Below are 115,673 nucleotides of genomic sequence, written 5' to 3'. Positions count from 1 at the left end.
GGTCTCCCATGTGGGTGCAGGGTCCAAGCACTTGGGCCATCCTCCACTGCACTCCCGGGCCATAGCAGAGAGCTGGCCTGGAAGAGGGGCAACCGGGATAGAATCCGGCGCCCCAACCGGGACTAGAACCCGGTGTGCCGGCGCCGCAAGGCGGAGGATTAGCCTGTTAAGCCACTAAAGTAAATTAAATTTAATTCCTTCAAATTCTATACAGTGAATCAATCATGTGTCCTTGAGGGACAGATAAATCAATTCAAAGGGAAATAGAAACACTGTGAAATTAAGAAATATTTAAATTAGGAAATGTGGAAACTATGCGAAGAAACTGAACAAAACTCAGGACACGGTCTGGCTTGTTGTTGAGACTAGGGCAGTGCAGCAGCTGCTAAAAGGAAGGCAAGGGTTACAGTGGGCATCTACTTCGGCAGTTTCTCAAGGACTCATTCAGTATTTCTAATTCGAAGAACAGTGAGAATATTCTGTTTTCAGCTGGTGTGGGATCTGGAAGTTGCCTGGGGCTTCAGACACCAGTGTTGCAAGACACTCCCACCACCTCTGCTCCTTGGATGACAGTTTTAGATTCTCTTTGTAAATGCCAAACCCCAAAGTATATCATTTAATATAGGATAGGGGCTGACCTCACAGTTGCTGGACAAAAGCATTCTGAACGCACAGTGATCCTTCAGTGCCCAATGAAACACCTGCAGGATCCACTCTGATTGTACATCAACACAAGGGTCACATTTAATCCTAAAGTATCTTTATTTGTTCTATAATTTAATAGTATACCTATAAAATAATTACATTATAACTTTTCTTCATTTATAAACAAAACAGAAAAACAATTAAATACAATTTTAGCCATTATAAGGTAAACTTTATACATACAATAACCCCCAGAAGGAGCTTCACACTGCAGCATATCATATTGCCTTCATTGCTACACCCACACTTGGGTTCAAAGACAGTGTGCTTATGTGTGTGTTCTGTGAATTCTTAGCATAATCCTTCCACTATCTGTGTGGGTTCTGTGTCATTAAAATGATAGAGCTTGGCTTGGCAGTTGGGTCGGATACTCCTGTCCATTACCCTCCTACTCATTTCACCTCCATGTGATCACATGGATTTCCTTCCTTCCACTTCTTTTCTGCCACATGTCCTGCTACTAAATCCTTCTTGAGGTTTTCCACTAAAGGTGAAAATCAGCTACGACCTTGGACCTCCTCTCCATCCCTAGATTCTAACCCTCAAGGGTTTCGTTCTATTTCTACCTCCTGATACCAGGCTGCCTCTATCCATTGCTGAAGCCAGGGTCCCCTATACAATAGTACAGAATGAAAACTTGCAGTGCAGACACAGGAAACAGATTCACCAACATGCTGCACCCTGATCCTTGTTCTCCTGGTGAATGTGTCTAGATTGACTGTCACTGCCTGGTGTTAAGAAGCCTCAGCAACCAGAGCAGCCGGCACAGGGTCTCTCCCACACTAGAGAACCGATCCCTCAGCAGGAGTGCTTGCTTGGGAATAACCAGTGAAAGCTTTTAGAGGATACTGATCCCCACCAACGGCATCTCATTCACATTTGTCAGATTTCATAAACACCACTCACAGGGAAGCCTTCCTGGGGCAATTTAGCAAAGGGACCCAAAATTAGTATCATTTTGCAGGAAAATAAATTAGGCCAACTTCCTTATATCATGAAACCACAACATGAGAACTCTCACAGTTCATTATAAAAATGAAAGCTGACCTAATGTTTGCTTTTGAAAATCTTTTTTAAAAAAGGAAGCTAGCTGCTTTCAGTAGGACAGTTCAACTAGATTACTATTCTCTCTCTATTTTATCCTACGCCACAAAATGACACACTCCTTATATTTTTAAATATCTCTTATCACAAAAAAATTCTTTTTGCTTAGTGTCACGTTAGTGAAAATAATATATCTTCACCCCACAAGTGCATCCTAAACATTATCTGTACTTTTCAGTTTCAGGTTAACAGCTTCCCACTGAATTCCCCTCTACAGCCATGCATCTCAACAGTTTCTCCATTGTGCTGCAATGTTTTAGTACCTTAAGTGAAATAGTATTCAAACTAAAATCATGACTCTTCCCATTTCTCTGCCCAATCTACAACAGGTGCAGATACCAAATTGCTAACCAAGCATTATTTCTGAGTGAAAACACCTTTTGGGCAGATCATCATCTGCTCTCCTCCTCTCTCGGAATGGTGCTGCACAGCCAGCGTCAAAACATGTGAAATAATACATGGATAGGTCTATAATACTTTTTTTAACAGATCTTTACAATATAAGTCAATTATAAAACCAGCCTTAATATAGAAACATTGTGTGTGATAATATTCTAACTGCAGCAATAATAGCATGCACATCAGAGATCATCTTTAGTCCATAGATGGAGACTAGGGGGCTATGGAAGAAGGGGTGGTAGTGGGGGAAGAGGTGGCCTGCCGTGCACAAGGTTCCCAGGGAAGCCCACTTTGTGATCCAAGTGGCTCAAGCTCTCTTCTTGGCATCAGGTTTGTCAGGAGACCCCGCTGCCGGCACACATCTTTAGGGACGTCAACACCCAAATCACAGCAGTGGACAAGGGGAATCCTTGAACCACAAGAATTAAGGTGCCCCCACCGCCAGCCCGGCCCACCCGTCGGTTCCCCAGTGGTCCAGGGGCCAGCAGGAGATTTGGACGCGGAGTGAAACATCCTTTACTTAACCCCGGAAAGGGGTGAGCTGGAGTGTTGGGTGAGGCCAGAAAAGTTCTCCCTTTTCCACATGGTGGAAACATCAATGCCGGATTCACAGCACGTCACCCGCAAGGTCCTTCCTGACCACTAGACGGGTGGTCGCTTCCCAGCACCTTCCTTGGGGCTGGACCCACCACTTGGGTTTCAGAGGCACAGGTGGGGCCTGGGGTCGGTCAGAAACATAACAGCAAAGCTCCCCTTGCGGTCCACATTTGTGACAAGGACACCATCAGCATCCCCACCGGAGACGTGCTTGGGACACCAGACAGCGTGTGAGTGAGCTCGGAGGACAGAGACAGAGGAGGCGGCGGCGCGACCCGGCGGCCGGGGCGCGCGGTGCTGAGCTGCGTCCTGCCCGGGGCGCTCATTGCTTGTCCGAGTCGCTCAGATTCACGGACATGCAGCGGCACTGCTTCACCTTCTGGATTTTTTTGAGTCGGAAAGGTGGGTCCAGCCCGGGGCACTCGAGCTCCACGAGGACCGAGGTGACGCGCTGCGGCTTGCAGAAGGCGCACGACTGGAAGGACTCCTCCTCCTTCTTCACGTGGCGCGGGATGTAGAAGGAGTTGCACTGGCCGTAGCAGAAGCGGTTGAGGATGGTGCGGCTTCGGCAGCCCTCCTCGCTCACCGTCTGCCGCAGCGGCTGCGTCTTGCACCAGTCACTCTTGAGGTACTTGCGCTCGGTGACCACCAGGGCCTCCTGGCTGGAGGCCAGCACCTCCTTCATCTGGTGCTGCCATCTCTCCGAGTTATTGCTGCTGCCGTCCTTGTAGGGCGAGGGGATAGCGCCCGCCGGCCGGTTCTTGCGCGCTTCAGCCACCTTCACCAGCACGGCCACCAGGAACAAGGACAGGGAAAGCTTCCAGAACATCCTGCAACGAGAGAAGAGGGTTGGTTGGGAAGCGCGATCGACTGCGGGATCCATCGTTTCCCAGCGGCCGCCAGGTGGGGCTTGGCTGCCGGCTGGCTGGGATGCTCCGGAGCAGCTGGGGCTAAGTGATTAAACAGTACCCTTGGGGACAGTCTCTAAACAGTATCTCTATGGCTAGGAATTGGACAAAATGTAAGTACTTTATAATACAGTTAGAAAACACGCACACCTTGAGCAATTACAGTAGCAGTAATAATGTCCGATGTTTACTGTGTTTTCGAATGTCCCAAGTCCCGCCCTAAGTGTTTTATATGCTCACCCCGTTTAATCCTCAAATAGAGATGTTATCAACAGAAACCTGAAGCCCACAGAGTTTGCGTCTTTTGCGTAAGGTTGTGCAACCACTGAGCAGTACCCCAGAACCGGGAGTTGCCCCCCTACCTCAAAATACCCCTAGCCATCAAAATAACTTGCTTTATATAGATATTAGAAAAATTAATTACTAGAAAGTGAAGGAAAGGTGGGGCGTGGGTCAGAAATGTATTAAAAATCGGTACTAGGTAGAAGGTAGGCTAAAAAGCAATAGCTGCATCTAACAAAGAAATAATTTATCATTATGTATGAATGACAAATAGCACCAAGCATTTAACACTTGCACACATTCAGCTCATTCAAATGAGTCATAAATTATATTTTTATAGTGGAAACTAATCCCTCATTTTTAATCAAGACATTATAAGACTGCATTAAAACAGGTGACAACACAGAGGTTACCTACATGATGGATCATCTTTACAGTCTGTGTATTAAGAGTCTATGACAGAAGTCCCACAGGAATGGGTATCAGTGAGAAATTATTCTTACTCTGTCTGAAACATGTCTCATAGAAGTGAAACCAAAGACTCTAGAATGAATGATCACTTCAAAGTTTAATCCATATGTTTTCATTTTATATTTTCATGAATTGTCTCAGAAACACTAATACCCAGCAACAGAGATAACCCCTGCCTCACTTTTTAACTGTAACTCAACAGAGTCATTGTCATCAGTGCCATCATCTTCATGATTGCTCATTACTTGTATACACATTGAAAGGCATAAATTCCCATTCCTTTAACATGCGTACTCTAAAATGGATATGTAACAACCATGTCTATATCTATATAATTATGTAATTATATGATGTATATTAGTTAAATATTTGTCAGATATGAGCATACAGAAATGATGAAAAATTAACTTTAAATGTGTTAAATTCCTTATATTATTACAAATGTCCTAAATCTATCCATGTTACTGATAATAGCTATTGTTCCCAAAACACACAAGACATTCTAACAGTTTCCTTTCATGTTTAGAAGTGTTCAATAGATCAGAGTTCTGTGAAATAGATACTATTATTTTTCCCATTTTATAGGTAAGGAAACTAAGGGATAGAAAGGTTGCATAACTTGGCAAGATCATACAGCCAGAAAGTGAAATATTGGAGTTCAGGCAGCCAGGTTCCAGAAACTGGGATCTCAGTGAGTGCAGCTGCCTTTTTGATAAAAATATTTATGTTGCAATATCTATACTAACATTATTTCTCTGTGTCACTGCTGTTAATTTAGGTCTATGACAAAAGGAGACTTTGCACATCACCTCTAGGCTGATTTCTTCCTTCATCAAGTATGCATGGAAAACTTATACTGAAATACACACCGTGATGGGCATTGTGAATCCCAGTATCTCCTTCAGAGATGAAGGTAATGTTCTTACAGGGTCAGATGAGCTCTTACAAGATCTACGCCCCTGATTCTGTTCACCGGCCTCCCTACTGCTCTGCCCCCTTGCTCGCTCTATTCCAGCATGCTATCTTTGTTTCTAGAAGATGCTTGGCATTCTTCTGCTCTAGACCCTTACATCTGTCTTTCCCTCAAGTGTTCCCAGACCTTCTCCCTCAGTCTTCAAACTTTTGCTCAATCATCACCTCCTTAGTGAGATCTTGGTGTGTAACTTCTCCATACTCCTAGCGTTCACCATCTCCTTCTGCCTGGCTTGCTTTTCTCCATGGTACTGATCATCAAATAAAATTCTATTCAGTGATCTTATTGATTTTTTATTGTCTGACCTCCTTGGCATGAAAGTTTCATAACAGAAGGTCCTGTTTTGTTTATTGTTGTGTTGCCTACAATCAGAACAGTGCCTGGTAAATAGTAAGCACTCGTTAAATTTGCATTGAATGAGATGAGAATATCTTGTATCCCATTGCCTTCAACAAGCCTGTGATTGAGAAGCTACAGAAAGGCAAGCAAATGCCCGAGTATGACATCTATATAGAAACAACTGCCTATGTTCCCAGGGGAGTGATCCTAGCACCAGCAGCATCTGAATCACCTGGGCTTTAGAACACAGATTCCTGAGGTCCTCTCAGAAGCTAACTAATCGGTAGAGTTGCACTGGAGTTTAAGATCCTTATTTTTAAGAATTGCCTTGTGTAATTTCAATGATACCATTTGTCCTGGAGGATAGAAAGGGTAGAAGTAGAAAGTGCCTGTTCTGCCTGGAGAGGGAACAGGAGGTACCTACAATGTAACAACTAAGTAAGCTCTTTAAAATTCAAATAGGGGGGTTGGCGCTGTGGCCTGTCAGGTAAATCTGCCACCTGCGGTGCCCACATCCCATATGGACACCAGTTCGAGTCCTGACTGCTCCACTTCCAATCCAGCTTTCTGCTATGGCCTAGAAAAGCAGTTGAAGAGGCTCCAAGTGCTTGGGCCCCTGTACCCATATGGGAGACCCAGAAGAAACTCCTGGTTCCTGGCTTTGGATCAGCCCAGCTTTGGCCATTGTGGCCAATTGGGGAGTGAACCAGCAGATGGAAGACCCCCTCTCTTTCTCTCTGCCTCTCCTTCTCTCTGTGTAACTCTGACTTTCAAATAAATAAATAAATATTTTTAAAAAAATCAAATAGAGGGGCCGGTGCTGTGGCACAGCAGGTTAACGCTCTAGCCTGAAGCACCAGCATCCCGTATGGGCTCCGGTTCGAGTCCCAGCTGTTCCACTTACAATCCAGCTCTCTGCTGTGGCCTGGGAAAGCAGTAGAAGATGGCCCAAGTCCTTGGGCCTCTGCACCCGTGTGGGAGACCCAGAAGAAGCTCCTGTCTCCCATCTTCGGATTGGCATAGCTCCAGCTGTTGTGGCTAATTAGGGCGTGAACCATCGGATGGAAGACCTCTCTCTCTCTCTGCCTCTCCTCTCTCTGTGTAACTCTGACTTTTGAATAAATAAATAAATCTTTAAAAAAATTCAAATAGAATTCCTCAAGGTGACGATACTGTTAAAAGCAAAGAACTTAGATAATACTGATGACATTGAGTAAGGGGAGTAAAAAAATTGAGAGCAAGTGAAGTGTAAGGGAAGACTTTTCTTTAAATATAAAAACATTTTGTCCAAAATATTTATTGACATTTTATGGCCAAGGTTTTAAAGGGCTTTTCTCATGCTTCCCTAGTCCCACACATAAAGTGTCATATGAAAGTGGCCATGTTTCCACAGAGTCATGGCAAGCACTAAGTGTTGGACACGCTCAACTTACACAAGTTATTATATTTGCTGGATGATTTGTGATCTCAATAGCCTCTTAAAAAGAAATTATTTTTGTTCCATTTTAATAATTTCTGAAATTATTAATAGTCTGAGTAAACACAACCAAAAGTTTGCAAGTCCCAGCCAGGAAAGATTTACAGAATCAGCTTGCTTCCCAACCCCTCCTTTCAGTTAACAGCTCCACACACACTTGTGATAGGCTCAAAACTATGTGCTTTCATGCAACAGGCCATAGTCGGCTGTCGGGAGAACAGAACCAAGATGTGCAGATTGATGTAAGGCAAAAACCCTCTGTGTCAACAGTTATCACACATGGTGATGGGCAGCATGCATGCTTTGAAGGTTTTCAAAACATCTGGAAATCATCCTTAAAAGTTGTTTCTCACAAGAACCAAAGGAGAAAAGCAAACTACTGATGAACTCTAAGTGACTGGGGCCAAGTCAGGTTCTTCTCTCCTTTTCCCATCATCCCTTACACCTGACAACAGTAATACTGCCAAAGAGCTGGTGTCTCAGTGTTAGAACAGGTAGATAGGCAAGAAGGGACTGCTAGGCTATCTGCTCTTTAGAGACTCTACAGCAATGCAGCCAACTACTCTGCTGGCCCTTGGTTGTGGAGGGGGCATATGGGAAAGAATGTGCATGGCTCTGTCTGCGGTTCGCTAACCATCCTGTGCACACTTGTTAGCACTTTAGAGTCTTACTCTGTCCCAGACCATTTTGCCACTCAGAGAAATGGTTGGCATACAATTAATCTCTCAGGAATGCTGCCACAGCTGCCAATAATGACAGCACCAGGGTACTTGCATTTTACTCTCACATTTGTGTTTGGCTTGTTTCAGAAGAAACCATAAATAAATACTGCTGTTTTATTTTAAGCTATCCTTCTGGCCTACCAATACTGTCAATTTGCAAGGAGTGTCATGACAGTAAATGCTGATGACCTAAGCAGACTGGGTTAGCCAAAGCTGATTGTGCAAAGAGAGAGGTAGTAGAAGCACTTTCCTCATACATGAACACCCTCGGCCTGGCCTTTGTAAATACCAGAAGAAAGACTGCAAGGTCAAAGCAGTTTAGGATCTTGGAATTTAATAATTATAGGCCTCTTTCCCTTTATCAAAGTGTCAAGACCTGGAGAAGGGTTCTACATTAAGAGATTAAGCAACAAATGTTCCTGATTTCTAGCAGAAATGATACAGCAGAGCTAAATCATCCTTAATAGATGAATGCAAGTAACCAAAGGTCAAGGGTACAGCTAAGCTGATGAACTCAGTCTTGTAGTAACCTTGTTCAGTTTTGGAGTTCAGGTCAAGCCAGTACTATGCTATGCAGGAATGGTGAAGAGAAAGAGGCTGAAGCATTTTCTGCTACAGAAGAATTTTAGAACTTCCTTTGAAGGTTGAAGGGGAGTGCCCAGGCCTGAATATTGATAAACTTGCTTCCACCACCCAAAAGAAAACAGACTGAAAACCAAACAAAAAACTCAAAAGCAAAGTTCTCAGCATTGTTAAATGTCAGAGATTATTTTTATGAGTTCTGTATTGTCGCAGCCTCCACAACCAAAGGAACTTCATCCCTGACTTCGAGTCTTTGGTAGGGAAACTGTAGAGATGGGTGTGGATGTTCCCTGGCCCTGGAAAATCCTCACAGGCTAAGATTGCTTCTCGGTTGAAACCATGCACCTCACCTCCAGCAGCTCTAAACAGAGATAACTTACAGCCCACGTGCCAACCTCAACCCAAGGTTTCTAAACAAAGTTGTATTGGAACAGAGGCACATCCATTCATTTATGTTTTGTCTATGGCTGCTTTTGTGCTCCAAGTGCAAGTGGGTAGTGAAGATAGTGACCATAAAGTCTACAATATTTGCTATCTAGTTTTTGACAGAAAATATTTGCCAAGTCCTGCACCAGACTTTTTCTGCTCAATCCAGTCATTGCCTTTCTTTATGGTTGTGTTCTTTTGCCAGAAAAGTAGCTTTCAATTTAAAAATTTCTAACTATGAAACATCTCAAGATAGAAAACATGGCAAACCCTATATACACCACACTGAGCTGAAAACAATATTGTTGTTTCCCATGTTATTTTGCAGTCTCTCAATTGTGAAAATAATAAATATAGTTAAGGCATTGTCCCTCCCTCCATTCTCATACTTCCTTGAGATGCTCAGCATCCTGAAGTTGGCATCTGTCAATCCTGTTGATGCTTTTGTGTATGAGGGTATATTTTTGTGTATGCGTAATTAGTCTTTATATGTACACCTTTCATCCCCAAATACATGTTTGAGATTTGAAGCAGGGACTAGTTATAAAAGGAGCCTATTCATACCTACTGCTGAATATCAAAGCACAGTTAATCATTCATCCTGCTGAGGAACAGTTGGATTACATCTACTTTTCCACTATTGGCAATAGTGCTGCACTGAGCATTTTTGTATTTGTTTATTTATACTCATCTGTTAAGGGTATGCCTAAGAGAAACACAAAAAGGTCAAAATGCCAGGTCATAAGATGGTGAAGGTAAAGAGGCTGAAAAAGTTTGACAAAGTTTTCCTAAGTTACTTTCCAAGTACTTGCACAGTCCCCACCACTGAACATCCTTGCTAACACCTGGTATTACCTGATTCATTACTTTTTTGCTTACGTGAAAACTTTGAAATGATATGATTAATTTAATTTGCATCTCTCTGATTACAAGGAGATTGTACATCCAGCTCAAATGCAGTGGTCATATGACTGAAAAGGAATAATGGCAACTTATTTGAGGTGGGAACAATTATACTATTAGATAAGGAAAAACAAGACATTCTAACTATAGATCTTCTGAAGTATCATGAAAAGAATAGGAAGTGGCTTGAGTTTTCAAAAAAGAAAGGTTAGGGCATCCCACATGACTCATAAGTTTGAAATCCAAATGGACTCATTTACTTTTCCAAGTGGCATTGCCTGAGTGGAACACTGATGATCATTTTGTTCCAGGAAAATTTTAATTTCATGTGGAAAAATTATATTTTTTCAAAAAAGTTTTCAACCAAAGAAAAAAGAATACTATCATCACGTACTTTGCCTTCTGGGTACCACGTGTATCATTTGGAAATTTGTAATCAAAGTTCTGAATCTTTGGAGATCTCGTTGGGATAAGTTCAGGACAGGAAATGGAACACTGAGGCAAGTTGGCAGCAAAGCATTAAATTAAATAAGGACCTGGGGAATACTCTTTGAAAGTTGTAAGTTTGTCCACATGGGGTTACTGCTCTCTAAGTCATGTCCACTTGGGAAGGGGAGGGAGAAGGTGATTTCCGTGCCCTGAGTTGCTGGTGCATGACACTATGCAACTCACTCCCAGGCTTCTATGATTCCCCTCGATAAAATGGTGTTAATGGCACTTCCCAACCCCTATTACCATGCTGCCATTATGAGGAATTGTGGCACCAAAAGCGAGTCCTAATCTAAGAACTGTCTGAGAAATATTACCATGAGTGTTATCTGAAAGGAAGGAAGAAATTATGAGTGATCCATTCAGAGTTTTATAGCCAGTGACATTGTACTCCACAGCCATAGGCAGTCCTTAATTTTTTTTGAAATAGGAATTTTCAGGTTGTTGTCCAATACAGCTCAGACATTGCCCTCCAGTGGGTCTGCAATGATTCCACACTTCAAATCCCCTTTCTCCAATCATCCCAGGCAGAATCATGTGACAAGTGAGAGGTCACATAGCAGTCTTCTATTTCCCTGGGAGCAGAGTACAGATTTTCTGTCCATGTGTGTATAAAATTTAGAGTCTTGTCTAAAATTTTTAAGCAAAATCAAAAACACCCTGTGTATGGACTCCATCAACTTTTCCTGCTTATTCTTCCTTCAAGCCACTTCATTCTTCTTGTCTGATAGTTCATAGCAAACGTGAAAGAGTAGTTATTCAAGCCTTAAAAAAGTGTGTACCCCTTCTTCACTTCCTCTGGAATTCATGAGAAACTAAGTCTCCATTCGCTTTAGTCCATTGATCTTCCTAGATTTTTCTTTCTGTGCTCTCCTCTAAAAAGCTGGTGTTCTGAAGGATCTTTTCTATAACCTTGTCTTTTCATTCCTCACATTTCTACGACAAATTTTATTCATGCTGATGGCTTCAAACACCAACTCTTTACTCGCAGCTCCTAGACCCCATACCCAACTGTTTATCCTACCTTATTCAAGTGACCTATCAGTATACAAATTCTATTTGTTCTACATCTCATTATATTTTCCCATTCACCTGCTCCTCCTCCAACAGTACCTGTCTCAATGAACAGGACATTTCTCTTTAACCTAAGCCAGAAAGTTGAGAGTTAAGGCAGACACTGTTTAACGTACCACCTGAGAGCCAGTGTCTCCATTCTTTCTTAACATAACCACCATTCTGCTCAAGTATTGCATTCCAAATTCTTCACAAACCCTTCCACATTCCATGGAGGTGAAAGATTGCTGGCTCAAGCCAATAGGTCATCTCATTCTCCTTGCAGATGATTGATTTAGGCATAAGCAATGACATAACTGTGATGAATAAGATACAAGGTACAGGTTCGTGGGAAAGCATTTTATTCCCTGATTAAAAGAGACATGCCAGGAGAAAACACTAGTATAGGTTTTGGTTATGTTTATAAAGAAATGTAATGATTAAGGCTGTTACAGCCTCCACGGGATACAAGTGTGGCATAAAAATCAAATATCTGCAGTACAGAGTCCAAACTGGAAAGTAACTGGATTGTTGTTTATGTTGTTAAGTCACTGAACTAGTCAGCCCCCAAGCAACTTACCTATGGACTTTATGTTTGTTAAACTCTTTAAGAGGCAAAATACTTTTGCATAGTTACTGAAGAGTATCTGAGCTGAACCTCTCATGTATTAAATCCATTAACAAGATATCATTGTCTTTTGCACCCCACTTCTAAATCCTGCTGTCACTACTTTAGTTCAGGTCCCTGTCACCTGACCATTATGATCGTCTCTTTACTGACCACCCTGCCTCTACACTCTCAGATCTGTCTCAGACTCACACGCTGTCAGACCCATCATCTAGACTCCTGGCAGGGTGAACAGCCTAACAACCAACTCATTCCTTTAAATTAAACCCTTTAAAGAATTCCCATGAATTACAAGTTCAACACCTTTGGCTCATATATAAGTCTTATGTGGACTTTGTCTGCTCTTGGATTCCAGCATATAGTATCAGCACTTTACCTTCTACTTTATGCTTGAAACATATAAACCATGTGTTTTACCCTACTCCAGGCTACTTCTCTCATTCAAACATTAGCCCAATTATTTATTTTGGCTGAAAAATTGTTTCTCAGACCATTGTTAGTCATTTAGGTTTCATTCAAATGCTAATTCTTTTGTGAAATCATTATATTTTCTGTATTCTTCATTTTTGCTATTGTCATAACTGCTTTTCTATAGCCTATAGACATTGTATGGCCATTATCTGCACATTTTCTCTGAGTGTAAGTAAACAAGGGAATTTAATTTAATTGTATTTACATTGATTCATGGTAGATCTAAAAAAAAATAGTTCTGAATGTTTAGTATTAAAGAATGAATGAAACACTGGGTGATTGCAGATGTTATGGAATAGCAGATTAAGCCATCGCATTGATGCCACCAATATGGGCACTGGTCCATGTCCCAGCTGCTCTACTTCTGATCCAGCTCCCTGCTAATATACATAGGAAAGCAGCAGAAGATGGTCCAAGTCCTGCACAGGTGGGAGACCTGGAAAAAGCTCCTGGCTTCCACCTTCTTCCTGGTTCCAGTCCTGGCTGTTGCAGCCATTTGGCAAATGAGTGAGTGGATGGAAGACCTCTCTGTATCTCTCCCTCTGCACTGTAACTCTGCCTTTCAAATAAACAAATGAATCTTTATTTTTTAAATATTTATTTTAATTTATTTGAAAGAGTTATAAAGAGAGGTAGAGCAGAGAGAGAGGTCTTCCATTCTCTGGTTCACTCCCCAGATGGCCACAATGGAGAGAAGTCTGGGTGACTGAATAGATCTTATACTGGTATAGGTGTGATTAGAGGGGGAAAAAAATCCACAGGGCGATGCTGTGGTGTAGTAGGCTAAGCCTCTGCCTGTGGCGCCGGCATCCCATATGGGTGCACGTTTGTGCCGCAGCTGCTCCTCTTCAGAACCAGCTTTCTGCTATGGCCTGGGAAAGCAATAGAGGATGGCCCAAGTGCTTGGGCCCTTGCAAACGCATGGGAGACTCACAAGAAGCTTCTGGCTTCTGGCTTCGGATTGGCCCAGCTCCAGGCGCTACAGCCATTTGGGGAGTGAACCAGAGGATAGAAAACCTTTCTCTCTGTCTCTCCCTCTCTCTGTCTGTAACTCTACCTCTCAGATAAATAAAAAAAACCTACAAAACCATAATCAAGAGTTTGAAAGCTGTCTTAACTCTAGAAATAAGTAGTGTTCATTCACAACAACAAAAAGAACCCCCAATCATGGAGCATCGCCTTAAGAGAGGTAAGTAATTGATATTTATATTTATGTATTAAATAAGTATTTGCCAAAATTTGAAACAAATTTATATTATTATATCCAAATAGTTATTCACTTTAATGAGTAATCAATTCACAGGAAAGATGTAAACGGTTTGAACTTTATGGGCACAGAATTAAAATTTAAGTTTACATGCAAACTTTTTGTCACAGAAAAGAATGATAGGAGGAAAAGTAAAATATTCAAAAGTAAAATATTCAAATATTCAACCTATTAGGAAAAAGCCCTGTGGATGAAACAAGAGTGAAAAATGGATTCAAGGACAAAAAAAATGGTATAAAATTTCCTTTAAAGGAGTATTTTAACATGAATTTTTAAAAATCACATAATGCTAAGCATAAAATAGTTACAGTATTGAGATCCCTCTGAAGACAGTAAAAAGAGTGTTGTTGACCATTTTATTTTGAAACTTTCTGTTTGTAATATTTTTAAAATGATACCCACCTCAAATTATAACTCAGTTAAAAACATTTGTGATAGATAGTAAAGCTTGAGAACTTGAAATGTTTAGACAGCAGTTCCATGAAGCACAGGGAAGTACACTCTGTATTATATCATAATTACTTGTGAGCACAAGAATTGCACTAATGATGCTGGGTGAGAAGAATCATTGTCCTTGAACTCCTTGATACATAAAAATGTTAAGGCCACACGTAAATGTTGTGAAGAAAGACCTCAGGCTTCATTATACTCTGATTGACTCACTCATGTCTCTCAAATTCTGCAACCTCTCTTTCCTGACAGTTTTTCAAAATACTCTGTTGGCTAATAGGTCCAGTAAGGACTGGAAAATCCCATATTAAGTAATTTAATTGAAACAAGAAGTCTGGTTTGGTTGGTGTTAAGTCCTATGTAGTCAACCTTTTTCCAAGTTAGCTCCTATTGACAACGGATGCTGGATTCAGACACATTAGAGGGCAAATTCAAGGCTGTCAACCAAAGAAAACAAACATAATCAGGGACAACCAGGAGACTTAACACATGCCAGTGGAAATGGAACTGTGGAAAAAATGAAGAAAAAAAGTGTTGAAAACATTAAAAATGAATACCAATACCAAAAGGACTCTTCCTTTATGAATCCATAGTAAGCAGCACTTTTCTTAAAGCTGCACACATTGATTCATTCCTCCACTCTACATGCACCATGTACTTTCCTAGGGGTTGAGTTACAAAGAAAAATCAGACAATGATTTCAACCCAGGAATGAGACAAATACACAAAAAGTGATACTAAACCTGAAATAGCAGACTAGCTAATTGACTCTGAGTAATATGTGAAAGAAATGATGTGTGCTTGAACCAAGGAGTGTTGGGGGTGGAGAAGAAGGGAACATGTCAGATATTTGGACTTTAACTTGTTGGAGTGATTGATTGAATGGACCCAGAATGAGGAAAGAGGGGAAATCTAGTCATCTGCTTCGGGCAACTGGATGACAGATCTAGAGCTAGGGCTGCTATGCCCTGGGATGGAGAGGATCAGAAGAGCTGGCTGATGGGGTCAAGGGCTCTTTATGGTGCAAGGGGTAAAGAAGACAGCCCTCAAAATGCAGATCAGAAGTGCTGTCCAGTTCTATGGGGACATAAGATCACCCAAGGGGGAGGGTAAGAGCAGAAATGAGCTGCCACCGGGGCTCAGGAAGACCAGCTTTTCAAGGAAGGAGAAAAAGGAAACTGCAGAGGTAGCCAAGGGGAAAAACAAGAGCAGCAAAGGTGGAGAAAAGTCAGGCAAAGCAAAGGCAGAAAAGTCTTTCCTGGATGGGCAGAGGTGAGCGTGGCAAAGGAGTGCCAGGAAAGTCGGGAAGGTGAGGGTGGGGGGAGGCAGGATCACAGTGTGCAAGACCTGAACGCAAAGCCTGCTGCATTCTGTTTGTAGTTTTCGGAGATGGTTGATGAACCGTAATTCATCTAGCCTTCCAAATAAAAGATCCATGCTGAGTGAGGTAAACGGAGTAACTGGAAAGGATTCCAAGTGTTTTCTTTCTTCAAATCAAAGCAAAGCCAAACAACAGCTTTGTTGCGACGGAATTCAGGTATCTTATCTCAAGGTTTTCCTCACAGAGTTACGTGATCATCACTGTGATTCAGTTTAGAACGTTCTCATCATCCTAACAGGAAACTCCATGACCATTAGCAATTATTTCCCATTTCTCTCCCCCTCATCCACATCTCCCTAGCTCTGGCCTAAAGCAATGACTTATCTACTTTCTGTCTCTGTCTATTCTGGACATTAGAAGGAATTTTAGTATTCTCTGAACCACAGCATCAAGAACCCAAATTATTCCACCCCCCTAAGCTAAACAGAATAAGGCAAGTGCCATGCTGGTGCCCGTGCTTAAAGATCCCTGTAGTTTTTCTGAGATTCCCCTTGCTTCTCAAAAATTAATCTTTACCCCCAGTGCCTAACTCACTAGTTGTCTCCATTGGAAATTCTAGCACTGTACAAACCCAGTCTGTTTTGTTCACCACTGTATCTCTGGATTTTCAGCCCAGGTCCTGGTATCTACTAGATAGTAGATAACCAATAAATATTTATTGAATAAATGAAGAAATATCTATTGCAGAGAAATGACAGATATTGTGTTTGCTAGTACTCAAAAAGCCAGGATGTAGCTGATATTTGAGAAGGGGAAAGCCTGAGAGAGTGGGGGAGTCATCCTTTGCTTTTTATTTGGGAAATAAAGTAAATTTAAGTGTACCACTCATGCAGCAAATATTTACTGAATGCACATGTGCTTGTGATGTTTGGTGTCCAGTCCACTCTTTATAACGCTCTGTTTAGATCTTTCCTTGGATCAGCCTAATTATAAATAATGTGAACAAAAAGGACTCCTACTGAACTTCTGAAGTATTTGTGGAGAATGTTTCTTGTTAACATCAAAGAGACAGTTATACCTTAAGCCAAGCTTATCAAATATTTTGTAATATATTGTTTCCAAACACAAGTATTGGCATAGTTTTCCATAGAGCAAGTTCTATTAACTATATATTATTTGCATTCAATAAAAAATCAATAAAGGTCCCTTTTTTTCTTTTGTAAATGGTCCTCAAATTTTGTTATGAATTGGACACACCTGAGATAATGTGATAAATATATATTCCAGGCTTATCCTGTGTGAATACTCGAGATCTGAGCTGGAATATGAAAAATGGCATTTTTTTTTATTTTTAAAGATTTATTTGAGGAATGGCATTTTCAAACAGCACTCCATCTCCTGCATAGCAGTGAAATTTATTTGTCTAAAATGTAATGATCTGGGCTCTGTTCCATTGCTTTGGGCAAATTTCACTAATTATACCCTCATTAATAAGGACCAGAGACCAATGAACACAGTGATACACAGTAATCAGTGTTCAACTTAATTAAAATTGAGATCTAACGTCTCTTCATTCTTTGAGTAATTTCCCCATGTTTAGAGTAGAGGTCTTCTTTAATGATTTGTGACAGGAAGATGTGAGGGAGATGATTGGCAAGTAATTGTGATGTGTGTTTCCACTTAGGATCCTTTTCTTGTCATGCCTGTGTGCCAAAGCAGCTGCAGCTATGGAGGGCCGTGTCCAGAGAGGCCCCTGCATGGGGCCCGGGGAAGGAGTATGAACCAGAGCCTTGGCTCACTGCAATTCAGATGCAGTGAAGGTGGAGACTCACGGCCAAGCAGATGCCAGCCCGGATGCACCTTAGTCCATTCTCCTGACTTCCCTGTCCCTCTCCCATTTTACTTTTCCATGAAGTTCAGGTCTCTTTTAGAGGGAGGCTTATCCTGCTGCACTACCATGCCAGCCCGAAGACACCCACATGTATTTTGTGGTGGTAAAGGAGATGAAAGAATTCGTGGAGTATTGAGGGAGCAAGATCTCTGAGAGTCCCAGGCAGATATTTGAAGGGCTGCATTGTGGAAATTACAGTTAAGCACTTCTGGGCAAGTAAGCCATGGTGGAGTATTGGCACTCAATACATACATTTTAAAAATTGCAACTTTTTTTGTTTGTTTGTTTGTTTGTTTTGACAGGCAGAGTGGACAGTGAGAGAGAGAGACAGAGAGAAAGGTCTTCCTTTTTGCCATTGGTTCACCCTCCAATGGCCGCCGCGGCCGGCGCACCGTGCTGATCCGAAGGCAGGAGCCAAGTGCTTCTCCTGGTCTCCCATGGGGTGCAGGGCCCAAGGACTTGGGCCATCCTCCACTGCACTCCAAGGCCACAGCAGAGAGCTGGACTGGAAGAGGGGCAACCGGGTCAGAATCCGGCGCCTGGACCGGGACTACAACCCGGTGTGCCTGAATGATGTCCATAGTATGTAAATCCACAAAGAGAGCAGGATGGTGGTTTCCTGGGGTTAGGGGTAAAAGGAGGAAGGGAGAACAATGCTTTAATGGGTACAGGTTTTCCTTTGAAGCAATGACATCTACAGAACTGGTAGTTGCAAAACTTTGCTAATGTCCTAAATGCCACCGAATGGTACATTTAAACTGGTCAATTTTTATCTTATGTGAATTACACTTCAATTAAAATAAACTAATTAACTGAAGAATGTATTGCAATGGAGATTTAAAAATTTTCCACTTGTTTTAAGATTATTTGATGAGTAAAATTCAGTTTATGGTTAAAATGTCAGTCAATAAAAATCAGACATCAGGGGCTGGCAATGTGGTGCAGCTTGTTAAAGCTCTGGCCTGCAGTGCCAGCATCCCAAATAGGTGCTGGTTCGAGTCCTGGCTGCTCCATTTCCGATCCAGCTCCCTGCTAATGCACCTGGGAAAGCAGTGGAAGATAGCCCAAGTCCTTGGGCCCTGCACCCACGTGAGAGAACTGGAAGAAGCTCCTGGCTCCTGGCTTCGGATCGGCTCAGCTGTAGCTGTTGCAGCCATTTGGGTAGAGAACCAGCAGATGGAAGATCTCTCTCTTTCTCTCTCTCTCACTGTCTCTACCTCTCTCTGTCACTCTTTCAAATAAATGACATAAATATTTTAAAAAATCAGACATCAATCTCATGAACAAAAAAAACTACATGGATTGGGGGCTGGCATGATGGCATAATGGATTATGCCACAGCCTGTAGTGCCAGCATCCCCTATGGGCACTGGTTCAAGTCCTAGCTGCCCACTTCTGATCCAGTTCTTGGCTATTGCCTGGGAAAGCAGTAGTATGATGGCCCAAGTTCTTGGGCCCCTGCACTTGTGTGGGAGACCTGGAAGAAAATCCTGGCTCCTGACTTCGGATCTGCCTAGTTCCAGCCATTGAGGCCATCTGAGGAGTGGGACAGAGGATGGAAGATCGCTCTCTCTCTCTCTCTCTCTCTCTCTCTGTCTCTGCCTCCCTGTAACTCTACATTTCAAATAAATAAATAAATCTTTAAAACAAAAAAAAAACCTTTGTGGAAGAAAAATTGGCTGGTGAAGAATGAAGGATGGGCTGGTGCCATGGCTCACTTGGCTAATCCTCCACCTGCGGCATTGGCACCCCGGGTTCCAGTCCCAGTTGGGGCGCCGGATTCTGTCCCGCTTGCTCCTCTTCCAGTCCAGCTCTCTGCTGTGGCCCAGGAGTACAGTGGAGGATGGCCCAAGTGCTCGGGTCCTGCACCCGCTTGGGAGACCAGGAGGAAGCACCTGGCTCCTGGCTTTGGATCGGTGCAGTGCGCTGGCCGGAGCAGCCATTTGTGGGGTGAACCAACGGAAGAAAGACCTTTCTCTCTGTCGCTCTCTCTCACTGTCTAACTCTGCCTGTCAAAAAAAAAAAAGAATAAAGAATGTATGTGAGTAAAGCACCCTTACAAAAATCTCTATAAGTGTGTTCAATAAATACCTATTAATAGGGGGAAAGTTTTGATTATTGAATGTGAAAATATCTTGTATTAATACTACCTATGAAGTGCATGGAATAAGTTCTTTTTATATTAGTGTTCAAACAAAAAGTTTAACAAATAATCATATTTCAGGAAAGTAGGCATTATCCACTTCCAATATAAGATAAGTGGTTTTCAGAAAATTTTCTAGGGTTGGAAAGTTTCAAGGCACTTGATAAAATGGCAAAGTTTAAACAATTGTCAATTTACTTCTAAACTGAAGGATATTTTTCTGCTTTTTTTCCTAAATATAAAGCTAGTTTAGGCTCTTTATAATGGTTTTGAATTTAGAGCATTTATTAAAGGTAACATGCTGTAAAAAAAATAGAAAATGTGAAAAGGAAAAATTGATTTATCTGGATAACTTAGCAATAGTCTCCTAGAACAATTCTGGATGTCAGAACTAAATTTTCTCCCTAAAGTCTTATAATTAAGGCCTTTTCCTCTTACTGTGATTAATTACTTATCGATCTTAATCAGAGTTATTTAAAGTGTAGTTCCCAGATGAGTAGCACAGCACCACCTGGGAGCTTATTAGAAACACAGATTTTATCCGCTCACTCCAAGCCTTCTGAATCAGGAACTCTGCAGAGGAGGTGGGATGCTTTGGAATCTGGCATTCTGTATTTTAACAAACCTGTCATGCAATTTTGTAGCTTTCATTACATAACTTATAAACTTTTCATTACATCACTAATAGCTTTCATTACATAACTTATTTTAATGGTAATAAGTTTAACAATTGAATGAAATTCACTCTGCTCCTTTTTAATTGCAATGCATTCATATTAACCTGACACAATGATTGAAAATAATACTTACAAACTAATGAAAATTATAGTTCTATATAATTCCTATCAATTTTCTTGAAAAAGATTCTCAAAACAAAGTTTGACAAAACACTATTTGCAGCAAAACTGATACAGGTATTTCTCTTTTTTGTGGTTTTTTTGTTTTGTTTTTAATTTTAGCTCCCACATACAAGAGATAACAGGCAGCATTTCTCTTTTTGTGTCTGGCTTACTTCACTCAACATGATGTCCTCCAGTTTCAACCATTTACTGTAAATGATAGAATTTCATTCTTTTTTAATAGCTGAATAATAATTCCATTCTCTCTCTCTCTCTCTCCAAATACACACACCACATTTTCCTTGTATATTCATCTGATGATGGATGCCTTGGTTGATTTCATATTTTGACTATTGTGAACAGTTCTGCTGTAAACATGATATTTTTCCTTTTATTTATTGAACACTTCATTTAGTAGATCTATTAAGCTTTTGACTATAATACAAATTAAAAAGTTATCTCAAAATTAATAAAATATTAAGTTGAAAAGATAAAATATAAAAATGAAAGAAATAGCAACATCCAAAATCTTACTTTTTTTCAAAGCATTGTATAAAAGGAAATGCTTTGTATTATTCCATATAAAGTTTTCACATCAAATAAATTCATTGTTTAGTAGAATTTGTTATAAATTTCTCTTTTATTTTTTGAAAAGGCCATGATAAAATATGAGTAAAAATTTAATATGCTCTATAAGGCAGATTAATGTTCTGAATGCTCCATTAAAGTGTTCTACTTCAGCATATTTACCTGGACCTAAATTTATTCATTCTCAACAAATATTTATTATGACCCTACCAAGTACCATGTATTATATATACAAACATATGATCCCACTTTTCTTGGAAATTACATTCTACTGAATTTATACATAATATATAAGTAGATGATACAAAAGATATTTTCAGATGGCTGAAAGTTCTATGAAGAACACTAAACAAGATGAAGAAAGAAAAAATGATTTGGACGGAGACGTTATTAGACTGACAGGTTAGGAATGGCTCTCTAAGGAGAGGTCTATAAAATGAGACCTGAATAAAAAGAAGAGATGATATCTAGATTTATGGGATAAGGGAACAGCCAGCATGGGAATGCACTGGAGTGGAGACAATTAACCATGCTCTTAGAAAAAGGAATGCCCATGTGGCTAGAGCTTACTGGTCGAAGGGGGACAATATTGAGAAACAGGAATGAAGTAGCTGGGGACCAGAATCAAGTAAGGCCTTAAGAACTCTGATATATCTTTTGGACTTCATGATTTGTTTAGTGAGAGGCCAACATAGGGTAGATATGTGATATATCTATTTTTTTTGTATCAAAATTTAGAGCTACTGTTGTTCTGTAGAGAAAGGAAAGTATGGTGTGTTGATGAGAATGTAAGTGGAAAACCATTTAAGAGGCTACTGGGATAACCAAGATGAGAAATAATGATGGTTTGGGTTGGGCTAGAATAGTGGTGAAGATAAGTTAATGACATTATGACATGTTTTAGACATTAAGACAATGTGATGTGTATTCCATTAGATGTAAATGTGAGGAAAAGTTTTTGAAGGGACCAGCGCTGTGGCATAGTGGACTAAGCCTCCACCTGTGGTACCGGCATCCCATATTGGCGCTGGTTCAAGTCCTGGCTGCTCTTCTTCTGACCTAGCTCTCTGCCTGCCATGGCCTGGGAAAAGCAGTAGAATATGGCCCAAGTGCTTAGACCCCTGCAGTCATGTGAGAGACCTGGAAGAAGCTCCTGGCTCCTGGCTTTGGATCAGCTCAGTCCAGCCATTGCAGCCATTTGGGGAGTGAACGAGCAGATGGAATATTTTTCTCTCTGTCTCTCCCTCTGTCTGTAACTCTATTTCTAAAATAAAATAAATAAATAAATAAAATCTTTTTAAAAAAGTTTTTGAAATAAAGACTAGAGGGAGAGGAGAGAGCAAAAAAAAAAAAAAGAGAAAGAGGATCCAACAAAGAATGAGAAACATCTAGAGTTAGGAGACAAATCACGAGGGATCGATGCCTCATAAACCAAGAGAAGAAAGTGCTTCTATGAAGGAGTAGTCAACTCTGGAATGCTATCGAGGTCAAGCAGGATATTTGGCAATTTGGAGGTCATTGTTGTTGAGTTTAACAAGCCTACTTTCTGTGGAGATGTTTAGAAAAGAAGCTACATTCTATACGTATGAGTAAAGAAAGTATGAACAGCAAACACAAACAACACGCTTTGGAAATGTTGCTGTTCATGCACACCTAGGAACAGGACGGTAGCTGGAATGCAGAGGTGAGCAGATAGTGAGGATAAAGAAGAGTTCTGGATAATTTCAGTGCATTTGTGGTGCAGCTGTGTCCTTTTCCTGCAGGGAAACAACCAAAAATGGTTCCAGTGAATGCCATAAATCTTCAACACATATCATGTGCTTAAAAGTCTAAACAAGAGAACAACTTCCACCATTCCTGATTTAGATTTATTCAATGGATCTATTAGTACAATTATTTTTGCCTCATTTTATTTCTCCATAGTTTACAATATTGCTCTTCATTACTCCTCCCACCCCCTTTAATCAGTTCAATATACATTAGATTTAGATAATATCTTAGAAGTGCTTTAAGTCTCTTGGAGGTACTCTTTATCAGCAAGCCTTTTATTATTTTTCTTCGTTTACTCATTTCCTTTCTCTCTCTGGGAGGGCACTTTAGAGATTACATGAGGTTGGGATTTATGAGTTAAACAACACAAATTCTTAACACAACTACCAGCACTTAAAGAAAAAGGGATAGGGGTCATTGCTAAATATTGTAAATTTTGGGACTAACAGTTTGGTTTTGTGGGTTTTCTTCCTGAGGCTGTGTTCCAGAGAGGGCAATAAAGGGTAAAACTCATTAGTGCATCATTATCCTTTGTCTGAAGGAAACAATGTGTGGTTTCTAGGCAGCCCACTTGGTGTTTGCATTGGTCCTGGAAGTATTTCAAACCAACTATAGTGTTTGAACAATTCCCCGTCTTGTACATGAAAAGGACCACCACTAAACCACAGAGTTGATGCTAAATTACTAGGTGATGACTCTTCTGGCTCCTAAAGGTTTCTAGATCTCAGCCATTGAAATCATGGATCTTTCTTCTAATGAGAAAGATCTAAGCCCTTATGGTAGACCTCCCATGCAGTCCGCCCTCAACATGCCCCCTGCTCCACAGACTTCTGAGAAGTTTGGTTCAGAATCAAGGTCATTGAGTTCCCCCCAATGCTGATTCGTCTTAATAGCAATTCTTTAGAAACTATAAAATATTCCCAGTTCAAATCTACAAATTCACAATTATGAGAAACTATATAATCAATTCATCAATTTGATCATGGAAACCAAGTCTGTTTTTTCTTTATCAGAATGAAGCATTAAATGGATATTGGTGATTTGATTTGTATGTTCCTTAAGCTTACTTACCTTCCTGCTAGGTTTCATTAGACTCTTGTGGAGGAGTGATATCAGAGGAATTATGAGGAAATCTTAAAAACACACTTGGAGTCATCTGGGAAGGAAATTCCTTTCATAGGGACTTCCAGTCAGTATAACACCATATACTGTGTCCCACTTAAAGAGTTTATTTGATTTACCTCTTCTTGCACTGCAATCTCTTATCTAAATTTAAGCAACAATAAAAGCAATTACCTATCTCCTGATTTATATCAGTTCCCAACAGATGTGAAAGTTTTTAGAGTTTAATGTTGGAGACACAGAGGACTATAGGTATTAGAGGAGTCAGAATATAGTAACTGAACCTCAAATATGAACCTGTTATTACTAACATCAAATGCCTAAAGGATCCAGAAATGGAGTAGTATTAGAAGATGACAATCAAATGATGAAAGTTGAGGCTGGGCACTAGAGATTGACAGCCTGAATTTCAACTCTGGCTTCAACTTGCCACTAGTGAAAATTTTAGCAAGTTTCGAAAATTTCCTTGTGTCACAGTTTTCTCATCTATGAGAGGGAAAGAACTCCTACCTTGCTCATAGTGTTGTGATGGACAGCAAGTAACTCAATACATATTAAGCTTCTAGAATAAGTAGATTTCTCAATAAATATTGCTCCATGAAGTAAATTTCCATTTTCCAGACAGAAAAAAATGAACTTCTACCATTACTAAGAGCTATAATTCAGGGGCCAGCTGTGGCATAGAGGGTTAACACCCTGGCCTGAAGCACAAGCATCCCATATAGGCGCCGGTTCTAGTCCGGCTGTTCCACTTCCGATCCAGCTCTCTGCTATGGCCTGGGAAAGCAGTAGAAGATGGCCCAAGTCCTTGGGTCCCTGAAGCCACGTGAGAGACTCAGAAGAAGCTCCTCGCTTCGGATTGGCCCAGCTCTGGCCATTGCAGCGAACTAGGGAGTGAACCAGCAGATGCAGATGGAAGACCTCTCTCTCTCTCTGCCTCTCCTCTCTGTGTAACTCTGACTTTCAAATAAATAAATAAATACATCATTTAAAAAGAGAGCTATAATTCAATCTTACATCCTTCTCACAAAAAGTGTCATGCTATTCCCAAATATAATGCAATGATTTCCCTTTGTCTTTTTATATTTGACAATGTTCCTTTATAATCATATCACTTTATATATGTAAAAATTGTAAAGTAAATTTAAAAATCGAAACAATCTATTGTGTCATCTTGAGATTCTTGGAAAATTTGATACAGAAATTTTCAAATTTTTGTTTTTTACTGGGTCCTACAAGCTATGAAGGTGGTCTTACAATCAGTCTTATTTATTTTTAAACTTTATCTGACAAACACACAAAAAACCACACTTCCTTTCCTCTGGATAGAATTTTAGTAGTGATGCTGTGAGAAACCATAGCATGGTTTCATACTCCTTATTGGGCTTAAGATAATACATGGCATACTATTTTAGGAAAATGAGCAATAAAATTATCTTAAATATCTTACACATGCCAACTTAAGAGTTTACAATATGTTTAAAGCAGTGGTCTCCAAATTTTGTTCATTGTCCTGGCATGTGTGAGCATGAATACAGATAAAAAATAAACACAAATCTCTCATGGGGCTAAATGCTTGAGATTGTTCATACATGAAGGCAAAGAATTCAGGGGAAGGTGCCAGCGTTGTGGTGTAGTGGGTAGAGCTGTAGCCTGCAGTGCCAGCATCCCATAATGGGTGCCGATTCTAGTCCCAGCTGCTCCACTTCCAACCAGCTCTCTGCATTGCATGGGAAAGCAGTAGAAGATGGCCCAAGTCCTTAGGCACCTGCAACCACATGGGAGATCCGGGAGAAACTCCTGGCTCCTGTCTTCGGATTGGCCCAGCTTTGGCCATTGCGGCCAACTGGTGAGTGAACCAGCAGATGGAAGACCTCTCTCTCTCTCTCTGCCTCTTCTTCTCTCTCTGTGTAACTCTGACTTTCAAATTAAAAAAAAAATAAAGAATTCAGAGGCTTGTCTGTGTAACCCCATCTTGGCCAACTTGAATTTCGGAGAGGATTATATCAGCATGTATATAATCCACAGGTGCCCATTCAAGTGGCTGACACATTAGTTAACAAATTCTTCTTCAAAGAATTAAAGAGCGATTCCTCAACTTTTAAAAAAGAAAATTATGAATTTGTTGAAAATAATAAAACTTTCAGAACACATTACAGCTAGGAACATATATAAAGTAGAACCTACTATATAAACCCATGGCATAATTCCCCAGATTTCAAATCCCACATAGTATCAATTAAAGTTTCCAGGGATGTAGAGATAGTGAGAGCAGTACCATGGGGAATAGCAGGTTTTGTCATTGATGTGATTTCTATCCACATACATCCTGCAAATTACGCATGTTAAACTCTTTTCATGTAAACCAAAAAGCCAGTTTTCATACACATAAGGGTGTAAATTCCTCACAATTAATTTAGGTTGTCATTGATCTCTTGTGTCCTGTGATAGATTACATATATTCTTGGCAGCGCAAAGGAATGGAGAGATGCTGGGGTAGACTCAGAAAGTGCAGTTTTGAAATATTATCACCTATCAGATTCTATTACAGGTTGGAAAGACAGGGCCTTTTAAGTCATTTGTAAAAGTCTTTATCAATGACTTTGCTATCTACATGTACTTTCTTTTTCCTTGAAGGATGGCCAAAGATTTTTAAAGAAAAACAAATAACCTTGGCTGGCGCCGTGGCTTAACAGGCTAATCCTCCACCTTGTGGCGCCGGCACACCGGGTTCTAGTCCCGGCCGGGGCGCCGGATTCTATCCCGGTTGCCCCTCTTCCAGGCCAGCTCTCTGCTATGGCCCAGGAAGGCAGTGGAGGATGGCCCCCGAGTCCTTGGGCTCTGCACCCGCATGGGAGACCAGGAGAAGCACCTGGCTCCTGGCTTCGGATCAGCGCGATGCGCCGGCCGCAGCGGGCATTGGAGGGTGAATCAACGGCAAAAAGGAAGACCTTTCTCTCTGTCCCTCTCTCTCACTATTTACTCTGCCTGTCAAAAATAAATAAATAAATAAATAAAGATACATTAAAAAAAAGAAAAACAAATAACCTTGATTTATATTATGTGAAGAGAAATTTGATTTCTCCTTTGTTATTTGTTAACTAATAACTCTTCTCATGGCTAAAGATCAGAGTTGACAACTGAAGACTAAGAGTTTCTGCATTTGCTGTCTAGATGCATTCATAAAAAAGGTAAATATTTGAAAATCAGGTTGTGATAAAATAATTATATATCATTCAGGAGCTTTCATCTCACACTACGAATCACCCTTTTCCAGGCAATGCATCTGACTCTGTTCTTTTGCTCCAAAGAGATTTTGGATTAAACTACGTACATAATTTGGCACTACTAAACACCATTAACTGGAAAACAAAAACTCAAAATATATATTGTCTTTACAAATGACAACATGTTTTTATTTCTTGATTAATTTAATATTTAGCATAAGGTCACCTAATTCCAAAGACAGGTTTTTTTTTTTTTCTCAGTTTTTAGTATGCATTAAATTGTAATTGTTGATGGTGTACTCTTCAAAAAATATTCCTGAATTCTGTAGAGGAAGCAAGCTATCAGCCTCAACAGACAGGAGAGCTCAGAATGTATTCTTCTTGAAACATACTTTAGAATCACTCTTAGGTTTTCTAAATGTATGCTAAACACATGAGGGGGTCTTCAGAAAGTTTGTAGAAAATGCATATTTGAAAAATTATGTGCAAATTTTGAGCATTTTTTGCAATACAATGAACTTATCTTTTATTTTCCATGAACTTTTTCAAGTCCCCTCTAAAATAAAGGTCAGTGATGTGTATGGGTCCATTTGCTAACAAGCTGATTGCTTGTGATATAGTTTTTTGTCCCTGTCCATGACAATACTCCTTTCTGGTTCCACTGTTTGGATTAATTCTGCTACTACAACATTCCTCTCACTTCATTTTTTCCTTTTCCCATTCCTTTCTTCTCTTTCTTTGTTGCCTTCTTTTCCCCCCAAAGATTTATGTATTTATTTGAAAGGCAGAGTTACAGAGAGAGAGAGAGAGAGAGAGAGAGAGAATCTTCCATCTGCTGGAACACTCCCCAAATGGCCACAACAGCCAGAGATGGGACAAGCTGAAGCCAGGAGCCAGAAGTTTCTTCTGGGTCTCCCATGTGAGTACAGGGGCCCAAATGTTTGGGCCATCCTCTGCTGCTTTCCCAGAAACATTAGCAGGGATTGCCCATATAGGTTGCTGCCATGTGGCCCTCCATGGCACAGCACCGGCCCCTCTTTGTTGCCTTCTTTATTTTGTCATGCTTCTTATCTGTCCTGGTAACAAAACTTAGCTTTTATTACCACTATTTTCCAAAAATAAAAGTGTGTTACTCCCATTTATAGTTCTACCAGTAATACTGAGTTTCTATATTTATTATGGACTCTTAGTCAAATATATTTCAGTACATATGAGAGTCACTTAACACTTATTTTTTAAATATAGAACAATATTTTGATCAATAAAGATTAAATATTCTTTCCTCCTTCATCCTTTTACATCTCATAGTTTTTCATTATTGTTTATCTGGTATACAGGGAGTAGAAAATACAGTTTCTTGATAATAGAATAGACTTATTTCCATTTTTCAGAAAAGGAACTTAAGAAAAAAGAAAAAGGCTTAACAATGCTGTACAAAGAGGTCACTTACTGGAGCCAGCCTAATGGCCTAATGGGTTAAGCTGCCACTTGCAATGCCAGCATCCCTTATGAGCACTGTTTGTGTAGTGGATGCTCATCTTCTGATCTGGCTCTCTGCTAATGGCCTTGGAAGGCAGTGGAAGATGGCCCAAGTGCTTGGGCCCCTGTACACATGCGGGAGATCTGGAAGAAGCTCTTGGCTCCTGGCTCCTGGTTCCTGGCTCTTGGCTTTGGTTGGCCCAGCCCTGGTTATAGTGGCCATTTGGGGAGTGAACCAATGGATGGAAGACCTCTCTCTGTCTCTCTTTCTCTCTCTTTGTTTGTGTAACTCTGACTTTCAAATAAATAAAATCAGTAGATAGATGACATCTCTCTCTGTCTCTCACCATAACTCTCTTTCTCTGGTTCACTCTCCAAATGGCCACAACAGCTACGGTTGGTCCAGGCCAAAGCCAGGAGCCAGAACTTCACCCAGGTCTCCCACATGGGTGACAGGGCCCAAGCACTTGGGCCTCTTCCATTGATTTCCCAGGCACATTTGCAAGGAGCTGTAACATATGTGGAGCAACCAGAACTTGAAATGGCATGCATATAAGATGCTGGCATCCCAGGCAGTGGCATCCACTATGCAACAATGGTTGCCCCGATTTTTACGTAACTTCAAGATGAAACAGGGGCTGAAACTATGGCATGGTAGGCTAAGCCTCTACCTGTGGTGCCAGCATCCCTTATGGGCACCAGTTCATTTTCCAGCTGCTCCTCTTCTGATCCACCTCTCTGCTTATGGCCTGGGAGAACAGGAGAAGATGGCCCAAGTGCTTGGGCCCCTGTACCCACATAGGAGACCTGGAAGAAGATCCTGACTCCTGGCTTCAGATCAGTCCATCTCCAGCTGTTGGAGGCCATTTGAGGAGAGAACCAGTGGATGGAAGATCTTTCTATCTTTTCCCTCTCTGTGTCTTAAAAACAAACAAAAGGTGCAAATGAATCAGAAGAAGTACCCAAAGAAAGCACAAAGGTAAGTGTTGGGTGCTAATGACACCTGTGAGAATCTTATCTTTTCATCAAAGAGAGCTTTCCCAGTACTCCCCACTGTGCTGAAAATGGCTAGCTCGCTACCTGCAGCACCACCAACGTTTAATACACACAGGTGTTCACATACTCATGTTTTTTTTTTTTTTTTTTTTTTTTTTGCGATTGACTTTTTGGATATAATTTTAAACCTAAAATAACAATAGAAATTTCAAAGAAAATTCTGAAATGATCAAGATATGGAGAGAGAGCTCATCCTAAAATCAGAGTAGATCTGGAGGACAGACTCTTGAAATTCCCTTGCCAAGAAATCCACAGGTATAGTACTCTGGGCAATATCCTACCTTGATCACAACTGATTTGTCTTCCAGCACACTCACGGCTCTACTGAATTCTTTACTTGGTAATTAAGAGGTTGGATAGATTTGTAATGGTAAATACAATTTTTCCATCTTTCTGCCAGTAACTAGTGGTGATATGGACAAGCCAATCATGACAGTTTATAGTACATCAATGAAATGATCCTAGAGAAATCTTTAGAGGTCTTTAGAGAAAGTCACCATTGTCAGGAGTTCTAATCAAAAGGCACCTTTACCCTATCAGTTCCTTTTATAGGACTATCTGCCCTTGCCAGGAGAAAACACTGACTCACACATTTGTAACTTCTAGTCATTGAGGTTACAATTTTCTCTGGTGTTTGCTAAGACCAAAGTCTGCATGGTCAGATACAATACATTGCAACTTCATACTACTATTTATTCTACCATTTGGAGAACATTTCCAGGACAGAAAAACGTTATCTATGTTGGAACAATCAATACATATGTCCTTGAGCTTTTCCAGAGAACAAGGTGCCACAAACAATGAGACAAAATAAAGTAAAATCAGAGATTTTTTCTTTTCTTTCCCTGAAAGCCTCACTCCTTTTTAAAAGATCAACTATTACTCTTTAAAAGAAAGACAGTGCTATTTATTTTTTAATCGCTAGCACATGTATATAATTCAGCAATTACAAAATGGCATACAGTGAAAAATTTCTCTCCACCCTGAATCATTCACCTACAAGGTTTGTCATTGATGAGTTTCTGATCAGCATTCTAAAGTAGGGTTTCTCAACCCCAGCTCTGTTGACATTTTGGGCTGGATGAATCTGTGCAGTGGGGGGCTGCCCTATGTATTCCTGAATGACAATGTTCATGACCTCTACCCAATAGATAACAGTAGCAGTCCTGTTCCACCTCTCTAGAGGGGACACCAGAAATTTTACCCAAGTATTCCCAAGTGTTCCCTGTTGACACTTCTAACAATATATATATATATTTTGACAGGCAGAGTGGACAGTGAGAGACAGAGAGAAAGGTCTCCTTTTCCGTTGGTTCACCCCCCAATGGCCGCTGCGGCCAGAGCGCTGCAGCCAGCGCACCGCGCTGATCCAAAGCCAGGAGCCAGGTGCTTCTCCTGGTCTCCCATGCGGGTGCAGAGCCCAAGGACTTGGGCCATCCTCCACTGCACTCCCAAGCCACAGCAGAGAGCTGGACTAGAAGAAGAACAACTGGGACAGAATCCGGTGCCTCAACCGGGATTAGAACCTGGTGTGCCAGTGCCGCAGGTGGAGGGTCAGCCTATTGAGCCATGGCACCGGCCAACACTTCTAACAATATATCTAAAGGACACTATAAATGTACACGGAGCATGTTTTCACTGTTTGGGAAGCTGCATAGTCACTTGTTAAATGTACTGTACGAATTTATTTTTTGCTTTAACTTCCTGATGACTCTTTGAATTTTTTTTAAATTACATGCAAGATTATAATGAAAAATCTTGCACATAGGTCACTGAAATATTTATAACTTCTACTTTAATATAAATTTCTAGAAGAAAAATCGCTAGATCAAGGCCTATGTGTATTTGTAAATTTGATAGGTATTTCTAAAAAACTCTCTTTACAGCTATATCAATTTATATCCTCAACAACAACATTTTCCCTCCAACATTTTGTGTTATTAACATTTGGATTTTCACCAATCTATCAAGCAAAGCGTGTCTCAGAATTTATTTAATTTTCATTCCCACACTAAAAGGTTAACTTTTCACTTAAGATCTATTTTTGTCCTCAACTCATTTTAATGGATTTTTGAAGGCATTTACATGTTATGCTCTGTATCTATGACACATATTGCATTTAAAAAAAATACAGTTTGCGGCTGGCACTGTGGCGTAACGGGTAAAGCCGCCACCCCCAGTGCCAGCATCCCATATGGGCGCCAGTTTGAATCCCGACTCCTTCACTTTCCATCCAGCTCTCTGTTATGGTCTGGGAAAGCAGTAGAAGATGGCCCAAGTGCTTGGGCCCCTGCACCCGCATGGGAGACCCAGAAGAAGCTCCTGGCTCCTGGCTATGGATCGGCGCAGCTCCGGCTGTTGCAGCCAATTGTGGAGTGAACCAGCAAATGGAAGACCTCTCTCTCTCTCTCTCTCTCTCTCTCTCTTTATGTGTGTGTGTGTGTGTGTGTAACTCTAACTTTCAAATAAATAAATAAATAAATCCTTTTTAAAAAAACAGTTTATTGTCTTTTTTATTTGCTTAAAGTCAGAATAGAAAGGTCAGAAAGACCATAGTATACACATGGGAATTTAAGAAGTGATTGTGGTGGCATTCTGAATAAATGAAGAATTGCACAATAAATGGTGTTGGGACAACTGAACACTCATCTAAATAGAGTTGACTCAATGGCTCACATTTTGCCAGTGTAAATTTTCCATGAACCTGAGATTTAACTGAAAGGAAGTACATCAGGATAAGCCATAGAGGAAATATTTTTTAAACCATCTGGTTGCGAAGAAGGTTTTCCCAAGCATGACACAAAACAAAAAAGCCATTCTTGATTAAAATATGTTTACTTTTTGATTACCTTTCCTTTGCACCCTTTTTTCCATCATGATTTTCTGAACTAGCTCCAAGGCAAGAACAGACATATCAGCAGAGCCTCAGCCTCCATAGCATGAGCCCAACGTGACCTCATGATAATAACGTTGAAGCAATGGGATTTAAAAGCTAGACCAGGAACAGCTCAGAGTTGTGGAAAGCCTATGAGCTTTGGGTCATGCAGGCCTGCTTTTCACAGAGTGTTCCATCTACCAGGAGACTCTGTGACCTTGGGAAGCTCACATAGTCTCAGTCTCAGTTTTATCCACTTTCTCTGGAATATTAGCTGAATTAGGTATGATAAACATTTGAAACACCTGCTGGGCATAGACACTGAATAGCTGGTACTCACTCCTCCATACTCTTTTTCTCTTTAACCATAAATTATGTTTAAACTTCTGTTTCCCAAGTACACACCACCGAACAGGAAATGCCAAAAATCTCCTAGCTGTACCCTGGTACCGAGTTTCCATTTAGGAACTGTGTTGCATGTAGGTCTATAGTTCCTTTCTTGTCTTCTCTCTGGAGTCCCTTCTTTGATAGATGAGCAGCAGGCACCAAGGGTGGTTCTCAAGGCTCTCCTAGCTCTTAGCCATGAGGGACTAAAATGAAGAGATGAGCAGGATTCTGTGTCTACAACCTGTAACTCAACTCTTCTGTTGGCTTCCTAATGCTGCCATAGCAAATTATCACAAAGTTAGTGGTTTATGACAATGCAAATTGGGGCAAGCGTGTGGTGTAGCAGGTAAAGCCACTACCTGCAAAGCCAGCATTCCATATGGGCACTAGTTCATGTCCCAGCTGCTCTGCTTCCTATCCAGCTCCCTGCTGGATGGCCTAGTAATGCAGAAGAGGGTGGTCCAGGTGGTTGGGCCTCTGCTGCCCACGTGGGAGAACTAGTTGAAGCTCCAGGCTCAGCACTGGCCATTGAGTCCACCTAAGGAGTGAACCAGCAGGTGGTGTCTCTATCTCTCCCTCTCACTGTAACTCTGCCTTTCAAAAAAAAAAAAAAAGCAAATTTACTAATGCATAATTCTGTAGGTTCAAAATTTGCCATGGGTTTAACAGGTCTAAAACAAGTTCTCCACAAGGTATGTTCCTTTCTGGTGTTCTAGAGAGAATCCATTTCTTTGCTTTTTCCAGTTCCTAGAGGTTGCCTGCATTCATTAGCTCATGGTTGCTTTTTCTCCATTTTCAAAACCAGGAATGTTACATTACCCTAGTCATCCTCTAGCACCTATGTTTCCCTCTGAATACAGTCAAGAAAGGCTCTCTTCCTGTAAGTGCTCATGTGTTTATATCAGGCCCACCTGGATAATCCAAGATAATCTTCCCCATCTCAAGGTCCTTGACTTAACCACAACTGCAAAGTCTCTATTGCCATGTAAGGTAACATATTCACAGGTTCTGGGGATTAGGATGTGAGTATCTTTGAAGGAGGACGTTGCTTTTTCTCTAACACCTCTCTAACATGATTCTGGGAACTCAAGTGGTTGGCAATTCATCCTGAGACTTTAGGAGTAATATTTTCTAATCACATAATGACAATAGAATTGGATGGGTTGTTGGGGATGATTATTTTGTCAAAACTAAGGCCTTTCTTACATATAGCAAACCAGCTTACCAAGCTAGTTTTGCAGAAATCAAAGCAACTCTATCTCCACTTTGCCTTTATCACTAATCCAGTGAACATTTAAAGCTGTGTTCTCTCTGGCTCACTGGGCCATCCAAGTGAAGCAGGCCAAAGGGCCCTCAGTGCAGCTGCTAGCCTTGGTGCCATGGTTTGGATCAGGTTACTCCTGCTTTCTTCTCTAACTTGAATCCCTCCCAAGAAGGACTTTGATTTAAATATTCTATTACTGATCTACCAGGCACTCTCTGACCCCTTCCTGTCTTTGAGGCAATTCCAAATCTCTGTGCTTAGGTGGACGTGCCTTCAAGAGCATCTCCTAGACAGATGCATATTGTTCTTTCACTGCTCCCCCCACAAGTCTGTGCTCTGCTGAAAGTCTCTCAATATGTGTACTCAGCAATAAGAGGGATGCAAGTGTTGCCAGGTTAAAAATTGTGTTTCTAAACTACTTTTCTAGGCTTATGAAGAGATGGCGTAAGTGCACTGGTTGGAAAGAAACTTGAGACTCTACGATGGGGTCAGTTATCTTGTTACCCTTTAACCCTATGAGCTATGTTCCACTAGCTAAGCAATACTTACCACCAGCAATGTTCAAAGCCCAGACTAACGTTATGGTTGAGAATTAAAGAGGAGAAATAGAAAGAACTGATGAACAGGAAAGAAGAATTAAGTCCACTTTGGGATGGAGGTACATCTTCAATGTCAATCATTTTTATCTATGACATGTTGGTTAACCCTGTTTTAAGTCTGGTGTCATTTTTTCCCACTTATCTCAGTAGCCCAGATGTGAAATTCTATTAAAGAAAAGGAAATAAAATATTGAAAGGTTTGACAAGATACACAACTATTTATTATCATATATCTCAATTTATAACTTCTGACCATTCACAAATCTCATTGGAGGATCTTAAAAATAACGCTGCATAATAGGCAAGTTTTATATCATTAAAACAGGTTAGCACTAATTTTAGTGTCTTTGCTTTTAAACTTACTTCTTAAGATGTATTCAGATTTTACAAACATAGAAACATTTTATAATTCCATTCTTATTGATAGCAGAAAATATTTTAGACTTTTGTTTTGGTGTGTTTATAAGAGGTCTAAGAAGAAGAAGGGCAAGGAGTCAGGTAAAGTGGAGGAGAAAGGGGATGAATTCAGCCAAAACTAATGGTCATTCATCTAACATACATCTGAAATAGAATGTTCATGATCTCTAATCTTTCACCACAGTACACAAACATGGTATTGTTATCCATACATCACAGATAAGTGCACTCACTATGTGTTTATTTATTTGTTTAAAATTACACAACCCTTAGGATGTGGAGAAGAGAAGTCAATTTCAAAGTGCTTGCATTCTATGTCTTTGTTTCTTCCACTATGTGATATACAGAAAATAAAATCACCATGCCTCATTTTGGTTTCTTAGCACAAAATGAATATGGAATTACAGAAAGGAAAAAAAAAGATGATGTGGGAAACCCTGAGAACAATTTCCAGGGATACAGCAAATGTAGGTGAAGAAAATAAACCTAAATTTACTAATCCTTGAAGCTATTACTTGGCACTATGCTAACATTTTTATTTACTTCATCTTATTTAACACTTACTAGGAAGTATAGTAAGCTTTAATTCCTTTGTTATATTTTGAGGACACAGAGACTCTTAGAAGTTTTACCTCTATTTAAATAGTTACATGGATATCAAATTTTACTCAGTGGGATAGGATTGCCTTTTAAATAATGAGATTTTGTATGGATCTTTGAAAATTCTCTGGTTGATTTTCTCTATGCGAGTATAATGAAGGAGGTGCTCAGTAATATTTGTAACATTAGTACAAATATTAGTACAAATAGATCCTCAATGACCATGCCTCTCACGAACCAGTCACTCTTCACCTGTCTATAATCCCTAATATATGTTTTTAAAAGTGTTGATCACAAGAAGAAAGTTTTCTCTGAATTGAAAGAGAAATATTTTATGAATAGGATATACTGTTTTCTTTGGATTAAAAGAATCCCAACACTTAACAGCCACAATTATATTAAATGAACTTAATCAATTTATTAAGTAATTAGGTCTAGGCCCCTTCTCATTACATTTGGTGAGTGAGATAAATCTGCACTGGAAAACATACCTCACTGGCTCCCTCACTGTCCAAGTGTTCTGGTTTCTCAGTTCCAGTATTACCAAGGACTTGCCAGGGAAATGATAAACAGCCTGCCTGCTGGGGTTTTATGACTTTCTAGCCTTAGAACAGCCCTTTATATCCACGTAGAGCTTTGGATTTAGCATCAAGCTCTGCCAAAGCCACATCAAGAATAGTTTAACCTGAATTGTTTTCCATCTCTGTCTCTCCACATCCCTGTGAAAGGACTCTTGGGGCTTTCTTGAAGGGAATATTTGATGAATCCCTATGTTCAGCAGCCAAAGTTGCCCAAAGGTAAAATGTCATCAAAACTATGTGGATTTTGCTTTCTTTATTATGTGACTACTTCTGATGATGACATGAAACATCTACCTTTCATTCAGTATGTATGTAGGGGTGTTGGGTAGGAAGGTTCTGTAGGACTTTCTGGTAAAGTCAACAAGATAAACAGATGGATTCTTAAGAAGCTGGGGCCCAGTGATGCCATTGCAATCCATTCTGTGCCTAATTGATCAACTCATTTGAAACACTGGCTAACCTTTTCTCTTTCAAAATTGCCTAAGATTATGATTTTTTCTTATAAAACTTGTTAAACTGGTGATTGCATATTTTCACCAAAGAATTTAGGAAATGAAAACAAGCCATGAAAAGTTGTAACCAGAATCAACATAAAAATATAACAGCTCCTTTAACAAGAGAACCACCCCACATTGTTCTTGTGGCTCTGGGCTAAGGCATCATCTCTCTGGGAAATGACTTTCCAGCAAAACAACACAGATGAGCTTTTACCCTCCAGTAAGCTATTATAAATATAAACCTGACATGCTTATTATACAATACAGTAAGTCAAGAGATATATAAGAAGAATGTTTGAAAGATCACAAATAACTTAAATCTGCTCAAAATTCTTTTATACATGAGATTCTAAGATTACCAGCAAGTTCTATAAATATCTCTTTAATGAGTTAGAAAAATGGTAGTGGAATGAGTATTTTAGGTCTGCAAATTTCCTTATGCTCTCTGAGAGTAGATGCTTTGGTATTGCACTTCCCAAGTGATGTCATTATACCTTCAAATTGTCTTTCCCAGGTCATTAGCACAAACTCTAGGACATTGACAGTTGTTACAGGTGCTTGGGTAATGATGACTTATTCAACAAGCACACACCAAAGTAGCCCTAATTTTCAATACTTGAGGATTTTGGAAAGGTCTTTCCTGCTCAAATCATTGGTTCACACACATGCCAAAAAAAAAAAAAAAAAAAAAAAACAAAAAAAAAACACAAGCTTTTCTCCAAATAATTCCTATAATTCCTATACACCTAGTTCTCAACATTCCCTTCTAAAATATATGACTTTTTAGTTTAGGGATTAAATTGATTTTAGTAAAAGTATTTCATGTGGCGTCCATGAAAAGAAAGGTATCTTAAAATTGTAGTGCACAAAGCATGCAGTTCAAGAGTAGCATTACCCACAGTTTTCAATAATAATTATCATCACTAACCTCGCCAACATAGGGCAATCTAAAATGAAATCACTGTTTTATAAAATAAAAATATCAAGGTACATAAGACAATGCAATGATAAGGCACCAAAAATCCCAGAGATTTTTTTCTACAGTAGTTATCATAAAGGGCCCCATGTCAAATGCTGCCCCTTATATTTTTTTCCTAAAACATAAAGGACAAAAATAGGGCCCCATAGTTTGAAAGAATTGTTCGCTTTGTTTAGCAATCAAATGGTTGTGAACAATAATAAAAAGAAAATGAACTGAATGAAAAAGCATAATGCTTTCTAAAGCTAATCTTTGCTATTTTGTAGAAGTTTCAGAACAAAAATAGACAACCCTATAAACTTTGAGATGATGACAGACATCTAGAAGCTTCAGTTACTAAGGACATTATTTTATTCTGTTAAGTCTTCAGATTTGGTGAGAAATAAATGGGATAATTGGATTTATTACCATGAAATAAGGAAACTTCCTTAACTGAAGAAGCTCCTGTTTGAATTCCCACAAGAGGGAGAAATAGTATGTTATATACTAACTTTCCCCCTTCTGACACAAACTGATATTTTTATGTCATGTTTTCTCTGTGACATCCATCTTCTTTAATAGAGATTTCCTTTCTTTACTCTAACCTGCTGGAGTACTTCAAATAAATTGGTGATATGATTAAGCCTGACTGTCCTGGAAGATCACTTAACAAGGGAAAGCCAACATAGTTAAAGTTAGACAGAAATGGTGAGATTAAATGTGATCAGAGCTGCATGCCAACCTGGGGAATGTGTCCATCTCAACTCAGAGTTTACAGTCACTGTAATTTTAATCAAATTTGTATGTAATGGTATTTCATAATTTTCCACTTATTTTGCCTTTATTTGGAAAAGAACAAGCCTCTCAAACAAAGGAAATTAGGAAACAGAATAGTCTAGTTGGTGTGTGGTTATGTGGCAAGGCCACTTCCCCACCCATATAGAGATCTGCCTGCTCCCTGACATAGACTTGCAGCTCTGGGTGCTCTCATTTTCCTTAAAATGTAATCATCACATGGGTTTCTTCAACCCAGGCAACTGGATGGTAGCCACTAATAGATACTTTGGTCCCAGTTTTGGATCGTTAACAACTATCCTCTAACAAGCTCTGTGACTTAGATCTTAATTTTCTTATGCCACTCTTTTCCCTACATAAAAAGTGAGGATTTCAAGGAAGTTATCTGGCCTAGTGGTTAAAATGTCTTTGTCCCACACTAGTGCCCCTGGGTTTGAGTTGTGACTCTGCTCCTGATTGCACCTTCCTGTCATGCAGACTCTGGAGGGACCAGTGATGGCTCAAGCAGCTGGGTCTCTGCCACTCATGGGGGAGACCTGGACTAAGTTTCTAGCTCCCAGCTTTGGCCCCTGGCATGGGGTAATTAGAGGTATTTGGGGAGTCAGTGAGCAGATGGAAGAACTCTCATTTTCTGTCTGTCTGTCTCTCTCTCTTTGTGTGTGTGTGTGTGTGTGTGCCTATCTAATAATAAAAGCAAATAAATCAGTAATCACAGGCTTTTAAAAGAATGAGGGTTTCGAACTATGTGATCTTAACTGTCACTTTTATATCTATAAAATCTGAGTATTGAATTTAAGGATAATTTTCCAAAGTTTAACAAAAATTATCCATTGACTTTATTTTAAAGATTTTTATTTATTTATTTGACAGGTAGGGTTACAGACAGTGAGAGAAAGAGACAGAAAGAAAGGTCTTCCTTCCGCTGGTTCACTCCCCAAATGGCCACAACGGCCAGAGCTGCACCGATCCGAAGCCAGCAGCCAGGAGCTTCTTCCTAGTCTCTCATGCAGGTGCAGGGGCCCAAGTACTTGGACCATCCTCCACTGCCTTCTCAGGCCACAGCTGAGAGCTGGACTGGAAGAGGAGCAACCGGGACTAGAACCCAGCACCCATATGGGATGCTGGTGCCACAGGTGGAGGGTTAATCTAGTGCGCCACTGTGCTGGCCCCAATCCCATTGACTTTTATTCTTGCAGTGATTTCTAAATAAAAGACACATCAATTGAAAATTACAACTTAATGTAACTTGCTAGAACTAAAGAAGAAATAGTGATAAGTGATATTTACTGAGTGCCAATCTTATTTGTCAAGTTCTGTAATCACTTTACATAAGTTTTGTTCATTGATCCATGCAATAACCACCTCTGGTAATAATCATCATCATCACCATTATCAATATTCAGATATGGAAGAAATGCTTGGATAACTTAAGTACCTATCCAAATATCGCTAGTGAATAGCCAAAGTAGGAGTCAAGCTTAGGATTTTTACTCTTCAAAATCATGCTCAGAACTTATGCTATTTGCTACCTTATAGCATTCCACTATAAAGCATACACCAATATTCTTCAAGTCACTTAACTTTCTTGAATTTAATTTGTATTCATTCATTCAACCAATAGCAATCAAGTGTTTTTACAATAGATACCACAACTGGTGTTATAATGCAGAGGAAACTATAACAGACACACCAATCAGAATTTTGTTCAGGAGCTGGATGAGAAAAGTGACATTTATTATACAATACTTAAGTACTATGAGAGCTACAGCTCAGCCATGTCTGTGGTATGGAGAAAGGGGATCTCAGAGTAGAATAGGGGAATAAAAATCAGTTTCTATGAGGACGATGGGGGAATAAATGAATTGGCATTTCAAGAAACAGAAGAAATGAGCTAACTGTGGAAAGTCTGGGAAAGGGAAAGGCATGCCAAGAAAGGAGAACAGGTGAGTTTAGGAGTTCATAAGCGTACTATGTGATCTGAGAATTGAGAGCACGTCTCCATAGTTGAAACACAAGGTATGTGATAAATCTTGGAGATGAACATGGTAAACAGGAAAGCCTTTGGATCTCATGCTAAAGATAATGGAAGTCTACACTTTTGAAAATCTTAGTTAGCAAGTCCTTTGAATATTAAAAGCACTATATTATGAAATAGAGAGGTCCCTTTGGAAGCTGTGAGGAGATAGAACTCAGGCAGAGAAGTTGTATGGAGCTGTCTGGATTTAGGAAGGAAAGATTTGAAATTATAGCAGGGCATGCAGCCCCTTCCAAAACTCAAAGAAAGAATCAATTATAGGGATAGAGAGGAGTGTGAGAGTTTGAAACATTTAGGTGGGGATGAATTTTAGGTTGATTATGAGGGGCAATGGAACTCTTTGGCTCTGAGAAGTAAGAATAGTATATTTGTAGTTAAGCAAATATACTAGTATGGAAGATAAATTGAAAGGCAGAATATTAAAAATTTTAATGATGGAATAGACATTGGAGGTTGGGTTAGAAAATAGGGTTTTCTAACTTGGTTGAAAGCTTAGATGGTGACTGGGTTCCATCCTTGGGAAATTAATTTCCAGAATGAGAAAACATTTTGAAGACATGCTCGCTTCAGCCTGGAACATGTCATTTTTAAGTTGCCTTGAAGTTTAGTTCAGATGACTAAAAGTCCCAACTGTACACCAAAAAAGACCTGGTGCGACTGTAAGATAATATGTATTTGTTGGTAAGATTGATAAACACAGAACTTGAATCTAATGTGGATAATGCACAAAATAATTATGCATGGCTGATGTGGAGAGTGCAATTAGCTCAATCTAGTTGAGTTAGGAAGTAGAGAAAAACAAGTAGGCTCTCAGATGTACAGATGACAGACAATTCAGGATAAAGAGAAGTGAGGCATTTCAGAGAGAAGGATTGCATAAACAAAGATACAGGGCATGAGAAACAACATTTGAGAATGAAACCATGACTTTTTATTGAAATATAAAAGGAAGGCAGGACCAAGAAATGTATAAATCAATATATTCCATATGGAATAATTTGGATTTTATGTAGATCATACAGTGTCATGAAAGAGTTTGGCTCTGAGAAGAGAGAACAGCACATTTTCAATTAAGAGAATGCATTAGTATGGAAATGGGGGAAAACTAACAAGAAAGACATCAGTTAGGAGTCAATTGTAACCCCCTAGATGAGAGAAAATGAGGTCCAATGGGACAATGGCATTTGAATGAGAAGAAGGGACAGAAATGTATATTTTAGAGCAGCAAACCTTTGAGTTTGGGAAACTTTGCAAAGCCAGATACTCAACTGTCAGCTGAGAAAGAGAATGTGGCAGAAGAGCAGGCCTCCAGGCAATGTGTCTGCTTCTATTCTTTGAGGTGCATCTCAGGAGAGACCTGTAGTATTTACTATGTCAGTCCGAATGCCAGAGAGCAGGGCTCTGCTGAAGACGACAGATTTTGGAGTCTGTAACATCTGGGAGGACTTAAAAAAAAAAACCTCATGGAAATATAGTTAAAAGATAAGGTTATTTTGATGCAAAAAATTTTGAAATCCATACATATTCACGGGGGTCTTCAAAAACTTTATGGAAAATGCATATGATGAACAAAGTATGCATGGATTTCAAATTTTTTGGCACCTAAATAAATTTCTTTTAATTCTAATTTCTGTGAATTTTCTGAAATACCTTTCTATAGGTATTAGTTAAAAATAATTACTATAACAAAAAAATAATAAAACTATAATTATAAGTGTCCACTATGTTCAGCCATTGAGTAATGTGTACTTTGCATTTAAAAAAAATATTTAGGGGCCAGCCCTGTGGCATAGCTGGTAAAGTAGTCACCTGCAGTGCCCGTGTCCCATATGGGCACTGGTTTGCATCCCTGCTGCTCCACTTCCGATCCAGCTCTCTGCTATGGCCTGGGAAAGCAGTGGAAGATGGCCCAAGTCCTTGGGCCCCTGCCCGAGCGTGGGAAACCCGGAAGAAGCTCCTGGCTCCTGGCTTCGGATTTGTGCAGTTCCTGAGGCCAACTGGGGAGTGAGCCAGCAGATGGAAGACCTCTCTCTCTTTCTCTCTCTCTCTCTCTTTCTCTCTCTCTCTCTTTCTCTCTCTCTCTCTCTCTCCTTCTCTCTCTGTGTAACTCTAACTTTCAAATAAATAAATAAATCTTAAAAAAATAGTTCTTTATTTGAAAGGCAGAGTGACAGATACAGAAGCAGAGACACACACAGAGAGGGAGAGATCTTTCATTTTCTGGTTCACTCCCCAAATGCCTGCAACAGCCTGAGCTTAGATCAAGCTTAAGCCAGGAATCAGGAACTCCATCTTGTTCTCCCACATGAGTGGCAGGGGCCCAAGCACTTGGGTTACCTTCTTCTGCTATTCCTTTATTGGCATATTAGCAAGAAGCTGAATCAGGAATTGGAGCAAGCAGCAGATTAACCCCTTGCACTACGACACTAGCCCCAGTTAAAGAGCAAATGTGAAAACGAAACATTTGTCCAGGAGACTTTGGGTGAAAGGATAAAAGGCAAGGTCTAGTCAACTCTTTCATGAAACCAGAGAAAAAATATCAAGAAGCAGGGAGTGACTCCTGTGTCAGCTATGGTCATGTGGAATAAGATAAGGACTAAGTTTTGGGATATGCATAATATGCATGATCTTTTTCAGAGCATTGTAGTCTAACAGGTGTGGAAATCAACTTGCAAAGAGCAGAAGATCGATAAGGATATGGAAAAGCGGAACCATAGTACAGGCTAGTCGTTCAAGAAAGTTGATTAAGAAGAGAAAGCAAAAATATCAGACCTCAATTAGATTGGTTAAAAGGAAGTAATTACTTCAATGGAAGTAATTTTATTATTTATTCACTTATTTACATGGATGCAGTATATGTTTAAAGTTAAGTGGGAACAACTATCAGAAATTGTGAGGTTTAAATCATATAATCAGGGGAATATAACAAACCCACAGCAAGCTCTATATTGACAGAATGGGGAAGGGGTATATAGTCAAGTGCACAGATTGACCTTAAATTGGCCAATGTTATTTGTCCCTGAACCTAGCAAAAATGTGCAACATTGGAATATTACATTTGTAAAGTGTTAACGAGAAAGGTGAATCACTGATGCTCATGCTTTAGCAATTTTATTTTATTTTTTTTCAGTGTGTTTGGAGGTTTGGCAATTCTTCCTAGGATAAGAGAATATAATATGTTAAAAATATGAATTTGGGGCTGGCACTATGGTATATTAGGGTGCCGATTTGAATCTCAGCTGTTCCTCTTCTGATCCAGCTTTCTGCTAATGGCCTGAGAAAGCAGTGGAAGATGGCCCAGGTCCTTGGGCCCCAGAACTCATGTGGGAGACCCAGAAGAAGCTCTGGCTCCTAGTTTTGGATCAGCTTAGCTCTACCCATCGTGGCCATTTGAGGAGTGAACCAGTGGGTGGAGGATCTTTCTCTCTGTTTCTCCCTCTCTGTATGTAACTCTACCTTTCAAAAATAAATAAAATCTTTAAAAAATATATGAGTTTAGTGTTTAAGAAAAAATATCAGTTGATGCTGTGATCTGGAAACTATCAAAAGTGATGTGTACAATAGTATCTCCAAGGTGTAATGTGAGGGTTAAAAGAGGCAAACTTTGAATCTTAGAGAAAATTGCTACTTGGGTTGAACAGAGGAAAACAGAGCTTCAATGGGGATGGAGAAGTCTGGAGGAGAACCACAGCATCCCATTAAAGCAAGAGCACCAAGGAGCTGAGTTTTGAACAAAATGAGATTCCATGGCATGATAAAGACAAGAAAATAAGCCACTAGTTCATAGCAGTTAGATACTTTAATTAAACTTTGCTTTGGTGAAGCTTTGACAGAGAGAACAAATACAGACCCTTCCCCACAGAAGCAAGGATAGTCATTAAGAATTCCTTCCTTCCTTCCTTCCTTCCTTCCTTCCTTCCTCCCTCCCTCCTTCCCTCCCTCACTCCCTCCCTTCCTTCCTTCTTTCCTTCCTTCCTTCCTTTCTTCCTCATCCCTTTCCTTCCTCTCTTATCCCATCCCTCCTTTTTTCCCATCTTCTTTTAAATTTAATTTTTTAAAATTTAAAGTGAAGAAACTTGACCATATTTTATCACTGAGCACAAAATAAATAAAATCAAAAAGAATGATTGTAAAAAATAGTGGAAAGAAAGAAAATGTTAGACAAAATTAGATAGCTCATTTTCTGAGATGAGCAAAAAGGAGAAAAATAAAGTTATAAAAGGAGATATGTTTTAAGGATGAGAAGATTCTTGCCTGGTATCCCTTCTGTTCTCTGAAGCTGTTATCCAGAGAACACAGAGATGGAAATGAGTCACCACTGGATAGGATAAAGCTTAAGAAAAGTGGTAAACTCAGGAAACAGCACAGATAGGAAAGAGAAAAAGCAGGTGAATGTATAAGGAAACAACAAAGGAATTGAGAAACTTGAAAAAGGGAGGGTATGCTATTGTAATTTTAATATATACATGTACATATATATATTTATATAATTATTTGAGAGACAGAGAGAGAGAGGGAAAGACAAAAAAGACAGGCAGAACTCCCATCTGCTGGTTCACTCCTCTAAGTGCTCATATGGATCAGGACCTGGCCAGGCCAAAGTCAGGAACCAAGAACTCAATCCAGGTATCCTACATGGGTGGCAGGAACTTATTCATTTGAACCATCACCTGCTGCCTCCTAGGGTTCACATTAGCAGGAAGCTGGAATTGTGAGCCAGAGCTGGGACTCAATCCCAGTTACCCTGACATGGGACACAGCCATCATAACAACTAGGCCAAAACCTGCCCCTTTTGTATTACCAAAATAGAAAATATCAATACTACAAATCCTGTAAAATACTCATGATTCATGCGGTGATATTCATGATCCTCTACAGAACTTTGCTTCAGATGTGGAGCCCTGAAATGATCAACAGAATCCCACCTACCATAAAAAGACTGAGCTTTGCTTAATAGAAGCAAATAACATTAAGCTTCAATAAATTTTATATCTCTGAAAACAACAGAATCCTAAAAAAATGAAAGTCGATAAATGTAGGAACAAATTGAACTAGGTAGAGTTGTCTAGAAAATAAGATTTCTTGGGTACATTTACCTTTAATTTAGTTACTCTTAGCACTTATAATCTTTCCCAAAGAGTTCAGGGATTCAGACTGGATGCACTCTCTGACTTCAATGCTTTGTCATTCTGTCTTCTCTCCCAGGCTTTTTAATCTTCTTTACAATGTTGCTCATTTCTTCCTCACTGATTATTCCCCCTAATAAGGCAGATCCCTTTAAATAGAACTAACAATAAGTATCCTTGTTTTGTTCCATAACCTGGGAAAAGATTTAAGTGAACATGTAATTATCCAGAAATTTCCTCCTCTTATGTTTTTAAAGACATGTTAGAACAATGTTTGGTAGACTGTATGTACTCAGTTATTATTAACTATCTATAAGATATTACATTTAGTGAAATAGTATGTGTGTGTTTGTGTGTGCACCTCACAAAATGAATCTGAAACGTGGCATACTGGCTATAAATACTTAGAAACATCTCTCAAATGAACAATTTTTAGATAGTGTGTTTTAGAAATTAAATAACAGTATCAGTTCATTGGCAGCCAAGTCACTTTCTAAAGTACTGATGCCATGCACGTGGCAAACTTCCTTATGGGTTGACGGAGATCAGAAGAGGTGAGACACCATCTCGCGCTTACAGAATTTCAGAATTAGAGACATTAAGAAGGGGAAACTTAGCATCACTTTCCATGTTAGAGCCAAGCCGTGTGCTCTAAGCACCTTTCCCTCACTAGCCATGCACTGGTCACTCATATTTATTTACCACCACCTTTGAAATTCTTATGCTAGCCTGATGCATGCCAAATTGGTCAAAACAAATGCCCCATTTCAGTTACAATGGCTGATTTAGGATCTTCCTATTGCTAACAAGCCTCTGGCCTATGTGCTTGCCCAGCCAGGATTTTACCCTCCTTTTCCAGACCCATTCTCTGGGCTTTCACAAATGAACCATCTAAAAGTATTTAGAGAATAAAGAAGCATATCTACGTACTGCTAAAGAGACAGCAATCATGCTTTTCCCTCTTCCTGGACCTCTCCCTCCCTTTTTTTCTGGTATTAGATTTTACTATATCCATATCCTTTGATCATTCAGAACATTGGGCTCCTTAACAAAATGAATTTATGAATTGATATGTAGGTTTAAAATATGCACGAACAGTTTCCAGGACTATAAAGGACTTTCTTGAAATAATGTATTCAGGCTCCCTGGAACACATAATCCACACACACACACAGGGTGAAGAAATGAGTTGGAGCTAATAGTAGGTTTTGGAGGGTAGAAGGAGGAAAAGTGCAATTGACTCCTCATGTTAAACTCTGTGTAATACGGATGGGGTGAAGATTTTAAACTACAATGTTATTGTAAATTTTCCAGTAATCTAGATCCCTGAATTGCAAATACTGAAAAACCAATTCAGCCTTCCTGCTTTCACACTGACAGCAAACACTTTGCTTGCCCACATCTGAGATCTTGTGGCTTTTGATTCATGCTGCTGTTGATGCCTCTGCTTTTGTTTTCTGAACATGTAAATATTTGTTCTGTCTGCATTCTAATTGCTGGTCTTGGTGTCTTATTGAGTACAAGGGCTGTGTCGCTGAGCTGCCCCAGGACCCCTTGCTATGTGCTGGGATTTTCATGTTTGATGACATGAGCCTGGCAGAGCTGACTGCCACCCCTGTTCCTATGCCCCTGACTAAATTGCAGTTATGTCTCTAATTGAAACTCAGTATTATTTTATTCTTTTCTACTAAGAGGAAACCCAGAACTATCCTTCTGTACACAAACCAAACCACAGGAGCCTGGGTGAGGGTCTGTAATGACAGGGCCTCCTACACAGCACATTTGCTAGCTTTCTACTAATTACCTTAATTTTCTTTGTCTAGACTAACTTATTATATTGAAGAGCTCCTTTTTCTAAAAAGGGGGTGGGATAGGGAGTTAAGAGAGCAACGTTAGTCCTTCAATTCCTGCCAAGGGAGAAGGGAGAAAAACATGAATAGAACCAAAAAAGCAAACAAAATGGAACCAGCGATTTGTCGTCAAATTGGCTATTTCCTAGAGCACATTTAGGTTTAAAATGGAGCAGGAAGGGTGTATTCTAGTAAGACTGAAATCACTATCATTTAACAGCAATGGGCATTTTAAACAGTTTATAAGCAAAGAGAAGAAAGGTACTTCTTAATAGAAGACAATTAATAAAGAGAGAAATGCCACCCAGCACTTCATTGCCTTTCAGGAGCTGAGCATTGCCGAGCAAACAATGAGAACTCCTCTGCATATATTAAGCTTCTGTGCCATCTTCCTAGATTGGCTGTCCAGATCGAAAGAAGACAGTCTTGTTTGGAATGCCTTGGCTTTTCTTCGGCTCTGCTTGTTGGTGAACATTAAGAGAAATTTAATATCTTGGCTTTAAATCCTTTTGAAATTTTCCTTGGATAAAAGGGTGGGATTAGCTCAAATAATGGCAGGTTGCATTTTCACCATTCTTAAAAAGCCCAAGTTGAGAATGAACATTGACGCTTGTAGAAAACAGAGCTTCAGGATTGGGAGGAGAGAACCACAGGGATCTATGGATTGACACAGTGGATGCAAAGGCTGCTGGGCAAGGCTGGTCCCTTTTGGGTGGGAGATGCCTCCTTTGGCCCCACAAGCCAAAGCCTTGGGAACACTGGTCACAGGCCCTGGAAATGTTTTTCCTGGGGGGCACTGTCTGTAACCAAATTCTCTAGTCCCTGCTGACTGACTTTGCTTACCACTCCTCCTCTGCTCGCCACCCTGCATTTTGTCCCCTACTTGCTAGGTACAAAGACTGATTGGTTTTCTAGCATAGGATGATAGGTTTCATTTTACTCATTTCTGCCTCAATTCTGTTTCCCTTGATGGACTTATTTTTTCCTTTTGGTTGAACTCAGTGGGCCAAATATTTTGAAGTTTTTGTACTTTTTTTTTTTTGCCTCTTTACAAGTTGTTTGTGGATTTTTCTTTTGAAAAAAAAGATTTATTTACTTATTTGCATGAAATGCAGTTACAGAGAGAGAGAGACAGAGAGAGAGAGAGGAGAAATTCCTTCTAGCTGCTGTTTTTCTCCCAAAATGGCTGCAATGGCTGGGGCTGGCCAAGCTGAAGCCAGGAGCCAGGAATTCCATACAGATCTCCCACATGGGTGCAGAGATCCTAGTACTCGGGACTTATCTGCTGCTTTCCCAGGCACATTAGCACGGAGTTGGATCAGAAGTAGAGCAACCAGGACTCGAACCAGTGCTCATATGGATGCTGGCACTGCATGCGTTGGTTTAACCAGCTGCACCATAATGCCTGCCCCTGGTAAGGATGTTTTTCTGGAGTAGACTTGGTATGAATTGAAGAACTGATTTAGTACATGCTTTCCAGCAAGGAAAGCAAGTCTTGGGTTTCTGTTTCGAAATACGAGGAAGCTTTGGAAGTAAAGGTAATAACAGGCCAGGGTCTGCTTTGTGCCCCTGCTCTTATGTTTGGGGCAAATCATCTGGACTAAGGACCAACAGCCCACTGTCTTTATCACTCAACTTCCCACATCTTTACTCTTGGCTTCACTTCTCAGAGATGAAATTATGAATTTATTAGCTCTGCTGTTTTCATCTGGGTATGATATTGATCCCCAAAGAGACATTTTTCAGTAATTGGAGGCAATTTTGTTGTCACTACTGGAGGGAGATGGTGCTGCTGGTGAAATCTCTAGAAGGTGGAGACCAGAAATGCTGACAAATGTCCTGAAATAGACAAAATAATCTCCAACATATGATCGTTCTGCCCACTGTTCAGAAACAGAGGGTTCGAGAGACTGATTGCCCACACAATCACAAGTTTCTAGGTCTGTGGGTTTAGAGCTATCTCTAGCCCACTCTGCAAAAGTTGCTTCCATATTTTCATTTCTAAGGAGATAATTCATTTATATTTCTCTGTTTCTTTTTTCACTGAGAATTATAAAGCACCTGATGCTTTGCCTTACGAAGTTATGAACCAAACTAGTCTCCAGTAACACTTCAGTTATGCTTCTGATTTGAGACAAAAATGTCTCAAATGTCTTTTGTGCTATGGAGGTTCCTATCTTTCATAGTATATTTCAGCATCCTAGTAAATTGAATGTCCTTGCAAAGAATTCATTTCTCTGAGGAAGAACTCCCTCCACACTTAAAAATTCTACAAATTCCTATCAAAAATACGCACCTTCCTTGCAGTGCCTCCTACTTTCTTTGCTACACATTCTCAAGTCCTATTAAAATATCAGTCCCTTTGTGAAACCTCACAAAATATCTTAGATTACTTTTCAGAGTTCAAAAGCATTCTCTAGATCAAATTATCATGGTTATTTCAATGTAATTTTGTTTCCTCTGTCAAATTGTAAATTACTGAAGATTAGGGCCAGATTTGCTTCACCTACAACCTCAGAGAATAAGCATAGAAAACACACCTCAAAATTGTTAGGTAACGAGTCCAGAAAAATTAGCACCAAAATTCATATCAGCTTTAGGTCAGAAAGGATCCCATATCAAAGTGTCAGTTCGAGTCCCTGGCTGCTCCACTTCCCAATAAAGCTCCCTGCTGGTGAACCTGGGAAGGCGATGGAATATTGTTACTTGGGCCATTGGCGCCCCCTGGATGGAGTTCCTAGTTCTTGACTCAAGTCTGGCTCAGATCTGGCAATTACATCTCTATGGGAGTGAATCCAATGGAAGATCTGTCTCTCTTCCTCATTGTCTCTCCCTCTCTCTGTGTTGCTTTTCCTTTCAAATGAATTATTATTATTATTATTATTTTAGAAAGAGACAGAGAGTAAGGTCCTCCTTTTCCGTTGGTTCACCCCTCAATGGCCGCTGCGACCTGCGCACCGTGCTGATCTGAAGCCAAGAGTCAGGTGCTTCTCCTGGTCTCCTATGCGGTGCAGGGCCCAAGGACCTGGGCCATCCTCCTGGGCCACAGCAGAGAGCTGGACTGGAAGAGGAGCAACCGGACAGAATCTGGCGCCCCCGACCCAGGACTAGAACCCGGGGTGCTGGCGCCGCAGGTGGAGGATTAGCCTATTGAGCTGCAGCGCCGGCCTCAAAATGAATTTTTAAAAAATCTTTTGAAACAGTGTTTCACAGAAACATAAAATACATTATCAAGGGCAACTTTGTTGGCATGACATTTCATAGGAATTATCAATTGATTACATTTCAAAAGGTATTGATGTGCAGGCCTAACACTATGACTGAAACTTGATATCATAAGAGAAATATCACTTATGAAGTGAGGTTATTATAACTGTAAAAAACACTCTATCTGCTTTTCTATGGACACAGGAACAGAATTGTGTTTTGAAAAGCTTTTTCATCAATGAGGGCTATGCACTTTAGTTTGGGGCTTGTAGTAAAAATTCAAGTAAGTATAAGCTGATTTTGGCAAAAAAAAATGAATCTAATTTAAGATATTGATAGCTTGAAATAATTGCAGGACTTTATGTAAGAGGTATCTAATGGACAAAGATGAGGAGTGAGTTCAAGACTGTACATTTTGGCAGCACCGCGGCTCACTAGGCTAATCCTCCACCTGCGGCGCTGGGAACCCCGGGTTCTAGTCCCATTTGGGGCGCCAGATTCTGTCCCGGTTGCTCCTCTTCCAGTCCAGCTCTCTTGGCTTAGGATCAGCGCAGTGCGCCGGCCGCAGCGCACTGGCCACAGCGGCCACTTGGGGGGTGAACCAATGAAAAAGGAAGAACCTTTCTCTCTGTCTCTCTCTCTCACTGTCCCACTATGCCTGTCAAAAAAAAAAAAAAAAGAAACATTTTTGGGCTGGCACTTGGGACACCAGTATCCCATACGGGCACCAGTTCATGACCTGGCAGCTCAACTTTCAATCCAGCTCCTTTCTAATGGTCTGGGAAAATGAGCGGAAGATGGCCCATATTGTTGGGCCCCTGAACCCACGTGGGAGGCACTGATGAAGCTCTTGGCTTCTGGCTTCTCCCTGGCCCATCGCAGACAGTTGCGGCCATCTGGGAAATGAATCAACACATGGAAGATCCTGTGTAACTCAGACTATCAAAATAAAATATATTAAGCTTAAAAAAAAAAAAAAAAGACTGAACATTAGAGAATGGTCTCCTTTGAGCACTAAAATGGATAAGGTTCCGGAGAGAAAAGCAAAAATTTCTTTATAAATGAAGTTCAGGTTCAAGGAAGCAATGAGGAGGAAAAGTGAAATGAATGACTTCATATTAGAAAAGAAAATTCAGGGTTGGCGCTGTGATGCAGTGGGTTAAAGCCCTGGCCTGAAGCGCCGGCATCCCATATGGGCGCCGGTTCTAGTCCCGGCTGCTCCTCTTCTGATCCAGCTCTCTGCTATCACCTGGGATAGCAGTGGAAGATGGCCCGGGGCCTTGGCCCCTGTACCCACGTGGGAGACCTGGAAGAAGATCCTGGCTCCTGGCTTCGGATCGGCGCAGCTCTGGCCATTGTGTCCATCTGTGGAGTGAAACAACGGATGGAAGATCTCTCTCTCTCTCTCTCTGTCTCTCTCTGTCTCTCCTCTCTCTCTCTTTGCCTTTCCTCTCTCTGTGTAACTCTGACTTTCAAATAAATAAAAAAATCTTAAAAAAAAAGAAAAAGAAAATTCAAAGACAGAAAGAGAACCAGCTCTATGTAGAATATTAGAAACTAAGAAGGAAGGGATCTTTGAAGAAACTGCAGAGTAATCCCAAAGAATAATGACAGAACAAAAAAAATCTTTAGATTTGATTTGTAGGAGGTTACTGGTAACTGCTGGGCAGGGGGGGAGGAGGCAACTGAAGTCAGACTGGAATGTTTAGCAGTAAAAGCCAGAAGCGTACATAAAGGAGAATACAGGCAGGGAGAAGTTAGTATGTTAACTGCCTGGTCTAACTAAAAAATAGATAAATCACAGCAGGGCTACGGGAGAGGATTTTTATTTTATTTTACAGGGTATTTGGACTGATTGATAAGGTAAAAGTCACTATGGAGTCAAGATTAAAGATACAACAACAAAAACATGTACATCAGAAAGAGCAGAGTTTAAGAACAGAGGATGGATTTTTGAGACTGAGGACGTCTTGGGAAAGAAGAGAGGCAGATTCTCGGAGACAAGCTGGAAGAATGGGAACTCCCAGGAAGCTGTGGCTTGTTGCTTAGAGGCTGAGGAAAGATGCGGTCCTGAGTCACACTAAGGTGGCAAGGAGGAAAAGGGGAGGTTTAGATTCCATTTGTGGAGAGCAGTGTGGCCCTTAGAGCATTAAAATCACACAGAACAGATACTGTGGCAAGATAAAAATGATTTAAAGCTGTGAGGACGCAGGTAAGCTTACAAATTAATCATTTGTGTAAAACAACAACAACAAAAACAAAACTCATGGCCAGATTTCCTGCTTTTCTCCAGCCCAGGTCAATGTGAATGATGTGAATGTGACTCAAGACTGGGAACAGCACAGCTAAAGGCCAATTGATGAGACGTGGTGTGGGAGACTTGGGGAATCATGAGGAAATGGAATAACACAAAATTAATCACCAACTAGAAAGCAAGAAAGTATTGCTGCATGTTAAACACAAGAGATGGGGCTGGTGCTGTGGCATAGCAGCCTGAGCCTCTGCCTGTGGTGCCAGCATCCCATACAAGAGCCGTTCTTCCAATCCAGCTCTCTGCTAGGGCCTGGGAAAGCAGTAGAAGATGGCCCAAGTGCTTGGGCCCCCTGCACTCATGTGGGAGATGCAGAAGTTCTGGCTTCTAGCTTGGGATAGGCCCAGCTCCAGCTGTTGCAGCCATTTGGGGGATTGAACCAGTGGATAGAAGACCTTTTTTTCTGTCTCTCCTCTCTGTCTAAATATTTAGTCTCTTGACTAAATAAACAAACAATCAAACAAACAAAAAAACAAAAAAAAAAAAGAAAAAAGAAAAAAGAGGCAGAAATAGACTTTATTAAATATCTTAATAGTTTATATTCCTTTACTTTCTTGCTTAATAATGGTTTCCTTTTCCACATTTACATTGAAGACTGATCTGTTTTCTCAGTCTGAGAAGAATTTAATGATATTTTTGTTAGAAGTTGAATGATTCGAAATGGTTTTCCTTGGATATTACAATGCTAATGATCAAAAGCAAATATTACTCTGACAAATGCAATAAATAGAATTTTCAAATATCCTCACGCTGTAGTATTTAAATTATACCCTTCACATATTTGGACATTTTGCAATTATTATAGTCAGACCATGAAGCTCAATTAGAGTGGAAACTTGAAATTTAAAAGAAATAATAATTTTGAAAAAATAAGTCATTCCATAACCAAAAAGACTCATTGAAAGTTTTCTATAGTGGGCTAAATATTCTGGATGTTCTTTAATTTTGATTTATTCTGTTATATTCTGCAATCGGGCTGGTTTCTCATTTGCTCCACTCCATGCTTTCGTGGAGCCGATCCAAGCACAGAATCTTCCTTAGCATTGGAAGAGACTTTGCGATTTGGATCCCCTCCATGAACATTCAAAGGAAGATGAAGCCACTGGTTTGGGGATGAAATGACTGTGGGGTCTTAAATCCCTGGCATCTGACAAAAGCCTGATTTATTCTTGTTGAAAACTGAGTTCAGTGAAAAAGACGTATTTTTGAGTATTGCAGCCCAATGCTCATTAAGTTTATTTTCTAAATGAATAATTGAAGAGATACACTTATCCATTAAGCACAAATAAGAATGAAAAAGTCACAAAAATAAGGTCTTCTGTTTCATTTCTTTCATTTTCTCTTCTTCAATGCTGGGTTTGGCATTAGATGAGGATACTAAAGGAAGGTATTTGATGAGTTAACAGAGAAAGAGGAAGACTCAGAAATTCAGTTTCTAGAGTAAAGAAGGGAACTATGCCACCCTTCCTTATTAATTTCATAGAAGAGGAAAACTGTGACTTGATGCAATTAACAGGATATGTCTAAGATTACAGACCTATTTAGTGGGTAATTCAGGATTAGAAGCCAGCACTCTCCTTATCATAAGTTCTGAAAACCTACATAATTCATAACTTGATGACCTTTTGTAGAAAGCATAGGTTTTCCTTGAAGCAATAGCAGTAAGATCCTAGGATATAGGTAACTGTGAAAACGTATCCAATTCAGTCATCTGCCTTAAGTGATTAAGTTTAAATTGCTAAACAAAAGACGTTCCTTACTTTTATCTTTGAAGGTCATTCCAGGGTTTTAGGGGCTTTTCCTTTTTTAAAAATATTACATTTTCCTAGACAGGAAAAGGCAGTTTTTGGAAAATCAAGAGGAAGCTGAGGTTAGTTATCCAGAGATTCGGTCATGTAGCCAGCTGTCAGAGTCTGTGTGATGCAAAGATCCGGCCTTTTCAACATCTCAGATCCTTTGCAAGTGCAGAAGGAGTAAGCCTTTCTAAACTGATGTGGACATGAATCTTATCAGATGCCGTATTTAAAAGTAATGGAGGTGCCTGCTCTGTGGCATAGCTGGTAAAGTTGCCACCTGCAGTGCCAACATGTCATATGGGCACCGGTTGTGAGTCCCGGCTGCTCCACTTCCGATCCAGCTCTCTGCTATGGACTGGGAAAGCAGTAGAGGTGGCCCCTTGGGCCCCTACACCCATGTGAGAGACCTGGAAGAAGCTCCTGGCTCCTGCCGTTGTGGCCATCTGGGAATGAAACAGCGGATGGAAGACCTCTCTTTTTCTCTCTGCCTCTGCCTCTCTCTAACTGTGCCTTTCAAATAAATAAATCTTTAAAAAAAACAATAAAAGTTATGGCAACAGTTTTTTTTAAAGTAATGGATATAGGGACCCGACACCGTGGTTCACTTGGTTAATCATCTGCCTGTGGTGCTGGCATCCCATATGGGCGCTGGGTTCTAGTCCCGATTGCTCCTCTTCCAGTCCAGCTCTCTGCTGTGGCCCAGGAAGGCAGTGGGAGGATGGCCCAAGTGCTTGGGCCCTGCACCTGCATGGGAGACCAGGAGGAAGCACCTGGCTCCTGGCTTCGGATAGGCACAGCGCCGGCCATAGCGGCCACTTGGGGGAGTGAACCAATGGAAGGAAGACCTTTCTCTGTCTCTCTCACTGTCTATAACTCTACCTGTCAAATAAAAAAAAAAAAAAAAACCACAAAGTAATGGATATATGCATATGTAAAGTGATAGAATATTAAAATATACTTTCCTATTTGTTAAATTCTTCTTGTGTGGTGTTCTATGGATATTAATGGTGGTGGGTGAGTATATTCTAGGTAGATATTTGAAGGTTTTTAAGCTCATTTTAAGCATTTCTTCCCAGTATTTTGTAGTCCTTAAGTACCAGCAAAATATTGTCTCAGAAAGAAACTCAGTGGTATTTGTGGCAGAGAAATTGTATATGGCAACCCGATCTCAGCATGCCTTCGATGCCATTGAGCATCAGAAGTCCACTGGAAATCACAAAGACTTTGAAGAGTCTACACCCTGACACGGAGCCAATGACTCTTGAATCAAAAGTAAGACAAAAGGGATTTTTTCAGACATCACTTAAAGCTATACAAACTCAATGGATTTTAGCAGAGTGTGGCACAAGCAGAACAGAAAGTGCTTTCCAGCTGACCGTTCTATTGCCTAAAAGGGGAAATTAGCCTGAGTGTAGCAGACTTAGGCTGTTCTTTGATTCTTATGCATTTTGGCTTTGTGCAGTTTTCAAGTTCACAGGAAAAATAATGCACACAGTTTTATTGCCATTTCCCCACTCCCCAGGAGTCAGGTTATTTGAATTTCTTTTGATGTCATTACCATTGCTTCCTACACACCTACCAAGTTGTCAGGAGAATAAAGATTTCTTCACCTCCACATGAAATATGGATGTTGACAGAATCTCACAGGCCTTTACATTTAACCGTGCACACTATCCCAATTAACAACCATACACACGCTCACATCCTTTACCCAGTTATTAACACTTCATGTTAAAAAGCAGTGTGGGGTCTCAAGATTGTCACTTTGTCACTTTTTGTTCACATTATCAACATGTTTAAGACCAATTGAGGGCCGGTATTGAGGCATAGTGGATTAAGTAGACACTTGCAACGTGAGCATCGCAAGTAGGAGTACAGGTTCTAGTCCTGGCTGCTCTGCTTCTAATCCACTTCTTTGCTAACGTGCCTGAGAAAGCAGCAGAAGATAGCCCAAGTGCTTGGATCCCTGCCACCCATGTGGGAGACTCAGATGGAGTTCCAGACTCCCGGTTTTAGCATGGCCCAGCCACAACTGTTGCAGCCATTTGGGTGACTGAATTAGTGGATGAAGATCTCTCTCTCTCCCTTTCCCTCTATTTCTCTTTCACTCTGCCTTTTAAGTAAGTAAGTAAATAAATAAATAAACAAATCTTTTTAAAAAGACCAATTGAAATGGAATGTATGTGGAGAAATATAAAGAAATTCTGTGCACACATGTGTAAATAATAGAAAGCAAAACTTGCATTCCGCAATGGATAAGTAATATCTTAACTGTTATGTTCACAGAGTTTGGTGTTCTTAATTCTCCTCTTGAAATTGCATAAAAATATCTCACAGATTTGTGGAGACTGCAAATTTGGGCCCATGCTATGGTGTAGCGGGTAAAGCCACTGCCTACAGCATCCCATATGGGCACCGGTTCAAGTCTTGGCTGCTCTGCTTCCAATTCAGCTCTGTGCCATGGCCTGAGAAACAGTACAAGATGGCCCAAATCCTTGGGCCCCTGCACCTGTGTGGGAGACCTGGCAGAAGCTCCTGGCTCCTGGCTTTGAATTGGCCCAGCTCCAGCCATTGTGGCCATCTGGGGGAGTGAACAAGTGGATGGAAGACCTCTCTCTCTTTCTGTCTCTCTCTCTCTGCCTCCACCTTTCTGTAACTCTACCTTTCAAATAAATGAGTAAATCTTTTAAAAAAAGAATATATTGACCAAGAAGAAAAACAAGAACATGTATGTCCAGGTTTGATTAAGCCAATGCCTGAATTTCCCCAGCTCTATCATCTTCCCTTGTCTATATAAAGATGCATCTCCCAAGTCCCATTGTGTAGTCCTTTTTGCCAAGAGTGTTCACAAATAATTGTGTTTCCCGTTCTTGATAACACATTTCAATTTTTAAAAATAACTTCTGAGAGAACAAAAAGAAAACAAGTGTTTGGTGACTCTGGAAAAGCAGTAAGAAAGATTCCAAGGATTAGGTGGATAAAAGCAAGAAAGAACGAACGAACTGATGAATTAAAAAATATTTTTCATAAAAAAAAAGAAAATGAATCTTGATGTGAATGGAATGGGAGAGGGAGTGGGAGATGGGAGGGTTGCAGGTGGGAGGGAAGTTATGGAGGGGGGGAAAGCCATTGTAATCCAAAAGCTGTACTTTGGAAATTTATATTTACTAAATAAAAGTTTAAAAAAAGTTACGTTAAAAATATTTTTCAATCACCTTTTTTGTGTAAAAAGTGCCAGGCACTGAGTTTACAAAAAGGATCTAGGCATAGTTGGTTCTGGGCTTTGTGGAGCACACTGTCTTTTCTGAGGATAAGTGATGCCAAGACAGGCAAACAATTTCTCTGCTTTAATTAGCACAAAAGAATTGTAGGTAACACTCCTTCAGTATATCTCAAGTGAAGACCATCATCTTGTGTCTTCAATTACATCTCCTTTTAGGTGTGCCTTAGCTATTCTCTACTTGACTTTTCCTTCCACTTAGTTTTAGATTCCTTTTAGAGTAGTAATAGATCTCATTTTGTCTATCTTTTATTATAACTATCAAGATGTATTATAGCCCAAAAAGATAAATATAAATTTGAATATATTGTTTCTAACTCAAAAGAGTGATCAAGAACAAGAAGTAGACTTGTAGGGAAGGTATATTTTAATTTCAATGATTTCAGTGACTAAAACTAACATTTGGATTTTTCAAATTACTAATTGATTTCAAAAGAAAAGTAGGATTTGGGGTAATAATTGAATAAATAAATAAATAAATAATGTCTTGATAGTCTACAATATTTAGATTGTTCACAATTCTTGAATTCTACTTGTTCAATTATTTTTTTTTAAGATTTTACTTATTTATTTGAAAGGCAGAGTTACAGACAGTGAGAGGGAGAGACAGAGAGAAAGATCTTCCTTTGGTTGGTTCACTCTCCAAATAGCTGCAACAACCGGAGCTGTGCCGATCCAAAGCCAGGAGCCAGGCGCTTCTTCCCAGTCTCCCATGCGGGTGCAGGGGCTCAAGGACTTGGGCCATCTTTCACTGCTTTCCCAGGCTACAGCAGAGAGCTGGATTGGAAGCAGAGCAGCTGGAACTAGAACCGGCACCCATATAGGATGCCGGCGCCAGAGGCAGAGGATCAACCTACTGCGTCAAGGCGCCAGCCCCTACTTGTTCAATTCTTTAGGCAATCTAAGAATTTTCAAACTTCATCCCCGGATCCTTAGGCACACAAACAGGTAAGTAGACAAGTGTTGAATTAGTTCAGTGTTCAAAAGCTTCTTAAAGATTAGCTTCTCCAAGGAGAAGGGCTCAATGTTTATACGCATGCATGTGTCTGTGTGTCTGTGAATGTGAATGTGTGTATTTGGTGGAGCCTATATTATTTGATTGTATTAGTGATAGCTCCTGAACCTAATTGAACTCACCCATGATTTTCATGAGTAAGTGTTGACATGGACAAGTACACTTACAGAGGTCGAGTACCATTGATAATTAAATCATTCTTAAGAAATACCATTTTTACTCTGTTCTAAAATAAACAGAACTGACACTTAAATTTCCTAATTTGCACAGTGGATTTTATGTATTCTTAACAGTTTTTATTTCATTTTAATAATTTCAATACACTTTCCTTCTCTGGGATTCTCAGTTGCTGTATTTTGTTCATTTTCTTTTACTGATCCCCATTAATTTTGCGAGTTACGAATTGGTTGCAATGTAAGAACTGTAATCAATTCCCGAGAAGCCTTCTTTTCTTTTTTTTTAAGGATATATTTATTTATTTGAAAGCCAGAGTTACAGAGAGGCAGAGGCAGAGAGGGAAAGGTCTTCCATCTGTTGGTTCACTCCCCAATTGGCTGCAACAGCTGGAGCTGAGCCAATCTGAAGGCAGGAACCAGGAGCTTCTTCTGGGTCTCCCAAGAGAGTGTAGAGGCCCAAGGACTTGGGCCATCTCCCACTGCTTTTCCAGGCCATAGTAGAGAGCTAGATAGGAAGTGGAGCAGCCGGGAATTGAACCAATGCCCATATGGGATGCCAGCACTGCAGGCAGCAGCTTTACCTGCTATGCCACAGTGCTGGCCCCGCCCTTATTTTCTAATGTTGAAGAATACAGGATTTGGGGGCAGACAGAACTCGGATCAATTCTTGTAAATTTACTTAATAATTATATGATCTTGAGCAAGTTATTTCATCTCTTTCTGCCTTGGTTTTCACAATCATAATACTGGTTTGTTAAAAGGGTTGAATACAGTTAATACATATGAAATACTTAGCACAGAGCCTAGCTCAAAGTATGTGTCCAAAAGCATTATCTATGATTGGCAACATGGAATGAATGATCAGATGTGGCTTCTAAAACTGGTGTGGATAATTTATATTTACAAAAAAGAAAAAGTTTAGGACCAAGTTAACAAGAGTTCAATCACATAAGATGAAACTGTAATGGTCTTCTATGTGCTCTCTTATTGCCTCTGAAGATGGAAATGCAAGTTGTATATTAATTAGAATTAAGTGTGCACACCAGGCTATGTTGGTATCACACGTATTTTTGATGAAGATTATATATTTCAGAGAAATTTGCCTGGAGATCAAGAGATAAGTGTAAAATGGACTTTCAGTGATTTGAGACTTTATAAAATTTGTACCAGTAGATACTGAAGGCACGTTATCTATTAGCCACTCACCCCAGCTCTCCTTCGAGAATAACATGATTGGAAACAGATGCAAAAACTTCAGTCAATTCATAATCCCCATAGAGTTGACAGAGTTTAATTGTCAGGATATTTTGGTCACATTCAATTTAACAGCCTTTAGCTTTTGTTTTCTCTACTTGTTTTCATAAGATATGACAAAAATTAGCTTTGTGTTAGCTCTTTAGAGTTTTTTATGAGTTTCTAGAATATATCCTAATGATGTATGCTGAATAAATACTGAAGATATTGACAATAACCATCACTGATTATTGAACTCCATTTTTCTTTGTCGTTAGACTCCTCTGGGAGGAGATTGTCCCACTCCAGAAGATGTCACATATCTATTTACTGAACACAGACATTTATTATATATATGCACACATATGTATATCTGTGTACATATATCCATTCTTGGGAGAAGGTCAAAGTAGTGACATAGGACTCCAGCTAAAAGTGAGGCCATATGCTACAAAGAGGGCTATTGAGTGAGTGAAAATTAGAATATCAAACCTCCATCCCCAATTCATCTCCCAGACTTAACTGCATCTTATAATCAATAAGTCATTTATATTGTGCCTCAAATCAGGCTTTAGGGCTCAGATTTTAAATTCAAACACACACTGCCAGGCAGCAATCAGCAGTTGAGGAAATTCTCTAACATTAGAGACAAAAAGCCAGAAACAATTCAAAAGACAGAAAGGAATATTCAGAGTGAAGAAAGCGTCAAAACTCTCAGACCAGGGAAGTGTTGCATCAATGCAGAAAAAGAAGAAAACACAAAGATAGGATTACTCAGATAATATAAGAGTTTTGGGGATTTCAAGATAAAATGGCCTGAAATGAAAAAAAAAAAAAAAAAAGATAAAATGGCCTAAAATGAAAAAAAGGTAAAGTTGAAGAAATCTCAACAAATCAGGCCGGCGCTGCGGCTCAATAAGCTAATCCTCCGCCTTGCGGCGCCGGCACACCGGGTTCTAGTCCCGGTCGGGGCACTGATTCTGTCCCGGTTGCCCCTCTTCCAGGCCAGCTCTCTGCTGTGGCCAGGGAGTGCAGTGGAGGATGGCCCAAGTGCTTGGGCCCTGCACCCCATGGGAGACCAGGAGAAGCACCTGGCTCCTGCCATCGGATCAGCGCGGTGCACCGGCAGCAGCGGGCCTACCGTGGCAGCCATTGGAGGGTGAACCAACGGCAAAGGAAGATCTTTCTCTCTGTCTCTCTCTCTCTCACTGTCCACTCTGCCTGTCAAAAAATAAAAAATAAAAAAAAAGAAATCTCAACAAATCAAAATGGCAAATTAAAGAATCACTCCAAACAGCCTGATATCTGAGTGAAAGGAATGACTGAAATAGAGATCTAGGAAAACAGAGCGAGGAAATCATGAACACACTGAGAATGTTGACGCACTGAAACATCCACCAATATCCAGCACAACAAATTTCAAATACATCCCAAGGCTTAAAGTAGGGCCAAGGACAGAATCTCAAATTCTTCCAGAAATGCAAAGCAAACAAATAATTAAAATGGTTTTAGTACAAGATGGAAACAGCATTGAACTTTTCAACAGCTCTGCTGAAAGATGAAGACAGCAAGGACCTCAAAACTCAAAGGCAAAATTGTTTTCACACTGAAATCCCCCTCAACTTACTATTAATTTATTCATTTTGTGGTTTGCCTAGCCATATGGTTTTAGACAAGTACATTCCAAGAAATCTAGTCTTCCCACTGGACAATGTGAAGGAGATAGGGACCGCACGAAGAAGGAAAGAAGCGAAAAGTGGGACCAGGGATCAGCGGCCCAGGCAGCATTTGGTGGGGAGAGCTGGCCAAGCCGTGCCAAGATGGCCACTGTCCAGCTTCTCCGACAGCAGCTGCCCAGACTGGAGCAGGACAGAGAGTGCCCAGGCCAACTACCTCAGGACGACGGAAACAGAACAGGCACTGTGATTTAAATGAAAACAAGGGATTAGGGCTGGCGCTGTGGCTCAGCGGGTTAATGCCCTGGCCTGAAGCACCAGCATCCCTTGTGGGCGCCGGTTCTAGCCCCGGCTGCTCCTCTTCCAATCCAGCTCTCTGATGTGGCCTGGGAAAGTAGTAGAGGATGGCCCAAGTCCTTGGGCCCTTGCACCCGTATGGGAGATCAGGAAGAAGCTCCTGGCTCCTGGCTTTGGATCGGTGCAGCTCCAGTCATTGCAGCCATCTGGGGAGTGAACCATTGGATAGAGGACCTCTCTCTCTCTGCCTCTCCTCTCTCTGTGTAACTCTGACTTTCAAATAAATGAATAAATCTTAAAAAAATAAAAATAAAACAAGGAATTATGCAACAAAGGGAATGTTTGAAGCTGAAAAGGTGATACGTAGAAAATAGAAAATAAAGAGAACTACTTATCTAGGGAAAACAAAAAGTTGAAGAATGAATAATTTCACTACAGGGTTCTTTTGGGAATCATATATACATATTTGTAATAACATAAGGAGTTAAAATTTCTCTAACCAAAGTTTGGTCTGATGAGGATGAGGGCATGAAGAGTGTGTATGTGTGTGTGTGTGTGTGTAAAGTGATTATGATTGGCTCAGGCAGCAGGAAGGGAAAGAGAGCTCAAATTTACCTTCCACAGTGGGGAGTCCGTAGATAGTCGCAACAATTGGAACCTTGAGATTTCATAATTTAACTGTGTGACATACAGGATAAGGTAAACTTCAAAAGAATGAGGGGAGACATTGAGAGTAATTGCCTTAGGAGAGCTGAAAATTTAAGGATGAGTCAGCAATTGAGGAAGGTCTGATTTCTGGACAAAGTTTTGTAGAAACATTTACCTTTAGACACAAACAAATGATGAAATGCAAAACAGAATTTTAAAAGAAAAATAAAAGCCCGAAAAGTACATATGACATTCAAATTATATAAACAATACTAACTGCACAAAGGAAGTATATGACGTACACAAATGAGAGACGCAGGAAGCTTAGCAAGTTCTGAATTATAACTATGGCTTTGATAATTAGTGAGGTACAATCATCAGAGGAAAGAGACAGTGCCTGAAAATAGAGAAAAGCCTTCCTTGCAGAACCCATACCTGTCTAGACAAGCAGTTCTTAACTTGGCCTCAGAACACATTCTGCCCTTGCCAGCGTCCCATATAAGAACCGATTCAAGTCCTGGCTGCTCACTTTAAATTCAGTGCTTGGACCCCTGACACCCACATGGCCAGATGCTGTTCAGGCTCTTGGCTTTGGCCTGGCCCAACTCCAGCTATTGAGGCCATGTGGGGAGTGAAACAGAAGATGGAAGCTCTCTCTCTGTCTCTCTGTCTGTCTCTGTAATGCTGTCTTTCACATAAATGAAAACACTTTTTATAATAAGATTTATTAAGGACTCCAAAGGGTTTTTGTTTCTGACAGTTCTATTATAAGTGAAAAAAAAAATTTTAAGTATTTATTAATTCATTTTAAAAGAATGATGATAAAGTAGTGTTGTGGTTTTTTAAGAGTAACTCAATTTCCACACACACAAAAAAGTGGGGAAAATGGAATTCTTTTACATTTTGGCAAGTCTTTTGTCCTATTTGGCTTAATAGAAAACAGCTGGTTGTCATGGCTGCTTCTGTATTCAATCTGTTGTTTTGTTATTTCAGTTGAAGTATATAAAGAAAATCTGGCCTCACACATATGTAAGGATCTAGCCTTTGTAGATCAAATTGTGGATGTTCTTTGGTCATGCAACAAAATTTGACAGGAAATCACCTGTTCAGGGTTTGTTGAAATGTGGAATTTAAAAGTCTACCAATGATCTTCTTGAACTCTGTTCTATCAAATCCATTGGTCTACTGTGTGCTTTGGACTTCATTTTAATCAAGCATGATTTTATAGGCTCATACACTGACTCATGAATTGTCCAGGTCTTCAAAATGTTGACACATATATTATAAAATATTTTTTAAAAACCAACCATTAATAGCACCGCCAATCTTACTGGAAAAGGTTTTAAGCATTGACAAGCTTTCAAAATGCTAGTGGTGGGTCAGATTTTCTAAAATTCTAATATATTCTTGGAAGCCTGAATTTTTTTAAGGCAAATACTGTCAGTCACTTTTCTTGAAGTGTCAGGTTTGTTGTGTTAAATTTTGGGAAAATTTCTGCAGGATACCCAGGTCAAACTAAACAAAGCCTATCTGGTATTTTTTCTTTCTTTTATAAAGATTTGTTTACTTATTTGAAAGGCAGAATTACAGAGCGAGAGAGAGAGAGAGAGAGAAAGAGAGAGAGAATGGATCTTCCATCTACTAGTTCATTCTCTAAATGGCCTCAACAGCCAGGGCTGAACCAAGTTGAAGCCAATAGCCAGTAGCTTCATCTGGGTCTCTCAGGTGGGTGCAGGGACCCAAGCACTTGGGACATCCTTGCTGCTTTCCCAAGCACATAAGAAAGGAGCTGGATAGTAAGTAGAGCAGCCAGGACTTGAACTGGTGCCCAAAAGGAATGCTGGCATTGCAGGCTGTAGCTTAACCCACTCTGTCACTATGCCAGCCCTGATCTGGATTCTTTTTGTAAATTAAAATGCTCCAAGAAACATGGTGTCTTAGAGTGCTCACTGTGTTCAACTCAAACAGTTACACAAGTGCTCTCATTTAGAAGCAGTCATGGTTAAGCAGAAGTGCTTCCCAGGTGCTTCTCAGTTTTTCACAGTGATATTAAAGCGACATCTGGGGTGAGCATTTAGGTACAGCATATAAAGCCACAGTTTGGGACACTTGCATCCCATATCAGACGGCAACTTCCAGTCCTCACATTTCTGATTCCAATCCAGCTTCCTGCTACTGCATGCAGGAAGACAGCAAATGATGTCCCAGGTGCTTGGGACCCTGTCACCTATATGGGAGACCTAGATGGAGTTCTAGGCTCCTGGCTTTGGCCTAGCCTAGCCTAAGTAGTTGTGGACATTTGGGGAGTCAAGCAGAAAGTGGAAGACATCTCTCTTTCCCTTTCTCATTGCTTTCACTCACTCTTGCTCTCCCTTTTAAGCACATGAAAATGAATAAATGTTTTTAAAAAGACATCAACTCTGGGGCTAAGATTTAATAAAATCAGAAATTTTTACTGCTATGTGGAAAACCTTCTAAAATGACACTGCAAGTTTCCTTTTTCTGCAGTTGCCTGGCAGAAAATGCCAATCATCGAAGCTGGCTAACACTGTTGGGATTGGTACTCACGTGCCAGCAGGGGTAGCCACCACTACTTTTATATCGGTACTCTTAAAATTGGCAAGTCAATGGTGAAGCAGAGAAAAAGACAAATGTGGTACGATTTTTATGACTCTGTGGACTCCCCACAAAGTGTCTCAGGACTTCTGGGCTAAATGTTGAGAGAGGAGATGCCTGTTCTTTTTTTGTTTCTCTAGGACTGTGTTTCGCATGTAACAAGTAGCCAAGAATTATAATGAAGTAAACTGAATCAAGAGCAACGTTGAATGAAATAGTTATTTCAGTGGGGAACAGAGTGAGTAAACTCATGGTAGAACAAGAAGTGGATCCTTGAAAAGGAAACTGAAATTTTTGTATGGTGTTGTTGTTGGCTATTCTGAAAATCCATCTTCCCCTCCAACCCACCCCTCCCCCAACTGACCTCATGTTGGCCTATAGAATAAAATAGCATAAAGCTAAGCCTTGCATTCAAGCCCTCTTCATCTAGCTAAAATAAATGCTTCTTTCCACACCTTCTCCTCCCTGGCCACCAATTCATCATCTGGCTCTTTTCAAATATCTAGTGATCTAGTTCCCCTGCAGGGGCTATTCCATGGTTTGTTTGTTTGTTTATTTATTTATTCCTAATGTCCATCTAAGATCCAAAGAGATCCAGCAGACATCTCTTGGTTACTTTGACCCTTGTGATATATCCCATCTCTGGTCAACTATTTAGAAAATTTTAGGTCATATGGCTTTATAAAAGGCAATCATCATTTGCTGGTTAGCTCCATCATATGTGGTAATCTTTTTAAAGAGTTATTTATTTATTTAAGAGGTAGAATAGCAGAGACACTGGGAGAGACAATGAGAGAGAAACAGGAAGAGAGAGCAGCAAAGAGATCCTCCATCCACTGGTTTATTCCCCAAGTGGTCTCAACAGCCAAGTCTGGGCTAGGACGAAGCCAGGAGCCAGGTACTCCAGTTTGGTCTTCCACATGGGTGGCAGGGACCCAGGTACTTAGACCATCATCCTCTGCCTTCCATTTGCAGGAAGCTGGATTGGAAGTGAAGTAGCTGTGACTCAAACTGGCACTTAGATAAGGGATGCCGGTGTCATAAGTGGAGGCTTAGCTGACTGTATCACAATTCTCTCCTTCCCTACCTGTCAAAGTGTGGTAATATTATCACCCTAGGTTTTAATTTTCTGGATTGTGGAAATTAACTCTTTCAAAGTGAGACTAAGAAGTAACAAGACAGGTTCTATGTGTGGCTTGTCAACCAATAATTACTATGTACTCTGTCATCATTTATTTTTTTGCTGTAGACCCCATAGTGTTTAATGTGGTGCAGGATCACTGTAGGTCTTCAATAAACACTTGTGAATTAATTGAATGCAGAAAGCAAGGGTTGTTATTTGGGAGAAAGATTACTCATAAGGGAGTTAGACTTGAAGAACTGCATGTGGTCAGTTTGAATAAAGAAAAACCAAATAAAGTTTGCTGAATTCCAATTTTCCAATCGATTTCTATTAATATTTTATTTTCCCACTGTAACAGGCACAAGCAAAAGGTGGAAAAAGAGAAGGCACTTAGAAACAATAGGATCTTAGGTTCTACAAATAAGCTACTTCCCATTACATAGCTCTTTTAATAACAATAAAATCAAAATTTCTCAAAATCAATCATTTTAATATTCTGATATGAGGCTTTCATGGAAAGAATTCATTAAGATACTTACTGAAAACTGAGAAGAATGTGACATTAATTACACAAAATAAGCTTGCAAACAGAAAACACTATGAAAATAATTGTGAAAATGGTACTATTTATTGGGTACTTATCACTTGTCAGATACATGGATCATGTCATTTATTTAAATATCCAAAGAAATTTTCAACAGAGACACAATTATCCAAATTCAGAAAAAAACTGATATTTAGAAAGAATGCAAAACATGTTCAAATTTACAAGGTCTCTAAATTGAGGGGAATATTGTCTGAATCACAAATCCATGCTTTCTTATCCCATTTGTAAAGCCATTCCTTCTTTTAATAAGATGTCCAGCAAATAGGCTGATTAAAAATTGACTAAATGCATTACAAGCTACTGTGTGAATATCAAATACAACATTTTCTTCTTTTTAATTGATTGCAAAAAGGAAGAAAGTGAAACGCTTTTTGGATGAAGTGCGCATGTTGGGTGATAGTGTTTCGGGGGCAGGTGATGCAATCCCCTGTTTCTTGCTGACTCAGAAATGTAGGGCAATGGTAAATATAAACAGATGATCTCCGAACTCTGTTCCTTTTGTGACGTTTATGACCCCATTCAGTAAGTCTACAGCAGTAGCATTGAGTGCACTTTTTACCATAGTCCTTTTACCTTGTCAGGCTAATGAAACACCTGAAATTTAAAAATGGCAGGATCGTTTGTAAACTTTAGAAGCAGTCCTGCCTCTGAGATCCAGTCATTTTGTGCTCCCAGGGATTATGATTCCTATGCTAACAGGTGGTGTCAGAACTCAAAACCTAATCCTCCAGGGGCTGCCTTGGTGTTCAGTTTCACCTTTCACTGTAGGTGTAATCCACGCCATTAGTTTAATGTTTCTTTGTGGGAAACATGCCAAGAGACAGGATCCTGGAGAATGTCCTGGGATTTTCAATATCTCTGGAGGAAATTTCTGACATAGGGCTTTCCCTTTATGACCTACTATATAGATATTTGGGGAACTTAGGGATGTAGCATGTGTTCCTGTATGCATGCACAAAAATATATTTGTTTTTAATTTAATGTCTCTTTACACACCCTTTGCAGTGCACCAAAAAAACATGAAGACTTGTGACTGGAGAACACAATGCTCCCCAGGCTAAGTTCACAGTAGATGTACTTCTGTCTGCTTGTTACTGCATATTAAAGGGTACGAAGTAAGTTGGCAAAACTTGCTGTATGAACACATTCTATAACCTAATGGCATATCAAATTGATTTAGACAAGAACAGAATAGCTGAAGTTGAAAAAAAAAATGTTCTGCACCCAGCTATTAATCCAAGTATGGCATAGGGTTGCCTCCTTTTGTCTGCATTTCCCAGGACTTTAGTCAAGGGGATCCATGTGAACCTTAGGTGGTTTCCATGGCAACTGTGTAGCTGCTTAGTGAGTGAGAGTCAGTGTGTGAAACTAGCGTGACCAGGTAGACCTGTAATCCTAGATCATTTTATAAACCTCCTGTTTCCTTGAACCTTCTCTCCTTTGTATGTTTTTATTTAAATAAAGCATACAGGCAGAAATACATCTAATAGCTTTTCAACTTTCAGTATTTGGGATATATTAAAGACAGGATCCCAATAACTATCCAGTGCTGAGATTTATAGTTACTTGTTTGGAGAGAGGTGCAGATGTGACCATGTTAAGCCTTATCTATCTGACCTTTCACCCTATATCCTCTCTTCCCACAAAGGTGGATTTAGGATAAAGCTAGTGATGCTTTGGTTCTTCCTTGGAGGTTAGCAATAGGGATGCACGATCATAAGGCTAGTACCATCTGCAAGGGGAAGTTACATAATCTACAATAGATGGCTTTCCATTTCAACTTGCTCTCTGGCCCTTTTCTCCTCATATCAGCTGGCACTGGTGTGTCCCCAAACATATTTTGCACTTTTCATCTACAGGGCACTTGAGTTGGAGATAGTCGAGCTTGGTAGGATTTATCTATGTTGTTCAAAGATGCTTCTGACCAATGGTGAGTCATCTTTTTGGTACTGGATTGCCTTTCTGGAATATTGTACCAATTTCCTTCTTGTAAGAATTGCATGTTTATAATTTTAGATTTTGTTCCTCAATGAAGAGAGAGTCAATTTTGTAAGGTTCCACCATACCAGGATCTGCTCTAGGTTTATTTGATTTATATTTCCCTTGGTATTTACCATTTGTTGATATTTTATTCTACATGAATAATAAGAGACATGCTGATATTGAATGTATGACTTTGAGAATTTTGGGTAGCTTTATCAAACTTTCTGTTCTTATATATTTTTCTTTTTTAAAACAGGACAATATTCTACTCAATTTTTATGCATAGTCTATATGTTCTAATCAGATATTGTCATTTACTTCTGAAATGGTAGCATGAAATTAGCAATATGAATAACTAAAATTGAAAGTACCCACAATTAGCAAAAATTTGACTAAGATATTTTTCATCATAAATTCCTGTTTAAAAAAAAACCTTGAGATATCAATAATATTTCATCAACAGCTTTGCACACTATGTTTTTATTAAATTCATAAAGTGTTACCATTTAAAGCAATGTTTTAGGGCTTTCAATCCTATTTCCTTGTTGGTTGAGCAAAATCACTCCAGAACAGTTTATAAGAAGTTATTTCTATTTATTGTGTCCTCCTTATATGTCATTGAATTATTTTACAGTTTAGGGAGAGTCATTCTTAACAAAGAGAAGAGACCTGACATGATCAAGTCAGATTTTTCTTCTCATTGGTTTGGGTTAGAGTCACAGATGGACACTAACTCATTTAGTCTCTTTGAGCATTTCTATTTTTCTTTGAAAACAGGGGACTGTTTTTCCCTTTGATATTTGCACCATCAAGCTTTAAATTAGTGGTTAAAATATAAATACATAATATATTTCAAAAGAAAATGGAGACTGGTTACAAATTAAATTGAGAACCTCTGAATGAATGTTCCTGCCTGAAGCTACTAAAACCAAAGCCTAAGCTGAAACCAAACCAGAGAAAATACTTGAAACCATAGTTTTGAAGACATGTGAACATGAACGAACAAAGGGCTGACAGAAGTATGCAAAGCAAATCTGATGACTGCCCCTGGGTTACTGCTTTGAGAGAGTGCTGTGCAGCCCTGTAAAGAGGGGCCTCAGGTGGAGTGTGATGGACTTCTGACCTATGGAGATGAAAATGTGAGTCGGAGGTGATCATGGTTGCAAGAGTCTTATGACAGAGGCTGTGAGAAGAGAGAGTATCACAGAAAGAGGGGTCTGCAGGTCTTCTGAGGGAACCTGCTCTGGTATTCAGCTAAGAACTGATCAAAGAATTCACCTGAATAAGCTGCTCAAAACCAAGAAAAAAATTAAGCCAATGGATTAGAAACTTGCTGTGGTTTGGATACTCATTTCAAAACTCATGTTGAAATTTAATTGCCATTGTTACAGTATCAAGTATTACCTTTAAGAGGTAATTAGGCAGAGCAAGCTCTGCCCTCATGAATGAGTTAATACTCTCATTGTTATCGTGGGAGTGGAGTCCTACAGAAAAGGTTCGGTCCAGCCTCCTTCTGCTCTTATGTTTGCTCTGGTCTCTATTTTGTGTGCATGCATGACGCAGCAGGAAAGCCCTCACCAGATGCTGGCACCATGCTCTTCATCTTTCCAGCCTCCAGAATCTTGAGCCAAAGAAAGTTCTATTGTTTATAAGTAACCCAGTCTGTGATATTCTGTTACAGCAGCAGACGATGAACTAAAATAAGCACTAAAAGGATCAAAGTGTTTCCATGTAGCTTAATTGCTCTCCAGAAAAAAAACTCAAGAATATCCAACAGATTATAAAAATATCCTGTGCTCAATGAGGCAAAACTCACAGTGTTTACATCCAATCAACGATTATCAGGCATACAAAGAGAGACGAAAATATAAACGACAGTGAGGAGAAAAAACAATCAACTAAAACTAGTGAGGAACAAATGATAAAATTAGCAAGGCGTAACGTTAAAATTTATTATAACTATAATCCGTATAGTCAACAAGTTAAGTAGAAACATGGGAAATGTAAAAAAGACCCAAAGAAGCTTCTACAGATGAAATCCTTAATATCTGTTTAAATACATGTTGAATAAGAGTAATAGATTATATATTATTTTTTAAAAAGAACTTGAAGACATAGCAATGAAAACTATTAAAAATAAAACATACAGAGACAAATGTAAAAAATCCTTGAATATGAAAATTAAAAATATGTTATCTCAAAAATGTAGAAAGAAAGGAAGGAAGGAAAGGAGGAAAGGAATGTCATTATATTCTTAGAGTTGTATCTATGAACTACAATGAATCTGTTTTCTTTGCATTAATACCACACTAGCATGAGAAATAATAAAAAAGCTATCTCAAAAACAAAATGAAAATGGTAAGTTATTAGAAAAAAAAAGGACCAGCATCAAGGCGCAGCAGAGCCCTGGTTCAAATCCCAGCTGCCCACTTCTGATCCAACTTTTTGCTAATGTGCCTGGGAGAGCAGCAGAAGATGGCCTAAGCACTAAGGCCGCTGCCACCATGTGAGGGACTGAGATGGAGTGCAGGGCTCCTGCCTTCAGACTGGCCTAGCTCCAGATGCTACAGTCAACTGGGGAGTGAACCAGTGGATAGATCTCTCTCTGTCTCTCCTTCCCTCTGTCACTCTACCTTTCAAATAAATTAAGTAAATCTTAACAACAACAACAAAAAAGCAAAAGAACACTCGTGAACTTGTAATAAGTTCAGTTGGACTAATATATGCACAACTGGAATAACCAACAGAGGGATGGGAAGAAAAATATTTGAAAAAATATTAGCATAAGTTTCCCAAATTTCATGCAAACTGTAAACCAACAGGTCCAAAAATCTCCCTGAAGCTCAAGCATAAGAAGCATAAAGAAAATTATATCAAGGAGCATAATGATGGAATTGTTCAAAATGAGTAATAAAGAAAAACCTATGAGAGAAACAAGATTTAAAATGCATTATGTACAGAGAAACAAAGATAAGGATGAAATCAGATATCTCTTTGGAAAAAATACAGGCGAGGAGATAGTAGAGCGACATCTTCAAAGTATTGAAGGAAATGAATGTTGTGAACCTAGAATTCTGTACTCAGTGTATCAGCCAATCCATTTTCTGTTGCTATAACAAAATACTTGAAGCTCAGGACTTTGTACATAAAAAGAAATGTATTAGACCATACCTTTGGAGGCTGAGAGCCCAGGATCAGGTGGCTTTACCTGTTCAGCTCTGAGGGCCGCAAGCTAGAAGACACCACAACGGCAGAGGTGTGTCTGGAAAACATCACACGGGGACTCCAGAAGCCACAGACTCAGGGACCAGACTTGCAAATTTTATAACAACTCACTCTCACAGGAAGTAACCAGGCTCCCAAAAGAACTGTTTTCATCCCTTCTGAGAGGGGGGTGCCTCAAATGACCTCAGTGCCTTCTTCTAGGCTCCACCTCTCAATGGTTCTGCTATGTGGCAACCCTGGAGAACTGGGCTTCCAGCACGCGAACCTTTGGGGGACACACTGAAAGCATATCCAAACCACAGAACTCGGCAAAACAATCTTTCAAAGAGTGAGCACGCTGTGAGGAATGTTAAAGGAAGTCCTTGCAGCAGAGAGAAATGACATGAGAGAGATACTTATGCAAGGAGACACACAGCACCAGGAATGGTAAGTCAATGAGTTAGTAGCAAGGATTCTTAAACTATTTGACTCCCTTTAAAAGGTAACTATTTAAATAGAAATAATGCATTTTAGGATTTATAATATATATATGAATACAATACCTAACAACTCTAGCATAAAGGCCAGAGGAACGAAGTAAAAGTGCACTCTGTCTTCAAAAGTATGCCAAGTCATCAAAAAGTGCATGGAAATTTCATATTATGAAAATACTATGCACAAATTTAAAATTACTTTTTCACAAAGATAAAATTATACTTTAATTTCATTTTACCACAAACTATTTTGAAGTACCCTCGTATTTTAAAAATCTTACACCATACATAAAGTTGCCCATTATCACTTGAAGATGGACTGTGATACATTTTAAAATGTACTAGAGGGGTCAGTGCTGTGGTGGAGTAGGTTAATCCTCTGACTGCAGGGCCATCATCCCATATGGGCGTTAGTTCGAGTCCCGGCTGCTCCTCTTCTTATCCAGTTCTCTTCTACGGCCTGGGAAAGCAGTAGAAGATGCCCAAACACTTGGGCCCCTGCACGCACATGCGAGACCCAGAAGAAGATCCTGGGTCCTGGCTTTGGATCATTGCGGCCATTTCGGGAGTGAACCAATGGATGGAAGACCTTTCTCTCTGTCTCTCCCTCTCACTGTCTGTAACTCTACCTCTCAAATAAATAAATACAATATTTTTTTTTTGACAGGCAGAGTGGACAGTGAGAGAGAGACAAAGGTCTTCCTTTTGCCGTTGGTTCATCCTCCAATGGCCACCGCGGTAGGCGCGCTGTGGCCGGCGCACCGCGCTGATCCGATGGCAGGAGCCAGGTGCTTCTCCTGGTCTCCCATGGGGTGCAGGGCCCAAGCACTTGGGCTACCCTCCACTGCACTCCCGGGCCACAGCAGAGAGCTGGCCTGGAAGAGGGACAACCGGGACAGGATTGGTGCCCCGACCGGGACTAGAACCCGGTGTGCCGGCACCGCAAGGCGGAGGATTAGCCTTGTGAGCCGCGGCACCGGCCTTAAATACAATATTTTTAAAAAATATGCTAGAAATTCTAAAGCAAAGACTAACACAAGAGTAGGAGAATTAATTCAACATGGAAGATAAAATGGACTCATAAAAAATTCTCAGTCCAAAAGAAGGCAGAAAAAGAAGTAAACAGGAACCAAAAAGAGATGGAAAAATGCAAAATAAATGACCAGATGATAGACTCAAACCTAACCATAGCAATAATCACATTAAATGTAAATGGTCTAAACCACCAACTAAAAGAAACATTTTGTCAAAATGGATGAAAAATCATATGCTGTTGTATGGCAGACATGATTAAATATAAAGACATACATAAATGTAAAGTATTCAGAGGAAAAACAGTATACCATGCTATATTAACTCATCAGAAGAAAGCCAGAGTGCCATTTAGATTAAAAGAACCAACATTGTCTTTATTCTCAACATAATTTTCTAATTTAGAGAATCTGATCAAACTTACTAATTGGCACTAAAGTTCAGGGAAATTGCAGGACAAAAGACAAATATCTAGAAATCAATTGTATTTTTATGTACTAGTAAAAACTTTGGAGCTCAAAGTTAAAGTAACATCACTTAATAATTACAATAAAATATTTAACATTTTGGAATAGGACTGACAATGTATTTATAAACATGTACACTGAAGACCACAGAAGAGTTCTAAGAGATATTGAAGAATGCTTAAATGAATGAAGAGGCATACCTCCCCATGAGTTCATATTCAATATTGTTCAGATATCAGTTCTCAATGGATCTACCAATTCAATCCAATTTTCATAAAAACTCCATCAGTCTTTAAGTGGATATTAATTATTGATTTTACAATTTATGTGGAAATAAAACAACATATAATAAACAAAAGAGGTTTTAAAAAGAACAAAATTGGTAGACCAACACTAATTTTTAAAAAATTGTGGTGTTGTTAGATACATGCTATTGTATGTTAAAAATTAATTAGTTAGGATATGAGGTTTTGTGATCAATTTTCAGAAAGGTGAGAAAATTCTAGCAAAGAAAAAAAAAGCCCCTTTTAATAAAAGGTGCAAGGTACACTTATTATCCACATGCAACAATGTTCTGGCAAGTTAACAGTATTCTCTTCCAGGGATCTTTAAAATGTTTCCCTAGAAAAAGGTCCTCATTTGATAAGGACAAATCTATTTTGTAATTTCACTTCTTCATTTATTATTCCCAGTAAAATAATTTCAAAAATAACCATGTCATGTGAATATGATCCAAGTAATCAGGTATTTTGTAGGTCATGTTAAAAAACCTAAGTGAACACTTTAATAGTAATATGTACACAGATATAATAACCTTCATAAAATATGACATTACATTCCTCATTCTCTTTTATATTAAATCATCACTGTCTTGCATTGCTGCTCCATACCCTGTGGGCTCTCATGAAACAATTAATCACACAATTAATTGTGTGATTTAGGCTGGAAATTGCCTACATGAGAGAACTGGTATGTCCAGTTTAAACACCTATATATTACCGATTTTAAGCAAACAGTATTTCAGCATTAAAAACACTTTCAAATTATTATCTTGTTGACAAGTAGTATTCTTGATAGGCAAGCAGAATCAAAAAATAGAAAGAACTCTGGAATAGGAAGTCCATAATTCTGGGTTTATTTAAACTATGGGTGATCTTTGGCAAATTTCATCATCTATAAAAACAGAACTGTTTGAATTGGCTGATTTGCTCAAGGCAAAAATGTCTGATTTCAACCAATATATGGAGAAAGATTCAGGTCACTTTCTCATCTGACATGCGTAGTCAATTACTTATCTGGCATCTCATTTCTGTCCTGTGCCAAGCATTTTAAGGGTGCTAAGTGACCCCTCAAATGATACAGTCAATCACTTACTGGTTTTCAAACGGGGAAATTTGAAATTACTGACTTAAGAATGCAAGAAGTAAGGAAGCCAAATGCTAGTATCGGGTCCCCATCAATTCTCTCATTGTGGAGACAGCCTGACTGCCAGGACCAGCCACCTACGTCAGCACAGCCACTTGGAATTGGCTAATTCCAGAACGGAGTCCGATTGCACTCACAGGGCCCCATGAGGATTTTGGCACCTTTGGAGCCAAGATGTAATTGACACCGAACTAATGATAGATAAGCATCTTCTTCTCTGCCTCTTGTCTTTTCTAGTTTAAATTACAGCTGGAATATTTCAATGTGTTTATTAAAATCAAAGGAAGTCCAGCACTTTAAAAATGTACTTTAAAAGATGTGTGTATGTGTGTCTTTGTCTTTGTATAGCCAGATAATTCTTTGCAGTGTACATAGTCTATTAAAGAATTTCAAGCAGCAGTTAATCATGAAATCGATTTATTTCACTGATGTGTTCCCCTCAATTTATAGTTCTGAAACAATAATTACAGTACTTGGCACTACTTGACAGATGAGACATAGAATGTCTTTTCTACATCTTTTCACATTTTATGAAATTAGACAAACCACTGGTAACTCAAATTACGTTAAAAAAGGTAAAGTCTTCCTCATCTGCTAACAGATATGTTCTTAGGTCAACAAAGAGCAAATGTTGCCAAAATTTATTCCATTTTGTCCTCTTCTGGACTTTACCTTTGAATTAATGATTATAGGAAGTTAACACTATTTTTCTTCTGAAATTGTGAGCTACTCCTGTCCCATAATTTTGTTCCTTCTGGGTAATGCCCTGGGTTTTATTTCTTTGTTTTTAGTGAGTTGATAGGTGGTAAACTTCCAGTTCAAAAACGTTGATGGAAAAGCCTACGTATTTCAGGCAAGCAGTTGACTGAAGGGGCTAGCTGGAGAGTGTCATTGGATTATGCATTTCTCTTACCTGCTCGCTAGTAAAGAATAGTCAAAGAAACTCACTGACAAAGCATTATCATTGTAATGTTGCAGCTGAAACTACCTTCAGCTTTTTTTTCCAGGTAAAGTATCTTTCCTTACCTGAATAACAAACTCTTTAATATTGTATTAGAATTAGTCACTGGAATATGCAAGCAAAACCAGCAGAATTGTGCTGACCAGAGCTGAGACTAGGATGACACAAAGTGAGGCATTTGCCTCCAATTCAAAATTTAACTTGGAATAAAAATATTCAATAATTGAGATAATAGTAAGAAAAGAAGAAAAAAAATCACCAAATCGATGCAAAAACAAAATCCATGGTGAATAAATCATCAAAATTTTAAATAAAGACAGAGTAAACATTACTTACTATTTTTCCCTTTTGCTTCAGACTTAGTATATATTGACATGCTACAAGTGGAAAATTTCACACTTGACCTCATGTAATAGATTGCAGTCTAAATATATGTGCACTAAAAAAAAATTGTACAAAATTTACCTTCAGGCTATATGTAAAAAGTCTGCATGAAATATAATGAATTTTGTGTTTAGAACTAGGCTTCATTCCCACAATCATTTTATATATAATGCAAATATTCTAAAATCAGAAAAAATAAATCTAAAATCAAAAGCCTTTCTGGTCCCAAGCATTTTGGATAAGGGATATTCAACTGGTATTTAAAATTTTGGTATGTTGGTCATTATGAATTTTTTGGCATTAATTTTGATTTTTTAAAAATTTGCATTAAAACTTTAGTTATCTTGATTAGGCATTGGAATCCTCTAAAGTCTTATGCCAAAGATATTCTGGCCTTACCCTTATACAAACCTTGGCTTTCTACAATCTCTATATTCAATATGAAGTATAAAACTTAAGATCACATAAGTGGTGAAATCTGGATTCAACACCAGGTCTTACAAGGCCTTCCACTGAGGATTGTACTTTCATGCTTTCCAAATGTCTATAGAATCTATCAGCTCTGGAGGAAGCCTCTCTGTTCTTTCCCAGGCTAGGGGTGGAGGATGCTAAATCCTGAGCTAGGGATTTAATTCCAAGACAGGAATTAAAGTTTAGCAGAAATCTACGAATGAGTGAAGGTCCACAAATGACAGATGTATTTAAATTTCTTTGTTGGAGAAGACTCAATTCTAAAAAGACAGGAAAAAATTTCTCTTATACAACATGTCTACTTTTCTTATAGTCTCTGTTTATTTATTTATGTGATACAATCAAGAGTTCTGAGACACAGGTGTCTTAGAGGAAGGGATGCTGTTCCTGTGAAACATGACAGGAGGTGGCAGTAATGATTGCATAAAAGTATGGAGAAATGCAATGAAGACATGACCCTGGGATTAACTGATGGGAAGCTGGTAATGGTGAGGACATGGATGAATACAGTAAAAATGGATGGATGGTTTTTTGATCTTTGATCACCAAGATACATTAACAGGTGTTCCCTAAAATATAACAAGATCTACCAAGATACAAATCCAAAATTAAAGTAATATTTTGTCATTATCCTGCTATCAAACTCTATAATGTATTCCTTGAACTGTCTTCTTCCTGGCTTTATTTAATTGTATTGGAAAACAATACAACAATATTGACTCCTCTGACTTAGCTTGTAGTCTCAGGATAAATACCAGTTCCACCCTCTACCTTTCTCTATCACAGCTAAAAGTTATTCATGAGTTTTGTCCCTTTTGTTTTGAAAATGGGAATTGCAAACCCAAATAGTTCTCAAGAATTAGGCAAGTAAAGTAATGCAGGCTGGGAGTAGTCGCTGTGTTGTACTGGAAATCTCTCAGACTAACTAAAACTGTTACCACCAACTCCAAAAAATGGAGAAAAGTGGGATTAATTTTCCCTGATCTGCTGTAGGGTGTGGAATCTTTCTGTTGGCCAATGTATAATGTTCAGAATGCCTCATATTTTTCATTTTTTTTTCACTAAAAATCATTCATGGAAACAAATATGAGATTTCATAGTGATGGTGAATATGAATCTATAATTTACTTAATAGCAAGTTTTCAGTAACTTACTGGGAATTCCTAAAGGTGAAATCTTATACTTTTTTGCATTTATATTATTAATATATTCCAAGTACAAGAGTAGATGAATGGTTATTTTTTATATGAAAAGCTTTCCCAGAAGGAGAATGAAGAACTTAATCAGGAATGAGCATTTTGGCACGCTGGTTAAGATGCAGCTTGGGATATCTATATCCCATGTTGGAGTCCCTGGGTTTGCATCCCAACTCCATTTGTGATTGCAACTGCCTGCTACTGCACAGCCTGGTAAGCAGTAGTGATTGTTCAACTATTTGGGTTCTTGCCACCATGTGGGTGATCTGGATTGAGTTCTGGGCTCCTGTCTTTGGCCTGGTCTAGCCCTAACTGCTGCAGGTATTTGGAGAGTAAACTAGTGGATGAAAAATCTCTTTTACCATATCTGTTTCTCTAGATGCCTTTCAAATAATAAATAAATAAATAATTAATTTTAAAAGAGAGAAGAGAACTACATTAGGGCTTGTATGTTATGTATTGTGTTGGGGGAAAAAAAGAGGGAAGAGCAAAATCATATCTGCAAAATCACAGAACACTATCAATTGCAGAAAAGATACATGTCCAAAATAAGAAGAAAGATTCATCAAATTGCTGCATGTCCTATGGGAGTAACTTTTTCAAACATTTTTTCCAATTTCCTCCTGTGGCAAACAAACATACTTTATTTAAAAGTGAACTGTCCTGGCCGGCGCCGTGGTTCAACAGGCTAATCCTCCGCCTAGCGGCGCCGGCACACCGGGTTCTAGTCCCAGTCGGGGCGCCGGATTCTGTCCCGGTTGCCCCTCTTCCAGGCCAGCTTTCTGCTGTGGCCTGGGAGTGCAGTGGAGGATGGCCCAAGTGCTTGGGCCCTGCACCCCACGAGAGACCAGGAGAAGCACCTGGCTCCTGCCTTCGAATCAGCGTGGTGTGCCGGCCTGGCTGCCATTGGAGGGTGAACCAACGGCAAAGGAAGATCTTTCTCTCTGTCTCTCTCTCTCACTGTCCACTCTGCCTGTCCAAAAAAAAAATAAAAAAAAATTTAAAAAAATAAAAAAGTGAACTGTCTGATGATTACAAGTAATGAAGATACCCTATGAGTTCAATAACATGTGTCAGCCAACATACCAAGTCAGCATCAGATCTTAACCAGAAATTCAAATTTATAGGTAATTCGGCCAGTGACAGAATTGTCTCTGTTCTCTTTGTGTCTTTGTCCACTGTTCCACTTCCTTCCCCTCAAACGTAGCCATTTACTAATCATGTAAGTGAATCTGCCTTTCCATCTTGATTGAGCCTAATGATTTCTTTTGGGGAGTGACATGATGCTTTTACAACAGCTGGCACGCTACTAGCATCACCAGTCCACATTTCCTATTCAGATTTCAGGCAAGCCACAAACCCCCGAGATTCATGGCTTTGCTTTGGTTTGGTTACAATTTTTTTTAAAGAAACCATGAAACCACACAACAAGTCCATGATCCCAAAGACTGCCAAGCAACCCTGGTTGACCTAGTTAGTGCTGTAGTGGAAAATGGGGGTGGAGAAGACAAAGAGAAAAATTTTACTAAAAATTATGCAGAAAACTAAAATTTAACTCTTTGTCTGGAGTAAAAAAAAAAAAACAAACCTAAATGTTTGAGCCTGATAGAGAATATTTCAAAAAATTTTAAATTTCCTCTTTAAAATTCAGATACCCAAATTTGAATATAATCAAACCCACTGAATTGAAACTCTCTGAGAGTGGCTTTATTAAGTTCTAGTAGTTCTTTTTACATTAGTTTACAAGTTTTATTTTTGAAAACTCGAGTAATTAATATTGTGGGAATCAGTACGTAAGAATTTACTTGGAAAAGTTTTATTTATCGAGAGGAAGAGAGACAGGGAGAGAGGGTGAGAGAGAGAGAGAAAAAAAGAGAGAGCGAGCTTCCATCTTCTGCTTCATTCCTTAAGTGCTTGCAATGAACAGGGCTGGGCTAGTCTGAAGCCAGCTGCCAAGGAACAAAACCCAGGTGTTCAAGGTAGATGGCCAATTTGGGCCATCACTGCTGCCTCTTAGGATCTGAACTGGCAAGAAGCTAGAGAAAGGAGCTGGAATTGAGAGTAAAACCCAGGCACTCCACTATGGGACATGGGTAACTTAACCACTTCAATAAAATGCCTACTCAGAAATATTTTTCAATTCTGTTTCTAATACATACTTCTTAGTAAACTGCTACATAGTACTCCTTACTCAATTTCATTATTTATTTAATAAGGAGATCAATAATACTTATATCTAAAATATTTATACAAATTTTCCACATTATTATTTACTTTTATTTACAGTAGGTACCAAAATAAGTTTTGGTTTAGAGTGAATCTTTATATTTTCCTTTACAAAGTCTTGCAAACCAAGATCGCTTCTTTAATTGAGTTTTTAAAATATTCCTAGCATTCTCAATATCAAAATAAATAGAAGATCCATTCCTGAAAACTAATGTGGAATTGAGTCGACTATAAAAGTTATGTTGTTGCAATTTATTTCAACAAAGACAAGTCCTAAAATGAAAAACATGTTTCTTTTGTCATGTGTCACATACAAGAAAAAAAATGGCAAAAGAAAAGGAAATCTTAGTGTGTTCCTAATTTAGATTCCTTTTCTTTAGTATAAACATAACTTTCTCCAACAATGACACACAAAAACATGTTGTGCCACTCTTAAGTATTAAGGACATTTGTTTTTTCAGTTTTGGTCCCTACCATTTGGACATTTGAAAACATGAAGGTTATATATGCACATGTATGAGTAATGATGGGAGGTGACTGTACTATTTATGTGCATGTTTCTTACCCAGTCTTTTCTGTTTATCATTATTTGAAGGTCAGAAAGACACAGAAAAAGGTCCCATCAACTGGGAACTACTCAAATGCCTGTAGCAACAGGAACTGGACCGGGTTGAAGCCCACTAGGAACTCAATCTGTGTCTTCAACGTAGGTGGCAAGGATCCAACTCTTGATCCATCACTTGCTGCTCTTCTGGTGCACTTTAGGAGAAAACTGGAATCAGGAGTGGAGCAAGGACTTGAATCCTGGTGCTCTGAAATGGGATGCTGGGATCCTAAGTGACAATTTAACCACTATGCAGCCATCCACCCTTTGCTCTTAGCTTAAAAAACAGAGCTTCATAAAACATTTATTTGAGAAATTACAGTTTGGGATGTCAGTCTTAATATCAAGTTTCATATGTTTTGATCAATTCACAAATTAGTGAATTGCCTGGTTAACAGTAATAGGAAAGGAAAGTTTAAACCATAACATATAGTTGCCTACACATATATTTTGCATAAAATATTTTGTAACTTTATCCAGCATGTTTATGGAAATTGGCATTGAAAACGAATCAAGTACATATTAAATCTAAGGGAGCAAATCTACATGTTTAAAAGTATTGAACTAAATATGCCACTTATTTAAATAAAAATATCCAAAAATCCAGTCATCATCTCTTGGAGCTTTTCATGAGCTTTGCAGGTGGGTGGCATTTAATTGAAAGACCAGGTTTTTGAAGGTGGAGTGGTCTCAGGACTGCTGAACATTGGGGTGGGAGTGGCTTACTCTTCATCACGGCTGCTTTTCTCTATGACCTTTGGCAAGGCAATTCTTTTAGTTTCCTCATCTGAACAATGGGTATAAAAGCACTTGCTGTTCCACTCTTCAACCTTCCAGATGCCTTCTGAGCAATATTTCTGATTAGCATATCATTTTCCCTAATTACTTTGTTTTGATTTCTTTCCAACTTGACTCCACCCAAACTCTGAGACCTTAATTACACTAGTGGTAAAATAAATAAAATTGGAATTATTAACAGATGCTATCCCCTGCATTCTTATGGTTCCAGCCAAAGGCATGGCAAAGTTTAAGACTGCTTATGGGAGTTAATAAGATAATCATCTATGAAAGTATTGGGGGGATAAACAGCAGGGTTAGAAATGACCACACAAATCATCTACATGGGTGCCTACTCACAGAACCATGACATCTCATTATTTCTCAAATTCTGATCTACTAATCACCTTCATCATAATAACCTGTGAGTTTATTTTAACAGCCGATCTTGAGATTCTTCAGTACATTATAATGAGTGATGCTGGGGTTGGGGAGTGGTGGTAATGGTGGTGATGAACGTAAATTGAGAATTTTATGTCAGCTTCTCCTATGCAATAGAACACTGAGCATAGGCTGGAGCAAGAGTTTCAGAAGAACAAGTGGCTGCTCCCACTTACCCTTACTTTCCTTCTTTCCCCATTTTACAGCTAGTTTACAGCTCTCAGTTGAGATACCCAACTACAATTATTTTTATGAAGATACAGGCAATTGATTATAGGGGTGATATTGTTCAGAATATAATAAATAACATGCATCCCACTCCATAAAAAGCATTGGAATTGGAAGGAAAGAACCACACTCAGGTGGAGATTCATCTGCTATTTGGCACTTTCTTGTATAGAAGATCCTTACTCCTTCCCTTTCAGTCATTGTCAGGACACCACCTTTAAGCCTTCAGGTTGGGGAAGGGGGAACATGAGTTTCCCAGGCTCCATCTGTCAGATTCTACATGGCATCCCTTTTCTTTCTGCCACTATTATAGATGGAGAAGAGTAGAGCTCTATGGAAGTCTTCAACATTGTGGAGAAGCCAAGGAAGGTTGTAATGTTGACTTCGCAGCAGGATCCTTGGCTGTTCTCAAAACTGAGTAAATCATATTTTAAATTAGCCATTTCATTCAATAAATATCTGAGGACAGGTACGCATTAGAATAAGCAGACCTGGGGCAGGTGCTGTGGCATAGAGGGTAAAGCCGCTGCCTGCAGTTCCGGCATCCCATATGGGTGCTGCTTCAAGTCATTGGCTGCTCCACTTCCGATCCAGCTTTCTGCTGTGGCCTGGGAAAGCAATGGAGGATGTTCCAAGTCCTTGGGCCCCTGCACCCTCGTCAGAGACCTGGAGGAAGCTCCTGGCTCCTGGCTCCTGGCTTCAGATTGGCACAGTTCCAGCCGTTGCAGCCAATTGGGGAGTGAACAAAGGATGGAGGACCTCTCTCTGTGTAACTCTTTCAAATAAAATAAATAAATCTTAAATAAAAAGAAGAGGCAGCAGATTTGAGACAGAAGGCTCAGCAGGATATTATACAAAACATTCTCTTGTCTTACTTTCAGATTCTTCATGTATGACAATGAATAATAATTATACCTACTTCACAGGGTAGTTGTGAGGATATCGTAAGGTTTGTAGTGAAAGCATTTTGTAAGTGGTAACAGCAGAGGAAGCATTTTTGTTTTCCTTGTTGTGATAAAGATTATGGGAATGTAAATGTATTTAAGACAGTGTTCTGTGCTCTATGAACTGAAAGATTTGCAAGGGTGTTGACAGCTGCATGAGTAACTGTAACTTAAATGCCATTGGAATGGATGAAATGCTGGAGAACTTTTTAAGAATTTTGTATGGGGTCACCAAGAGAGGTATAACATTTGGACTTTGTAGTTTGTTTAGGATTTCAATGGACAAGTAATGCCAAAAAAAGAGGGTACTTCTGGGGCAGGGAAGACAGGAAGAGTGACATAAAGCTTAAAAGACAATGTACCTGATGAAGGACACCTTAACTCACCTTGCACGTAATTCCATCTCTACTTTAGGGTCAAATCATTACATGTGGTAGTGTGAAGATGCAGCTGTGAAAAGTAGAATGGCAGGACTGGCGCCGTCGAGTAGCAGGTAAAACCACCACCTGCAGTGCCAGCATCCCATATGGGTGCCAGTTCAAGTCCTGGCTGCTCCACTTCCAATCCAGCTCTATGCTATGACCTGAGAAAGCAGTAGGAGATGGCCCAAGTCCTTGGGCACCTACACCTGCGTGGAAGACCTAGAAGAAGCTCCTAGCTCCTGGCTTTGGCCTGGCCCAGCTCCAGCTCTGTTGTGACCATTCGGGGAGTGAACTACTGATGAAAGACCTCTCTCTCTCTCTCTCTCTCTCTCTCTGTATTTACTTCTCTCTATCTGTGATTCTGCCTCTCAAGTAAACCAACAAATCTTTTAAAAATATTGAATTCTATTTTCTGTTTTGAATATAATTTTGTTAAGAACTACGTTATATACTTTTTCATCCAGTAGGAAAATCTTTTTTTTTTTTTTTTAAATACATAGGAGCAACTGTTTGGTGCAGCAGATAAGCCGTTTGTGTGTTCCATATCCCACACTGGAGTGCTGGTTTGAGTCCCAGCTATGCCATATCCAATCCAGCTTCCTGCTAATGTGCACCCTGGCCAGCAGCAGGTAATGACTCAAGTACTTGGGTTCCTGCCACCTAAGTGGGAGGCCCAGATAAGGTTCTGGCTCCTGACATTACTCTGGCCCAGCACTGCTGTTGTAGGCATTTGGGGCATGAAAGAGCAGATGAAAGATCTCTTCCCATCTGTCCATCTGTCATCTGTCTCTCTCTGACTCTGCTTTTCAAATAAAATGAAAATAAATTAATTAATTTTTAAAATTTAAGTGTGTAACTGGGATTCTCAAGGACAAATAACATCTAGGAAATTACCATTTAGGAAACTGTTTCTGAATTCCATTGCTTTTTGTTGTTTGTTTTAGGTTTGCTCCACTAAAATCTCTTGCACTTCCTTTCTCCTTCTTATAACACCTTTTTTTTTTTTTTTTTTTGTGGCAATGACTCTCTACCTTTATGGGATTTTAAGATTTACTTTGCCCCCGGTTGCCCCTCTTCCAGGCCAGCTCTCTGCTGTGGCCAGGGAGTGCAGTGGAGGATGGCCCAAGTCCTTGGGCTCTGCACCCCATGGGAGACCAGGAGAAGCACCTGGCTCCTGCCATTGGATCAGCGCGGTGTGCCGGCCGCAGCGCGCTACCGCGGCGGCCATTGGAGGGTGAACCAACGGCAAAAGGAAGACCTTTCTCTCTGTCTCTGTCTCTCACTGTCCACTCTGCCTGTCAAAAAAAAAAAAAAAAAAAAAAAGATTTACTTTGCCTATGTGAATCCTAAAAAGATCATTTCCTGTATCTACCTGTACGTAGTTGTCATCTATAATTACACTGAATCACCATTTTAAAGTACAATTTCTGGAACATGACACTCTGGAAATAATCCTTAATTGCAGAAAATGCTGCTTATCTAACATAGTAAGTATTAATCTTATGGAGGGAAAAGGGGGAAAAATGAGAATGTGTTCAGCCTGAGTAAACCGAATTATCCAATCACATAAAAATGCAGACATTAGTTAAGAAGAACATAAAGATAAGAGAAATGGATGAACTCCCTGTGTCACCATGTGTGTGGTGACACCATATATCCCTGATGCCACTCCCTTACTCAGAGGCAGTGCTGCCTTCATCTAGAGGGACTTCAATTGCCTTCTGTAAGCTTGCTCTGATGACCAAGTATGCTCTTTATAAATTTCAGTTGATAAATTCCCTTCTCCCATCCCTTTCTCCTCTCCTCTTCTTCCTCTCTTTTTTACTCTGTGCCATTACTCCTTCTGGAATGCCCCACCCCACCCCACCTCTGGCAGCTGAATCCTTTAGCGAGGTGGCTATGCCGTGCAGCATACTGGGCTGAAACAGGAATGAGTGACAGAATCGTAGCGTGTGTCATTAGTGCCAGCTTTGCTCTTCACCCAGTCCCATTTGTGTGGCTTCCTTTACTTCTGGAATACAGAACATGGTTGAGAATAAAGAAAGGGTGTTCTTAAAATGAACCTTTGAGTTCCAGTCCACCTACTGGCTGCAAGACTTTATCAAAAAATTCAGATTCCTTATCAGTTTGGAGGGAGGGGAAGTTATTGTAAGTATGGTGAGAATCATATTAGACAATGTAGGTAAACAGTGCTCTGTAGGATCATTAAGTGTAACCTGCATGTCAGGGCCAGGACAGAAGCAAGCCTATGTAGGTGCAAGGGAGGCAGCACTTTCAGGGTCCTGCACGAGTAGGAGTGGTTTGAGGGCCACATTGCTTTTCTTGGCTATGACTGTTATTGTCAATTTGCAACTCAGTTGTGATCCAAGAGTTAAAATCTTAGTATGAATTAAATAGAATGAATATTCTTATTTAAATGAACTCTACTGGCACTTAATACATTGTTTCCCCCTTGAGGATATGTACTTAACAGAGACCACAGTTTTGTGATTAAAAAAATAAAGTTTCAGCTCACAGAGGTCACCGTCAAGCCCTGAGAATAGAATGAATAAGGCCAGTCTTTGGCTTGAGGAGAACTGACTGCAGTCTATTAGAAGAGAAAAAAGTGAAAGTCATAGTTTTTTTTTTTTAATTAATGATTTATTTATTTATTTGAAAGGCAGAGTTACAGAGAGGCAGAGGTAGAGAAAGAGAGAGAGAGGTTTTCCATCTGCTGCTTCACTCCCTAAGTGGCTGCAATGGCCGGAGCTGGGATGATCTGAAGCCAGGAGCCTGGAGCTTCCTCAGGGTCTCCCACATGGGTGCAGGGACCCAAGCACTTGGGCCATCTTCTACTGTTTCCCCAGGCCATAGCAGAGAGCTGAATCAGAAGTGGAGCAGCCAGGACAAGAACCAGTTGCCCATATGGTATGCCAGCACTTCTGGTAGTGGCTTTACCCACTGCGCCACAGCGCCAGCCCCAAAAGTCATAGTTTTCAAAAACAGAGAGGAAGGTGGTGTTTGGTGCATGGTTAAGATGTACACATCACAGTACTTGGGTTCAAGTTCCTGCTCTGCTTCCAACCCAGCTTCCCACTAAGGCAGCTACCTCAGAGGCAGCAGGTGATGGCTCAAGTACTTGGGCCCTGGCTTTGGCCTGGCTCAGCCCCAGATGTTGCAGACTTTTGAGGAGTGAACCAGGGGATGGAAGAGCTCTTTCTTTTTGGTTTTTCAGTGTCTATCCCTCTGTCTCTCTACTTTTCAAATACTTTTTAAAAAAACATATTAAAGTCTACTATGAGGAAGGAAGCATGCACATTTAAAAAGAATTTGCATTTAATGATCTCCTCCTCCCAATAGGGCCCTCAAAATAAGCTTTGAAAGAATTTTACTATTTTTAACTCAGAACCCACATTAAAAACATAAAAGACAAACAAACCCCACACACAATTAGAGTAGAACATTCCTTTCCATGACTTACTCTAGAAACTGTTATGCTTCTCAAGCATATTTAAAGAAAAGTTTTCTCTGTCTCAACATAACATTAAGACAAAGATTACTACCCAGCGACAAAGCTAAATCGTCTCCGGAAGATAGAGTTACTTGCACACTAATGACTATCATCTGCCAAGAACTAGTCAGCTATTAATACTTGTAAAGCTGCCTGGACTCGAAATCCATTACTAGCAAAAGTACAAGTCCATTTTTATTCGAGGTAATTAATCTAATTTGACTTTCTCCTGATCATTACTTAGCAGAAATAGATGCTGTGAAGACCAGATAGATCTTTAGAGAGACTTCTCCCCTGGTGACTCTCAGCATCAGTTCCTCCTCTGATTCACACCTCTTCTGTGTGTAGTAAATTCTTCAAGTGCAGAAACTTGTCCATGACTAAGCTCATTAGCTGAAAAGACACCCAGTGCCTGATGCCGGTGTGAGGAAGGAGGTGGATTTGGGAAGAGGAAATGAGAAGAGACACACGAGCCATTCTCCCGACCCCAAAAGAAAACAATAAATAACCATCCACACTCCAAGTGTGTGTGGTAACTGTACACAGAGAACATAGAATTGGACTGTCACATTTCACTCTTGTATCTCTGCTGCTTCCTTCAAAAAGAGCTGAAAAGGCATTTATGTTGCTATAGAAAGTCCACCTTTAAAAAATAGAATTGAAAATTGTTGGTTTCGGTTCTTTACCCAATCTCTACACAAGATATCTCTGGCAAAACAACTATTTGATTGAAGAAGCCTTTCTAGGGTTCTAGCCAGTCCTCCCCTTCTATTGAAAGTGAATTAAACTGGAAAAATAAGAGACGGCAGCAAAGGGAGGGAAGGACTCACATACCTCGTCACCAAAGCGATCAGTGGAGGATTCTTGGAACTATATAGGACACACATTACAGACATTTCTGGATCACATTTATTTTATTCCTTCATAGGATGATTTGACTGATCCAACTCTCAAGTCTGCTTTCTTCTATTCTGAAGTTAAATCTTTCTAAGCTGTATGGATCAATTAGCAAGAAATGAAAAATATAGAGCAGTTAAAAATTTGAAATCACTGAGAAGCCTACCACTCAAAGATAACACCTGATAAATTTATGCTGTGTATACAACTATTTCCTTTCATATTTCCTTGAATATTTATATATTCATGCCTTCTCAAAAATTGTATGACATGTTTCCACATCCATGAGCGTGTTTCTATGTAAATAAATTAGCTTTAGTACATAATTCTTACAGTCTAAATTTTGTTATATTGTGTAGATATACAGTCAGTCCTCCATATCTGTGGTTCCCATATCTGTGGATTCAACCAACTTAAGATTGAAAATATTAGGAAAAAAATAACCTTACATCTGGACTGAACATGTAGCTGTTTTTCTTCCAGGTGTCCCATGTGGGCGCAGGGGCCCAAAGACTTGGGCCAGATTCTACTGCTTTCCTACGCCATAGCAGAAAGCTAGATCAGAAGTGGAGCAGCCGAGACTAGAACTTTATCCACTATGTACAATGTCTGCCCCCTCGTCTTTATTTTTCACACGAAAAAATTGTAGACCCTTTGAGTTCAAGAATTTGGGGACTAGCATTATGACATAATGTGTTAAGCTGCTACCTGTAGTGTCAGCATCCCATATGGGTTTCAATTTGAGTCCTGGCCGCTCTGCTTCCAATCCAGCTCCCTGCTAGTATGTCTGGGAAAGTAATGGAGGATGGCCCAAGCACTTGGACCCTTGCACCCACGTGGGAGACAAGGAAGAAGCTGCTGGCTTGGCTTTAGCCCAGATCTGGCCATTGTGGCCATTTTGGGAGTGAACCAGCAGATGGAAGACCTCTCACGTGCTCTCTCTCTCTCTCTCTCTCTCTCTCTCTCTCTGCCTTTCAAATAAATCTTAAAAAAAAATAAGAATGTGTGTGTGTGCAAGATGATATAGCGGCCGGCGCCATGGCTTAACAGGCTAATCCTCCACCTTGCGGTGCTGGCACACCGGGTTCTAGTCCCAGTCGGGGCGCCGGACTCTGTCCCGGTTGCCCCTCTTCCAGGCCAGCTCTCTGCTATGGCCTGGGAAGGCAGTGGAGGATGGCCCAAGTGCTTGGGCCCTGCACCCCATGGGAGACCAGGAGAAGCACCTGGCTCCTGGCTTCAGATCAGCAAGATGCGCCAGCCGCAGCAGCCATTGGAGGGTGAACCAACGGCCAAAAGGAAGACATTTCTCTCTCTCTCTCTCTCTCTCTCTCTCTCTCTCAATATCCACTCTGCCTGTCAAAACAAACAAACAAACAAACAAAAAGATGATATAGCACACATATATAGATGATTTAGAAGTAACAGGACCAGAACCTGTGTTTTCTGACTAGAAAATTTTACCTGTACAAAATGACATTTATATGTCAAAAGTGAGGTTGAATTGGGATGGATATGCTGCCTGAATTAATTTTAGGAAACCAAAGTCTTCAAATAGAGACTACAAGAATACCTCCTTCATCAGTAGCGAGATCTTTCCCAGGATCCCACCAGTAGATACCCAAAATTGCATAATACCAACCCTATGTTTATATATATATATATATATATATGTGTGTGTGTGTGTGTGTGTGTGTGTGTGTATGTGTGTGTATGGTGTTTTTACCTATACAACCATATTTATAATGTTTATGGAACAGCAAGAGAGCAACATAGCATAACAAATAATAAAATGTGCTGTAATAAAAGTTATGTAAATGTTGTCTCTTTCTGTTGAAAGAAACAACAACAACAAAAAAGTGTTTTCATACCATGGCTGAACAATGGCAAGCAAAGATGGATACAGAATGAATGCTATAGTTGAAGCATTTCTGAACAACAGCTATTTGTTTAACAACTATGTTTCACAGGGATGCCCCTACACAACACCAGCATTCCATATTAGAGTGCTTGTTCAGGGTCTGGCTACTTTGCTTTGGATCCAGCCCCCTGTTAATGTAACTAGAAAGGCAGCAGATGGTGGTCCAAATATTTAGGCTCCTGCCATCCTCAAGGGAAACCTGGATGGAGATCTGGGTTCCTTGCTTCAACTTGGCCCAGCCTTGTTACCTTGCAGTCAGTTAGAGGGTAAACTAGCAAAGGGCATATCTCTTTCTCTCTCAGTCTCTCTCTCTTTCTGCCAATCTCTCTTAAAATAAATAAATGAATAAATAAATAAATAAATATACTTCACTCCTGATCCAAAGTTTCCTTTCCACAGTCTCTTTTTAGTGTTAATTTCCCAGCATCACTTTCACTTTTCTTAGCAAGCAGTTGTGAACTGTTTCTATGAGGTGCTAGAAGGGATCATAAACTGAAAATTGTCATCTAACTGAACTTCAGCAGGCTGTGCTCATGGGGAAAGTGAAGCACATAAACAGGTATGGTTCAAGGCAGAGCGTGGTAAGCACTGTAAGAGAGGTGCAAAGTCCTTTGGGAGGACAGAGGAAGGGAAGATAAATTCTGGCAGAGGGAGAAGGGAAGGCTTACCGGAACAGGTGGCCTTTAAGCTGGCCTGCTTGGATGGATGGGTAGGATTTCAACAGACGGATGTCAGAGTGGGGGAGGAGGAGAAAGGAGCAGCATGGTCATAGAAACATGCAATGCAATGTTCAAGTGGACTGGGGTGATTGGCATGTGGGGAACTTAGTGGGAGGTGGGAGAGAAGTGTCAGTCAGATGGAGAACACTCCCCTTGGTGAACAGTCATCTATGAGCAGAACACTGTCAGAATTATATTTATATTTTAGGAACATTTATCTGGACACATTTTTAATTATTTGATGCTGTTGACTCTGTTTTGTTCAGCTAATTTTTTTTTAACATAGAATACTATCTGCTTGTTACCATGGCTATGCCCTGATGACTATCCGTCACTGGCCTGATTTGCTACCTCCAATTGTACCACTATCAGTGGCACCCTTAAAAAGTGTATTATTTTTATGAAAGACAGCGAAAGAGATAGAAAAAGTTCTTTCATCTTTCATTTGTGGGTTCAATCCCCAGATGTCTGCCACTTCTACAACTGAGTTAGGCTGAAGCCAGAATTCAGGAGCTCCATGTGCCTAGCAAGGACCAGAGTACTTGAGCCTTCAACTGCTGCCTCACAGGTTAGGCATCTGCAGGAAGCTGGGTGGGAAGCAGAGGTGGAACTCAAACCCAGGCATTTTGACATGGGATGCAACTGTCCCAAGTGGCAGTAAAAACCACGGTGCCTCAATGCCTCCCCCGGCTTCTCCTGAACTTATATTTCTTCAAAGGAAATTTCCCCATGCAATCAGTCTCAATTAGCAATCACGCTATTTTCTACACAGTAAATAATGAAATTATTTATTATGTACTTGTTTATTTTTCACTCTCTGCCACTGTAATTGGCTCCATGAGTGCATGACTCATGGAGTTACAATCCTCCAAGGTATTCCCAGAGCTTGGCTGAGTGACTAACACACACAAGAAACTCAATAAATGCTTGTTTGCTGAGTAAATTAACTGAGGAAAGTGGAATTAATGTTGCTAGAAAACTCGAAAGACGTTACATTACTTAGAGATAGGCACAAGTACATTATTCATCATGTGATGATGGAGGTGTCAAGGACTCTAGAACATACTAATTCAGCTATGTATGTAATTCAGCTACGCACCCTCTCTGGCACTCATACTAATTGGTGCATCGTTTTTGATGGAATTTCCTCTTAGTACATTTGTTCCTTCTTCCTCACATCTACCACCTCCAACATTTTCTGGCCATTATTGCAACTAAGTGTTAGGCTTGGTAATTGTCCTAATGATCTGGAAATGGATTACTCTTTTGCAGATGGCCACAGGTTGGGTTGCCCAAGACCTGGTCATAAGTCATCATTTGCTGAAAAGCAAGGGAGTTTTTTTTGAAGTGGAAGGGGACTTTGGAGGTCATCCAGCAGCTTTTGAAACAGCTCCAGCAGCCAAACTAGTAGGCCCAGGACCTGCCCTGGCAATCTGGTTTCCTGATTTACTACAAGGTATGGAGCTGTTTATGATGCTTTTCATAGAAAATAAATGGCTCTTAATTCTACCGTATGATGAAGTTCATATTTGAAATGTTTGAATAGGTTTTTCAGACCCTGGTTATACAATTGGTTATAAAATTTTACAATCTTGTTCCAAGGATATAAAAGTCTGTGATGGGAACCTCCACTCCCGGCTCCAACTCAAAGAATGCTAAAGGCTGAGCTTTAGAGCTCATAGACACTTTTTCTTGGCACTGGGACAAAAGTACTTTTAACTGAAGAGTCGATGTTTAAATGGAGGTAGATTTGATTTGAGACTACTTCTAAAATTAAATTTCACCTAGAAGTCAAATGAAATATTACCAATTAACATGGTCCACAGTTTGTAGAATAAAATGAAATCAGAAATGTAAAACATCATTCATTTGTAAGACTAATTCACCTAAGAGGTTACCTTAGTTAAGTATTTGTATTGTACCAGTGGACACAATGAGACACCATGATAATGATGGGCTTTTGGATACTGTTGGGGAAGGAATCACTACTTTCTGAAAATATCTGCCACAAAAATACTTAAACTTAAAAAACAGCACGTAATGGAACTGATGCTGCGGCATAGCAGGTAAAGCCAATGCCTGTGGTGCCAGCATCCCAGCATCCGGCTGCTACATTTCTGATCCAGCTCCCTGCTAACACATCTGAGAAAGCAGTGGGAGATGGCCCCTGCACCCATGTGGGAAACCCAGAAGAAGCTCCTGGCTTCTTGTTTCATATCTGCCCAGCTCTGGCTGTTCTGGCCATTTTGGGGGGTGAACCAACGGATGAAAGATATTCTCTCTCTCTCTCTCTCTGCCTCTCCCTTTCTGTCATTCCACTCTCTCTCTCTCTCTCTAACTTTGCCTTCCTAATAAAATTTTAAAATCATTTTTAAAAATAGCAATTAAAATGATGCTTTTCAGTTTTCTTCACAATTCACTTAGATTTGTCTCCGAAATTTTATGTCCACCTGAAAATAGGGTTTGCTGAAGTCTCTCTTGATGCCCTGATTAGATGTTTGACATGGAAAAAAAACACAGCAATTCTCAAATGTGAGAGGAACCATTTCCTAGGGGCAGTAAAATGTGGCATATGATCATTTATTTATGTGACTCAAAAATGTTGTCAGCTTTAGGTCCTCTTCTGCTCTTTGTTGAAAAGACAGGCAGTCTTCATTACACAGGTTCCATACTGGTGTTCCTGCGGAGAAATTTGCTCCTCTGGCTCATGAACCAGACTTTGAGATTTGAAACTTTGCTTTATCCTGTCTGTTCCCTGATGAAATTGTAGATATTCTCTTTTTTTAAGATCTATTTATTTATTTGAAAGGCAGAGTTACAGAAAGACAGAGGTGGAGAGAGAGAGAGAGAGAGAGTAAAAAGTCTTCCATCTGCTGGTTTACTCCCCAAATGGCCACTAAGGCCGGAACCAGGTGCATCTGGAGCCAGGAGCCATGTGGGTGCAGGAGTTCAAGGACTTAGGCCATCTTCCTCTGTTTTCCCAAGAGAATTAGCAGGGAGCTAGATGGGAAGTGGAGCAGGCGGGACTCGAACTGACACCTGTATGGGATGCCAGCACTGCAAGCGGCGGCTCTACCTTCACACCACAGTGCTGGCCCTTGTAGGTATTCATTATCTCCTTTGGGACTATGTCCCTGCTCTTGTACTCCCCATGTTCAACTGTAATGGATAAGTGGTTTCTTTGTAATCCACTGTCACTGAGTTCTTATCATGGCCTTGACATATATCTTAGCATCCTCTACAAAAGAGCAACAAAGTATGGTGCTATGAGCTCATACTTTGAAACTCCATGCTTTGAGGTCTGAATCCTGTTTCCAGCAGTTCTACAAGGGAGACTTTATACATGTACATCTTGGAGAGTCTTCAGTATTCCAATTTAAAAGCCCAGTGTGATTATACTACCTAGTTTACAGGATTAGGTGAGGATTAAAAAGATAATTTACAAAAATCAATCAGCAGAGCATGTTTCATTTGGAAACATCCCAATAAACATTGATTGGTGCTGTTAGTATTACTCATATGCATCACCCGGGTGTCTTTTTTTCTCTGGCCCATGAGCTTCATTAGGAATCCCTAATAGTGCCTAGCCTAGTCCTGGCACAGGGTAAATTCTCAGAGTCTGTAGACTAAAAGACATGATTCTTTTAATATGTGTTAAATGATACAGCTGATTTGCAAGGACTGTGTTACAGACCAGATTGCACTCTTTATGTCCTTGTTTGTCCTGCAATGGCCTAGCTTCTACCACTATTCCAATACAATCATTACTACCACCCTTGTTCACACTGAAGAGCAGTCCAGTTTGGATGATAAATATATGGTCACTGCAGTGTTGAGAAGATTCTCATTAGCTTAATTCCCAGAAATTAAGATCCTTGCTATGCAATTCACACACAACATTCAACAGCATTTGAGGGAAGCAGTAAATCAATCACTGTATGGAATTGAAGTTCTCCATACAGAGGAAATGCTCAGTAGACCCATATGATAGCAGAATGAAAGGATGGAAATTGGGTCATTTTTATTCTCTCTTTTCCAAGAAATAAACTAGGGAAGAAAACTGAATTGGAGTCTTAAAGGGGAGAAAAATTGGACTGAGAACCCTTTTCTGCCATTTATTATGAGTAGTGGGATAATCTTACATGTGTAAAGTATTTGAGAATGTAGTAATAAATCCAAAACAAGATATAAGAAAAATACCCAGGCAAAAATAAGCTGCTCTTGATATCTGCTCTTTAAAATATGTTTATTTATAAATAAAACAATCATGAAATACTACAGTGAAATTCAAAGAAAAAACTTACTTCAGAGCATGTATATATATTGCAATTTAGGACAAAATGAGTTAGCCCTTAGCCAAGGTAAAACAGATGTTTTCTTTTCTTTTTTTTTTTTAAGATTTATTTATTTTACTTGAAAGTCAGAGTTAAACAGAGAGAAGGAGAGGCAGAGAGAGAGAGAGAGAGAGAGAGAGGTTTTTCATCCGCTGGTTCGCTCCCCAATTGGCCGCAATGGCCGGAGCTGTGCTGATCCGAAGCCAGGAGCCAGGAGCATCTTCCGGGTCTTTCTCGCAGTGCAGAGGCCCAAAGGCTTGGGCCATCTTCTACTGCTTTCGCAGGCCATAGCAGAGAGCTGGATAGGAAGTGGAGCAACTGGGACTTGAACCTGCGCCCGCATGCGATGCCCGCACTGCAGGCAGTGGCTTTACCTGCTATGCCACAGTGCCGACCCCACAGATGTTTTCTTCATTAGCTCCCATTATCCTTTTCTTTACTCTTTCTGCTGTCTTAGGAGGGTTATACCCTTTTTCCTCCTCCCATGTTCCCTTCCTCTGTGCCTCTCTTCTCCTGTGAAGAATTTGGCAAACCAGGACTCTTTGGGTCAAACTTCAAACGCCCTAGCAGTATTTTTATTTTCAAATCATCTTCTAAGTGATGGAATGGTAGGTGTTACTTCCTATTAATGTAACTTCAGGCACCAGAAAACCCCTGGGAAGAAATCTGGGAACAAGGATCCCATACTGGAACCTGTTGGGAGGCAGTATATTGAGTGGACAGAAAGCATGGACTTTGAGTTGGGTCTGATTTCTGGCTCCTTGTTATTGGCAGTGTGGCTTTGAACCTTCATTTGTATGAAAAGGATCACCACAATACCCACCTCTTAGGCTTGTTTTAAAAATTAAATGAGATTGTGTTTATGACCACCTATTATTGAATAATAAGCTCAAGCCACAGTCTAGCATGCTCCTACAACAACAGTTACTAGCAGATGATTCTCCTACTGTTTGGGTTTAATAAATGATAGACATCATTTTTGTCAGCATTATTATTATTGCATCACTGGTACTCTGAAATTTATTGGGGAGATGAATATCCTCCTTATTTAGATATAAGGTAGGAATCCTAAATCTAATCACCATTTCATGGAATATTTGTTATGTATGGAAGTTTACTAAGTGTTTGAGAGATATATTCTATCTTTCCAGGAGGAAGTTAAGGAAGAGTAAAAATGTGGAAGAATCATTTAATCTTCCCTGTTACAATGACTTTTTTTTTTTTTTTTTTGACAGGCAGAGCAGACAGTGAGAGAGAGGGACAGAGAGAAAGATCTTCCTTTGCCGTTGGTTCACTCTCCAATGGCTGCCGCGGCCAGTGCGCTGCACTGATCCGAAGGCAGGAGCCAGGTGCTCATCCTGGTCTCCCATGGGGTGCAGGGCCCAAGCACTTGGGCCATCCTCCACTGCACTCCTGGGCCACAGCAGACAATTGCTTCTTACCAAAGGTGATTTGTGTGGGCACCTGCTCAATATAACAAGGTGACTGAAGCAGTCTTAATGCCATCTCAGGCCGTTGAGAACAGTTCAGAGCCAAGAATTTCAACTCAGTTGACTCCAGTCACGTAAATGTACACAAACTTATTCCCTGACAGAAAAACAAACATTTGGTCATTTCCTTGTGTGTACTTGCGGGGGAGGGGAAAGGAAAAGGCTCTGACCTTTTTTGTCACTTTCTGCATCCTGCATTCTGTCCAATGCACAAGGAAACAGAGCTGGAAACTTTGGCCCTTCTCTGCTGTCTTTTCTCATGAATTAAAATTCAGCCACGAACTAAAGCCCGTGCCAGATATGGAACCAGAAACAAAGAGTATTACTACTCCACTGTGGCACATTCCCGTCCTCAGTTCATATTTTCCCAAAGTATTACACCTGAATATGACTTGCTTGGATTCCAAGAACCCATTTTTTATGATTGTGGTTATGATCCTTTACGAAAAAGCCAGGAATGAAACCACTGTCTCTAGTGTGCAGCAAAACCAAATAGCCAGAGCTTTCAGAGCCCAGAATGCCCAGGGCAACTCCTGATCCACAGGGAGGCAAATCAGCTGGATACTTTAGATGCTATAAAGTATATACATTTACTTATACCTCAAGAATCCAGGAGAATACTACACAGCAGAACTGCCTTCCTGTCACAACAGAAAAACTGAACTGTTAGAAAGATGTTTGCAAGCCATCAACTGTGGAGGATAATAACTACAGCATCTCTTCCAAGGTAACACATACTTCCCTGCCCCTTCTAAGCCAAAATAGTGATTCAAATTTCCATTTTCATCCAGTTCTCATTTCATTTTGCTCAGAAGTTACCCCTACTGTTGAATGTTGCTGTTATTTGTTCATAAGTTTGTTTCTCCTAGTGAACTGGGAGCTGCTGGAAGACAGAATCTATCTAATCCCCTTTGATATTCCCAGTGCCTGGCACACTGGAACAACTTAATAAATGCTTGTTGAATATATACAAGGGTATTTCAAAAAGTTCATGGTAAATGGAATTTTAAAGAGTTTATTTTGGTACTAAAACTTTTTTAAATCGATGCACAGTGTTTTCATAGTATTCATTTCTCATGAACTTCTTGAAGACCTCCTTATACAAATAAGAACTCTGAGAAAATAGCGCTAAAGTTCTAAGCTGATGGTCAATTTGTGAGCACCATCTATGACTTTGTTATAGTTCAATAATAAGAGATACTTATTTTTGATTTATATACTCAAAGCTACTCAGTTTTTCATTCACCCCAAAAACATTTTTCTAGGCAACTCCCTTGTGCCAAGTACTAAGGGGGTTACACAGAAAAATCTTTGCCCTTCTTTCAGTGAGATTACTGAATCTCTGTCATGAAAAATACTCTATATATTCAGAAGCTACCCTAATAAACATTTTGGGTTTATTTGACAGTTCTGGCTGTCATTTGAAACCAAACTTCAGGTCAACAGCACCACATTTAATATTAAATAAACAGCCCCAAGCCTCCACTGACTGATGTTTTAATCATATGGAGACAATCTGAACTTTACTGCCATCAAGAAACAACAGGAATATCTAATGCAAGAATTAGGAATGCATATCAAATTTCACAGTCTAGTTTGGTAATTATAAAAGTAAACTTTCCTGTCATTAAAGGGACTTTTAATAGCCATACTATTGTTCTGGTGTGTGCTGAGTCTAAAGACTCCAATGGCCTCTTTGATCTTTTGAATTTCTGAAGTTATGGGATTTTGCATGCTACGTTGATATTCTACGAAAATGTACAATCACTATAAAAGGAATTTTTCTATTAGTCCAGGAATAATCTTTTAGAGCATAACCACCTGATAATAATATGTGAGTACATATCATCTGTATGAAGACCAAAGATATTTTTACAGCTAAGGATTATTTTCTTCTCTTTGTACAGATCCATATGGTGCCTATTCAGACATCAATCATTAGCAGTGTCATCTCATTAAATCCCAAGTATGGAGTTCAGAATTTTTGCTTCACATTTGGATAAAAAATAACTTGGTATTAAGAGTTATTTGTTTTGGAGCCAGTGCTGTGGTGCAGCGGGTTAACGCCCTGGCCTGATGCAACGGCATCGATATGGGTGCCGGTTCGAGTCCTGGCTGCTCCTCTTTTGATCCAGCTCTCTGCTATGGCCTGGGAAAGCAGTAGAGGATGGCCCAAGTCCTTGGGCCCCTGAACCCATGTGGGAGACTCGGAGGAAGCTCCTGGTTCCTGGCTTCGGATCGGCTCAGCTCCAGCCATTGCAGCCATTTGGGGAGTGAACTGGCGGATGGAAGACCACTCTCTCTGTTTTTACCTTTCTCTGTAACTCTGTCTTTCAAAGAAATAGAATAAATCTTTAAAAAAAAAGAGTTATTTATCTCCTACAGACCAATTACTCCAAAGTCAATGACTGTTTGTATAAATGCAGGAAAGTATGTTGCATATAGACTCAACTGGAGTAGGATGCAAGCATAAATCAAATAGCTACAAAATATGACTGTTCTGCTTTGGATAAACTCTGCTTGATCTATGCCCTGCTTCCTCCTGATTTCTGTCTTGAAAGTCAAATATCTGATTGTCTATGCAATGGACAATTCCTGCCCCACAATGAGCAGTTCTGACTTCTGATTCTCCATCCTTTGGGGGAGATTATGGGTAAGGACTGCTGCATGTCATCCACCCAACCATTCATTCACTCATTCATACAATAGAGAGTGAGAGATGTGTCTACTATTTTGGGGGTAGTTTGTTCTAGTTGGATGTCTGGCTGTCTATATGAATGATTCCAGAAAGAAAAAAAAAGAGGGACGGGGTGAGCAGGAGGAGCACTGTGCTAATGTGGTCTGGCTACAGAAAAGCAGGGTGTTTTCCTCTAGGGGTGACTCTCCTCTGAAAAACAGAAGTGTTTCTGTCCCTGAATCCTGTCCTGAGGCTGCATTTGTTGGTTAAAGGAATTATAAGCATAATCAAATAAAGCAGCCAGTATAAAACCCGAGTACATATATCACAGTGGAGATTCATCAAAACACCATTAGCAATCCCATGGTCCAAACAGAAGAGAGGAAAAGTCATTGCTATTACTTTAAGAAGCCAAGGTGTGCCACAGCACTTGGAGACCTGGGAAGGTGAACCGAAGGCTACTGCTTCTAATTTGTCCATCACATTAGCCAAAGGCATTGCTGGTTTCTAGAAATAGTTGGGATTATTTCAGCGAACCTCGGCCTTGGAAAGTCTAAGCTCTGAGATGATTTAGTACTGCAGTGAGTAGTAGGAAAAATGACCCAAATTAAAAAAAAGCAGCAACATACTTTGCTGCATTTATACAAAATCCTTCTATTTCCCCCAAACAAAAGGATTTCTCCCCTACTTTGGCACATGTCCTGTGGGTTGAACCTTGCACCTTTGTGAAATCTGTCTTACAACACTTCTTGCACTGTTGCTTCAGGTTCAGCCTAATGGTGGAGGCTCTGAAGAAATGAAGTATTAGAAAGAGGGATAGAAAGTGAATTTGGAAATCTGAGATCTACTACTAGCTCTATAACAAACTAGCATGTCATTTTAATATTCATTCAACTTTTGGGATTATCATTTCCTTTTCTGAAGAATGAACACATTAAATAATTGTTTTCTTATACCTCTAAAACTCTGAGAATCAGAAGACATCAAACACGGAATATGTGTGACGGAGTAGATAAGTTAGAAAATAAATCATCATGAAAAATGGCACACTGCATGATGGACTCAGGCTTTTATGGGCACATTCCTGAAATCTTCCTCAGAAACAGCATTTCACTTCTTCAGCACTCAGAGCGCCTTATTCATCCACATCTCTACCAATGCTATCCAATTTTTACATGTGTCTTATTGTTAATATGTATTCCCATTGAGCTATGCATTCCTTAAAAACATGATACATCTTCTGATCTGCCATTTCTAGTTCGAGCTCCATGAATACTGGGTGAACTAATCAGTGGCTCCGTGAAGAGTGCCTGATTAGCTCCTCATCAAAATTATAATTATTTCTATTTAAAAGATAAAATTAAGAACCAAGTGAAGTTTCAATTTATGTGTTTCAGTTTACAACATTGAATTTGGAGTTTCAATTCCAAAGTGTTCATGGTAGTGAGCTATTCTTTTAGCAAAACTTTCATAGATATTCATCCTGAAGACCTTTGCTTCTCAGTCTCAACCCACTGATCGCAAAAGACATCCCAATCTGCTATTAGCAAAAAACTGCAAAATAGTTATAATGACAATAGTAACAATTGAATTTTTAGGCAACAGCTAAAAGGATTACCTCAAATAATCCTTAAAATAGCACCCCACATTTTAGATGGAGAATATTGATACTCATTTAGCTTAACACAGATGGGAGTGGAGCCAGGTTTATCTGACTTCAAAATTCATACTCCAAACAAGCAGTGTACACCTCTCTGCATTTGACTATGTACTCAGTACAACCATGACTCTCATGAGCTCTGTCTCCAATGTGAAACCAAGTCTGCATGAGGAGATATAACCGAAGTTATTAAGGGAAAAGTCACAGCTTTGGAGTTTTATAGTGAAAAGACAGTGATTTAATTAGTTAGCCACTTAATGGTCATGTGAAGTAGGGAGACTTGCTGGATCTCATTAAGCTTCAGTTCATTGTTGGAAAAACAGTGCTTACCTCAAGAAGACATTATAAACACTTAGTGGGATGTTATTATATGTTAAAATAACTGCAACACATAGCAATTGCTCAATAAATCCCCCCTTGTCTCTTCCCCAGTTCCCTTCCAACATAACCAAAACTTCCCAAAACAAATTCAATAACCATAGAGGAATAAAGAAGACTCTTGCAGAACATCTGGGCATCCTCTATTAAGAATAAGTTCAGAGGCCTGTGCTGTGGCGTAGTGGGTAAAGCTGCTGCCTGCAGTGCTGACATCCCATATGGGCACCGGTTCAAGTTCCAGCTGTTCCACTTCCAATCCAGCTCTCTGCTATGGCCTGGGAAAGCAGTAGAAGATGGCCCAAGTTCTTGGGCTCCTGCATCCTCGTGGGAGACCCAGAAGAAGCTCCTGGCTTTGGACCACCGCAGCTCTGGCCGTTTCAGCACATTGGGGAGTGAACCATTAGATGGAAGACCTCTCTCTCTCTCTCTCTCTCTGCCTCTCCTTCTCCCTCTGTATGACTCTGACTTTCAAATAAATAAATAAATAAATCTTTAAAAAAAAGTTCATTCGTTTTCAGCTAAAATCCCAAATAAAACACTTTCCCTCCCTAGAAATCTTCAGAGCCTGCCAAAGCCCCAGCAATCCTGCAAGCTATTTGCTGTCAACACTTCCATTGAGTTGAACAGGAGAGGGGTGGATTCTTTTACCATTAACAGGGATTCTTTTCTGAGGTTTTCATTTGGGTCCTTGGTGGCCCAGAATTTAACATTATGGCATTTGATTAATGTTCTCCTTTAACCATTCCATGATAAACCAAGTAAAATCAGAAACATTCTTTCTTGCATTTTTCTTAGCATTTTTAAGTATAATTTTTTTCAGCTATTACTTACTTATTTTCTATTTCATTTGAAAGAGAAAGAGAGAGCCAGAAAGATTTTCCATCCACTGGTTCATTCACCTAAGGTTCACAACCATCATTCAGGGCTAGGCCAAAGCCAGGAACTTGGAACTCAATCCAGCTCTCCCACATGGGTAGATGGGACCCTAGTACTTGAGCCAACATATGTTGCCTCCCAGAATGCACATTTGCTGGAAATTATCTTTCATAGTATTTAAAAGAATGGGGCCACTGGTTCTGCAGCTACAGTGACCTCTGCAAGGGTATTCATTCACCAAGAATAATGATTCATGACCATGTAACATATCAAAGACATACAAATGAAAATAAGCATGATCTCCTAAAGATCTTATAATATAACACAGGAAGAAAAAACTGATAAAGAGGATTTCCATACAGCATCGAACTATAAATGGGAACTCCATACACAGTCTCTGACACTCCAGATCTATGGTATGTGTCACTAGCCATACCTGTTTATCAATTGTAAGTTTGAGCCATTCATTTCACTCATCAGATAAGTAACTAAAAACATCCAATTACAAATACAAATAGGTGACATGAGATAAGCCCTCAGGAACTCTATGCTGCTTAAAAAAAACCCTACAATGCAAATTCAAGTAGAGTAAAGAAATGCATTTTTCTCTTCCCTTTATGCATATACAGCCTCAGTGTTGTGTGGTACCAACAAGACCCAACTCAATAGTTGATGCCTGACTCCTTTTGATTAAATCCTGTCCATCCTCTCTAGCACAAACTCTATGGAGGCCCATTCAATTTGGAAGCAACGTTAAGTCTTTGGAAGGTCACATCTAATGATCCACATTTACTGCCCTGTTAGGTGGGATTTGCTTATACATTTGCTCCCCCGTGGTTCCCTTTTGAGTCAGATGAAGCCTAAGGACTACATTCAGAAAAACGTTTTTAAATTCAGAAAGTATATAATATTAGGAATAAATGCAGCTGTTCCTTGATTCACAGTGGGGTTATGTCTAGATGAGGTAAAAACAATTTGAAAAAAATCATGATATAAAAATGTATTTAATACACTTAACCTACTGCACATCCTAGCTTAGCAACACAGTGTACCATAAAGTGTCAGGAGTTTCCTCTAGTGATCCTGTGGCTGGCTGGCAACTGTGGCCTGCTGCTGCTGCCCAGTATCATAGCACAATATATGACTCCATAGGGCTATTCCAGAAAAAGATAAAAAATCACAGTTTAAAGTTCAAAGTATGGTTTCTACTGGTTGTATATCATTTTTGCATCAATATCAAGTTAAAAATAGTTAAATAAATAATAATAATAATAAATAAATAATAATAAATAAATTGGGAACCATCTGTATACATGTAAAACACAAGTATGAAATTGAATTATGAGGCCAGTATTGTGGTATAGAGGGTAAAGCCACTGCTGCAGTGCCAGCATCCCATATGGGTGCTGGTTCAAGTCCTGGCTGCTCCACTTCCAATCCAGCTCTTTGCTATGGCCTGGGAAAGCAGTAGAAGATGGCCCAAGTGTTTGAGCCCCTGTACCCACGTGAGAGACCCAGAAGAAGGTCCTGTCCAGTATGGCTTCATCTGTTGCGGCCATCTGGGGAGTGAACCAGCAGATGGAAGACTTCTCTCTCTCTCTCTCCCTCTCTCTGCCTCTGCCTCTCTGTAATTCTGCCTTTCAAACAAATAAATAAATATTTTTGAAAAAAGAAATTGAATTATGTGGGCTTCCTTATAATGCACTGAATAAGACTTGGAAGCAGGTGTGATAGCTCTCACAACTTTGCAGTAGTGCTAAGTGTACTTGTGAGATCTCTGTATCAACTCTAATGTGACATGAAAGGACCTCTGATTTCTTGATTTTTCTTGGTAACAAAACCATGTTTCTGCTAATACTCTTGTGGTTTCTTACTCGTGTTCACAACTAAAGGGAATATGCCTTTCCACCTACAGGTTAGTGGAAATCAAGATGTACTTTTTTTCCATCCAAGGTCATTGATTCCCCTATATTTCCATTGACTTCTGAAATAAAGAACACTTATTATAGATATGTTTAAAAATCTGTCCTTTGAAAACCAAAAAGAGCAAATTTTATTCCTCTGTTGTAACATCTGAATTATCTTCCAATGCAAAGAACAACATAGAATTTATAGAATGTTTAGAAACCATATCACTTTCCTCTGCATAACTAAGGATTTGTTCATTTCCAAACTAAAGTACAAGCTGGGAAAGTTGGTGTGCAATCCAGAGGGCTAGGACTGGCCTACCTAATCCGAGGTGAATGAAGGAGGAAACTTAAAGCAGCAGCTGCCATCCTCTGGTAACGAAGACAGTTTCTTTTACTTGGGGGAAGAAATCCATCAGAACAGTTTAGTATTTTAAAGTCTTATCAATATGGCTTTTTAAAGAGAAATAATTTTAAGGATATATTGTTTTTGTATTGAAAAACAATCATTTTAAGTAGTTGGAGATATGTAACACAAGGGATAAACAATCCAAAGCAAAAAGGAAAAAAATATTTTTCATGACAAATGATCGAATTTGTCATTAATTTAACCTATGCTACATGCATCAATGTAAAGCTATTTGAAGACTGTGTCTTTCAGCAGATAACAGCAATCTCTGAGCCTAGCTCTAGATTACCTTTAGCTGGACCTCAAAATTCAGATCAGACTTAGATCATTATGCACCAACTCTGTGCCAGGAAATAAAAAGAGGGACAATAAATAGACTCTGTCTTCAAGAGAGTTTGAAATTTAGTGGAAGTAAACATATTACAAAAACAACTATATAAGGAAAACTAAAACCTCACTATACTGGAGATAGGGACATAGCCTGAAATGACATAAAGAAAAGACTTAATTATTACTATATTGTCAAGTGGCTTTGTTAGGAAGCAAAAATAATTATATATTATTTATTTATTATTCTATAAAGATTTATTTATTTGAAGTCAGAGTTACAGTAGGAGGGGAAGAGACAGAGAAATCTTCTACCAGCTGGTTCACTTCCTAAGTGGCCACAATTGCCAGGGCTGGGCGAGGCCAAAGCCAGGAGCCAGGAGCTTCGTGTGGGTGCAGGGGCCCAAACACTTGGGCCATCCTCCACTGCTTTCCTCAGGCTACTAGCAGGGAGCTGAATAGGAAGTGGGCCAGTGCAGGCACGAATCAGTGTTCATATGGGATTCCAGCTTCACGGGGGGAGGTTTTTCCCGCTATGCCACATCACCTGCCCAGATTTTTAAAACATTCTGGATTATAATATCCAGCAAACACCATTACATTTAGTAGTTATTCTTAGTCTTCCCCACTGGTATTGAATTCTTTAAGCTTTCCTGTCTGCCTCCCTGTTATACCTTATAACCTTGCACAGTGCTTATAAAACAATTAGATGAAGTCACAACATGCTAGGATAAGTGTGGAGGAGTTAGTTTTAAAAGCCAGTTCTGCAGCTTGCTTGGGGTATGACTTTTAGAAAGCTCTTAATTTGAGGCTGGTGCTGTGGTGCAGCCAGTTAAAGCCATGGCCTACAGCACCGGCATCCCATATGCGCACTGTTCCAGTCCAGGCTACTCCACTTCCAATCCAGCTCCCTGCTAATGCACCTAGGAAAGCAGTGGAGGATGGCCCAAGTGTTTGGGCCCCTGCACCCATATGGGAGACGGTATGGAAGAAGCTCCTAGCTCCAGGATTCCGACTGGTCCAGCCTTGATCACTGTGACCGTTTGAGGAATGAACCAGTAACGGAAGATCTCTTTCTGTTTCTCCTTCTCTCTTGCTCTGTAACTCTACCTCTCAAATAGATAAATAAATATTTTTTAAAAAGAAGAAAAGAAAGCTCTCAATTTTAGTAATCTCATCTGTAAAATGGGAAGATAATATTAGTTAGGATTTTTGTAAAGATTAGATGATACTTATGAAATATTTAACAGTCATCCTTTAATGGACATCAGCTATTTTCACAAAACAGTATACAACTGATGTAGCTAGAATGAAGACTCACTTCCAACCTCTCATTGCAGAGAGTGGGACTTGACAGAGTATTGTTTTCTGATAGTGTGGGAAACATGAAAACACATGTAAACCCAAGTTGCAAGAGTTCTTTAGGTAAAAGCTTCTTCATAATAACCATTTAAGTCTTTTTAAAAAAAAAATTATTTATTTGAAAGACAGAGTTACAGAGAGGCAGAGGTGGGAGGGGGCGCGGAAGGCCTTCCATCTGCTGGTTCACTCCCCAAATGGCTGTAATGACTGGAGCTGAGCCAATCTGAAGCCAGGAGCCAGACGCTTCTTCTGTGTCTCCCACGTGGGTGCAGAGGCCCAAGGACTTGGGCCATCTTCTACTGCTTTCCCAGGCCTTAGCAGAGAGCTGGATCAGAAGTTGAGCAGCTGGGATTCAAACGGACCCCCATATGGGATGCCAACATTGCAGGCAGCAGCTTTACCTGCTAAACCACAGCACTGCCTCCACCCGCATGTAACTCTTTAAGTTAAAAAAAAAAGGCCAAAAACCACTTGATTTTCTGAAACAAAGTGCTGTCCCTTTTCTCCCTCCTCTGAGTTCATGGATATGAGATGCCTTAAGTGTATTTTTCATATTATTTGTCAAATTGGAGTCTTGAATATATATCTGAAGGTACACATTTCTATATCACTACAAAATTTTCATAAGGAACCGTGGAGGTGGTATCTGCAGGCAGAAGGTGTGACTCCTCAGACATCAAGTATGTCCTTACCAGAGAAGTTAAAAGTGAACAATTCTTTTTTCTTTAAAGATTTATTTATTTATTTGAAAGTCAGAGTCACACAAAGAGAGGAGAGGCAGAGAGAGAGAAAGAGAGAGGTCTTCCATCCAATGGTTCACTCCCCAGATGGCCACAACGGCCGGAGCTGTGCCAATCTGAAGCCAGGAGCCAGGATCCTCCTCCTGGTCTCCCACATGGGTGCAGGGGCCCAAGGACTTGGGCCATCTTCCACTGCTTTCCCGCACCATAGCAGAGAGCTGGACAGGAAGTGGAGCAGCCAGGTCTTGAACTGGCGGCCATATGGAATGCCATGCCGGCGCTTCAGGCCAGGGCGTTAACCCACTGCACCACAGTGCTGGCCCCAAAAGTGAACATTTCTTTCTTTTTCAAGGAGTAGGCCAGAGGAGGACTGTTTCATCTATTCATAGTCTTTCAGATTGACAATCAATATCTGATCAAATGCAATTCTATGAATATGAATCTAAATCAATTTTCAATCAATATTGAAAGCATTATTATGTACGTAATTTCAATCTTCTTAGGCTAGGCTAATACTGTAGAAAGATATTTGCTGTTACTGCTTTTTCAAATATGAAAAACTGCAATTATGGGAATTAAAAGCCAAGATATATGTAAACTATGGGATAAGGATTATGTTTGTAATAACTACAATAATATACCATCATTATACAGAGAAGACGATCAATAGATATCTGTTGAATGCATACTGTATGCATGACTGAATGGTTAAATTTTCTTTTTTTTTTTTTTTTTTGACAGGCAGAGTGGACAGTGAGAGAGAGAGACAGAGAGAAAGGTCTTCCTTTTTGCCGTTGGTTCACCCTCCAATGGCCGCTGCGGCCAGCGCACCGCGCTGATCTGATGGCAGGAGCCAGGTGCTTCTCCTGGTCTCCCATGGGGTGCAGGGCCCAAGCACTTGGGCCATCCTCCACTGCACTCCCTGGCCACAGCAGAGAGCTGGCCTGGAAGAGGGGCAACCGGGACAGGATCGGTGCCCCGACCGGGACTAGAACCCGGTGTGCCGGCGCCGCAAGGCGGAGGATTAGCCTAGTGAGCCATGGCGCCGGCAAATTTTCAGGTATCAAATGTATGGTAATAACAAACTCTCTTCATCAATAAAACTTGCAGAAGATAAACTGAGAATTTTTGTGCAGATTGTATTAGATAATATCTGTCAATGTATCTACTGTAATCTGACAAGTTAAACATTCAAAAAATAGATGAATATGAATTTTTTTTTGACAGGCAGAATTAGACAGTGAGAGAGAGAGAGAGAGAGAGAGAGAGAGAGAAAGGTCTTCCTTTTCCGTTGATTCACCCCCACAATGGCCGCTATGGCTGGCGCGCTGTGGCTGGTGCGCTGTGCTGATCTAAAGCCAGGAGCCAGGCGCCTCCTCCTGGTCTCCCATGTGGGTACAGGGCCCAAGCACCTGGGTCATCCTCCATTGCCTTCCCAGGCGACAACAGAGAGCTGGACTGGAAGAGGAGCAACTGGGACAGAATCTGGCGCCCCAACCGGGACTAGAACTGGGGTGCCAACACTGCAGGCAGAGGATTAGCCAAGACAGCCGTGGCACCGGCCCAGATGAATCTGAATTTTTAAAATGATTAATAAGAGAAAATTAAAAATTACTTGGAAATGTGATGAAATTTAGATGCTCAGAAATAAAAAAACATCTGGTAGGAAAATCTCATTATATATATTATATATATAATATAATTATAATATATAATATATAATACATATTATTATATATTATATATATTATATAGAATTGTTGTGCTTCTTAAACCTGTAAGTATGATGCCACACATCTATCAACTTTAACAAAATGCTACTACCATAACTAGAAAATATAATGCATTATCCAGCATTCAGGTTGTAATTGCATAAAAGCAGAGAGAGGTGGCTAGTTTTCCATAGATAAGATTGGCTCTACAGTTGTAGAGCCAGGTTGAATAATATTGTTAATGCAGACAATGTTTGTACTAGACAAAGTCAACTTAGCATTTCATATGAGCAAGTCAAGTGCTCATTCTGCTCAGTGTGTGCTCTTTCTTCCCTCTCTCACTGTTTAAATAAGTTATAGGAGAGGAGGATTTAGCTTGCAATTGCTACCAATCCACAACATGAAAGTCATGCTTGGGAATAGTTGTGTTCCTGGCCTCGTGTCCTTCAAAAGTTGTCCTTCAAAAAACTTTACCATAAGCCATGTGTTTCCTTTGTTTCTAATTCCTATATATTTGTAATTTAGACATGGTTTCTCCGCAAAACATTTGTTCAATTCTGTCTTCTTATGAGGGTTATTGTATCTGCCAGAATACTATGATTTGACTTACCCTGTTTGATCTCTCAATCAGTGCCTTCAAAGAGATTCCCCTTTCAGCCATAGGCTACTTTGTTTAAACGGGAAGTAATCTAGAAAAGGGAGACCCAGGGTTTCTCTGACCACCTGAAAAGAGGAAGTGCTACACTAAAACCTAAAACTCATCCGTGGAAAATCTTGGTCTTAGACTTCAGATGATACATCTGCACCCACCCACCCTACCCTGTAGGACTTATTTCTTCCTCTTTTATTTGCGAATACCCGACAATTACAACATTGTGCTTGGTTCCATGATGACCCTGGATGAATCTCTCAGGTTCTTCCAAGTTTGGCTAACATCAGGGCACCACACTGTTCCAGACAGTTCATGGGAGTACAGCAGAGGCTAATCAGACTGAAAATGGAGGAGATACACGGTGACCTCCCTTTCCTCCCAGGCACCACAGAATCTTGACTTTGTCCTTGAAAAAATGATTTGCTTTGATTCAAGGCCACCACAGCTACCAGCAGCAGGGCGTGATATCAGAAAGAAGTAGCGATAGGAGCTTTCAAAGCACACAACTGCTGAGCCCTTGGTGGGCAACCCCTGCCTCATAAACCCCCAAATCCCACTTACTGACAAAGACCAATGGACTTCCCTCACCCAGTGAGTCCACCCCAAACCCCATGTCCCTTCCCTTTCTCCTCTCTCAGGAGTAAGCTCAGTTCTCAGCCACCCCAGAATTATTTCATTCTGGGCCTTTCAGGTGTTGTTTTAAAAGCCCTTCTCTTTCTCCCAGGACACTCATATTTAATACTGAGGTTGGCATAGCAGTCAAAACAAAGACAGCAGAGACCAGGGTGCTGCTGAAACTAACATCTCCGACTTGCAAAATCACAGTTACCCATTCAGAAGTCATTACTACCAGTCCAAGGACACCTGGTTTGACTGATTATTTCTTGCTTCTATGCACATTCATAATTAACATATTTAATATGACTTTGTGCACATTCATAGTTTACATATTCAATATGATTTTTCTCTAAAGGTAGCAGCAATACGAGGAAAGAGTCTATGAACCACTGGTTTTTAAAATGTTAGAGTAAGATGTAATAGATTTAACCATCTCTGAGCTTCTAAGAGGTAGATGCATAAGTCTTTGTTTGTTTGTTTTGTTTTTAAACAATTGTCTTACACTCTGGATTCCATAAACAGGAGCTATTCCAGCCCTTTCCTTTTAAAACCAAATTTGTTGGAATTCTGAAGGTTCTACTGATTGTTAGTGTACGAAATGTAGCTCTGTTTCCCTGAATTTGCCTTGGAGAGATGCTAGGTCTACTGAAAAGCATCTCATCAACACTTCCTCTGGACAATCAACTCAAGAAACCTCATTCTTTCTTTTTCCTCTTTCCCCTGATTCTGTTTGCTTTCTCTCATCTGTCTCCCAATAGAGATCAGATCAAAGAGTGAAGCTAATTAAAATAAAGGCAAATTAAGTTCTCTGTTAAATATGTTGCTGTTTCCTTTATTTTGCCAGGCAGCACCAAACAGACCCTTCTGGAATGAATATCTTATTAGGACTCTAGAGTCTGTCTTGTCAAAGGAGGAGGTACATGAAGTGGAAAGACTTTTTTTTTCCCAGTCATTTGGACATTAGAGTTGCTTCATGATCAAGAGGAGGCATCACTTTTTATAGTCTGCATGCTGCCCTCTCCTGGCCTATGTACAGGTGTGTCCCAGGATATCAACTATATTCATTTTAAGCCCACATTTGAGTATAATATTCCTGTAACATGTGAGATCTTGTTTTCAATACTTGGGACAGCTCATTTAAGGAAACAACTTTATTATTCCTTTAGCTCTCAGATTTATATTTAAAGATGCCAATTATTCTACCATCTCACTTTACACCTTTGTTGATTCAACTCCCTCATTCTCCTCTTCTTGACTCCCACATGGCTCTGGGACTGTGCTTTGCAAACCAGTGCTCCCTCAAGGGTTGGCTTTTATCAATATTCTGGCCATCAAAGACATCTTCCCAGTATTAAGTAGTGCCAATGGGAAACAAAGTGTTCAGATGAAGGGTCTAAGGACCATAGTTTAGCCTGATATATGATCATAATTAATTCTACACATTATTAGGTCAACATATGCAATCACAGAAACAAGGGAACTCTGTGGTAGGAAGATAAGCAGTCAATCAGTGAAGTAGATGGCACCATAGGTCTAATTTATAATTACACCTTTTCTCCTTCAAAACATTTGTTATTGGTCCTTTGTGGGACTTGTTTTAATTCCAATGCTGAATATATATATTTTTTTCTTGGATGAAGTGATTCACTACTTTTATCCTAAATACTTAAAGGACCCTGTTACTTTGAAGATTCCTACAACCTGGCACAGCTGCTGTAACAATACTGGAGCACAAGTGTGGCTGCCTGGGCCTCTGTGGTCTCTCAGTGTTTGTCCTTGACCTAGGCAGACCAGTCCTCCCCATATCAGTAGGAACTTGGGCCCAGTCTCAGAGTCTTACATCATTTCTTTGCATTAGAAGAAGAGGGCTAAGGAAGAAGTGTTTATTTTAAAGAGTGTTAAAGGCATGTACCTTGTTTAAACTTTACCAAACTTATAGCTTGAGGGCATCTAAAACTCTGGCTGGTTATACTGAGACTTGTAGGGAATGAACTTTTCATTGTTTCCCTCAAGGAAGAATGAAAACATCAAACAATGAATAATCAAAGCATTGCTTATGTTTATCTTTGAAAAGTCATCATTGTCTCATAGTCTACATGAAATGAATATCTTCCATCTCACACTCATTTTGTCATTACCAGTATGTCCAACATTGCTTTAGCATTTGAATAGTCAGAGAAAAATTAGTCTCAAACTATTTTAAATATTATATTTATCGAAGATTGACAGATGCTCATAATAATACAAGACTATCCTTTTAACTGCTAATAGAATTTAGTCAGATCAATTAATTTGTTTATATTTGAATAACTATCTTGTGTTTCTGATGTAAAAAGAAAAAAAAGAGTTACCAATAAAATCAAAATGTTCTCTCCTAAGTACACTGTTTACTTGCCATGTCTATTTGACAGAAAAAAAAAAAGCCTGCTAAATCATTTACAACAGTAGGCAAAAATATGAAGTTTTCGTGACTCCGAGGTAGAGTTAAGCAGGCATTTCCCATAATGATGAAAAAACACATTTACTTGATTTTTTTAAAAAGTAAATATAAATTCTCACTGTGATATGCAAAACTAGTACTTTTCTTTTAATCTCCTTATCTCCCTTAGTCAGGCAAATGTCTTCGAATAAGGACTGCCCTGAAAAATCATGCAGCACTAAATGTTGAGTTGATTGATAATTATCAGTGGGTAGTTTAGACATGATCTATGGAGTCCCAGTGAGAGGAGTGATAGATAGACTTCAGATAACATATTTGATTGCTCCTGCACCTGCTGCAGTGCCATTCTCCTGTGAAACTAGATTCCTGTTCTATGTATTTAGAAATTGCAGAAAAAGTACTTTTTGCAGGGATTCATTTGAATACCAGTACTTGAAGATTATCCCCAAAAGATCTACCTTCTTTCAGTCTCCTCTGGCTTTTCCAGGGGAAAGCCCAAACTCATTAAGCAATGTTAATTTAATCATAAGTAATCAACAGGGGGGGAAATGTTATATAATCATTTTCAAACTTCTGAATCAGACCTGGTAGAATTCCAGGAAACAGATTTTCTTTTTCTTTTTACAAAACTTATATTTCAAAATAAAAGTAGTAAAGAAAGGAATAGACAGAAGTCTGCCAGTTTTAGGATCAAGTAAAATCAATTAAAATAGACATTTCCTTACAAATATCATATTTACTACATGATTCCATCCATGATTATTTAATGTAGTAATATATGGAACCATAGAACCATCCCACCTGGGAGTATGGAATGCAACACTTTGTAAACTCATAAAACAAGGTAAAAATAAATCAAGTACACAGTAGATTCACTGACAATCATAGTTAAAAGCAAATACCTCCTCTGTTCTCCTTCAACGATAGCACCTTGCCCAAGTGCTTCAAAAACCAAAAGCATGCCCTAGTCGGCTGCGGTTCCTACAGGGAATCTATTAACCTGATAGACAACGTTCAGAGGCTGCTTTCTAACAATCTGATGACGTTCCACTCAGTATAGGTCATCAACATAATGGAGGTCATCAAGAGGTATTTATATGTTGGATGACACCACGCAGGTACTGATGTTCAATGAGATCACCGTCAAGTTTGAAGGTCCCCGCTATACACCTACGCATAACTCAATAGGTGAATAAACCTGTGGCCCCAAATCACACGCAAACAGCTTTAAAGAGCTAGCATGAAACAGGCAAAACCTTGATTCAGGGCTTTCTGTTCTGACGAGCCCTGGAACGATTCATTCTAAGTGCCTTGCAAAGGTAGCAATCAGAAACCGTGTCTGTGCCTGCTTAGTCCTGACACCCCGCGTACCTGCAATGACGTGATGGAAGTCTCCTCCTCGGGTGCCTTTTTCTTTCTCGCCCCTTCCCTCTCCTTTCTCTGGGGTTACACAGTCCGCAGCGGGGTCTAAGTTTGATCTCCCGCCGCCGCCTTCAGCTCGACCGCAGCCGGACTCCAGCAGACGCCCATAAGAGAGGCGCGCCGGCCAAGGGTGCAGGAGAGGCGAGAGCGCGCCCCGCGCCGCGCGGTCCCAGCCCGGCTCTGCCTGTAGATGGGAAAGGAGCCGGAGACTTCGCTCTGACTCCTCTCGGCGCTGCATGGGGATATTATCACAGTCTGGGATTTCTATTGGCTCTGCACACCAAACAAATCACACCAGCCACCCCCCCCCCCTTCTCTGTTTCACTCAGCGCTTGTTTCTCATCTAACCCACAAACATTGCAGCCACACACACTTCAGTCGCTTGCAATGTTTCTCTTTTCCTCCTTCCAGTCTGGGGATTTACAACCTTGTGGTCAGCTTTAGCATTTTTTTTTTTCAGACTTCCAATCCAAGCCTTCTTGTTTTTGCAAAGAAATTCTTCATCCCCTAAACCCACAAAAACCACTCATTCCCTTCAGATCTTCTTCCCCCTTTTGTTGATGGGTTTGCAATGTGAAGAATGTGGAAAGCCCGTGTGTAATACATACGACATTCATGCGCGCGCGCCCACACATGGGGGCGCGCTCTCGCACACACAAATACACACACACACAATCAGGGCTCCTTTTGTTTTGAGTAACTGAGGCCAGTGAAATTAAAAGCAAGCTGAGCCT

General features: G+C 39.9%; 1 protein-coding gene across 2 annotated transcripts; it reads right to left on the bottom strand.

Moving 5' to 3' along the window:
- Positions 1–744: 744 nt before the first annotated feature.
- On the bottom strand, positions 745–115,463 carry GREM2 (gremlin 2, DAN family BMP antagonist). Of its 2 annotated transcripts, XM_062210676.1 has the most exons (3): positions 114,889–115,463; positions 72,807–72,897; positions 745–3,635 (listed from the first exon to the last, which is right to left on the bottom strand). In XM_062210676.1, exon 3 carries the CDS (start codon positions 3,632–3,634, stop codon positions 3,128–3,130), a length of 507 nt encoding a protein of 168 aa, XP_062066660.1. In that variant the 5' UTR covers position 3,635; positions 72,807–72,897; positions 114,889–115,463; the 3' UTR covers positions 745–3,127. The 2 variants fall into 2 exon arrangements, with proteins under 2 accessions (XP_062066660.1, XP_062066659.1); XM_062210675.1 differs by lacking the exon at positions 72,807–72,897 and having other exon boundaries at positions 114,889–115,457.
- Between the last annotated feature and the right edge of the window lie 210 nt (positions 115,464–115,673).

This window comes from Lepus europaeus, chromosome 14 (genome assembly GCF_033115175.1).
Source record: "Lepus europaeus isolate LE1 chromosome 14, mLepTim1.pri, whole genome shotgun sequence".
NCBI classification, from domain to species: domain Eukaryota; kingdom Metazoa; phylum Chordata; class Mammalia; order Lagomorpha; family Leporidae; genus Lepus; species Lepus europaeus.
The sequence above is the reverse complement of the archived record's forward strand: the minus strand, read 5'-3'. Positions and strand labels throughout refer to the sequence as shown.

Bases quoted from the DNA above. Each gene is read 5' to 3' on its own strand.
- GREM2 (XM_062210676.1), bottom strand. From the start codon at position 3,634: ATGTTCTGGAAGCTTTCCCTGTCCTTGTTCCTGGTGGCCGTGCTGGTG.